This window comes from Callithrix jacchus, chromosome 22 (genome assembly GCF_049354715.1).
Source record: "Callithrix jacchus isolate 240 chromosome 22, calJac240_pri, whole genome shotgun sequence".
Lineage (NCBI taxonomy): Eukaryota > Metazoa > Chordata > Mammalia > Primates > Cebidae > Callithrix > Callithrix jacchus.
In genome coordinates, this window is record NC_133523.1 from 44,753,991 (window position 1) to 44,897,057 (window position 143,067).

Here is a 143,067-nt window from a genome sequence, read left to right on the forward strand (position 1 = left end):
GGGCTGTGGGGATGAGCCCAGCTGACCCTCATGTCTCTACAGGGGCCCTCCCTCAGGATGCAGGATTCCGGCTGGAGGTGCCAGAGTCCGTGAGGGTGCAAGAGGGGCTGTGCGTCTTTGTGCATTGTTCAGTCTCCTACATACAGTATGGCTGGAAAGATTCTACTCCTGCTTATGGGTACTGGTTCCGGGAAGGGGTCAGTGTAGACCAGGACACTCCAGTGGCCACAAACAACTCAACTCAAAAAGTGCAGAAGGAGACCCAGGGCCGATTCCACCTCCTCGGTGATCCCGGGAGGAACAACTGCTCCCTGAGCATCAGAGACGCCAGGAGGAGGGACGATGGTTCATACTTCTTTCGGGTGGAGAGAGGAAGAATAAAATTTAGTTACAAATATTCCCAGCTCTCTGTGCATGTGACAGGTAAGGCATGGGCTCCAGGAGTGGCACAAGGGGAAAGTTAAGGGGGCCACGGGGAAGGGCTCAGATGGGACTTGTATCCTTGAAGGGTGTTGGGAATGAAGCATGTCAGGCTCAGGAGAGGAGCTGGACCACCGCCTGAGCTTCCCACAGGGCCACACCTTGGATATCCCTCCTGAGCCTGCATCCCCACCTCTGTCTTTACCAGCCCTGACCCACAAGCCCGATATCCTCATCCCGGAGTTCCTAAAGTCTGGCCACCCCAGCAACCTGACCTGCTCTGTGCCCTGGGCCTGTGAGCAAGGGACACCCCCCATCTTCTCCTGGATGTCCGCTGCCCCCACCTCCCTGGGCCCCAGGACTCTCCACTCCTCAGTGCTCATGATCACCCCACGGCCCCAGGACCACAGAACCAACCTCACCTGTCAGGTGACGTTCCCTGGAGCTGGTGTGGCCACAGAGAGAATCATCCAGCTCAGTGTCTCTTGTGAGTGCCGGGGCCAGGATGCCTAGGTCCCTGAGGGTGTGGTGGGGAGAGGAGGACCCGGAGATAGGAGGACCAGGACTGGGGCCACTTGGTGGCTGTGTCTTGGAGGCCTCGCTGAGTAGGGGAACTATAAGGACCTAAGCTGTCACTCGACATTTCTGTGGGTTTCTAGAGGAGTGCCTACCTTCATCTCACTCCCACCCCAACTAAATGAGAAATCCTCTCTTGTTGTACTAGATCCTAAAATGAACCCAGCGATTGAAGCCTCCCTAGAAGATGGCACAGGTAGGACAGAGCCCCTACCTGTGGCACTGAAGAGCAGGGCCTTCAGCTCAGGGCAGAGCCAGGCTCTTGCCTCATCCTGACTCACCATGGTAACCAGAGACCCCCTGTTGGCCAACTCAGGGACCACCCCCATCCCCAACTCCCATGGACATCTGAGCACATGTCTGCATAGGCCCACAGATTCCTCCAAACACAGGTCCTGGCCCCACAATAAGGACCAAGTGACATTCATACAGCAGGACCAGCCTTTGAGCCCTTTATCCTCCACCTCCTAAATATTCCTCCAGCCTCAACTTTTAATATTTCCCAGTAGTTTAATGTACTTCTGGACAGGTAATATAATCATATGGGCAAAAATGCTAACTCCATAGCAGAGTATGTCCTCAGAACCAACCAGTGTCCATCCTGGCTGCTCTGAGCCTTGGTGTATTCCCTGGAAGGATCTCAGAGGGCATTTGGTATCAGCAGCACAGACTGTCCTCACTCTCCTCTTGGACTGTGTCGTGTCCATTGAAGAGTTGGATCCTAATTCTGTAAATATCTTCTCGAAATGGAAAATCATGTTTCTACCAACAGAACAGTGGATTGAACAGTCTTCTATCTACTTTACAAGTCTATGTCTATGTCTGTGGGAGCAGTTCTTTAAAGCAAACATCTGGGTCTTATGTTCTTTCTGATTTTGAGAGATATGGGGAAATTGTTTTCAATCAACAGTGGACAAGTTTACATTTCCAACAGCATGGGGTGAAAGTCTTGTCTTTTCTTTCTTTCTTTTCTTTTTTTTTTTTTTTGAGAGTTTCACTCTGTCCCAGGCTGGGGTGCAGTAGCATGGTCTCAGCTCACTGCAACCTCCGCCTCATGGGTTCAAGCAATTCTCATGCCTCAGCCTCCTGAGTAGCTGGTAGACTACAGGTGCCTGCCACCACGCCTGGCTAATTTTTTGCATTTTAGTAGAAATGGGGTTTCACCATGTTGCCCAGGGTTGTCTCCAACTCCAGAGCTCAGGCAATCTGTCTCCCTCAGCCTCCCAAAGTGCTTGGACCACAGACATAAGCCACCATACCCAGCCGAAAGTGTGTTTTCCTCAACCCAATGTGGAATGAAACCTTTTGCTTTTTCCCAGTATTAGATGAAAATTGGGATCTCCATATAATTTTTTTTCATTATGTGAACTTTTAAAATTGAGATAAAATTAAATTGAGATAACATTAAATTTGCCATTTTACTCATTTTAAATTTTATGGTAAACTGGCTTTCAGTCACATATTGTACAACCATAACCATGATCTAATCCAAGAACATTTTCTTTACTTCAAAACTCCACTCCGTCCCCATTAAACAGTCACTTCTCATTATCCCCTCCTCTGGCAAGCACTAATCTGCCTTCTGTCTCTACAGATTTGCCTATATCTGACATTTCATGTAGTGGAATCACACAAAATGCAGCCTCTTGTGTCTGATTTTTTTCACATAATGTAATGCTGTCAAGATTCACCCCTGTGCTATGCATGAGTTCTTCATTCCTTTTGAAATCTAATATCCCATTGTGTGGAGAGACCACGTTGTGCTCATTCACTCCTCAGCTGATGAACATTACAGCTGTTGACACTTTTTGGCGATTACTAATAATACTGCCAGGAACATTAATGTACAACTTTTGGTTGGAACCTATGTTTTCATTTCACTCGAGCATATCCCTGGCAGTGGAATTTTTACGTCATGCTGGAACCCTGTGTTTAGCTTTTTGAGGAAATGCCAGACTCTTATCCAGTGTCAGCACCACTTTACATGGCACCAGCAACATACAGAGTTGCAAATTCTCCATATTCTTTTGAACATTCTCATTTTTCTTTTTAAAAAGAACTATGGCCTTCTAGTGCAGGTAAACTCATTGTGGCTACAATATGCATTAACATACCGGTGAATGGTATCGAACATATTTTCATGGACTAATTGGTATTTGTATCTTTTTTTGGAGAAGTTTCACTCAGCTCTTTGTCTACTTTTTAATAGGTTAATTGGGGTTGTTTGTAATTTGAGTGGTTTGTAAATTACATGCTCTTTTTATATGCTGCATACTACACCCTTATCAGATCCGTGCTTTACAAATGTATTTTCCCACTCTGTGGGTTGTCTATTTACTTTCTCGATAGTGCCATTCAATGCAAAATAGTTTTTAATTTTGATAAAAGTCCAAATTATGTATCATTTCTTCCTCCAATTGTTGGACACTCAGGCACAGCTTAGGGTGAGCCCTGGGCTGATGTGGTACCACATCCAAGGATGCAGGAAGGATCTGGAGAACCAATGTCCAAGTTGTCTTGGGAGAGGAAGGACATGGCTTGTGGTTTAGCAGGTGAATGGGCCTCATCCCCCCTTTTTGCAGGGAAATCAGGAACCATGGCAGAGGTGGTTGTTTTGGCCGTGGGAGTAGTGGCTGTGAAGATCCTGCTTCTCTGCCTCTGCCTCATCATCCTCAGGTAAGCACTGCCTGAAGACCAAGGGCAGACATAGGGAGGGCAGAGGACATGATGCTGAATCTCAGAATCTCAATCTTGGGGCTATGCAGACAGTTTAAGAGGGACTGGGGCCAGGCAGGAGGCTGAATTGATGGTGAGAATTTCAGATAGGCCATTTGTAGTCAGTTAGTATCTTTCCCAACTGTGGGACAAATGCCAGGATGGGGAGCTTCCTCCTGTCATCAAGGAGGTCCAGACCTGCTCTTCTTCCCTCCTGATCCCTCCAGCCTCTTAACAGAGCACAGGAAGGTGAGTTGGCTGCCCTTTGCTCCCCCATGTGGCAACACTGACAGGCCCTTGTCTCTTCACTCAGTGTCAATTTCTACAAGAAGGCAGCGGTGAAGGCAGTAGAGGTCCAGGAGAATGTATACACTGTCATGGGTTAATCTCTCAGGTGAGTGATGTGGACCTCTCACCCTCCAACATCCTGCTGGACACCTCCTCCACAATGGCCTCCAGGATTGTTCTGCTCATGGCCAAAGTTAAACTAACTCTCTTCCTCCTCAAATCCACTTCTCCTGGGATCTTCATCCTGCAGATGACAGAGAGGCCTCATCTCTAAAGTCAGAACCAGGGTATGGGTCTCCACCTTGACCCCCTCCCTTCTCCAGATCCCATAAATCACTAGCTCTTGTCTCCCCTTCTTCTAAGCAGGGCTCATCTTGGTACCCTTTTCTCCATCTTGACCCTGGTCATTCTTGCTGCTCACCTCTTCCCTGGTCACTGAACCCTTTTCACCTCCTGCCTCCATCTCTCCCCAACACAGGCCTCCAGATGTCTCCTCATCCAGTTCATCCACAGTCTGAACAGCCATGTTTCCTCTCCATTGCTGGAGAATGAAGTGAAATGCCTTTCATGATCTGTCCTCTGCTGGACTCTGCTCCTGATCCCCCTTTTTCTTGCATCACCCAAAGTCTCACCACACCCATTAAGCCAAGCCCTCTGTGACTCTGAGACTTTGCATGTACAGTTCCTTCTCCTGAAATGCCCTTCCTCCCCATTCCTGCCAATCCAGGTCTTTATCATCCTTCAGGTTGTCTTAAATGTCACCCAGGTGCGTGTGTATTTTTGTGTAATTCTTGTATTATATCAAGCAGAGATGTGGCATTTATTCATTCATTTGTAGACATATTCAGTAACTATACTTGATATATATAACTACTATGTGCTAGCATTTCTGAAGTGCAAGAAATTCATCAACAGATATAGACTCAAAGGTCTCTGTCATCAAGCTGTCGTTCTGAAGAGCAGAAGGATAAAAATAAAAAGAAGTAAGTAAAACAGTATCTCCATGTTAGATGGAGATATTTGTTTAGATAAAAATAACACAGGGAAAGAAGCACAGAATGTACTGGGAAACAGTTTCTATATCTGACAGTGGAAAGAGGTGATGTTTAGGCAAAGACATGAAGGTGCTTAAGAGGCAGGCTCTGTTTTTGAATAAGAGAAAAGCATTCCAGGAAGAGGATAAGGGGAAGAGCAAGCGCATTGCTCAGAGGTAGCAGCAGGCCTGGATGCTGCAGACACAACCAGGGCCCCGTGTCTGAGAGTAGAGGAAGGCTAAGGAGGGGAACAGCAGGGAGGATGCTGCAGACTGTGTGGAGTGCCGCAGTGCATACAGGAACCTGGAGCCTTTGGAAGAGCAGACACAACTGGACTCTCACTCTGACCTTGACTGCCCAGGTCAGAGCTCCCCCAAGTGGGTCATGGCAGCCACAGGGAGACTGGGAAGGCACTTTTGGGTCCTCCAGGAGGAGGGATGAGGACTGAGCCAGCGAGGCAGGGTGGGCTGTGGACATGTTTTTGGATGTGTGTGTAAGGTCAAGCTAACAGAGATCACAAGCTCACAAGCTAATGATGTGTTCAGTGAGGGGAAGGCAAGACCAAGGATGAGGCCAGAAAGGACTGCAGAAAGAATGGCTTTCTTAGGAAATGATAATTCTGAGAATCCACCTGACATTGCAATGGGAATAGGATGGAGACAGCTGGATGTAAATGTCAGGAGCTCAAGACAGGGGTCCAGGCTGGAGACGTTACAATGCACAGCTGGAGTACAGCCATGACAACAGACAAAGTAAGGAAGGGGCAGTTACGGACAGAGAAGAGGACACACATTGGTCATTAATGACCTTGGCAGCAGTAGGTTTTTGTTTTCTTGTTTACTAACTCTGATCATTTACTTAGATCCTCTTTGATTTTTTAAAACCATATTTTCTGCTTTACTGAAGTGTAATTGATGAATTAAAATTGTATATATTTACAGTGTATGTGATATTTGGTGGCTATTCACCTCTTCCCTTCATTATTATTCTCACTTAATTGACAGACAAACTTGTATGTATTCGTAGTAAACAACATCACATTGTGAAATACTGTATGTATACATGGTAGAAGGCCAAGTCTAGCTAAATAACAGACCCGTTACCTCACACACATGAATAACTGCAAGTTAAACTAACACCCTGTGGTCATCTGAAGATTGCTTTGTATCTGGCAATATTCATTTTCTTTCTATTTGTTTTATTTTTCCTTGTGATAACAACATTTAAAATTTACTCTCTTAGCCATTTTGAAATGTATGACATAGTATGTTTAACTGTAGTCACCATGCTGTACCGGAGATCACCAGAACTTATTTCTCCTGTGTAACTGAAACTTGGTTCTTTCACCAACATGTGGCCATGTCCCTGAACCTGAGATCCTGGCCACCAAGGCTCCACCCTCATTTTATGACTTTGAATTTTTCAGATTCCACATAAAACTGAGATCACGCAGCAGTTGGCTTTTTGTGCCTGGCTTATTTCACATAGCCTAATGTCACCCAGATTCATCCATTCTGCCAGGGGCAGGATTTCTTTCCTTTTAAGGCTGAATAATATTCTACTCTGTGGATACTTACACTGATTCCACATCTTAGCTATTGTGAATAATGATGTAATAAACATGGAAGTGAAGCTATCTCATGGGTTACTGATTTCCCTTCCTTTGGATATATACCAAAAATGGTAGTTCTATCTTTAATTTTTTTGAGGAAACTCCATACTGCTTTTCATAATGGCTGTACTAATTTACATTTTCACCAATAGTGCACAAGGGTCCTCTTCTCCACATCCTCACCAATACTTGTTGCCTTTTGTCTTTTTTATAATATCCATTCAAACAGGAGTGGGATGATGTTGCTTTGCCATTTTTGTAAGCATTTCCCAAATGATTAGTAATGTTGAGCATTTTTTCACATGCCTGTTGGTCATTTGTATATCTTCTTTTGAGAAATGTCTATTCAGTTCCTTAACCCTCTTTTAAAAGGGTCGTTTTCTTGTTACTGAGTTTTTTCAGTTCCTTCTATAGTCTATTTGCTATAGAGGAATACCTGAGGCTGCATAATTTACAGACGAAAAGAGTTTATCTGGTTCACACTTCTGCAAGCTGTATAGTCAGCCTCACACCAGAATCTGCTTTTGGTGAAGGCCTCTGGTTGCTTCCCCTCATGGAGGAAAGTTAAAGAGAGCTGGTGTGTTCAGAGGTCAGTCATGGTGACAGAGAACAAGAGAGAGGTGGGAGGTGCCAGTCTATTTAAACAATCAGCTCTCCAGTGGAAACTACCTGTCCCTATGACCCAATCACCTCCCATTAGACACTTCCTACAATACTGCAGATCAAATTTCAACACGAGATTTTTGAAGGGTCAAATATCCAAACCCATAGCAGATATTAACCTCTTACCTGATGTATGGTTTGCAAACATTTCCCCCCATTCTCTAGGTTGGCTCTTAATTCTGTTGTTTCTTTGCTGTGCAAAAGTGTTTTATTTTGATGTAATCTCATCTGTCTATTTTAGCTTTTGTTGCCTGTGTTTTTGGGGTCATATAAAAAAATGATTACCTTGATCAACATCATGGAACTTTTTCCTGATGTTTTCCTCCAGCAGTTTTATAATTTCAGGTCTTACATTTAAGTCTTGGCTTTGTTTATCGTGTAAGATAACTGAATCAATTTTATTGGAGTGGCGAAAAGGGTCTTAAGATTTAATTGGAGAAAGTTCAGAAAAGAATCAGAGGGAGGGGGAGGGGGAGGTGAGAAGAGTGAGTACAACAGCCCTTTAAGGAGCTGTGATGCAAAGGAGAAGAGAGAAATAGGTCTGGAGAAGGAGGGCTTTTCTCAGTTCGCTGCACTCTTCCATAGGTGCTCGATGAATTCATCCCTGGAGAATAGTCTCCTGTAACCACCATGGAAAATTACCACAAACTTGATGTTTTAAAACAAAATATATTATTCTCTCACAGGGAGGTCAGAAATTTGAAATCAGTAAAGCTGGAGAGAAAACAAGTTGTTGGCTGGACTGCAACACTAGGAGACTCGAGAGAATCCATTCCTTGCTTTTTCCAGATTATTTCAGCTCTTAACATTTCTGGACTTCTGGCAAAGCCACTCCCGCCTCTGCCTCTGTGCTCATATGGCCTTACCCCATTTTGTGTGTATCAACTCTCCCTCTGCTTCTCTCTTGTCAGAACACTTGTGATTAGATTTAGGGTCAGCTGTGTAAGTCTCCACTGGTCAAGATTGTTAACTTAGTCAAATCTAAAAGAGACTTTACTTATATAGTAACATATAGAGGGTTCAAGGAACTAAGACTTAGGTTTCTTGGGGGGGGTCATTTTTCAATTCACTGAACCGAGCTGCCAGGTGACTTTCTGCACCCCTAGAATGCCTCCATCTGCCCTCCAGCCATGTCTTCTCTTTATTGTTATTTTCCCTGTTCTTCCTCATCCTGACACACTAGAGGATCACCTTGTGTAACAAATATTTATGGAAATTGGGGGCTGCTGTACTATAAGAGACATTGTTAGGACAGCCAGAAGATAAGTTACAGACAGGGCGAAAATATCTGAACATAGATACCTAATGAACGACTTGTATCCAGAATATATCAAGGACTCTCAAAATAAAAATACCAGTAAACAACAACCAAAAAAGCCCAGATTTATAAACAAAAAAAAGCAGGCACTCAAGAACAAAAACCAAACACACTACTAAAAATGAACAAAGATCCTTTATCTCATTAAAAATAAAAAGATAAAATTTAAAAAATAAAAAATGAACAAAGGGTGTGAATGACATTTGTACAACAATACAAAAATGGCTGAAAAGCACATAAACAGATGATCAACATCACTAGTTATTAGGGAAATGCAACTCAAAACCACAACACAAAAACGTCAGTGGGGCCAAAGCTGATTATCGGAGATTTAACACCCCACAGGCAATGGATTTATACACATTAGGGAACTTTCCTGCTATATCGACATCTTCTTACACTTTGCAAGCAGAGAGTCCTGAAATCAAATCTGTACTGTTTCATTTGCTAAGTGTATATCATGCAAGCTCCTTAACCTTCCATGTTTCCATTTTGGGCTCCCTAAAATGAGTACAAGACCTCCTATCTCACAGAGATATTGTGAGGGTTAAATAAAGCTACACATGAAAAACACCAATCCTGGTGCATAGTGACAGTTTGGTGCATAATGGTTCCTTCCCCCTTGAACAGAAGATGCTAGTGACATTTGGTCCAGAGTTCTCATGTGGTCTCATCCCTGAAACTCTATCAGCAACATGTCTGTCTCACTCGATGCTCAAAACCCGAGCAGAGATGTCTTCCTGACTTGCCCTCTAACATCATCTCTCTCTGCTCCTGAATCTTTTCTTTCTATCCACCCTGTCTTTTTTAGGTCCTGCTACAGGCAAAGCCAGATATTGCACTTTGGGAATTTTCTAAAACTCAGGGCTGAACATAGTCAAAGTAGTTCCCTAGCTCCTCAACCCACAGAATAATTTGAAGCTTCTCAACATGAAATTCTAAGGAAGAGATTAGCAAACCTCATCTGTAAAAAGCCAAATAGTAAACATGTTCAGCTTTGCAAGCCATAACGTCTCCGCTGCCGCTACACAATCCTGCCATTGTAGCATCAAAGCAGCCACAGTCTGCAAATGAATTGTATGAATGTGTTCCAGCAAAATGATATTTACTAAAACAGGCACCCCGTGGGCTGCAGTGTGCGCCTGGCCTCAACTCTCAGTTCCTCTGAATCTCACCCAGTCTTCTCCACTGGCACATCCTACACTCAAGCCATTCTCTGTGGACCCCATTCTCTGTTTGTGTGCATCCACATCCCTCCTCCACCAAGGACCGTCAGTCACCATGTCATCATCAGGCTAACACCTTCTTAGTTTTCAAAATGAACTCAAAAGTGGATGTCTAGATAAGATGGCAGAGGGAAGCAGAAGCTCCTAACCATGCTCCTAAAAAAACCTAAGTGAAATAATAAAAACCATTTTAAGAAAATCAGCCCCAACTTTACCAGCAGCACCCAAACCATAATAGCATAAGCACATAAGTTCATGATGACCCTTAAATAAACAGATGGAAGATTCTGGTGTTGCTTTAAAAAGGCATTATGCCAAAACCTCACTCCCTTATCCCCCAACGGGACAGTTGAGTCACATGTCTTTCTATGATAATGGCTGGTTGGTGATAGGGATCAATCTGTCCACTGAAACATTAAAACTTAACAGTTAGACTTCCGGTCCAGAGAAGATGACATCGGCCCATTTTGTCCCTGTTCCAACCCTCTAAGCAAAACTCTAAATCCTGGAGATGGTTCAAGAGACACCAGAGGAGACTCTGAAGAGTGATAAGAAGGTGAGCTGCTTTAAGACCCCAGGACTAGAGGAACAACACAGAGGCCAGGTATCTTGCATTTCCCCACACCTGAGGAAGGATACCCAACCCACCATTTCACAGCCCCTGACCCAGTAGCAGAAGGCAGCTAGGTGAGCTCCTTGGGTTCATCCTTTCCTGGGTGGAAGGGGAGTCCCCAACAAACAACATCAGGAGAGGCCCACATCACTGGAAAAGGGGATCAGTGTGAGCCAGAAACAAGTGGCCATGAAGCGCTATCGTTCTCCATCAGGCCTGAGACCCTCCTTTTCTGCCCAGAGATACTGCGACCAGTGGACAGAACTGGAAAAAGAAATCAGTCATACTGTCTAATATTCCTGACTCCCAGTTTGTTCCTTTATCAATTGTAGAGTCTAGTCTCTCACTTTCAGAAGTGTGCATGTGTGTGTGTGTGTGTGAGAGAGAGAGAGAGAGCGAGAGGGGAGAGAGAGAAGGGGGAGAGAGAGAGAGACAGAGAGAGAGAGAGGCTGGTATAAAGCAAGATATATATATATATTTGTTTTTTGAGACAGTTTCGCTCTTGTTACCCAGGCTGGAGTGCAATGGCGTGATCTCAGCTCACTGCAACCTCTGCCTCCTGGGTTCAGGCAATTCTCCTGCCTCAGCCTCCTGAGTAGCTGGGATTACAGGCACGTGCCACCATGCCCAGCTAATTTTTTGCATTTTTAGTAGAGACGGGGTTTCACCATGTTGACCAGGATGGTCTCGATCTCTTGACTTCATGATCCACCTGCCTCGGCCTCCCAAAGTGCTGGGATTACAGGCGTGAGCCACTGTGCCCGGCCAGCAAGATGTTTAAAGAGCAGTACAGAGATCAGTAAACAGAGGGGTTTACCAAGTACACCCTCCTTCCCTGTGGCTCAGCCAGGTGGCACGGACAGACATTGTCTACAGGAAGGACATTGCTTGTGAGTTAACTGGAGCAGTGGGAAAAGGGGCCAGAGAGAAGAGCCCAGCACCATCCAGTCCTGAGTGTCTGCCCCACCCCTGACTCCATTCGTCCCTCTCAAGCAGGCCTGGGCACTTCTCACCCCTCTACCCTCCTTGGCTAGGACTAGGATCCTAGCCTCTAGGTTCAAGACCTTCTGCAGAGTTGGGAAGTATTTCACTTCAAATTGTCACAGTGACAGTTCCCCTGCCTGGGTCTTCCCAGGGGTCAGAGTGTCTCCTAGTGGGTGGAGCATCATCCCTGGGAGCTGTGAGGCAGAATCTTGGTCAGACTCCAGTGCAGAGGTGGCAGGAGTCCAGGGAAGGGTCTGGTGACATCCTAGGTTAATGAAACTGGTCAGAAGTAACGAAGACCCTTCAGGGTGTGCTTTCATCCTCAGATTTGGGCTTCTCACTCCCTATGGGTATTAACTAGGGATTGGTTTAGTTCTGGGAAAAGGATGGGATACATGGGTATCCCCAGTAATTAGAGGGGAACAATAAAGCTGATCTTGGACATCGTTGGTAAGAACGTCTTAATCACTCAAGATTCTTAGGACATTTTGCAGCTATTACAAAACCTTGGGAAACAAAGTTTCCTGGTGATATTATAGCTGTCTTCCCACTAGACCTGAATAACCACAAGGCTGCTACTTCTCTTTCTCCATCTGAGCAGATTTTCACTTTTTCATTCTGTGACAAGATTTTCCTCTTTCTGTGTTTTCTGGCATTTGTGTCTGAAGTCTTCTGTTCTCTCTCTCTGCGTGATCTCAGTCACTCCAAGGCTCTCAGCCCCAATTTCTCCCGACACTTCCTGCAGTTTCTGTCTAGCTCAGGCTGTCCTGATCCAGAGTCATGAAGTGGCAGGAAGCCTGGGCCCTATTGATAGGGCCCGGAGACTTAGAGAGAGGAACTTCATGCCCTTCTAACATTCCCCAATGTGTGCCTCTGTTTGAGGGCTCAGAGGTGCCCACGTGGGGGTCTGGCTTCCTCTTCACCTGTGTCCTTTCCAGGATCTACTACACCAAGTGATCACACCCTCCCCAAAGTAATCCCTTATCTGAGTTCCTCAAATACCACAACAGGACTCACCAGCTGGTCCTCCCGAGAACCAGCCTTTTTTTTTTTTTTTTTTTTTTTTGGAGACAGAGTCTTGCTGTCACCAGGCTGTCATTGCAACCTCTGCCTGCTGGGTTTAAGTGATTCTCCTGCCTCTGCCTCCTGAGTAGCTGGGACTACAGGCATGCACCACCACGCCCAGCTAATTTTTGTATTTTTGGTAGAGATGAGGTTTCACAATGTTGGCCAGGCTGGTCTTGATCTCTTGACCTCATGATCCACCCACCTTGGGCTTCCAAAGTGCTGGGATTACAGGTATGAACCACCGTGTGCGACCCAGAGCCAGCCTTTTGAGGCATCTGACATCACTACCGTTTTTTTTATTGGCAGGGTTGGAGACTGCTAGAGAAGGAAAGTGAGCGAAATTTGAGTTCCTTTCTCCTTCAGGACAGAGGAAGATCCTGGACCTGCGAAGGTCCAGACATGGAGACTCCATGATCATTATCTCCTATACCTCTCTCTCCTAACCCACCTCTGCACATCAGAAAAACTCTTTGCTGATTTGGCCCCGCCATACACAGAAAAACCAAAGAACTTCTGTTTACTCTCATACCTGGTTTCCAAAACTATTCCCTATAGTTGTGAGTAAGCAAAGCAGGAAGAAGGAAGATATAGATATAGATGTATATTTTTTTATAATGCTTTAGTTACCAAAATTAAAGAATTACTTTATGCAAGATTCTGCTACTTGTGTGTTGACCTTTCTGTAGATTTGGTAAGGCTGCCAATCAATACATATTTATCACCTACTGTGTACAAAGCAAGTCCATGGTACTTGTGAGAGTTAAACATCTTTGCCTTCAGGGACTCACTTTCCATAGTGGGACTTCAGTGCACTATGAGGAAACTTACCCTCTCACCTGCTCCCTGCCCACCTCCAATCTATTCTCCACATGGAAGACAGAGTCAATTCTAAAAATCCACTTTTCTTCTCCCTTAAGTGGCTCCCAGTCACCCAAATGGGAACAGCAGAAATCCTTAAGATAAGTCCAAGGTGTTACATGGGCTTTCTTATTTAGCCCAGGTAGGGAACCTGTTTCTACCATCTAGAACAGACCACAAACCAAAACGTTAATGCATGCACAGACACAAACCCAAATTTCTTCATTTATTCTATCAAAGGATAGTTTTCAAAAAAAAGAGGTAAAATCATGACTTTCATACAGATATAAAATTGACACATGTTAAAGATTTTTATTTAACTCATTATTAATGAGGAAACCAGAAAGAGTTCAAGGAAGCACCAATTTATATGAAGTGAAGGAATGTGGAAATAGATTGTGGATGCATATAAATCAACCCAGGTGCCCATCCACGTTATGGCAGGTAATGTGGATAAAGAAAATATGGTATGTAAACATCATGGAATACTATGCAGCCACAGAAAAGAATAAAATCATTTCCCCCAGTGACATAGATGTAGCTAGAGGCCATTATCCTAAGCAAATTAATGCAAATAGAAAACCAAATATTGTATGTTCTCCTTTATAAGTGAGAGCTCAACATTGGGTATACACAGACATAAAGATGGGAAAAATAGACACTGGGGACTCCAAAAGGGGAAAGCAAGTGTTGAAAAAATTCCTGTTGGTTACTATGCTCACTATTTGGGTGACAAGATCAATAGAAGCCCAAACCTCAGTATCCCACGACACACCCTTGTAACAACCCTGCACATGCACCCCCTGAATCTAAAACACAATTTTTAAAAATGCTAGGTTCAGATAACGACAGAAGGGTGTTCTTCAGACATTACAAAATTTTGTATTGGAGACACCAGGAATCTTGTTTTCCTTATTCTAAATTTCCTTACATTTCTTAAAGTAAGTATGAGTATGTAAAGAGCACCTAGTATGTTAGATGCAGAGCTCATGCAAAGAGGAGGGGAAGGGGAGGGCAGGGAGAGGGGGAGATGATTTAGTGAAAAGGTTTTCCTTTGACCCCGCATTTCCTTAGACCCCGGAGCAGAGAGGATGAAGGACATGTCTGAGGCCAAAGAGGCCAGGCGGTGCGTGCGGGCTGCAGCCAGTCAGTGATTGGGTCATGGATGACTGACATACAGACTGGGTCTTCAGGGAACCCAGTGACTCACAGCGTGAACCCGACTAGCTGGTCTAGACAGGAGGTGACTAACGACTGGGCGCCTTACAGGGGACCGAGCTCCTCAGAGGCCGACTGGCGCGAGCTTAGCTAACTGCGGGCCGGGGCAGGCCGTGGGGGCGGTTACCTGATTGTCTGAGGCGATGACCGCTGGCTGCCCTCGGGCTGGGCAGGTGACTGGCGTGGTGGAGGCTGAGGAATGCGCCGCGGTTTCACCTGGTAACTGATCCAAATTGGCCTTGGATCCCTTGCGCTCGTGGGCCTGAGAGTGACCCTGGTGGCCTCACCTGCCTGGGCTGCCCCATGCTCCAAGTATCCGAGGGACGCCCGACTGACAGAGCAGCCCCGCTCTCCTGGAAGCCCACTTTGTGCAGTCCCGATACAGGTCCCTGCAGCCGAGGACTACAGGGATGCCCACAGGCCAGGCACTGCTTGTGAGGCCAGGCATCCTCTGTCAGCGCATGGAGATGGCGGTGTGAGGGCTTCACTGTCGCCCTGGGCCCACCCCACGCGCACCTCGCACGTTCTGAGTCTACCCCACAGCCAATCAGTGGCTGTACAGGCTTCTCTTATAGCCAATCAGCAGCTTCGGGTGCCTGCTCTGCAGCCCATCAGCGAGGCAGATGGAGCTTTCCCCCACGAACACGTGCCCCTGGGAGCCGACACACAGCCGCCAGAGCCAATGAGGAGCAGAAGGTGCAAGTCCCTCCCCCCACGTCAGGCCCAGAGGACTCTTAAGGGCTTGAGCCAATCAGCAGCAGCGGGTGGTGCCAGGGATGCTTGGGCGTCAATTTTCTCCTCCCCGAGGCTTTTGCTCACCAAGCTCATGAAACCACGCTCCTCTCCAGCCCCGAGGACTCCGTTCCTCTTGATGAAATCTACTTTATTTTCTCACACTTTACTCACTGCACACTTTCGAACCACGTCTCGCTGCTCAGTAATATTTTTGTGACAGCACCACTAGGATACAGGCTCACTGCCGTTAGAGTTTTTGCTGTGTTTTTGTTTCTTTTTTTTTTGTTGTTTGTTTTCTCACCCCTGTTTCCCTCACAGCCTTCAGCTGTGCCCTCCTCGTTGCTTTGGGATGAACTTGCCTTTCAGGCAGCCCTGCCCATCTCGCACCTCCCGGCTCACCTGTCCCACCTGTCCGCAGAGCCTCACCCCCTCCGCTGGGCTCACCTCCCCCGCCAGGCTGTGCCTGCCTCTGTCTCCCCTGCCCGGGGTGGGTGCCCCTCCAAGTCCGCCTCGCCCAGCCCAGATCCCCAGGTGGCTCTGCCCCGTAGATGGGAGGCAAGTGTCCAGGGTGCAGGGGCAGTGAAGGCGTGGTCGGCTGAGGGACCTGCCCCGTTCTGGGAAGGGAGTGTGAGTGTGCGGGGGAGGGGACGGCCCTGAAGATGTCAGAGGCGGGGCAGGAGCAGCACAAGAGTCCTCTGTGAGGAACCCTTCCCTTCCTTTTTCTCCTTCCATCCTCTGAGCGGCCCCATGTTACAGACTGGCCCAGACCCCTGTGTGACTCTGCGTCCACCGCCGGCCACACCAGGCTGTGCTCACAGGAACACATGGAATCCTCTCGACCACTCCATGTACTCCCTTGCCAGGGCTGCCTTGAGAAAGGAACACAGACCGAGTGGCTTCAACAACGCATTTGTTCTCCCACCCTTCTGGAGGCTGGAAGTCTGAGACCAAACTGTGGTCAGCGTTGCTTCCTTCTGAGGCCTCTCCGTGTGGTGGCTTGCGGGTGGCACCCTCTCCCTGTGTCCCACGTGCTCTTTCTCCTGAGCATGTCTCTGTCCTAATCACCCCTTCTTTCTTTCTTTATTTTGAGACAGAATCTTGCTTTGTCGCCCAGACTGGAGTGAAGTGGTGAGATCTCAGCTCAATCTAGCCTCCGTTTCCTGGGTTCAAGTGATTCTCCTGTCTCAGCCTCCCAAGTAGGTGGGATAACAGGAGTGCACCACCACGTCTGGCTAATTCTTGTATTTTTAGTAGAGACGGGGTTTCACCATGTTGGCCAGGCTGGTCTTCAACTCCTGACCTCAAGTCATCTGCCCACCTAGGCCTCCCGAAGTGCGGGGATTACAGGCCTGAGCCATCATACTGTACCCCTTATCATCCCTTCTAATAAAGACACAACTCATGTAGAATAACAGCCCACCCTAACAACTTCATTTTAATGTAGTCACCTTTTTATAAGTCCCCATCTCTAAATATGGTCACGTTCTGAGGTGCTAGGGGTTAGGACATCAGCATAGGAATTTGTAGGAGACACAGTTCATCCCTGACACCCACAAGTGTGGACATCCAATAATGCACAGAGCAGGTAAGCCCCTTCCCAAGACAGCACCATAGGTTTTACAGCGCCCAGCTCAAGCCAGCAGCCAACTGGCTACTGAGCCTATGCCCTTGACCTCTCTCTGTGAGGACTCAGATGAGGAACGCCCAGGGCAGTGGGGACCGCCAGGAGCTCCTTACTGAGGGCAGGACTCCGAGTGACCCTTGAGGATGGTTAGGGCTGGACACGCAGATGCTCAGGGCCTGCCCAGGAACACAGAGCATGTTGGCCACACCTGAGTGCAGAGAACATCGCTTCCTCATGCTGAGTTCTCCCTTAGGCTGAGGGGAGGGTGCTGTGATCCCTCCATGGGATAGATGAGGAGACTGAGACTTGGGAGAGGGGCCAGGACCCTCACACTCCAGAGCCGGGGCCTCCCCCAGCATCTTAGGCTCAGCCTTGTTCCCCATGCTGGGCTCCCAGGGCCTGGGCTGTACAGTCACCTCCAGGAATGCTGGGTCAGGGGGCACTAAGTAGGTTAGGAAGGCCTAGGACCACCTGTGGGACCACATGCTCATGGCCCCTCAGAGTCCTGGTCCCCTCCACTCTGCCCCTGTATACCTGAGACCGAACCTTCTAGCTGCACAGGGCCCTTGGTTCCACAAGCCCTGCCTGTGTTTCCAGCACCAGGCCCCTTACTAACAAACAGGAGCTGCGGTGGCTCAGGGCTCCTCTGCCTCATTGTTTATTAGGGAACTTCCCAAGGAAGGAGACAGTCTGTCACACTCTCCCCTTTGTCTCTACACCCCCCCCCCACCGAAAGGAGATGCTCCTGGTGTGGTTGTTGTGCTCATTCATTAAACATCACCTCCCCCACCTCGGGGAACCCCTCCCCATCTCTCATGCCTCTTGGTTCTTCCGCCCGTCCTTCCTGAGTCCCAGCCCTGGCAGGACTAACCCTCCCAGGAACCTAGAAGCTGTAATGGTCAGGCAGTGTCTGCTTCCCTGGGTGTGAACAGTGGTGTGGGAGGGAAAGTCTGTGGGCAGAGAGCATGCAGCAGTGGGTTGGGACCTCCCTGCTGTGTGCAGCCCCCTGAAGACCCCGTCTGGAAAGTAGAATTGGCCACTCCTCAAGAGCCCTGATAGCCCTGGCAGCGTGGGGCAAAGGTCCTCTTTTGTGGTCAGTTATTTTTCTGATCTTACCCCTAGGCTTCCTTTGGTGCCTCCTCTAGGGCCCTGTGACACCAAGGCTCTGTGATTCTCACCCTAAAGAAGCCACACTGCAGCTGCTGCTGCCCCTGCTGTGGGCGGAAGAGTGGGCCTCGGGGAGAGGGGCCGTGGGGCTAGGCTGGGCTGACCCTTGTTTCCCCACAGGGGCCCTGGCTCAGGGTATGAGATTCTGGCTGGAAGTGCCAGAGTCAGTGATGGTACAGGAGGGTCTCTGTGACTGCGCACTGCTCCATATTCCACCCCCATGGGTCCCTGTATGACTCTAGCCCTCTCCATGGCTACTGTCCCAGAAAGGGGATGATTTCCATCAGGATCCTCAAAAGGCCAAAAGCAATCTAGGTGGAAAAGAGCAGGAGGAGACTCAGGGTCGATTCCACCTGCTTTAGACCCCAGGCCAGAAACTGCTTCTGGATGTCAGAGATACATGGAGGGGAGACACAGGTACAGATCTCTTTAGGGAGAAAAAAGGCATCTGATACTCAGGGGTGTTCGAGGATGAGATGGAAACCTGTACATAGAGGGGCAGCTCAGAGCCTTCACCTTATCTACCCTCGGAGCAGTGAAGGCATCTTGTTATAGAAACCTGAATGGATTAAGAGAGCAAGGGAATTGCCAAAAGCACACAGGTGCCCTGTCTTCTGCTCCAATGTCTGACCAGGAATCACAGCCTGGCCTTGTCCATAGGCCATTTATGAAGGAGGACAGAAGGACAAAAAACAAAGGTCTGTCCCTCCTCTGAGTGCCTCCTTCAAGGTGGACCCAGGCTCTCTCCAGGACACCTGACGTCTTGAGTATCTGACTCTCACCTAGGCCCCTGATCTGTGTGGTCAGGCCCCTCCACAGGGCTGCAGACATCTCCAAGTTCAGGGCTCTGCTCTGCATCAGCACCACGGACAGCGCCACCGTCGTTGCCTGGGCAACACCAGGAGCCAAAGCCTGTCCTGGGAAGAGGGAGTGCCCCCTATGGACAGTGCCCTGTCTCCTGCTGGGGTTGGTCACATGCAGAAGTCAGAACTTTGTAGCTGGCTGGCTGATGGTTTCCAGTATAGTGGGAGGGCGATAGGAATGGAAACACAGTACCTGAGAGTCCAGGGATTCCAGAGCTCCAGGGAATTCACATTCCCATGGCTGCCTGAAAATTCCAACCATGTCCACGCTGCCCATTCCTTCCCAAGAATTCACTTCCACCTCCAAAGAGCAAGATCCTCCTTATTCCCAGTCTGCTTCCCACTTCACAGCCACCTACCCTCTGGCATCAGAAACATCAGGTGAATTGTCTGCCTCCCAACCCAATGTTGCTCTCCTCAAAGGCAAGGACTGGTCCTGTCCTGTTCATCCTTTGCTGGATATCTCAAGGTACAGCACAGTGCTCTTGACCTAAATGCAGAATGAATGAACGCATGAATGAAATTTCTTTCCTCATCTCATGTGAGAGACTTGACAGTTCTTCCCTCTCAAATTAACATCAGCTTTCCCTGTCCCAGCCTAGTCTGTCCTGGGCAGACAAAATTGATGAAGCGGCTCCTAATCAGACACTCGGGCAGGAGACAGAGCACCTGTGTGATTTGGGCAATACATTTTCTCTCTCAGCACATTCAGGCTTCTGTGACAAAATACCATAAACTGGCTGACTTATAAGCAACAGAAATTCATGTCTCACAGTGCATAAACTGGGAATTCCAAGATCAAAGTGCCAGGAGATTGGTGCCTGAAGTCCTGCTTTTTCATAGATGATGCCTTCTCACTGTGCTCTCGCATGGTGGAAGGCCACGCAAGCTCCTTGGGGTCTGTTTTACAAGTGCACTAACCCTATTTATGAGAACTCCACCATCTTCGAATACTATCACCTTAGAGGTGAGGATTTAATTGGAAAAGGACACAAATATTTAGATCATGGCACTTGACACTGAACCCTGGTGTCTTCTACAAAATGAAGTGGGGATACATACAGGGGCCTCCCAGGTCTTCTGAGTCATAAGTGGGTTATTAGAACCTGTTTTATGCTTAGATTCTCTGCAACTTTCTCCTTTTTCTACTTTCCATTTTTCTGCTTTTCTTTCTTTTTTTTTTTTTTTTTTTGAGACAGAGTTTCACTCTTGTTGCCCAGGCTGGAGTACAATGGTGCAATCTCGGCTCACTGCAACCTCCGCCTCCTCAGTTTGAGTTATTATCCTGTCTCAGCCTCTCGGGTAGCTGGAATTATCGGCACCCACCACCAAGCCCAGCTAATTTTTGTATTTTTAGGAGAGACGAGGTTTCACCATGTTGGCCAGGATGGTCTTGATCTCTTGACCTCGTGATCCACCTGCCTCGGCCTCTCAAAGTGCTGGGATTACAGGCATGAGCCACCACCCCCAGCCCTTTTTCTGCTTTTCTTTGTAAATTGGGGACCATGGGAAACACATGGGCCATGGCTCAGCCCTGCTGACAAGAGATGTTGCAGCTGCCTCTACTAGGAGAGACTGATTGGGCAAGGACAGGTGGCGCAGGATGGGGCAGTGGCAGCAGATATCAGCTGCAAATACAAGTATTGGAGATAGAGGTGTGAGTCAACTATGCACACCCAAGCCCTGCACCTTCCCTTCTCAATGGTCACAGCTGATCTACTCCAGGTCATGGGCAATTGGGGGGACAACATGGAATGCACAGATGCATGAAATTACGTGGAAGAAAACAGACTGTAATTGTTTATGTACACAACGTCTTCAGAAAAACCTATGCAACACTATAGTATTCAAGGCAGTGCACGCAGATGATAAAACTATGTAGCAAAGCAAGGAGAAAATCAGCATTCACGTGAGACTAGGGACACCTTCAGGAGGGAGTGGGGCACGACTGATAGGAAGGGGGAACACATGGGCAGTCCTGAGGTGCTATTAATGTTCCGTTTCTCTAGGAGTGTTCATATGTGTAAATCACTGAGATGTCCTGTCCTTTTTTTAAGATGTAGTCTCTCTCTGTCACCTAGGCTGGAACGCAGTGGCGCAATCTCGGCTCACTGCAACCTCTGTCTCCCAGGTTCAAGTGATTCTTCTGTCTCAGCCTCCTGAGTAGCTGGGATTACAGATGCCCATCACACCTGGCTAATTTTTGCATTTTTCATAGAGACAGGGTTTCATTATGTTGGCCAGGCTGGTCTCAAACTCCTGACCTCAGGTGATCCACCCATCTCAGCCTCCCAAAGTGCTGGGGTTACAGGTGTGAGCACCGCACCTTGCCTGAGATGTTCTCTTGGGGTCAGTTTTATCTATGTCTTCTGTTTCCCCCAAAAGAAATGTTTCAAGAAAACCGACATGGGTCTAAGGAGGCTCCACCTCCCAGGGTCCCCCACCACTTCCTCCCAGCCCACAGCCACACAGTTAAATATAATCTTCTGTTTCATTCAGGTGTACATTTCTTCTCCAAAATAATCCTGCCCAGCGCTGAGTGTGGACACCCCAGGGCTGGTGTTCTTGCTCCAGGGCTCCTGTTCGCCTGGACCCCTGGGAGTAGAGCCTGCAGAAGCAAAGCCCTGGGGCTAGCAGGCCCCTCCTGCTGTGGAGTCACCAGGGGTAGTGTGGTTGACTGAGATATCAGTCGTGAAGAAACCCATCCTGATGACCAGATAACCATGACGAAGGGAGAAGCGCCTGTCCTTGTCAAACTGACCCCTTCTCTTCTGACTCTCCTCCTTTTCAAGCCTCAACAGTCACAGCCTCAGTTTCCCAGGCCTCCTGTGAGCCATGCTCTGCTCCATGTCTTTGGTATGTATCAACATGAGGAATTCTCACCTCCACAGCCCTGTGTCCCACAGCTGAATCCTCCTGAGTCTGAACACTTAACCTAGGGGAGAGCAACCCCACCCTGTCTGTGCCCCCCACTGAGCTCAGATGTCACCCCTCCAACCCTTTAATAGGAAACATGGCAGTGGGTGGGAGGGAAGAGGGTCAGTCCACCCACTATACCTTGATCTGTACAGACTGAAAGACTCTGGTCTCTTCACTCAGAGTCAGGTCCTGCAGGAAGAAATCAGCAAGGCCAGTAGTGGGCATCAGGGATACAGGCATAAAGGATGCAAACACACTCAGGAATCTCAGTGTCTCCCCTCTGCAGTGACTCCTTGGGGACTGCGTTCAGCTCTGCAATGTTGACCTCGTTGTGCAGAATGGGGGTGCCCACCTTGTGGCTGCTAAGAGAGGGAGGAGAGGCTGCCAGCTCACCCCACCTGCAGCCCTGTCTCTCATGGCCCTGAGTCCCACCTTTGGCAGGTCTGACCTCCACAAAGAGTGACAGCCACAGAGGAGACTCAGGGGACTGGCCAGATGGACCCAGTTTCACCTTGCAGAAAATGTTGCCCAGAAGCAAGGGTGAGGCAGAGACAGCAGGACCAGCCTCGAGGGTCCTGATCGTCCACCTCCTGAACACACCTCTTTCTCTACAGCATCCATAGCCCTGAGGAATGGCTCATCTCTTTCAGTCCTGGAGGGCCAGTCTCTGCACCTGGTCTGTGCTGTTGACAGCAAACCCCCTGCCAGCCTGAGTTGGACCCGGGGAAGCCCGACCCTGAGCCCCTCACAGCCCTTGAACCCTGGGCTGCTGAAGCTGCCTTGAGTGCACGTGAGGGATGAAGGGGAATTCATCTGCTGAGCTCAGAACCCTCGGGGCTCCCAGCACACCTCCCTGGGCCGCTCCCTGCAGAATAAGGACACAGGTGGGTAAGGGAGTAGCTGGAGGAGGACCCACCTGCCTCACGCTGATGTCCACCCACGGCCTCTGAGCTTCAAGGGGAAGCTCAGCTCTGGTCTGTGCTCAGGTGTGAGGCCTGGAACTTCCCTCCGACCCAAGCATCACTGTCCTCTTCCTGCTAGGAAAGGGCTCTGGGGTGGGGAGAAGGCAGAGTGGATCTTGGAGGCGAGGAGCTGGGGCCTGGACAGGTGTGTCTGGGGAGACAAGTGTTTTGCTTTGCAGCACTTAGGCTAGGATGAGACACATGACACTCTTGCCTTGGCAGCAACTGTAAGAACCAAAAATACAACAACTCAGCAAGCAAGAGAAACAATATTGTGACACAATCATCTTTTCGAAAAAGTAAAAAATAATGCAAAATAATTCCACAGTGAACAAAAATAAAAATTTTAAATAAAAAAAAAACTGCACCCAGCACTCTCATGCCCCACTGGCCTCACCAAAGTCTGCAATCCTCTTCCTTCCCATCCTGCTCTTTGTGTCTAGGAAAGCTGGGAGGAGAATCAAAGTCTAGGGCCTTATAGGCAGCAGGAGGTGAAAAGACCCAGCTACTGAAAGTAAATCCCAGAGATAACTCCAATCCATCTGCAGGCACTGTGTGGCCTGTATCAGGAGTGACACTGGGGGCAATTGGGGGAGCTGGAGCCACAGCCCTGGCCTCTCTGTCCTTCTGTGTCATCTTCATCATGTAAGCATCGACCCTGGGGAGGGAGGGAGAGCCCTGGGGGAGGGTGGGCTGGGAATGGAATCCCTAAAGCCAGAGCTGGAGGGACCTGCATGGTCAAGAGCTTAAAGCAAGGGCAAGAAGGAGGTCATGGGTGCACAGTGAAAATTTCACAAGCACCCTTGTTCATGGGGCTCCAAGTCTGTGGCAAACCTCAGGCCCCACCAGCCAGAAGGCTGGAGTCTGTGTTCTCCACATTGGGGTCCCTGGGACTAGTTCACCCCTCTCTCACCTCAGTCACCCCTCCAACCCTTTAATAGGAAACATGGCAGTGGTTGGGAGGGAAGAGGGCCGGTCCACCCACTACCTTGATCTGTACAGACTGAAAGACTCTGGTCTCTTCACTCGGAGTCAGGTCCTGCAGGAAGAAATCAGCAAGGCCAGCAGTGAGCATCAGGGATACAGGCATAAAGGATGCAAATACGGTCAGGGGCTCAGCCTATCAGGTGAGCAATATGGGTGTCTCCACACCCAGCATCCAGCCTAGACACCTCCCACAGGATGGCCCCCAGGATTGCTCAGCTAGTCATGGCCAAAGTTATCTCCTCACCTCCTCCTCCTACCTACAAGCTGACTTCTCCTGCAGAATTCCCCATCTTGCTGACAGCATGGCAGCCCCTCCTCCCTGACCAGGCATGGAGGAGGGTTACCTCCTCTCTGTCCTTCCTGTCTTCCCCTAAAGCTGAAAATTCATCATATCCTGTCGATTTGCCCCACAAAGAACAGCTAGCATCACCTCCGTCCACCCTGACCCTCTCATTGCTGAGGCCTCAGGATCTTTTCCTTGGACCTTGTCATCTCCCTGCCTCTCACCTCCCCCTCCCTCTCTGGAGGGATCATCTGGAAGCCATCACTGCCCAGTTCTTCTGCATTTGCACAGCTGTCCTCCATCCCCATTGTCTAGATCAGAGGCCAGCAAACATTTTCTGAAAGGCCAGTTGGTAAGTATTTTTGGCTTTGTGGACTATGCAGTTGCTGTTCCAGCTACTCAACTCTGCTGCTGTAGAATGAAATCAGCCATAGACCACGTGCTAATAGTGAGTCACACTGTGTTCCAATAAAACTTTATTGATGAAAACAAACAGTGGGCCAGATTCAATCCAAGGGCTCTAGTTTGCTAACCCCTGATAAGCCCAAACTCCTCAGCCTGCTGCCCTGAATGTTCTGGCCTCTTAGGCACCTACCTCTCCAGGAGGGCCAGAGTTATGGGGAAAAGAATGAGGTACTTCCTTTGAATGCAGCGTTTAAGGGGGTGCCAAAAATCTCAATAATTGAGAAAAACAAAGTTTCATGCATTGTTTTTTAAAACATCAAAATTAATTTTAAAAAATGAATGATAAGCCAATATCAACATTTTAAATGACAAGATCAATAAACTGAAGTGAGTTAAGAATTATTTAAGATCATCACTCAGTCGAAATAAACCGTCAAGCAGGGCAGCATTCTCGGTTGAAAATGAGAGAATCAAAGTGGAATTTGAAAATACTGTTTCTGCCTTGCTTCCAGCAGAGCCAGGAAAGCAGATTAGAATAAATTCTGCTTTAGGTATCTGTAAAATCTTTGAACTTAAAATGATGATGTTTTATTATGTACCATTTTCAATTTGTCGGTACTAGTTCCATTAGTTAGTGTTCTGGATAAAACTGACCATTAAACATACATGAAACCATACAAAGAGAGACAGACATTTTTCTTGTGCCTCAGGCTCCAACTGGCTCAGCAAAGCACATTCAAAATCCTGAGTGTATTTAAATTTTTGTTCTCCCTGGAGTTTTTTGACACTAATTTTGATTCTAAAATATTACATGAGGCTGAGCACAGTGGCTCACAACTGTAATCCCAGCACTTTGGGAGGCCGAAGTGGGCAGATCATTTCACTGGAGACCAGCCTGGTCAACATGGCAAAACCCCATCTCTACTAAAAATATGCAATTAGCCTGGTATGGTGCCACATGCCTGTAACCCCAGCTACTCAAGAGACTGAGGCACAAGAATTGCTCGAACCTGGGGAGCTGCAGCAAGCCGAGATGGTGCCACTGCACTCCAGCCTGGATGACAGAGAGAGATTCTATCTCGAAAAAATAAAAATAAAAGGGCTATAGTCTATAACTAGCCATCTGGGCAAGCTTCTACCTCTGGTAAAGTTTGAAAATCAGGTGTTTTGAGGGAGGAGGGGTTGGAGCAGGAGTTTTATGTTGGATGGGTTGGCTAAATACACATATGTAACACACTGATAGGCAGAGTTACAAGTATTTATGAAAGGGAGTTACGAGTATGTGTGATGGATAAATACCTAAGTTATATGCAACTCACGTTTATTTTGGGGGGAGACTTAACATTTAAATGTGTTATTGTTGTTACCAAGCGAGTCACAGAAGCGCCACACTCTGAGTTCAAATTACGAGTCCTTTATTTGCCAGCAACTGAGAGTTGGCTCACGCTTAAAACCTCTCGGCCCTGAAGAAGGGGCTGCATTTCCTTTTATACCTTGCTTAGGATAAGCGAGAGGGAGCCTAGCTGAAGCAGAATTTTACAGAAGCAGAACAAGCAAGTTGGTAGGAGAAGGCCTAAATCAGGAGGCAGGAGATTCCCATAGTTGCTGGTTACTAAGAGTATTTCCATACAATCACCAAGTGGGGTGGCAGGGGGGACTTTCCATACAATCAATTACCAAAAGGGGTATTCACAGTAGCAGGTGTGCTTGCCAAGCAGGATGTGGTTACCAGGGTTATAGGTACTGAGCACAGCGTGACCCAAACCTCAATGGTACAGCATGACTCAGTAATGCACCTGTGGGGGCTGTGGCAGGGACAGAGAAGCTGAGCTGGAGCTTACAGCTAAGATGGAGTCAGGCTAGCACAAGTTAGGTTATCACATTATACTGAAGCCATCTATGTCAAGAGGTGAAGCAGGGACGCAGAGGTATTTAAGTGCGTAGTCTCTGTAAACTGGCAGAATTAGCCTACGGTTGTTTTCTTAGGAGACAGTAAGTGACATAAGTGACATTAGTCTTTTGCTTAGTTAATTAAAGCTGTGGTTATGGCTGTGGAACAGGGAGGTCAGTTAGCATCTGGCAATGGATGAGCAGCAAATTGTTTAATATTGTTTATTTTGAGGCCGGTGTTTGCTGAGCTGATAGAGAAAAAGAAAATCCTTGAGGCTGTCCAAACCGTAATTTTTCAAGTGCTATAATTTTTTAAGTGCCTCTAGCACCCTTTCTGGCTTCTAGAGGTGCCTGCACTCCTTGGCTCAGGTCCCTCCCTCAGTCTGCAAGGCAAGCAGCCTGGCATCTTCCAATCTCTACAGCCTCCTCCATTCACTTGCAAGAACCCCCGTGACTCCATTGGGCACAACCAAATAATCCAGAATAACCTCCCCATTTCAATATCCTTAACCCGATTGCATCTGTAAAGCCGCTTTTGCCATGTAAGGTAACGGATCCATAGGTTTCAGGAGAGTGGGGCATGGACATTTTGGAGGGGTCGTTATTCTCCCCGTGACAGGGATATAATTTCTTTGACTGACTTATCCTACCCACACCACCAAACTGAGAGCTTCCCAAGGGCAGGTGACAAATCCAGATCAAGGCCCTGTAGTTCTCTCTCAGTTGCCCTCTTCCTGTTCATCTTAACATAGTTCCCACACTCCCTCAATTAAAGAGCGAGCTGCAGGAGGACAGGACCCACACCTACCGTGTCCACCACGGCCCATCCAGAACGGGACCTCAGCAGGACTCCGGGATTTGGAGTCAGAAGGAACAGACCGGACTGGGTCCTGCTGTAACAGGGAGTTTGGCTGCTGTGCTTACTGTTTCTACCTGGTTTTTGTTTCGTTTTGTTTTTTGTTTTCTTTTTGACACAGAGTTTCGCTCTGTCACCAGGCTGGAGTGCACTGGTGCGATCTCGGCTCACTACAACCTCCAAATCTCTGGTTGAAGCGATTCTCTTGCTTCGGCCTCCCGAGCAGCTGGGACTGCAGGCACTTCTACCTGTTTTTTAATGTATGCAGTGGAGATAATAATAACACCTTCCTCATGATATTGTTTCGGGAAGTTAATGAGATTAGTAAACACCAAATGAGGTGCTCAGTAAACATTAAACCTTGGAGGAAAGCATGAAAGAGACTTCAGCAAAAGTGCAGGTGCAATGAATGGATGGATCTCCTGCCTCCTTGCCGGACTCTCCCCCACCCCGTCCTGGCCCCACTCCTCTGCTTTGACTCCCTTCTCTCTCTCTCTGTTCAGGGCTCCCTGACTGAAACCTGGATAGATGGCAGCCCCCAAAAGCAGCCTCCCCCAGCCACAGTCACCCCCTCCTCAGGGGAGGAAGAAGAGCTCCACTATGCATCCCTCAGCTTCCACAAGGTCAGACCTCAGAACCTGCAAGGACAGGAGGCCATGGACAGTGAATACTCAGAGATCAAGATCTACAAGTGAGAAACTGCAGAGACTCGGCCCTGGTTGGGGGGTCACGGTCCTTCCAGGCTAAGGATAAGTCAGACGCTGATTCTTATCAAATTAACAGCCTTCTAGAGCCCCATGCTGTGCCGAAGGTCACCAGGGCTCCCTCTTCCTGTTGAACTGAAACTAGGACCGATGTCTCCCCTTTCCCAGGTCACCTTGGCCCATCCCTGCCCCCAGATTCTGCTACCCCCATTCCCCTCCCTAAGTCTCTGAGGTTGACTATCTGAGATTCTACATCTAGGTGAGGCCATGAAACACTGGCCTCTCTGAGCCTGGCTCAGTTCATAACATAACGTCCCCTAGGTTAGTCTGCGTTGTCTCAAATGACAGAATCACGCACTGAATATTTTCAAAGAGCTAAGAAGGATTTTAAATGTTTTCACACAAAAGATGGATATTTGCACAAATGGGTGTGCTAATCATGCTGACTTGATGGCTCCACAGTGCATCCGGGTGTGGAAACCTCACTGAGGCCGTCTCAAGGCTACTCGGCTACTCAGGGCAGGGACGGAATTTAAAGCCCATCCGATTCTGAGGTCTCTTCTCTCATCCAGCACTGAGTTAAGCCACCAGCAGGTGGGCACCTCTTGGCATAAGTTTGCAGGAAACAATATTCCTCAGGGGATTTGTTTTTTCCTGAAGAGGGTGCAGCAGTATCCCAGAGTCTCCTGGAAGTGACAGGTGCATTAAGGGGTGAAGGCCAGGGACCCCTGCTTCAAGCCTTTGTTTTCCAAAAAAATTTTTAATTTTTTTAAATTGTAGGGTTTTTATTTCATTGCTTTTTCTTGAAATTTAAAAATAGCATTAGCTTTTCAGTTGAGGCAAATTTACCTACCACAAAACACGCAGATCTCACATGTGCGGTACCATGAGCTCTGCCAAATGGGTGCCCTGTATCACCAGCTCCCCAAAGATACAGAAATTTTTCATCACTCCAGAAAGATCCTGGTGTCCTTACCAGTCAATCCTCAGCCCTGAGAGCCACCATTTTCTGGTTCCTGTCACCATAAGTTACTTTCCGTGTCCTTGAACTCCAGATCGGCATTGCCCAGTATGCACTCTTGTGTCTTGGTTTTTCACTCAGTGTTGTGTTTTGAGATTGGTCCATATTGTGTGTGTCAGCATCTGTTCCTCTTTACTGCCGAATAGGACGACATTGCATGAGCACATCTCAGTTTGTTTACCCGTTTTTTTCTGTTCATGGATATTTAGTCTGTTTTGGTTTTGGTGGTTATAAATATGGCTGCTGTGAACATATTTGCACAAGACTGTATAGAGGTTTTTTTTTTTGTTTGCTTGGTTTTCGTTTTTGAGCTGGAGTCTCACTCTCTTGCCCAGGCTGAAATGCAGAGTGGTGTGATCTCAGCTCACCACAACCTCTGCCTCCCAGCTCAAGCAATTCTCCTGCCTCTTCTGATATACTTCTTCTTCTTCTTTTTTATTTTAAGGATAGTGGGGAGTTTGTTTAAGTTTCCCTTAGAAATAAGAAGAAAATTTTTTGAAACTATGAATGACATGACTTCAAGTCCTTCATTGGGAAGAATTCAAGTAACAAACGTTTAATAAAAGAAAAGCAGAGGCTAACAACCTGTATACCTCATGTGTATCTGAGAGATAGCCAGGGGAAATCAGCAGATTTCAAAGAGGTGGCTTTGAATTCAGGCTTAAAAGCATCTTCCGGTGGCTCAAGCCTGTAATCCCAGCACTTTGGGAGGCTGAGGCAGGTGGATCATGAGGTCAAGAGATCGAGACCATCCTGGTCAACATTGGTGAAACCCCTTCTCTACTAAAAATACAAAAAAAAAAAAAAAAAAAAAAAAATTAGCTGGGCATGGTGGCACCTGCCTGTAATCCCAGCTACTCAGGAGGCTGAGGCAGGAGAATTGCCTGAACCCAGGAGGCGGAGGTTGTGGTGAGCTGAGATGGCGCCATTGCACTCCAGCCTGGGTAACAAGAGCGAAACTCCGTCTCAAAAACAAACAAACAAAAAAAGCATCTTCTGCGGAAACAAAGAAAAAAGGGTGTGGGCAGGCCAGTTACTGGAAGGTGAGATCGGAAAACACACTGGGAAGAAGGAGCGAGGCTTGTTTTGCAGGTCACGTGGGTGCCTCCTCCCTTGATGTGAGTCTGGTGAGTCGCCTTCTCTTCCTGGTACAGAGGGAGAACTCCTTACCATTGGAGATTCCTTTGTAGATGTGATTTTCCCTTTAAAAAGGGTAACTTCTTCCTTGATTCTCAGAGTGTCTCCTGTGTCTCAAAATAATCTTTATGCCAAAAAGGCACATTTTGGGGTGGTGTATTTTGGTCTCCTACAGCTGTATTTTGGGGTGATGTATTTTTGGTCTCTTACATTCTCATAAGGTTCAAAAGATCTGTTGTAGGTAAAGCACTCAGAACATTAATTAATTAATACTAAACGCTCACTAACAGCGTTCTCCAATTAACTGAAACTATTTCCAGCTATTTGCACAAGTCTCACACGAGGTTTGACTTGATCTTTGGTTTGAAAGGACTGGAAAGTGAAGGGTTATTACTCCCTCTTGTGGCCATACTGTGAATTACAGCCTCTGCAAATCCCCATAGAAGTTGGTCCCGGTAGTGGAGAACATACTAGCTCATTCCCTTCTGTGTTGAGGATCACAGGAGGTTCTCCCTTGGCTTGCTCAGCATTGGATGGGAGGTTGGTAAAAAAAAAAAAAAAAAAAAAAAAAAAAAAAGCATCATCCCACGAACTGCCGCAGAGAAAGAAGAAGGCTTCCCATGGGACTACACTACAGGGAAGTTTTACAACAAAACCTTTCAGCACGTGGGGACAAACGTATTTCCTGCATTCAAATCAAACACACATTCCTCTTCCATCTCCAGAGGAAGATACTGTAACTCTGCCTGGTATCAGGCAGCACGGATGCACACGTGCAGGCTGCTCAGAGCTCCTGCAAAGTGAGAGAAGCAGACACAGGCAGGAGCCTCGGCAGGTGTTGCTGCAGGAAGCGGAAGCATCCCTAAGAAAAAGACGGACAAGCGACGCCCCCTCGGGAGCAGCTCAGCAGTGCGAATTAGAAAGAAGGTAAGGAAATCGCCTCCACCATTTATTATTTTTTTATTTTTGAGACAAAGTCTCACTGTCATCTAGGATGGAGTGCAGTGGAACGATCTCGGCTCACTGCAACCTCCACCTCCCAGGATCAAACGATTCTCCTGCCTCAGCCTCCCGAGTAGCTGGGATTACAGGCACATGCCACCACATCTGACAAATTTTGTACTTTTGGTAGAGATGAGGTTTCATATTGACCAAGCTGGTTTCGAACTCCTGACCTCAGGTGATCTGCCCACCTCGGCCTCCCAAAGTGCTGGAATTACAGGCGTGAGCTATCGTGCCCAGCCTATGTTCCTCTGGCTGGACTGGAGGACAGTAAGGAAACAGTGCAGGGCTGATGCTTTCCAAATACAGTTGGACAGAGTCCCTCGGTCAGCAGTGAGCAGGGGATGCAAGCCCACCTCATATCACGAACCCTAACTGCCATCAATGAACAAAAAGCCATTAATAAAATCCAAATCAGATCTGAGGAAACAAATGTCAACATTAACCAAGTCAATAAACATGTCAGTGTCTCTGGCCAAAGATCACCAGGCACCAGGAGCAGATGTGTAGTTGGGTTATTACTCACTGCAGTGAGGAACCATGAACACCATGACGTGTATCAGTAAGAGGGTATTAGAACTGGCTTATTGTAGGATTTGGGCTTGTGTTAGGTGATTTAGGGAAACTTTTTAAAAAGCAGTGTTTGTTTCTTTGGATGTCAGGAAGTCAGGATAATTCTAACACTGGATCTTAATACATCTAATCAAGAAGGAGAAAAAACTAGACCAAAGCTACCTTAGTCAGTTTGGGCTAGAACAAGAACTATCACAGACTGCACTTTGGGAGGCTGAGGTGGGCAGATCACTTGAGGTCAGGAGTTTGAGACCAGCCTGGCCAACATGGTGAAACCCCGTCTCTACTAAAACTACAAAAAAAAAAAAAAATAGCTGTGGGTGGTGATGGGTGCCTATAATCCCAGCTATTCAGGAGTCTGAGACAGGAGAACTGTTTGAACCTGGGAGGTGGAGGTTGCAGTGAGTTGAGATCATGCCACTGCATTCCCAGCCTGGGCAACAGAGCAAGATTCCATCTCAAAAAAGAAAGAAAGAAAGATCACAGACTAGGTAGCTTAAAAATCAAACATCTATTTCTCATAGTTCTGGAGGTTGGAAGACTAAAATATGAATGTCAATACAATTAGCTTCATAATTTGTTCCCTCCTCCTGGTTCACAGATGACTGCTTTCTCACTATATCCTCACATGGGGGAGAGAGAGCTCTGGTCCCTTCCTCATTCCTATAAGTGCCATAATCCTAGCATGGGTGTTCCACTTCCATGAGCTCACCTAAATACCATTGCCTCTCAAAGGTCTCATCTCCAAATACCATCACATTAAAAATTAGGACATCAGCCCATTGGCCAGGCATGGTGGCTCATGCCTGTAATCCCAGCACTTTGGGAGGCCAAATCAGGCAGATCACAAGGTCAGGAGTTCGAGACAAGCCTGGCCAGCATGGTGAAACCCCGTTTCTATTAAAAATACAAAAAAATTATCCAGGCATGGTGGCACATGCCTGTAGTCCCAGCTACTTGGGAGGCTGAGGCAGAAGAATTGCTTGAATTCAGCAGGTGGAGGTTACAGTGAGCTGAGATCGTAGCACTACACTCCAGCCTGAGTGACAGAGAGAGACTCTGTCTCAAAAAAAAATTAGGACATTAATATATGAATTTTAGGGTGACACCAACATTCCATCTATAGGAAAGGCTATGGTTGTAACTGGTAAATAATCACCAGTCTTTCCTGTTACCCTAGATGGGAGATATTTGTCCATTTTCCAATTCAGACAGTGGTCTTGCTTGTGTCTATTCTGAGACATGATTATGTTGTGCTCTTATTCTTGTCTTGATCCATTATGCTCAAAGAATGTCCTTGTCTGGTGTTGATGTCCTGTGCAGTGATTGACAATAAGAGTTACACAAACAGAGTGAGAGACTTTGCTCAAAAAAAAAAAAAAAAAAAGAAAAGAAAAAAGAAAGTGCACACAGGTATCTTCCTTATATCAGACACCATTTTTTTTCTTCACCTTTGTATGAAAGTCTATTCTGGAGAACGATCCAAGATGGCTGATCACTAACATCTTGGGATTGCAGCTCCCAGTGAAAGCGCAGAGAACGAGAGGACGCCACACTTTCAGACAAATTTTTGTCGCTCACGGACCAGAAGATTCCCAGTGGAGGAGCCCCACGGGTCACCAGCGCGACTCTTGTGGCTGGCGCAGCGGTTTTGCTGGCACCTTGGCGCAGCAGCTCTTGGTGCAGAGTAAACGGGACTGGTTCCCCTTCTGACCAACGTTTGGAGCTCCAGGAAGGCAGAGTCGTCTATTATGGACTCAAGAATGAAGCCAGACTGGAGATTCCCAGGCAGAAAAGCACCATCAGTCTTAACGCCGCTGTTTTGGCCGGCACAGTGGGTTGCTCATATTTCGGCCCTGGGAATTAACAACTTGGACATCCACTCAGAGACCTAATTTGAAAGTTGGTAATTACAAAGACGACAGGTGAATAAATTTACAATGATGGGAAGAAACCAGCGTAAAAAGGCTGAGAATACTCAAAATCAGAATGCCTCTCCCTCTAAAGAGGATCACAGTTCCTCATCAACAAGGGAACAAGGCTTGATGGAGGACAAGTGCATCCCATTAACAGAATCAGGCTTCAGAAGGTGGATAATAAGAAACTTCTGTGAGTTAAAAGAACATGTAGCATAATGTAAAGAAACTAAGAACTTTGAAAAAAGGTTTGACGAAATCCTAATGAGAATAGACAATTTAGAGAGGAATATAAGTGAATTAATGGAACTGAAGAATACAATATGGGAACTCTGAGAAGTATGCACAGGTTTGAACATTCGAATTGATCAAGCAGAAGAAAGGATATCAGAGGTTGAAGACAAACTTAATGAAATAAAACGAGAAGACAATAGAGAAAAAAGGATAAAAAGGAATGAGCAAAATCTCCAAGAAATATGGGACTATGTGAAAAGACCTAATTTATGTTTGATAGGTGTACCTGAATGCGACAGAGAGAATGAATCCAAGCTAGAAAATATTCTTCAGGATATGATTCAGGAAAACTTTCCCAACCTAGCAAAGCAGGACAATAGTCAACCCCAGGTAATACAGACAACACCACAAAGATATTCCTCAAGAAGAGCAACCCCAAGGCACATAATAGTTAGATTCACGAGGGTTGAAATGAAGGAGAAAATACTAAGGGCAGCCAGAGAGAAAGGTCAGGTTACCCACAAAGAGAAGCCTATCAGACTTACAGCAGATCTCCCAGCAGAAACCCTACAAGCCAGAAGAGAGTGGGAGCCAATATTCAACATCCTTAAAGAACAGAACTTTCAGCCCAGAATTTCATATCCAGTCAAACTAAGCTTCACAACTGAAGGAAAAATAAAATCTTTTATGAACAAGCAAGTACTCAGAGATTTTATTACCACCAGGCCTGATTTACAAGAGCTTCTGAAAGAAGCATTAAACGTAGAAAGAAACAACCAGTATTAGCCTTTCTAAAAATATACCAAAAAGTAAAGAGCATCAACATAAAGAAGAATTTACATCAACGAATGGATAAAACAGCCAGTTAACATCAAATGGCAGTAATCCTAAATTTAAATTGACTAAATCCCCCAATCAAAAGATACAGCCAAAACCCAACGTATGCTACATCAAGACCCATTTCACATGCAAGGATACACAGACTCAAAACAAAGGGATGGAGAAAGATTTACCAACCAAATGGAGAGCAAACACAAATAAATAAATAAAAAGCAGGAGTTGCAATTCTCACATCTGATAAAATAGATTTTAAAGCGACAAAGATATAGTGGTAAAGGGATCAATGCAACGATAAGAGCTAACGATCCTAACACCCAGATACATACGACCTATAAAGAGACTTAGACTCAATGAGACAGAAAGTTAATAAGGATATCCAGGACTTGAACTCAGATCCAGAACAAGTAAACTTAATAAAAATTTATAGAGCTCTCCACTTTAAATGTACACTCTTGTCAATACCACATCACACCTACTCATAGGTTTAAATGAAATATTGATCGGCCATTATTAATACCCATTTTTAGAATAAAGCAACATTTCCATTCTCTCTCCCTCTTTTTCTTCCTCTCCTTCGCTCCTTTTTTTTTTTCTTTTCTTCTCTCCAAAAAAAAAGAGTTACACCAAGATCCAGCTGTGAGTGCCAGGCCAGCTGCTGCACATTAAGGGCTGCCCCACTATTTTGTAAAGGAAAACTTTAAAATGTAATTCGGTAAGAAGACATGAGGATGTCTTTTTGCACTTGCCAAATGTTTTCTTCACTAGAAATTAGGTTGACGGGAGGTGGAGGTTGCAGTGAGCTGAGATTGTGCCACTGCACTCCAACCTGGGCAACAGAGTGAGACTCCATCTCAAAAAAAAAAAAAAGAAGAAACAAATTAGGGTGAATCCAAGTTTCTCCTCTAGTGATATTTCAGTCTCCTTCTTGCCCCGCAATGTACTATTCTGACTTGAAGGGGAAAGGATGGAGGCCCAGCTAAGAGCTCCTGCAACATACACGACCCCAACCCAGACAAAGCAAAGACATGTGGCCCTGAAAGCCCTCGGGAGCGCCTTAATTGTTCTTGGTTGGAAGTCATTTGAGAATGACGCTGTAGCGAGGAGGAAGATATGGAAGCATTTTACAGTTTAGGGTGGGTGAGGGAAGTGGGTGGTCATGGTGACTTTGTGCGTAAATATGCTTCTCTGCCGGAAAGTTGGATCTTTCGAAGTGCAGTAAAGAAAGCACAATCATAATTTGTAGGCGCCATGAAAATGAATGCTGTCATTTGGAAGAGCAATATTTGCAAATGTGTCCAGAGCCTGGGATTTGTTCCCCTGAGAGTCTCCCGTCTGCAGGACCATGGACAGCGCAGGCTCCGGGGCCTGGGGCTCCACGATGGCGCCTGCTGGGGAATTGGAGCGCCCTCTGGGGGCGGCGTCCTGAACTACAGGACAGCCCGGGGTGGGAGGAACCCTGAACCAGGTCCTGAGCCTAATGGACCCAAAGACTCTGGTCAGGGAAGGTCCAGATCCCCCTTCTTCCGACAAATCCTCCTCGGCTCCCTCGAGGTCTCAGCTGCAGCCACTACTGGGGTCTCCATCCTCGCCGGGACCCTGGCCCTCGGCCCTCCCTCCTCAGGACACAGTCAAGCTCACACAGTTTTCTAATGGATGTGGTCAGAGAGGGGAAAGGAAAAGAAAGGATGGGGCCAGAATGCTCCCCTGGGCACCTGGAAGGAAGGAGCTGTGTCCAGGGAGGACTACAGAGGGGAGGTTTTCAGGGGAGGTGATAATTCTTAGAATCCCCCTGACATCCGAATGGGAATTGGAGGGAGGCAGCTGGATGCAAATGTCTGAAGCTAAGGAGAGGGGTCCAGGCTGGAGATGTTTCAATGAACAGCTGGAGTAAAGTGATGACCACAGACGAGGAGAGAAAGGGGTGATGACAGACAGAGAAGACACATTTGTCATTGGTGACGTTAACAGCAGCGAGGCTTTGTTTCTTGTTTACAATTAATTTATGTAGATTCCCTTGGAGTTTTTAAAACCATGTTTTGTGCTGTATTGCGGTATAACTGACAGGTAAAAATTGTAATATTTACAGTGTACATGATTTTTGTGAACACTAACCTCTGCACTTTATTATTATTATCATTTACTTGACAGACACTGTGGGTTACCCCCCATATAGGTACGGAGGAAGGAGAAATCTTAAAAACAGATTTCCCAGCCACAGTGGGACAGGAGGTCAGACACGCTTTATTATACCCTACCTTTTGTGGTTTAGACACAACAACATCCAGCATTAATATTAAAATAGAGATCATAAGACTGACAGGACAGACTCTTTGTGGCAAAGAGACACCGAATTACATACAAGACCTAAGGCCATGCCAGGCAAGGTTAAATCATGCACCCTCACACTTAAAGAATGAACTATGTTCTAGCTTCTGCACGGTTTCGCTTTTTCTCTAGCAGCTAGGTAAGCACCGGCCTTGAGAGGGTCACTTGAGATGACCACTTGTATATCTTCTTTCGATAAATATCTGTTTGGGTTCTTACCCCTCTTTTTAATAGAGTTATTTGTGTTCTTGCTATTGAGTTGTTTTTAGTTTCTTTTATGTCTTGGATATTGTCTTAGTCCATCTGTTTTTCTATATTGGAATACCTGAGGCTGCATAATTTATAAAGAAAAGATGTTTATTTGGCTCATGGTTCTACAGGCTGTATGAGAAACATACAGCAGCATCGGCTTCTGGTGAGGGCCTCAGGCTGCTTCCATTCATGCCAGAAGGCGAAGGGGAGCCAGGGTGTGCAAAGATGACATGGCGAGTAAGAGGGAGAGAGAAGGAGACAAGAGGGAGGTGCCAGGCTCTGCTATGCAGCCCTAAAAAAAAGATTCATGTCCTTCGCAGGGACGTGGATGAAGCTGGAAGCCTTCATTCTCAGCAGGCCAAAACAAGAACCGAAAAACCACACACTGCATGTTCTCACTCATAAGTGGAGCTGAACAACGAGAACACATGGGACACAGGGAGGGGAACATCACACACTGGGGCTTGTTGGTGAGCGGGGGCTTGGGGAGGGATAGCATTAGGAGAAATATCTAATGTAGATGATGGGTTGATGGGTGCAGTAAACCACCATGGCATGTGTAAACCTATGTAACAAACCTGCACATTCTGCACATGTACCCCAGAACTTAAACTATTAATAAAAAGAGAAAATAAATGTTTAAAAAACAACCAGCTCTCATAGGAACTAATAGAGCAAGAACTCACTCGTTACCATGAGGATGACATCATGACTCAAACATCCCATTGGACCCCACCTCCACCACTGGGGATAATTTCAACATGAGATACGGAGGGGTCAAATTTCCAAACCCACAGCAGATAATCGCCTCTTATCTGATGTATGGTTTGCAAGCTTTTTAAAAACCAACTTTATAGGTTAGCTATTCACTCTGTTGATTGATTCCTTTGCTATGCAGAAGCTTTTTATTTTGATGCAATCTCATTTGTCTATTTCAGCTTTTATTGCCTGTGCTTTTGGGATCATATCCAAAAAAATAATTTCCCAGGTCATGGTCATGGAGCTTTTCCCTGATGTTTTCCTCTAGAAGTTTTACAGTTTCAGGTCTTGTATTTAAGTCTTTCATCTATTTTGAATTGATTTTCTATATGGTGTGAGATAACTGACAATAGTAGTTTGTTTGTTTTTTTAATTGAGACAGGTGTCACTCTGTCACCCTGGGCTGGAGGTGGTGGCACAATCATGGCTCACTGCAGCCTCAACCCCATGGGCTCAGACGAACCCCCTGCCTCAGCCCGTTGAATAGCTGGGACCAAAGGCATGTGCCACCATGTCTGACTAATTTTGTATTATTATTTGTAGAGATGCAGGTCTCAGTCTCACTATGTTGCTCAGGCTGGTCTTGAACTCCTGGGCTCAAACAGAAGCTGACTCTCCTGCTTCAGCCTCTCAAAGTGCCTGGATTACTGGCATAAGCCACCATGTACGGCTTACAACAGCAGTTTTAATGGAGTGGTAGCAGAGGGTTTGAAGACTTAATTGGAGAAAGTTCAGAAAAACAATCAAAGGAAGGGTGGTGAGAGGAGTGAGTACAAATAGCCCTTTGAGGAGTTTTGCTGCAAAGAGAATCAGAGAAATGGATGTGGAGAAGGAGGGCTTTTGTCAGTTCCTTCTCTGCGATCTCCCAGAGGTGCTCAGTGAATTCACCCTGGTTTTAGTCTCCTATGGCCTCCATGGCGATTTACCACAAACTTGATGTCTTAAAAATGAAGATATTGGCTGGGGGCAGTGGCTCACACCTGTAATACTAGCACTTTGGGAGGCCGAAGCAAGCAGATCACCTAAGGTCAGGAGTTTGAGGCCAGCCTGACCAACATGATAAAACCTCATCTCTACTAAAAATACAAAATTAGTCGGGCACAGTGGTGCGTGCCTGTAATCCCAGCTACTTGGGAGGCTAAGGTGGGAGAATCCCTTCAACCTGGAATGCAGAGTTTGAAGGCTGAGATAGTGCCATTGCACTCCAGCCTAGGCAACAAGAAAAAACTCTATCAAAATAAAATAACAAGATATTGTTTCTCATAGTTCTGGGAGCCAGAATTTGAAATTAGTACGGCTAGGCAGAAACCCTCCAAGATTCAAAAGAATCCATCCCTTATTTCTTCCAGATTATATTGCAGCTGGTATCATTTCTCAGCTTCTGGCTGGACCACTCCTATCTCTGTCTCTGGGATCACGTAGCCTCACACCCTTTTGTGTGTGTCACGTCTCCATCTGCCTCTGTCTTATCGGATGCTTGTGATTAGCTTTGGGAGTCAACTACATAATCCAGGAAGATTGCCACCGGTCAAGACCCTTAAGATAATTAAATCTATAGACACTTTACTCATAAGGTAATATTTATAGGTTCAAGGAACTAATATCTAGATTTCTTGGGGCAGAGGGCATTGTTCAGCTTACTGAGCTGCCCATGTGACCTTCTTCCCCGCTAGGATGCCCCCATCTGACCTCGAGACCTTGACTTTTTATCATCTTTGCTTTGCTCCTCCATATGCTGACACACTAGTGGGTCACCTCCTGTATGATGTATACTCAGGGAAATAAGAACCTGTGGTTCTGTAAATAACAGTAATTAATAATAATAATAATAAATTGTTAAGACAGCCAAACAAAAGTTACAGACTGGGAGAAAATATCTGAAAATAGGATCTGATGAATGACTTCTATCTGTTGTTAGTAGGCCGGTTCAGGTTCTTAACTTTGCTGCACAAAAGAATTTGAGAGTGAGTCCAAAGTAAGAGTAGGCAAAGAAGTTTATTGCAAAGTGAAGGTACACTCTAAGAGGCAGAGCGGGCTGTTCAAAGCTAGAGACATCACCTAATGCCTTAAAATAAATCCCTTTATGGGAGCTGTACGTGCATATTCATAAAGTACCTGTGAGGTCAATTATGCGAAGGCAGACATGTGGTTGGTGCATGCACTCAGCATCTACATGCTCTAACACACATTGCATGCATCGTTATCATATAAAATCTCTACCTCGGAGTGCGTTTCTTTACTATTAAAATGAGGAAAAGGTCACTATAAGCTAAATGTTGAACCCAGCTGCACATGGAGGACGCTGAAGAAGTTCCTAATCCCCTCACCCAAGGCAGGAATTTGTAGCTAATAGCTTCTGGGGCTTTTGGTACTGATTGGCTGGAGACTGGGGAAGCTACATCATGAAGAAGTGGCTTTTGTTCTCATTCCCAGGCCACATTGGGTACAGGAACTTGTAACCATATGGTGGCGGGCCAGTCCTGTAGGATTGCTTATCTTGCAAAAGAGTTAACTGCTGATGCGCAAGAGTGCAAGTGAAAGGCGGCCGCTGTGAAAGGAATATGTCAGTATGGCCTCTGAACCCTACGTTTATCCTGCCTCATATCCAGAATATATCAAGAACTGGATGGTCATGGCGGCTCATGTCTGTAATCCCAGCACTTTGGGAGGCCGAGATGGGTGAATCACTTGAGGTTAGGCGTTTGAGACCAGCCTGGCCAACATGGTGAAACCCCATCTCTACTAAAAATACAAAAATTTAGCCAGGCATTGTAGCACACTCCTGTAATCCCAGCTACTAGGCAGGCTAAGACAGGAGATTTGATTGAACCTGGGAGGTAGAGGCTGCAGTGAGCCAAGATCGTGCCATGGCACTCTGGCCTGGGTGACAGAGTAAGACTTGGCATCAAAAAAAAAAAAAAACTGAGGTGGTCAGATCATGAAGTCAGGAGATCAAGACCATCCCGGCCAAGATGGTGAAACCCCAACTCTACTAAAATACAAAAAAATTAGATGTGGGGGCAAGCACCTGTAGTCTCAGCTACTAGTCTCAGCTACTTGGGAGACTGAGGCAGGGGAACTGCTTGAATCTGGGAGGCGGAGGTTGAAGTGAGCTGAGATTGAGACGTTGCACTCCAGCCTAGTGACAGAGCAAGACTTTGTCTCAAAACAACAACAACAACCAAATAACTATATATATATATATATCAAGAACTCTCAAATCAATAAACAACAACAGCAACAAAAGTCCAGTTTGGGACTTTTTATTTTTATTCATTTATTTTACTTTTTGAGATAGAGTCTCTTACTCTGTCACGCAGGCTGGAGTGCAGTGGTGCGACCTTGGCTCACTGCAACCTCGACATCTGGGCTTAGGTGATTCTCCCACCTCAGCCTCCTGAGTAGCTGGGACCACAGGAGTGGCGATCACACCTGGCTAATTTTTGTATTCTTTGTAAAGACAGCATTTCACCATGTTGCCCAGGCTGGTCTCAAACTCCTGGGTTGAAGTGGTCTGCCCACCTCAGCCTCCCACAGTGCTAGAATTACAGGTGTGAACCACCAGGCCCGAACCCAGTTTCAATTTTTATTAAAAGCAGCTATTCAACAACAAAAACCAAATGACATTATTAAAAATGGATGATGAGTATGAATCACACCAAAAAAATACAAATGGCCAATAAGCACAGAAATAGTCGACAACACTAGTTACGAGGGAAAGCAAATCAAAACCATAATATCAAGACATGTTGTACACTTTTAGTGATACATTTAACAAACAGCAACAACAAAACAACCACGGTTTAAAACAATACCAATCATGACAGTTGTTATTTTAAAACATGGGCAGGCCGGGCGCAGTGGCTCAAGCCTGTAATCCCAGCACTTTGGGAGGCCGAGGCGGGTGGATCACGAGGTCAACAGATCGAGACCATTCTGGTCAACATGGTGAAACCCCGTCTCTACTAAAAATTACAAAAAATTAGCTGGGCACGGTGGCGCGTGCCTGTAATCCCAGCTACTCAGGAGGCTGCGGCAGGAGAATTGCCTGAACCCAGGGGACGGAGGTTGCGGTGAGCCGAGATTGCGCCATTGCACTCCAGCCTGGGTAACAAGAGCAAAACTCCATCTCAAAAAAAAAAAAAAAAATTAGCTGGACATGGTGGCGCGTGCCTGTAATCCCAGCTACTCAGGAGGCTGAGGCAGGAGAATTGCCTGAACCCAGGAGGCAGACGTTGCAGTGAGCCGAGATTGCGCCATTGCACTCCAGCCTGGGTAACAAGAGCGGGGGAAAAAAAGGGCAACGACAAGTGTTGCAAGAATGTGGAGAAATTAGAACTCTTGTGTATTTCTAGTGAGAAAATGAAATAGGAAGCTGCTATAGAAAGCAGAAGGTTCAAAAAGTTTCAATAAAATAAAATAAAAATAGAATGATCACATGACGCGGCAGTTACACTTCTGGGTATACACCCAAAAGGACTGAAAGCAGAAATTTGAGCAGATTTTTATGCAACTATGTTCACAGCAGCATATTCACAACAGCTAAAAGGTAAAAGCAACCCAAGTGCTCAACAGACAAATGGATAAACAAAATGTGTTATATACATAAAGTGGGATATTATTTTGCCTTAAAATAGCAATACTATTTTAAATTAAAATAGCTGACACATTTTGCAACATGGATGAGCCTTAAATATATTACATTAAGCCAGTCACAACAGGACAAACACTCTGTGATTTCATTTATATGAGGTGTGTAGACTAGGCACATTCACAGACACAGAAAGTAGAACCATGCTTACCAGGGGATATGAGTTATCACTTAATTGATATAAGAAGAGAAATTATTAGAACAGAACTGACCCACCAACAACAGCTAGAAGTCATTCATCAGATAGCTATTTTCAAGATGCTGATACAAGGTTTCAGTTTGGGAAGAGGAAGACATTTCAGGAGATTAATGGTTGTGTAAGGCTATTCTTGCATTGCTATAAAGGAATACCTGAGTCTAGATAATTTATAAATAAAAGAGGTTTAATAGGCTCATAGTTCTGCAGGCTGTACAGAAAGCATGGGGCTAGCATCTGCTCGGCTCATGGTAAGGCCTCAGGAAAATTACAATCATGGCAAAAGGTAGAGGAGGAACAAGCGTCTAATGCGTTAAGAGTGGGAGCAAGAGAGAAGTGGGCGGAAGGTGCCACACACTTTCAAACAGCCAGATCTTGTGAGAATTCACTATCTCGAGGATAGCACCAAGCCATGAAGAATCCACCCCAGTGACCCAAACACCTCCCACCAGGCCCTACCTCCAACATAGGGGATTACATTTCAACATGAGATGTGGAGGGCCAAATATCTAAACCATATCCATGGTGGTGATTTACAACAATGTGACTATACTTAATGCCACTTACCTATATGCTGAACTAAGAGGTTCAAATAATAATTTTTTGTTTTGCTGCATATTTTACCATGATTTTTAAAAAGCAATTGAAGATCTGATCAGGCACATCACTAAAACAGAAAAATGAATGGCAAACAAGCCCATGTAAATATGCTCAATATCATTTGACATTAGGTAATTATGGATTAGAACCAGAATTAGGTAGTATTACATGTTTAATAGAATGACCAAAAAAACAAAACAATAGTAAAATTTTTTTTTTTAATTCTGCTAATATCAAGTGCTAACAAGGATGTGAAGTGCCCAGACTCATATCTACTGCTGGTGGGACTACAAAGTGTTATATTCACTTTGGAGAACAATTTGGCAATTTCGTATCAATTTAAACTCACACCATATAACCAAGCACCTGGCTCCTAGGTATGTATCCGACAGAAATAAAACTTATGTCCACATACAGAAACCTGAATGTCAATGTGTTTTTGTTTGTTTGTTTTGAGACGGGGTCTCACTCTGTCACCCAGGTTGGAGTGCAGTGGTGCAATCTCTGCTCACCACAACTTCTACCTCCCAGGTTCAAGCAATCCTCCCACCCCAGCCTCCCGAGTAGCTGGAACCAAAGATGCACGCCACAACATCCAGCTAATTTTTTGTATTTTTGGTAGAGATAGGGTTTTGCCATGTTGCCTAGGCTGATCTCAACCTCCTGAGTGCAAGCTGTCCTTTTGCCTCAGCCTCCCATACCGCTGGGATTACAGGCGTGTGCCACTGCACCCGGCCCATGTCAATATTTATAGCAGATTTATTTCCTGGTCACAAAAACCTGGAAACAATCTGAATCTTCTTTAACTGGTAAATGTCTACTAAGGATCCACCAAAACCTTGGAGTACCAGTCAGCAATTAAAGAGAACAATTATTGATGTATTCGCCCAATCATAGGGCTGAGCCAGAAATGCATTATGCCAAGCAAATGAAACCAGGCTTTAAAAGCAACATTTGGTATGATTCCATGTATATGGCATTCTATAAAAAGGCATATCAATATGGATGAAGAAGAGATCAATGTCCTTTTAGGAGTTAAGGGTGAAGAGAGGGTTGACTACAGCAGCAGAGTGAACCGCAGGAGGAAGTATTATAGGTAATGACAATCTGCTGAGTCTTGATAGTTTGGCTACATATCTATCTACATCAATCGGCCACATAGAATTGTACGTGATAAAGACTGAATCCAACTGTATCCAAATTTAAATAAAATTAAAAATTGGGCTGGGTGTGGTGGCTCGCGCTTGTAATCCCAGCACTTTGGGAGGCCAAGGTAGGCAGATCACAAGGTCAGGAGTTGGAGACCAGCATGACCAACATGGTGAAACCCTGTCTCTACTAAAAATACAAAAATTAGCTGGGCGTGGTGGCATGCGCCTGTAATACCAGCTACACAGGAGGCAGAGGTTGCAGTGAGCCAAGACCATGCCACTGCACTACAGCAAGAAAGCAAGACTCTGTCTCAAAATAATAATAATAATAATAAAATTAATGGAAAAACATGAGATACTATTAAATTCTTACTAGAAGTATCAAAATATAAAGAGTGAAAATACCAAGGATTTATAAGGGTATGGAACTACTGGTATTCTGGCACATGACTGGAAAAAGTAATAAAAGTCAAATTATTTTTGGACAAATTTGGCAATTTCTACCAAAATTAAACCCACAAGCAGGGTTTGGTCTTATCATTCCTCTTCTTATGTATACTCATGAGGATAAAAATATGTCTATAAAAAGACGTGAGTATCATTAGTAAAAAAAATGGGGAAGTCTCAAATGTCTATCAGTAGGTGAATATATATAAGACTATAGTATATCCATATAATGGGATGCTATTTAGCAATATCACACTGTGAACTATAGGTACATACAACTTAGCTCAGTTTCAAAAAATATGCTGAGTTTCAGCAATACAGACACAGATGAGTACATTCCTTCCTAGGAAATTTTGAAATAGGCAAAAGTGACACACCATGAGAGAGAGCATATTGGTGGTTGCCTGGCACAAGAGGTGGGAATGATGAACTACAGAGTTAGGTAAAGCCCTTGGTGTAGTAGAAATGTTGTGTATATTATTGTGGCAGTCACAATAGGGCTGTATACACTTGTCAAAACTCACGGAAACAAACACTTCAAGCAGGTGCACATTATTTCAAGTAAATTATACCTAGTTCATTATAGTTCATTAGTAAATTATACCTAGTTCATTAGTAAATTATACCTTGTTCATTAAACAAACACAATAAGACTCACAGTCACATGCATCCCTCTAGTTCATGAACATGGTATAATTTTTTACTGTTAAAAGTAAATATACTGGATATTCTATTATATGCATATAGTATATTTTAAAATAATATACAGCAAGATATTATTTATTGGGGACTCAATTCCTTATATATAAAAAGAGGATGAAAATAGCTCTCTATGGTAGGTAGGATGAATGAACATTTTTCTAGATACTATTGTATATAGAGATTTTATCTGTATATGGTTGCAAATACTGTTACGTCTTAGGCATTGAGGATCTGCCAGATGCATACCACACAGAGTAAAATGAAAAACCATATAAGCTGAAGCTAAATTTTAATTTTGTCTGTATACTCCACTGATGTTGTCTGGAAATATTATCTCTTTGAGCCACATTTAACTATGAGAAGCATATTTTTACATGAAAGCTAATCTCTATGGTGAGCCCCATAAAAAAAATTGCTGCTGTCCCCACTGCAGGGAATGGCACACTGATGGGAAATAAATTTTTTCTGCACTTGTTCATAGAACATTTTGTTTTACATGAAAGTACTGCCTATTTTTTATTTTGGAGATGTCACTGAAACATTGCAAATCAGTGTCCTAACTGCCAGGCAAAGAAAATCAATAGTCATATTTCCTTAAAATACCTAATATGCTATCATGACATATGACAGTCACCAGCATCCACAGTTGTAAAGCCAGACAGGATTTGTGTGTGGTGAATGGGAGGCTATGGATGGGGAGTATCTCAAGGGTGGGGACCAGGTGAGCAGCATCTCTTCTTGCCTCCAGCTCCATTGACACATAGACGCTTCGTATAGCTTTGGTGAATAAATGAATGTATGAATGGATGGCTGCCACCTTACTGCACCTAGGACCCTTCTTCATTTCTTCTGCCCCAGACACTTAAACGAACCCTACAGAAACCTATATCCTGCAGGACAGACTACCTTACAGGTCAAAAAGAGGCTGAGATTTGGGCCAGGCCAGGAGTGACCAGCTCCCTCATGTAAACAATTGTGCACAGAAAAGCACCCCAGAGTGGAAGGACTTTAGATATGGGTGTCCCATGTCTCAGATGACACCAGAGGTATAGGTCCAGGCTCTGGTGCTCCTGGGAGGCAAGACTCAGGTTCTGCTTCATTTCCTCCCCGCTCTGGGCAGGTCTCTGGCATCTCTGGCCCATGAGGGATCTGTCCAATCTGTGTGGAGGAAATGAGCTCTGAGCAAGTGTGGATCTGAGGTTCCTCTTCTGTGCAGGGTTGAGGTCTCCTGCTCCTCCCCAGCTTCCCTTTCAGTCCTGCAGCTCTCCCCCTCCACTTCCTTCCTCTTCTCTGCTACACAGGGAGCCCAGGAGATCTCTACCTCAAAGATGTCACTGCTGCTGCTGCTGCCCCTGCTGTGGGCAGGTGAGTGGCTGCAGGGAGAGGGGTTGTGGGGCTGGGCCAAGCTGATCCTCATTTCCCCACAGGGGCCCTGGCTAAGGATTCAGGATTCTGGCTGAAAGTGCAAGATTCAGTGACAGTGCAGGAGGGTTTGTGCGTCCTCGTGCCCTGCACTTTCTCCCTCCCACCCCACTACCTCAGGAATAACCCAGTTCATGGTTACTGGTTCCGGAAAGGAGCCACTGTATCCCTGGACTCTCCAGTGGCCACAAACAACCCAGATCGAGAAGTACAGGAGGAGACCCAGGGCCGATTCCGCCTTCTCGGGGATCCCAGGAAGAACAACTGCTCCCTACGCATTGTAGATGCCAGGAGGAGGGACAATGGTTCATACTTCTTTCGGATAGAGATGGGAAGTACCAAATACAGTTACACATCCACCCAGCTCTCTGTGCATATGACAGGTGAGGCACGGGCTCCAGAAGCAGCCACAAGGGGAGTTGAAGGGTACTGCAGGGCAGGGCTGGGATGGAACCCTGGTACTGGGAGGGGTTTAGGAGTAAAGCCTGTCATGCTTACAGGGGGAACTTGACCAGAGCTTGATCTTCTCTCAGGGCCTCACCTGGACCCTCCCTCCTGATCGTGCATCCCCTGCTTTCTCCTCACCAGTCTTGGCCCACAGGCCCAATATCCTCATCCCTGGAGCCCTAGACCCTGGCCACTCCAAAAACCTAAACTGCTCTGTGCCCTGGGCCTGTGAACAGGGAACACCCCTCATCTTCTCCTGGATGTCAGCTGCCTCCACCTCCCTGGACCTCAGGACCCTCCACTCCTCAGTGCTCATGATTACCGCACGGCCCCAAGACCACAGCACTAACCTCACCTGTCAGGTGATGTTTCCCTGAGCTAGTTTGACCAGAGAGAGAACCAACCAGCTCAGTGTCTCCTGTGAATGCTGGGCCAGGATGCCCAGGTCCCTGAGGGTGTGGTGGGGGGAGGACCAGGACTGGGGCCACTTGGTGGCTTTGTCCTGGAGGCCTGGCTGAGCAGATGACCTAGAAGGGTACAAGTGCTGTCTCTACATATCTGTGGTTTCTGGAAGGAATGCCGCCCTTGTTTCACCCCAACCCCAACTAAATGGGAAATCCTCTCTTGCTGTCCTAGATCCTCCAGGGAACTCAAAGATCAGTGTCTCCCCAGGAGAAGGCACATGTAGGATGGAAACTCCCTCCTTGGGAGGAGGAAACCTTCAGATCAGGGCAGGGCTGGGCCTCTCCTCATCCAGAACTCACCTCATCCTGTTGATCTGACACCCTTTTGTGGGTGAACCAAGGCCCCCTTCCCATCCTCAGCCCCCATGGCCACCTAAGCATCTGTCCCCATTGCCCCTGTACTCCCCTCAGACTCCACACACACACCCAATCCCATAACAAGGGCAGGGTGACATTCACACAGACCCAGCCTTTCAGGTTCCCTACATTCATCACCTGAACATGCCTCCTGACTCCTCTATTTCCCCCTATAGCTCTGACCGAAGTGCTTCTGGACAGGTGATACAGTCTCGGGGCAAAACTTAAAATGGACAGCAGTCTGTCTTCAGATGCCCATCCTCTGCCCCAGAATTGACCAGTGTCCATCCTGGCTGCTCTGAACTTTGGTGTGTTCACCTGAAGGATCTCAGAGGTCATTTGGCATCAATAGCATAGGTTGCTCTTATCCTCCTGTAGGACTTTGAGGTATTCTATTGCATGAATAGAAATTCTGTATAAATCTTCTGCTAATGGAAAAGTGTGGCATAGATTTTATTCTACCAACAGACACACTGCAACGAATAATCCTGTATCTGCTTCAGCAAGTGTATGCCTATGTCTGTGGGATCTGTTCCTAAATGCAAAATAGCTGAGTCAAATGTTCTCTTTAATCTTGTGAAATATGGCAAAATTTTTCTCATTCAAGAGGGAGCAAGCTGACATTCCCAAAAGCAAGGCATGAAAGTGTGCATTTTCATCAACCCAGTGTGGAAGGAAACCATGTGATTTTTGCCAATATCAGGTGAAAACTGTTGTGTCCATATAGTTTGTATTTAGATAAAAATTCACATAACATTAAATTCACCATTTTAGTGATTTTAAATTGTATAATAAAGTGGTGTTTAGAAGGCTCACAATGTTCTTCAACCATCCCACTATCTAATTTCAGAACATTTTAATCACTCAAAAGACACCTTGTAACTTTTGGAGGTAATACCAGAATATTGTCCACAGTGTCAGCACCACTTTATGTCATACTGCCAATGTGCCTGGGTTGTAATTTCTCCATTTTCTTTCTTTCTCTTTCTTCCTTCCCTTATCTTCCTTTCCTTTCCCTTCCCTTCCCTCCTTCCTTCTTTTTTCTTTTCTTTTAGATCAGAGTCCTTTTCTGTCATCCAGGCTGGAGCACAGTGGCATGATCTCGGTCCACTGCAACCTCCACCTCCCAGGTACAAGCAATTCCTGTGCCTCAACCTCATGAGTAGCTGGGATTACAGGCACCCACCACCATGCCCGGCTAATTTTTTTTTTTTTTTTTTTTAGTAGAGTAAGGGATTCGCCATGTTGGCCAGGCTGGTCTTGAACTCCTGACCTCAAGTAATCAGCCCATCTTGGTCTCCCAAAGTGCTGAGATTGCAGGCATGAGCCACCAGGACTGGCCTCATTTTTCTTTCTTGTTTTCATTTATTTGAGACAGGGTCTCACGCTGTCACACAGGCTGGAGTGCAGTGGCGCAATCTCAGCTCACTGCAACCTCCACCTCCCGGGTTCAAGCAACTCTCCTTCCTCAGCCTCCTGAGTAGCTGGGATTACAGGCACACACCACCACACCTGGCTAATTTTTGTATTTTTAGTGGAGACGGGGTTTCACCATGTTGTCCAGGCTGGTCTCAAACTCATGACCTCAGGCGATCCACCTGCCTTGGCCTCCCAAAGTGCTGAGGTTACAGCATGAGCCACCGTACCTGGCCTCATTTTTCTTTTTTAAAAGAAGTATAGCCTAATAGTGAGTGTAAGATACCTCATTGTGGATTTAATATGCACTAACATAATGACGAATCTGTTGAGCATATTTTCATGGACTTATTGATTACATCTTTTTGGTAAAAGTTTTATTCAAGTCTTTGGACATTTTCTCATGGGTAATTTGGGTTGTTTGTAATTTGAGCTGTAAATACTCTTTATATATGTTGGATACTAGACCCTTACCAAATCCATGATTTGCTAATATATGCTCCCATTTTGTGTTATCATTTCACTTTTCTGATAGTGTCAATCACTAAACCGAGTTTTAAATTTTGATAAAGTTCAACTTATATAACATTTCTCTATCCAACCACTGGACAGTCAGGGCATGGTTTATAGTAAGCCCTGGGCTCATGTGATCTCACATCCAGTGACACAGGAAGGGTCTGGAGAACCTTCCTCTCTTATGTTCAGTAAGAGAGGAAGGATATGGATTGTGGTTTGTCAGGTGAATCAACCTCATCTCACTTTTTTGTAGGGAAATCAGGGCCTGTGACAAAGGTGGTTCTGGTGGCAATCAGGGAGGCAGCTGTGAAGATCCTGCTTCTCTGTCTCTGTCCCACCTTCCTCAGGTGAGCACTGCCCCAGAGGAAGTGTGTGGAGGGCAGGAGACATGATGCTGAATCTCAGAATCTCAATCATGGAGGTACTCAAACACCTTAAGAGGACCTGGAGCCAGGCAAGGAGCTCAACTGGTGGTGAGAATCCCACATGGTTTATTCATAGTCAGGCCTGTGTCTATCCCAACTGGTAAATATACTGAACACCTACAATGTGCCAGTATTGTTGTAGGTGCCAGGGGATCAGCAGCAGACATAGCCTCAGAAATCTCAGTATTAAGAAGATATTCTGGAGACAAGATGGACACCTTCCATGTGAATTTTAGGATTTTTTTCTAATTATGTGAAAAATGACATTGGTATTTTGATAGGGATTACATTGAATCTGTAGATTGGTTTGGGCAGTATGGTCGTTTTAATGGTATTTATTATTCCAATCCATGAGCATGGGATGATCCATTTTTCCATTCATCTGTGTCATCTACAACTTCTTTCATCAGTATTTTGTGCTTTGCCTTGTACTGATCTTTCACCTTCTTGGTTAAATAAACTCCTAGGTATTTTTTTCTGTTGCAATTGAAAACGGGATTGATTTCTTGATTTTTATTCTGTTAGATTACTGTTGGTGTATAGAAGTGCTACTCATTTTTATACATTGATTTTGTATCCTGAAATTTTACTGAATTTATTTATTAAATCTAGGAGTCTTTTGAAAGAGTCCTTAGGGTTTTCTAAATTTAAGATCATATTGTCAGCAAACAGATATAATTTGACTTCCTCTTTTCCAATGTGGATGCCTTTTGTTTCTTTCTCTTGCCTAATTAATTGCTCTAGCTAGGGCTTTCAATATTAGGTTGAATAGCAGTGATGAGAGTGATCATCCATCCTTGTCTTATTCCAGTTCTTAGGGGAATGCTTTCAGATTTTCCCCATTCAGTATGATGTTGCCTGTGGGTTTGTCATAGACGGCTCTTATTATTTTGAGATACATTTCTTCAATGCCTAGTTTGTTGAGGATTTTTATCATGAAAAGATGTTGGATTTTATCAAAAGTGTTTTCTTTGTCTAGTGAAATGATTATATGGTTTTTGCTTATAATTATCTCAATGTGATGAATCACATTTATTGATTTGCATGTGTGGAGCCCTCCTTGTTTCCCTGGAATAAAACCCACTTGATCATGATGAATTATCTTTTTGATGTGCTGTTGAATTTGGCTTGCTAGTATTTTGTTAAGGATTTTTGCATCTATGTTCATCAGGATACTGGACTGTATTTTTCTTTTTTCATTGTGTACTTGCCAGGTTTTGATACCAGGGTGATAATGGTTTCATAGAATGGGTCAGGGAGGATCCTCTTCTCCTGAATATTTTGGAAGAGTTATTCTTTGTACATTTGGTAGAATTTAACTGTGAAACTAACTGGTCCTGGACTTTTATTTGTTGAGAGATTTTTTTTAATTGTTGATTCAATCTCACTACTTGTCACTGGTTTGTTCAGCATTTCTATTTCTTCCTGATTCAATCTTGGGAGAATCTTATGGTTCTAAGAATTTATGCATTTCCTCAAGGAAACATTTTCTCGATGTTTTGAAACAAAAGATATTATTCTCTCACAGTTCTGGAGGCTAGCAATTTGAAATTAGTAAGGCTGGACAAAAATGAAGGTGTTGGTTGGACTACAACACTCCAGAGACATGAGAGGATTCATCCCTTGCTAATTCCAGATTATTGCGGTGGTGTCATTCCTTGACTTTTGGCCAGACCACTCCTATTTCTGTCTCTGGGCCACATGGCCTTAACTTCTGTATGTATCACTTCTCTCTCTGCTTTTCTCTTATCAGGACTCTTGTGATTAGATTTAGGGGTCAACTGCATAATCCAGGATTTCCACTGGTCAAGATCATTAATTTAATTAAATGTGTAAGAACATCTATAAGGTAACAATACAGGTTCAAGAAACTAAGACTCGGGTTTCTTTGGGGGTCATTATTCAGAGTACTGAGCTGCCATGTGACCTTCTGCCCCCATAGGAGACTGCCATCTGCCCTCCAGACCTTGCCTTCTCTTTATATTATTTTCTCTGTTCTTCCCGGTCCTGACACACTAGTGGGCCAACTCATGTAAAATGTATTTATGGGAATTTTGGCCTACTTATCAATTGTCTTATCAATGTAAAAGATGTTGATAAGACAGCCAAAAGATAAGTTACAGACTAGGTGATAACACCTGAATATAGGTATCTGAGGAAAGACTTGTATCCAGGATATATCAAGGACTCTCAAAAAATAATAATAATAAGTAAACCACAACAAAAAAGGCCCAATTTTATGTAAAACAAAAAGCCACTCAACAACGACAAAAAATAAACACACTTAAACATGGATGAAGGGTATGAATCACACTTCTCAAAAAAATACAGTACTCAAGACCCTCAGCAGAAGCAAATGCCAGCACCACATTTCTTGTACAGCCTGCAGAACCAAAAGCCAAAATATATCTGTTTTCTTTATAAATTACTCAGTCTCAGGTATTCCTCTATAGTAACCCAAGAATGGACTAATACAATGTTTTACCACAATTTTTTTTAAAAGGGAGACAAACCACCTCACCAGAAAAGAAAAACAGATGGCAAACAGGCTCATGAAAACACACTAAAGATCATTTGTCCTTAGGTAATTATGATTCAAAGAATAAGCATGCTTAGGAAGCATTACATACCTAAGAACATAACTAAAAGCAAAACAAAAATAGAAAGAAATTTTTAAATATTCAGATACTATCAAATGCTATCAAGGGTGTAAAACAATTAGAATTCACACCTAACTCCTTGTGGTAATACAAAACGGTGCATCAACTGTGGAGAACAATTTGACAATTTCTTACAAATTTAAACCTAACACTTACCATAGGACCAGGCACCCAACTCCTAGATATTTACCCAAGAGCAATAAAACTTGCAGTCATACACAGAAACCTGCATGTGAGTATTTATAACAACATTATTTCATAGTCACCAAAACCCAAAAACAATGTGAATGCTCCTTAAATGGTAAATGTATACAAAATGGGGGTCCAAGAAACAGTGAGTTATGAATCAACAATGAAAGGGAACAAAGTGTATGTTCATATACTCAATCACATGAATGAACCTCAGAGGCATTGCACCAAGTGAATGAAGCCAGACTTTGGAGGCAACACTGCGTATGATTCCATTTATATGACATTCTGTGAAAAGGCAATACAGTAGGGATGGAGAATATATCAACATTTTTTTCAGGGGCTAAGTGGGAGGGAGGGTTAACGACCAAGAGACAGGAGGAGGGAACGTTTGGGTAATGACACTCTTCAGTGTCTTCACAGTAGTGCTGGGTATATAATTATATACATCTGTCAAACCATATAAAATCGTGTATGATAAAGAGTGAATTCAACTGTATCTAACCTTAATATAAATTTAAAACACAAGATGCCACTACACATTCTCAAAAAATTGTTCAAATATAAAGCAGGACAATACCATACATTGACAAGGGTGTGGAGCTACTGGAATTCTGGCACATGGCTAGGAGGAGTGGTAAAAGTCAAAACCATTTTGGACAACAGTTGGCAATTCTTACTAAGGTTAAACTTATAAATATTAATTAGCCTAACAATTTATCTTCCTGTGTATACCAATTTGTATAAAACCATGTATGTAAAGACTTGTACCTGAATACCTATAGAGAGAAAACTGGAAAATCCTTGTCTATCACTAGGTGAGAAATAAAACATTATAGTATACACATAAATGGAATACTACTTAGCAATATCACATTGTGACATACAGATACGAACAACAACCTGGTTCAGTTTCAAAAAATACTATGCTGGGTGAAAGGATATAGAAACAAATTAGTGCATCCTAGGAAATTTTCAAATAGACTAACTCACAGTGAAAGAGGACATATCAATGGTTGTCCAGCATAGGAAGGGAAGAAAACCCTTGGCATGCTAGAAATGTCTATCTGCAGTGTGGTGAGTATGTGCATTTCAAGTAAGTGTGCTTTATTTCATGTTCACACCTAATTAAGTTCATTAAAGAAACACAGTAAGGCTCACATATTCACATTTAATCTCTGGTCCATGAACGTAGTATGACTTACTTTATTGTTAAAACTAAATGTGGCTGGGCACAGTGCCTCACACCTGTAGTCAAAGCACTTTGGAGGCTGAGGTGGGAGGACTGCTTGAACTCAGGAGTTCAAGACCAGCCTGGGGGAACATAGCAAGACCCCATCTCTCCTAAAAATAAAAACAAAAAATTACTGCAGTCTGGTAGTATGTGCCTGTGGTCCCAGCTACTAGGGAGGATGAGGTGGGAAAATCACTTGAGTCTGGAAGGTCAAGGCTGCAGTGAGCTGTGATCATACCAGTGCACCCCGGCCTGGGCAACAGAGCAAGACCCTGTCTTCAAAAAAAAAAAAGCACTAAATGTACTGAATTTTCCATTATATGCCACATGCTAAATATCTAAATAACTTACAACAGATATTATTTACTAGAGACTCAGTTATATATCAAATTTATATCTGATATTTATATCTGATATATCAGATATTGTTTACTGGAGAAATTTATGTCAGATATTATTTAATGGAGACTCAATTTGTTATATACCAAATGATGAAGCAGGATGAATGAAGAGTTATCTAGACACTATTGTGTGCAGATATTTGACAAATGTATGATGACAAGTACTAATACTTGAGTACCAGGCATCAAGGGTTTGTTGGATGCATACTACACAGTGATATGGACAAGCATGTGGCTGGACCTAAAGTTTAATTTTCTCTGTACATTCCACTCATGTTGTCTGGAAATATTATGTCTTTGGGCCATATTTAACTGTGAAAAGCAGATTTTTACATGAAGGAAAATGTTAATCCATATCATGAGCCTCCAAAAAAAAAATTGCTTCTGCCCACACTGCACCAAATGGCAGCAAATGGAAAAGAAGTTTCTTCTGCACTGGTTCATAGAACATGTGTTCTCCCTTTTGTTTTATAGGAAGATGCCCATGATTATTATTTTGTAGATGTCATTGACACTGTGCAAATCAGCATACTAGCTGCCAGGGGAAAATTCCAGAGTCATATTTTTTTAAATTCACAATATGTTACACATGGCAAATTCCCCTTTTCACAGCTGTAAAGCCAGACAGTATGTGTGTGTGGTGAGGACAGGAGGCTATGAATAGGGAGCATTTCAAGGGCTGCCTTGAAATCAGGTCAGTGGTATCTCTTCTCAAGCCTCACTTATACACAAAGGTTCACTGTAAGAATTAAATAAAGGGGGGAAGAAACATGAAAGGTGGCTCACCAGTCAAGACAGGTTTTCAAGAAAACAAACTTGAGAGGAGCTTCTGGCCGAGTTAGGTCAGAGGCACACTCTCTTACAGACTAAGAGTTTTTAAGGATTTAGGGTGGGAGAGTTTGTCAGAGGTTTGGACTGCTTCTGTATCTCTTTGTTGTGCTTATCTAGGAAGGAGAGTTGCGTGTCTTCCCATACATCTTTCTGGAGCTACAGGCCTACACCCCGAGCTTCCCTATCTTAGTGCACCTGAAGGGAAAGGAATGTGCTTATTAAGGCCCACCGTTTTACTAGAGCCCATTGTATGAGGGTTAAGTTTGGCAGTTACCCAAGAGACTTTCCCCCCAGCTCTCTCTGTGCCCTAGCTGTCTTACCCGTGTTTTACTGTCTGCTCTTTCTGGCTGCTTGTAGTTAGAAGAGAAGTGATTTCCTTGAAATGCATTAGGCTAGAAAGGGAGCTGGAACTTAAAGTGGTGGTGTTTGTCCAAGATGATGGTGCTTCTGATCTGTCACTCACTATATCTTTAGCGAATGAATAAATAAATAAATGGCTGCCTCACTATATCTTTAGCGAATGAATAAATAAATAAATGGCTGCCACCTTCAGTTTACCTAGGACTCTTCTTCATTGCCTGCCCCAGACACTCCCATGGACCCTATAGAATCCTACATCCTGCTGGACCGATCACCTCATGGATCTAGGTGAGGCTGTGACTTAAGCCAGACTGCAGTGACCAGCCCTGGTGTAAACAGTTGTGCACAGAGAAGCACCTCAGAGTGGAAGGACTTCAGACATGGGCATCCCATGCCTCAGATGTCACCAGAGGTACTGGTCTAGGCTCTGGTGCTCCTAGGAGGCAAGAACCAGATTCTGCTCCATTTCCTCTCCTCTCTGGGTGGGTCTCTGGCATCTGTGGCCCATGAGTGATCTGTCCAATCTGTGTGGAGGAAATGAGCTCTGAGTACGTGTGGGTCTGAGTTTCCTCTTCTGTGCAGGGTTGAGGTTTCCTGCTCCTCCCCAGCTTCCCATTTGGCCCTGCAGCCCTTCCTCTTCCTCTTCTCTTCTCACACAGGGAGCCCAGGAAGCCTCCACCTCAGAGATGCCATCGCTGCTGCTGCTGCCCCTGCTGTGGGCAGGTGAGTGGCTGCGGGGAGAGGGGTTGTGGGGCTGGGCCAAGCTGATCCTCATTTCCCCACAGGGGCCCTGGCTAAGGATTCAGGATTCTGGCTGAAAGTGCAAGATTCAGTGACAGTGCAGGAGGGTTTGTGCGTCCTCGTGCCCTGCACTTTCTCCCTCCCACCCCACTACCTCAGGAATAACCCAGTTCATGGTTACTGGTTCCGGAAAGGAGCCACTGTATCCCTGGACTCTCCAGTGGCCACAAACAACCCAGATCGAGAAGTACAGGAGGAGACCCAGGGCCGATTCCGCCTTCTCGGGGATCCCAGGAAGAACAACTGCTCCCTACGCATTGTAGATGCCAGGAGGAGGGACAATGGTTCATACTTCTTTCGGATAGAGATGGGAAGTACCAAATACAGTTACACATCCACCCAGCTCTCTGTGCATATGACAGGTGAGGCACGGGCTCCAGAAGCAGCCACAAGGGGAGTTGAAGGGTACTGCAGGGCAGGGCTGGGATGGAACCCTGGTACTGGGAGGGGTTTAGGAATAAAGCCTGTCATGCTTACAGGGGGAACCTGACCAGAGCTTGATCTTCTCTCAGGGCCTCACCTGGACCCTCCCTCCTGATCGTGCATCCCCTGCTTTCTCCTCACCAGACTTGGCCCACAGACCCAATATCCTCATCCCTGGAGCTCTAGACCCTGGCCACTCCAAAAACCTGACTTGCTCTGTGCCCTGGGCCTGTGACCAGGGAACACCCCCCATCTTCTCCTGGATGTCAGCTGCCCCCACCTCCCTGGGCCCCAGGACTACCCACTCCTCGGTGCTCATCATCACCCCACGGCCCCAGGACCATGGCACCAACCTCATTTGTCAGGTGAAGTTCCCTGGAGCTGCTGTGACCACAGAGAGAACCATCCAGTTGAATGTCACCTGTAAGTGCTGGGCCGGGATGCTGGAGTCTCTGAGGGTGCAGGGGAGACAGGATGGGCTGGGGCTGGGGACATTTAGTGTCCTGGAAGCCTGGCCAAGTTTGGGAGCTAGAAGGATATAAGCCCTGTCCCTTCTGCATTTCTGTGGCTTCTGGCAGGAGTAAGGGGATATGTCTACCCTTATTTCATCCCCTACCCCCAAATAAAGGAAATCCTCTCTTCCTCTCCTAGATGCTCCACAGAACCCAACCACTGGTATCTTTCTAGGAGATGGCCGGGGTAAGAAGGAGCCTCCCTGCCCGGGGCTGTTACTGGCATTGAGTGTGTATCAGGTTTGGTCAGATCAGACTTTCTGAGTCAAATGTTCAGAGGCAAGGCCTGTAGTTAGACACAGGTAGACATCAGGCACCTTGGATAAGGATATTTGGAAATGACTAGCAACTTCCTTCTTCCCCATCCAAATAATGCTCTTTATCTCCCTCCTGTCACTGAATGTCTTGGGGTATTTTACTTTATTTTCAGTTGATATATATAATAATAGTACATATTTATGGATTGCATAATGATGTTTCAATACTAATAACGTATAGTAACCAGATCAGGGTAATGGCATATCCCTCATCTTGAACATTTATCATTTCATTATATTGGAAACATTCAATTTCCTCTTTCTAGCTATTTGAAACTATGTATTATTGTTAACCATAGTCATCCTGCAGTGGTATAGAACACCAGAACTTATTCTTCCTTTCCAGGTGTAATTTTGTATCCTTTAACAAATCTCTTTCCCTATCATTGTTCCCCTAACCTTCCCAGTCATTATTCTCTGTTCTACTTTTTACTCCTATGAAATCAACTTCTTTCGATTCTGCTTATGAGTGAGAACTTGTAGTATTTCACTTTCTGTTCCTGGCTTATTCCATTTAACAAAATGTCCTCTAGCTCAAACCAAGTTATAGTGAATAACAAGATTTCTTTATTTTTTAGGGTGGAATGATAATCCACTATGTATATGCCACATTTTCTTTATTCATTCATCTGTTGTTGGACACCTAGGTTGATTTCATATCTTCCTATTGTGGCTAGTGCTGCGATAAACATGGAGGTACAGACATTTCTTCAATATACTGATTTCCTTTTCTTTGTATAAATGCCCAGTAGTAGAATTGCTGGATCATATGGTAGCTCCATTTGTAGTTTTTTGAGAAACTTACATACTCTTCACCATATTGGTTATATTAGTTTACATTCAGGCCAAAAAGTATATAAGAGTTCCCACTTCTCTACATCCTCAACAGCATTTGTTAATTTTCATCTTTTTATCACAGTCCTCCCAACTGGGGTGATGTTACCTCATTGTGGTTTTTATTTGCATTTCCCTGTTGATTGGTGATGTTAAGAATTGTTTATATATTTGTTAGCCATCTGTATATCATCTCTTCAGGAATGTCTCAGATAATTTACCCAGTTTTTAATCAGATTGGGGTTTTCTGAGCCATCAAGATGTATGTGTTCCTCATATATTCTGGATATGAATCACCGGTCAGATGAACAGCTGGCAAATAGTTTCTCCTATTCTGTAGGTGCCTTTTCACTCTGTTGATTGTTTCCTTTATTGCATACAAGCTTTTTGGCTTGATATCATCTCGTTTATTTACTTTTGCTTTTGTTACTTGTGCTATTGAGGTCTTATTCATAAAATATTTTTCCACACCAATGTCCTAAAGCATTTCCTCTATGTTTTCTTCTAGTACTTTTATATTTTTGTGTCTTATATTCAGGTCTTTGATCCATTTTGAATTGATTTTTGTACAGGATGAGAGGTGTGAGTCTAGTGGCATTATTCTGCATATGGCACCAGTTTTCCCAGCATCATTTATTGAAGAGACTGCTCTTTCCTCAATGAGTGTTCTTCATGCCTTCATCAAAATTCAGTTTGCTGTAGATAGTGGGTTAATTTCCGTCTTCTCTATTCTGTATCATTGGTCTATGTATCTGCTTTTTGCCAATATCATGCTGTTTGGATTACTGCAGCTTTGTAGTATACTTTGAAATCTGGTAGTGTGATGCCTCCAGCTTTGTTCTTTTTGCTTATGATTGCTTTGACTATTCAGGCTATTTTTGGTTCCATGTGAATTTTAAGATTTTTTTTTCTAATTCTGTGAAGAATGACATTGGTATTTTGATAGAGCCTGGTTTGAATCTGTAGGTTTATTTAGGTAGTATAGTCATTTTAGCAATATTACTTCATCTGATCCACGAGTATGGAATGTCTTTCCAGTTGTTTGTATCTTCTTCAATTTATTTCCTCAGTGTTTTGTAGTTTTTCTTGCTGAGGTCGGTCACCTCCTTGGTTAAATTTATTCCTAGGTGTACTTCATTCTATTATACCTATGGTAAATGTGATTGCCTTTTTTATTTATTTTCAGCTAGTTCATTGTCTGTGTGTAGAAATGGAACTGATATTTGTGCAGTGATTTTGTATCCTGCAAATTTACGACATTCATTTGTCAGTTCTAGGAGGTTTTATTTGCTAGAGTCTTTAGGGTTTTTTGGTAGTTTGTTTGTTTTGCTTTGTTTTTCTAAGAGATGGAATTTTATCATGTTGGCCAGACTGGTCTTGAACTCCTGGCCTCAAGCCATCTACCCACCTTGGCCTCCCAAAGTTCTGGGATTACAGGCATGAGCCACTGCACCTGGCCAAGTCTTTAGGTTTTTGCACGTCATTTGCAGAGACAATTTAACTTCCTCCTTTCCAATTTGGATGGTTTTTATTCTTTTCTCTTGTCTAATTGCTGTGGTAGGACTTTCAGTACTATGTAGAATAAGAGTCATAAAAGTGGACATCCAGTTCCTAGAGGAAAAGCTTTCAGCTTTTCTGTATTCAGTGTGATGTTAGCCACGGGTTTGTCATATATGGCCTTTTTTCTGTTGAGGTACTTTCCTTCTGTACCTAATTTATTGAGAGTTTCTATCATGAAGCAATATTGAATTATATCACATGCTTTTTTTCTGCAACTATTTAGGTGATCATATGGTTTATGTCCTTCATTCCGTTGACATAATGTATCACATTTATTGATTTGCATCTGTTGAATCATTCTTGCCTTTTGGGATTAATCCCACTTTATCATGCTGTATTATCATTTTGATGTATTGTTGGATTCCATTTGCTAGTATTTTGTTAAATATTTCTGCATCTATGTTCATCAGGATATTGGCCTGTAGTTTTCTTTTTTTATTGTCTCCTTTCTGGTTTTGGTGTCATTTGAGAAGAGTTGGTATTTTTTTTTTTCTTTAAAGGTTCAGTAAAGTTCAGCACTGAAACCATCTAGCCCTGCAATTTTCTTTGTTGGGGGAACTTTTATTATTCACTCAATCTCATTACTTGTGATTTGTCTGGTGAGGTTTTCTATTTCTTCTTGTTTCAATCTTGGTAGATTATATGTGTTCAGAAACTTACCATTTCTTCTAGACTTTCAAATTTATTGGCATAGTGTTCACAGTAGTGTCTAATGATCTTGTGTATTTCTGTGCTAACCATTGTGACATCTTCTTTTTCACTTGTGATTTTATTCATTTATGTCTTCTGTCTCTTTCTTAGCTAATGATTATCAATTTTATTTATTTTTTCAAAAAGCCAACTTTTTATTTCACTAGTGTATTATTTTTGACTGCTAAGTTTTTTTTCTTTCAGTACTTTGGGTATATTATCCCATTCTCTCCTGGCCTATAATGTTACTGCTGAGAAACTCACTGTTAGTCTAATAAGAATAACCCCATATGTGACTAGACACTTTCACCTTGCTGTTTTTACAATTCTTTACTTGACTTTTGACAATTTGGCATAATGAGCATGGAGAGGACTTGTTTGGGTTGAATATTTTGAGGGTACTTTGAGCTTCCTGGACCCCAATGTCCTTCTAGTTCCCAAGGCTTGGGAAGTCTTCACCTGTTCTTTGACGTAGAATATGTTTTCTACACTTTTTCATTCTCTTCTCCATCTGGAAATCCCATAATGTGAATACTTGCTGGATTGTGTCCCATGAATCCTATAGGGTTTCTTCATTCTATTTTATTCTCTTGTTTTTACCTGCCTGTGTTATTTCAGAAGATCTCTCAAATTCAGAAATTATTTTTTCTGCTTGGCCTAGTCTGTTGGTGAAACTCTCGATTGCGGTTTTTTATTTCATTTATTGAGTTCTAAGCTGAGGATTTCTGCTTGGATATGATACCTGTCTTTCTGTTAAATTTCTCTTTCAAGTCATGAATTAAAACAATGGGGCACAGGTGTCCCACTACTTGGCTGACCTGGGGCACGTCTGCTGGAGGTGCCAACATGGCTGTTTTGCAGGGCCAGGATGAAGTTGAATGACTTCTTGGCTGGCCTAGGTGTGTTTTTGCTAGGAGCAGCACTCAGAGCTTCATCTAGGGTTTGGGATATGGGTGTACGACTGCTCAGCTGGCCTAGAAGGTGTACCAGCCGGTGGTAGACCATGGGGCTGTTTCTCGGGACTAGAAGGCAAGCACATAGCTGCTCAATCTGCCTGGGGTTATGTCTACAGGGCTGGCCCACATGGCTGTTTCTCGGGCCCTAATTGTGGGAGAGTGGCCTTTGGGCAGGCCAGAGGCATGTTTCTCAGGGTCTGTGTGTGGGCACATAACCTCTCCCCTAGCCCGGGGATGTATCAGCTCTTTGTTAGCTCAGGGGCCTCTCCCATTCAGGGGAGTGTGCACAGTAGCTTGGCCAACTCAATTATGTATTCACCTTGAGTGGGACTATACGACTATTCCTCCAGCTGGAATTACAGGTAGCAGGGGTTGGTTTCCCTGCTGATCAGGACCAGAGTCACAGCCAGTCCTGGGCTCAGGCTCCATGCAGATCTAATTGTGGTATTCAGCCACCAGTGCAGGTTTAGGGGAATGAAGATGTAGTTACAATGATGAAGAGGTGCATGGCCACTGGCCCCCAGAGGAGGTATACTCCAGAGATGGCTGTGGTCTCAAGGTGGTGCTATGTTGTAGCAGCTTGCCCACAGGGGTCGGTTATGGAGTTGGGAGTGCACACCATGTGCTCCTAATCCAGAACCATGCAGCTGCATGAATTCCTGGCAGCTCTTCCAACTGTGCTCAGAGCTTGTGAGGACTGTAGGATTCACCTGTAGTAAGGAATGTAGGGATCCACAGTGGCAGTGGGGATTGGTTGGATTCTTCTGTTTATTATTTCCCTATAAGGGGAAATCCTTCTTGTCTCTGGGACAGACCAATCTGGGCTGGGGAGATGGAGCTGCAAAGGCTGGGTGCCTCCATGCTGCCCTCTTGGACTTCCAGTTACCACAGGTAATTCTCCATTGCCCTGCTATACTACAGCACTCTCCTTTTGACATGCCACTCAAATCTTTGCTGTTTATTCATTGCCTTGGTCCTTTCCTGTCCGGGGGCCACAGGGGAGGATGAGCTCCAGGTACCTCTGGTCAGCCATTTTGCTTCAATGGGGGCATTTTTAATAGGTTTTATTTTTTAGAGTAGTGTTAATTTCAGAGCAAAATTGAGTGGACTCTTCTAGTCACTGGACATCTTGGGAGCATTTTTAAATGAACTTTATTTTTCACGTGTAAAGTTCACAGAAGAAATTGAGCAGAAGGTACAAAGACTTCCCATATACCCTCTACCCCCACACATAGTCTCCCCCACTGTCAGCACCCCTCATTATAGTGATACATTTGTTACAATCAATAAACCTACACTGACATAGCATTGTCAACCGAAGCCCATAGTTTGCATTAGGGTTCACTCCTGGTGTTGTACATTTTACAGGCTTTTAAAAAATGTATAATGACATGAATCTATCATAAAAGTATCATGTAGAATAATCACACTTCCCTAAAAACCTCTTTAGGGTACTTTTTTTCTACTGTCCATAACTCAACCCTTAGCCATGACCTTTGTCCAAAGACCAATGCTCTCTCCACTGCCGTATTCCAATTAATAATGGCATCTGGTCCCTCACTGGACAGTAAGCTCAGTGAAGGCAGGAATAGTTCCCTCAATAGTGGTCACCAAACTGTTGACAGATGATGCTCAGAGACATGCCTCTGACTCTGAGTGCTGGGATCTAGGAGGTACAGACAGGCAGGTCCAGAAGAACTGCCTGGGTCTGACCTGAGAATCACCTCCCTAACCCACCCTGCTTCCAGGCTCTTCTGAAGGCCAAAAGGACCAAATTTGACCCTGAGTGATGGGGTCAGTGGGAAGAAATAAGAGACAAGGCCTATCAGCATTCCAGTGCTTGTGCTCTCAATCTCTCTCTTTCTCCTTCTCTTTCTCTTTCTCTTTCTCTTCTCTTCTCTTCTCTTCTCTTCTCTTCTCTTCTCTTCTCTTCTCTTCTCTTCTCTTCTCTTCTCTTCTCTTCTCTTCTCTTCTCTTCTCTTCTCTTCTCTTCTCTTCTCTCTCTCTCTCTCTCTCTCTCTCTCTCTCTCTCTCTCTCTCTCTCTCTCTCTCTCTCCCTCTCCCTCTCCCTCTCCCTCTCCCTCTCTCTCTCTCTCTCTCTCTCTCTCTCTCTCTCTCTCTCTCTCTCCACGCCACCCCAAAGAGGCTCAGAGCTTCACAGTACTTCAGTGGCTATTTCTGAGGTCCATTTCAGAGAAATCTAGGATGGAGAGGAATCTGGGTGCTGGAAGAGATGGTGTTTTGTGCACCAGAGAGAGAGGGCTGAACAAGAGGTGTTAGGTGCACTGTGTGCTTCATCTCACGGTCATAGTCAATATTGATGTCCCATGATAAGTGGGAAGATCTAGGAGCTGAATCCCATTTTGGAGATGAAGGCACCCTCTCTACATGCTAGAGAGCATGGGAGGAGACACATACCTATTTAGCAAGATTAGAGTTCACCCTAAGTCTTTTTTGTCTGCAGGGGAACAAGAGACCAGAGCAGGAGTGGTTCAGGGGGCCATCGGGGGAGCTGGTGTCACAGCCCTGCTCATTCTTTGTCTCTGCCTCATCTTCTTCATGTGAGCATTTTCTCTGGGTCAGGTGTGGGCCAGAGGTGAAGAGGATGGACCTGGTGTAGAAGGGTCCTGGAGGGGCTGTGAGGGCTGGAGAAAGGGCAGGGAGTGTGGTGGTGTACAGAATCCAACCTGTAGCCACTGGGCTAGGCATGGGTCTATTCTAGGCCCCTGGTCTCAGATGTCTAAGAAGTGGGAGGTAGAAGGAGACCTTGTTACTAAGTCTTTTTGAAGGCTCATGGATTAATCCCACCCCTTACCTGCCAAAGTCCCTCATTCTAGACTCAAAACAATGCCCTTACAGCCTGAGAAAACCAGGCTCAAAAACCCTGGTGTCTCCCATCAGAGTGAAGATCCACAGGAGGAAAGCAGCCAGGACAGCATTGGGCAAAAATGACACCTACCCTGCCAGAGGGCCAGCCTCCCTGGTGAGTGATGGGGTATCCTGACATCCAGTCTGCCCTGAAGACACCTCCTCCCAAGATGGCCCACAGACATACCACATTCAGCATTTCCAGAACTGAGCTCATCGTCTTTCCTCCTGTTTAACATTGTAGGTTTTAATTTTATTCAGGTATGTTGAGGCCAACAGATCAGGAGACAATGGCCACTGGAAAGGTAGTTTCTTATTCACCATTCCCAAGAGGAGAGGGCACACACCATGCAAAGCCATGTAGAGAAGTACCAGGATCAGTCAGGAAGCAGAGGGGGCAAAGGGAAAATGGGACAAGAGCTTTTATTGTGGCTTTCATGGAAAAGAATGGGCAAGACAGGATAAGCATGCTAGCCAGGTTTACAATTGGCTACTTTGAACAATTTCAGCAGACTCTGGAGTATAGTGTTTGTCTCTAGTTGTTTCATATGTGGCCCTGGGTTAATTAGGGCTGGAGGATTGTGGCCTAGAGTGTAAGACTCAATAAAAGATCCAGTCGGTAGTGTGGGCTTTAGATTGATTGGTTTACACATGAAAGGTACACTCGTAGGCAAGTCCTTCATCATCTCTAGAAATCTATCCCTGGGCGAGGCAGCCTCTTGAGGGTCAGCAATGACCCAGATGTCAAAACATCAGAAACACTTGGTTGACACAACCCTAAACATATTTCTCTTAATGGGTTCTCCATCTCACTGATGGCACTCTTGTTCCCATTAACCAACCACAGACCTGGACCCCTCCTGCCCCAGTTCTCCATCTCTTCTTCCTGTGCCAGTATGCTACGATGCATGTCTGAGCTTCCTCTGAACACGGCTTAACACAACCACTCCTTCTGAGCCAAGATACCCTCCCACTCCTTATTCTGCTACAGCCTTATCTCCCATTTCTCCTCTCCAGAACACTAGCATTAGCTCCCTAAAAGGTCATTGTCTCATCATTCCCAAGTTTGAAATGCTCTGCTTCTCCACACTGCTGAAAGACCGGCATTCCAACAACTTGGTCTGGTATTTGGGGCAGGAAAACCAGAATCACCATCAGGACTCCCCCAACATTAGCCACTCAATCACCTCAAGCAGAGCAAGGTTTTTCATCTCAGAATCATTGCTGAGCTGTCGTCCCCTCCTCCTCATATTCCTAATAGCTACCTGCCCAACTCCAGTGCATCCTTCAAGCTCTGATTTTTTTTAAATTTATTTAACTCTGACTAAAGTGAACACCACAGTAAAGTTTTTGAACACAGGGTCAATAAGCACCCATTCATTCTGCAAATATCTATATAATCCCATTTGCCAATTGTTCTAGGTCCTTGTGCCAGTTTTATAAACACATATTTTACAAATATAAAATATTCCTCCTATCAGGGGTTTACATCAATTGGTGAAAGGTATGAAAATAATGAACAAATAAGTAGTGCAAATATACATGAAATAGGCATGAAGTAAGTGCTATGGAAAGAAATGAAATAGGAGAATGGATTGGACAGTCCTAAAGGCCAAAGCATAGCCTTTGAGCAAACACCTCCAGGAAGAAAAGGAGTACAGTGTGAGCACTAGAGAATCATTGAGGGAGCAGCAAGGCTCTGAGGCTGGAGCACAGCTGAATGTTTTAGAGAAACAACAGTTAAGACAGTGTGGATAAGTCAGAGTTACATGTCGGGTGTGGGCTGTGGACTGAGCAACTGCAGGTAGGAAATGAAGTTAAAGAGACAGAGAAGCTGCAAATATTGCAGGGTCCTAAGTTCATCATAGTTATTTATGCATTTAGAGCAGAAGAGTGACATGAACAGACACTCATTTTAGTGGGAGTCACTCTGGCTGCTCCATGACAAATTCTAGTACACAGAACAGAAAAGAAGACACCAGAATAGAGGATTACACAGAAAATCAAACCAAGAGATGACTGACTTGGATTTAGTTCCAAGTAAGAATGATGAATCTGATGTAGAGAAATTGGGTTCCAGATATACCTTGAAGGTGGAGTCAACAATATTTGTAAATGGAGTGATAGAGTGCATGCAAGGCTGAGCAAAGATAGCTCACGACCTCTGCTTGATAGCTGTCTCAGATGTCACAGGAGGGTCCACAGATGTCATGAATGCCTAAGAAGACTCCATAGATTTCATAGATGTCTACAGATGCCAAATAATGATGTTCATGTGATTTACTCAGAATTCAAACTTAAAAAATAAAATTGCCAATGATTAAAATTGCCAACGCTGAAGGAGAAGTGTATTTTCAAGTGTACAGCAAACATCATTTTGGTTACTGTAAGTTTCAGGTGCCTCTGAGACATCCAAGTGGAAATGACAAGTAGCAGGCAAGTGTCTGGAGCTCAGAAGAGGGGTCCCTATGGGAGAAACAGAGGTTGGGGGCTTCCATAGCAACGTCCAATAGTGGATGAATCCACAAAGAGAAGGGGACCACACCCCTGGAACCCCCCAGCATTTAATGTTAGGGAGATGAGGTGTAAATGGTGAGAAAGCTGAGAATGAGTGGCAACTGGGTAGGAGCCAATGACCAAGAAAGTGCAGGCTCTAGTGTTGGTGGCCAGGGGGAGATGGAGCTTCATGGAGGAGAGATTGGTCATTTGTTTCAAGTGCTGGTAAGTCTGGTAAGACAGAGTCTGAGAAATGACTATTTGCATGTAGCTAAGTAGTACGACAGCAAAGCAGATCTGATTTTCTGCTGGAGGAAGATCTCTTGACTAGAGAGAGTTCAAGAGAGAACGGGAGGAAAGGAAGCAGAAACTGTGAGTTGAAGGACTCTTGAAAAACACTGCACCATATCTAGAACCAAGAAATGGGCCTGCAGAAGAAAATGCCATTTCTCCAGCATCTGCTCTTGTGTCTCCAATGATATATGTCCCCTGTTTGTGTAGGACTTTGCACCCCTTGAGCTAACTGCATTCCCATGGCTTCCCCTACCGCCCTGTGAACTCCACAGGACTAGGCTGGGTTTTATTAGTCCTCCATCATTCTACTTTCTCCCGTTCAGCTACACACTGTCACAGTTTGCAAATACCAGTCTGTTTCTGTCTTCCTCCCTTGCAGTAGTAGAAATCACAGGGCCCCTGCTCTGCTTTCTTCCCTTCTGAGGATCCAGTGCCCAGCACATTGGAGGTCCCAAAGATCTGGGACTGAGTTTAGGGTCAAGAGATGTGTGACCTTGGGAATTACCTAAGCTCTCTGAGACCTAGTTTCCTGGTCTGTGAAATGGATAAAATCATAGATGCTAAAGATGATGTCAGTGTAGCTGCCCAGAATTTGTCCACATTGGTCTGTGTGTGTATTCAAGAGAACAGGGAATCAACACATGCTATGAGTGTTAAATAATGAATAAGTGGGGCCTTAATAAACATTTGGGGAAAGAATGAAACGGTGAATAAATGTTCTGTCAGAGTCAAATTTACTTCACTGACCCTCTCTACCTTCTCCCGGTCCCCCTCTTCACTGCCCTGCTCTAACCCCCTTCTTTTCTCTCCATAAGGAACACCAGAGGAAATCCGAGTTACATGGCCCCACTGAAACCTCAAGCTGTTCAGGGGCCGCCCCTACTGTGGGGATGGACGAGGAGCTGCATTATGCTTCCTTCAGCTTTCATGGGACGAATCCTTCCAAGGACACTTCCACTGAATACTCAGAGGTCAGGACCCATTGAGGAACACACAAGAGCACTGGGCTCAGCTAGAAGATCCACATCCTCTACGGGTTGGGGACCAAAGGCTAATTCTTGGAGATTTAACACCCTACAGGCAATGGGTTTATAGACATTATGTGAGTTTCCTGCTACAGTGTCATCATCTTAGACTTTGTCATTAGAGAGTGCTGGAATCAAATCTGTGCTCCTTTATTTCCTAAGTGTATGATATCACACAAGCTCCTTAACCTTCCATGTCTCCATTTCCTTCTCTGTGAAATAGGTGCAAGAAGTCCTATCTCACAGGGATCCTGGGAGCATTAGATAAAAGTACGCATGAAAAATGCCAGTCCTGGTGCAGTGAGAGTTTGGCACATACTGGTTCCTTCCCCCTTGAATGGAAGGCATTAGTGACCTTTGATCCCTAAAATTATATCAGCAACATGTCCATTGTACTTGCTGGTCAAAACACCACCATACATGTCTTCCCTGACTTGCCCTCCAACATCATCTCTCTCCACTCCTGAATCTTCCCTTTCTATCCCACCTGTCTCCTACTCGGATTTCCGCTTTCTTTATGTTCTGCTACAAGGAAAATCACATATTAGCATTTGGGGAATTTTCTAAAACTCAGAGCTGACCATAGTCAAAATACTTCCCTAGATCCCCAGCCCACAAGAACGATATCCTAATGTGACATTCTAAGTCAGAAATGGTCAACCAGTATTAGCAAAGGGCCAGATAGTAAACATGTTCAGTTTTGCAAGCAAAATCGTCTCTGTTGCAACTATTAAACTCTGCCATTGTAGCACCAAAGCAGCCACGGACAATCTGCAAATGAACTATATGGCTGTGTTACAACAAAATGCTATTTATAAAAACAGGCAGCCCACATGCTATAGTATGCTGACCTCTATTCTACGTTGCTCTGAATCTCACCCAGTCTACTCTTCCATTGCCACATCCTACACTCTTTGGACCCCATTCTGATGTATTCCTCCCTATCTGTTTGCATCCATATCCCTCCTCCAGGAAAGGCTGTCACCATGTCATTATTGGTCTAACATCTTATCCTTCCAAGTGACCTCGAAGGTAGATGTACAAATTGAGATGGCAGAAAGCAGCTCACAATCATCCTCCTAAAAAGTCTAATTTAAAAGATAAAAATCAGTTTAAGAAAACCAGCCCCAAATTCATCAGCAGCACCCAAACCATGAGAGGGGTGAAAGCATTATGCCATAAGCTCATAATGACCCTTAGATAAACAAATGGAAGATTCTGGTGTTGCTTAAAACAATGTGTGGGCCTGGTACAGTGGCTCATACCTGTAATGCCAACACTTTGGGAGACTTAGGCAGGCGGATCACTTGAGGCCAGGAGTTTGAGACCAGCCTGGCCAACATAGTGAAACTTCGTCTCTACTAACAATACAAAATGTAGCTGGGCGTGGTGGTACATGCCTGTAATCCCAGCTGCTCAGGAGGCTGAGGCGTGAGAATCACTTGAACCTGGGAGGCAAGGTTGCAGTGAGCCAAGATCTCGCCACTACACTCCAGCCTGGGGGACAGAGCATCTGTATCAAAAAAAAAAAAAAAAGGAAAAAAAAAAGTTTGATACCTAAACCCCGCTCCCTTATCCCAGAAGTGACTCCCTTATCCCTGAGTCACATATCTTTCTATGGTCATAACAGACTGGTGATACCAATCAACCTATTACACCATGAAAAGTTGACAGACTTCTGGACCAGACAAGATAATGTCGACTCATTTTGTTCCTGTTCCTCCCCTCTAAGCGCAGCTATAAATCCTGCAAATGGTCCAAGAGACACCAAAAGAGAACTCTGATTAGGGGTAAGAAGAAGGTGACTACTTTCGGACCCCAGGACTGGAGGAACAACACAGAGGCCAGGTGTCTTGCATCTCCCCTCATCTGAGAAAGGATACCCTGACCCACCATTTCCCAGCCCCTAATCCAGCAGCAGAAGGCAGGTAGGTGAGCTCCTTAGGTTCACCCTCTTCTGGGTGAAAGGGGAGTCCCTCAACATCAGGCGAGTCCCACATCACCAGAAAAGGGGATCAGTTTGAGCCAAAAATAAGTGGCCATGAAGTGCTATCCTTCCCCATTAGGCCTAAGACTCTCCTCTTCTACTCAGTGACACTGGGACTGGTGGGCAGAACTGGAGAAAATGATCGAATCAGAAAGTCTAATTTTCTCCTTTATCAAATGTGAAGTCTACCCCTTCACCTCCAGAGCTGTGTGTGTGTGTGTGTGTGTGTGTGTGCACATGCGTGTCTGGTATGAAGCAAGATATTTAAAGAAACAGTGAAGAGATCAGTAGACAAAGGGGTTTAGCAAGCACATCCTCCTTCCCTGTGGCTAAGCCAGGAGAGGCAGATAGACAGACATTGTTCTTAGGAGGGACATTGTCAGGAAATAGGAGTAGGAAAAGGAGCCAGAGAGGTGAGCCCAGCACCATCCACTCCTGATTGTCTGCCCCACCCCAGACCCCATCCATCCCACTAAAGCAGGTCTGGATGCTTCCCACCCCTTTGCCTTCCTGGGCTAGGACTAAGACCCCAACCTCTGGGGTCAAGCCCTTCTGCAGAGTTGGGAAGTATCTGAGTTCAAATTGTCACAGACAGTGACAGCTCCCCTGCCTGGGTCTTCTCAGAGGCCAGAGTGTCTTCTGGTGGGTAGAGGTATGGGGCAGAACCTTGATCAGACTCCAGTGCAGAGGTAGCAGGAGCCCAGGGAAGGGTCTGGTGACATCCTAGGTTGATGCAGCTGGTGAGGGGTGTTTGAGACCCTCTAGGGTGTGCTTTCATCCTCAGACTTGGGCTTCTCACTCCATATGGGCATTAACTAGAGATTGGTACAACTCTGGGACTAGGATGGGATACATGGGTATTCCCAGTACTTAAATGGGAATAACAAAGCTGGTTTCTGGGAATCTTTGGTGAGAAAGTATTAATCATTCACAGAAAATCCTCTCGGCATTTTACAGCTATTACAAGACCTTGAGAGAAATAAGATTCCTTTTTAATATTGTAGATGTCCTCTCACTCGGCCTCAGTAACTTCCTGGATGCTATTTTTCTTTATCCAACTGGGTTGATTGTCACTTTTTCAATCTGGGACAGTATTTTCCTTTTCCTACAGTTTCTTTCTTGCCCAGGCTACACTGAGCCCCAGAGTCATGAAGAGGCAGGAAGCTTGGGCTCTGCTGGTAGAGCTCTGAGACCTATAAACAGGAACTTCATGCCCTTCTAACATACCTATGTGCCTTGTTTTCTGGTCCCCACTCTGCTCACGAGTGCCTACACTGGGGCTGGCTCTCTCCTCACCTATGGCCTCTCATGATCTATTGCACCAGTTCATCAGGCCCTTCCCCATAATAACTCCTTATCTGAATCCCCCAAACCCCAGAATGCAGCTCACTAGCTGGTCATCCCCAGAGCCAGCCTTTTCAGGCCTCTGACATCACTACTGGTCTTACTAGCAAGGTTAGAGGCCACTAGAGAACGAGGGATGGGTTCCTTTCTCCCTCAGGACGAAGATGATCGTGGACATCGGAGCCTGAAGGGAAGGGCCAAACATGAGGACACTATGGTCGCTGATTCCCAAACACTCTTCCCTCCTAACTCACAGGAAAGATACATGGACAATATGGGACAATTCTATTCTTCAGTGTGTTGTCTATGAACTTTATCCCTGAGCAAGTTGTATTTGACCATGCACGCATAGACACACACACCATAGGTTGCCCCTAAAGTTACACAGACACACATGCACAATTCAGACATGCACACACAGAGACCACACACAGAGATACACAAATACACACATGCTCAAACGCAGAGACCACAGACACATACACTGACACCTCAGATATGTATGTACACATACACACACCAGATACAGAAACGCATACCTTATACATAAATACAGAGACCACGACCAGACATAAACATACCCAGACACACATACACAACTCAGATATGCACCCAAAGAACACTGACACACATATAAATACACATATATAGATACAGACACATACAAATTCAATTACACACAACTCAGATGTACACACACTTCTAACACACATATAGGCTGCAGGTACACACACACACACACAGACACACATACACCATAGATACCAAGGACACTCATGCATTCACACTACAGACACACAAAATGGGACATCAGCCATCCAGGGTCCTGGAATGGCTCCTCCCATGGGACTTTGCCTTTGGGAAGACTGGAGCTGTGGTTCTCAGGCCAACAACATCCAATGTCCCAGCAAGAGAGAAAGAACAGGAATGCCCATGATGCTTGGCAACCACTTTCTGCCATTTGAGTGGTCTTTTATTTCTCAATACCCAGCTCCCCTGCCCACTGATGTCACAATGCACTTGTCCCTACTGCCCAGGGCCCAGCAGAAGCCCCTGGCCTCATAACCCTGGGTGATGGCCCATGCCTGGAGCAGCAGTTGCATCCACACTCAAACTACTGCAGAATGGACAAAACCGTTGAGCTTTCTCGGGAAGGTGGGAACATCTCTGGGTCTCAGGAAAGACAGACATGAAACCAAATCAGGTGAAAAGGGAAGTGAGCTCACCTGAGAGGATGAGGGGGTAGAAGAGCCGGGGGGAAAGACAAGTAGACTTTGAGGTTACAGGATAGCACAGGAGGCCCACGTGCACCCCTAAGTAGCTTCTGCCCCTAAAGTTCCTTCCCTTGGTCCTGCTCTGAGAATCCCATAGAGATGTGAGTGGACTCACAGGAAATACTGGGAGTCCCTTGGGAGTGTCTGGAAAGTCCTTCCCTGCACCCGTCTCAGCCCCCATGAAACATCGCTTTGCATCTTCCAGCTCCTCCTGCCCAGAATCCGGGCTGCTGGAGGAAGCTCCCAGGGGCGGGGGTAGGGGGTGGGGGGGGGGTCTTCCTGGGGACTTGTATGCTGATGAGGGGACCTGGCGAGAGGGAACAAGAGTCCCTTGCGTGGACATCAGAGAGTTCTGTTGGCTGTAGAGCCATCTGGTGACTCAGACACCACCCCCTTCCCAAAAGGGACGGAGGGAGAGGGGGACGAAGAGAGAGAGGAGCAGGAGACACAGGGAAGAGGTTCAAACCCGGATTTCCTTAGACCCCGCAGCAGAGAGGATGAAGGACATGTCTGAGGCCAAAGAGGCCAAGTCAGTGATTGGGTCATGGATGACTGACATACAGACTGGGTCTTCAGGGAACCCAGTGACTCACAGCGTGAACCCGACTAGCTGGTCTAGACAGGAGGTGACATGTGACTAACGACTGGGTGCCTTACAGGGGACCGAGCTCCTCAGAGGCCGACTGGCGCGAGCTTAGCTAACTGCGGGCCGGGGCAGGCCGTGGGGGCGGTTACCTGATTGTCTGAGGCGATGACCGCTCGGGCTGGGCAGGTGATCGGCGTGGTGGAGGCTTCCGGTGACTCTGAAGTTCCGCGTTCTCGCCTCAGGACTGATCCAGAATTGGCTTTGGACCCCGCAAGGGGCTCGGGGGCCTCGCAGGCCTGAGGGCGGCCCAAGGATCTACTGACTGAGGGATTCTGGACTGACAGGGGAGCTCCGCTTTCCTGGAAGCCGACTTTGCAAAGTCTCAATACGGGTATCGTATGGAGGACTGCCCGGGGAGCCCACAGGCCAGGCACGGCGGGGACGCCAGGCATACTCTGTCACCAGCTGGGAAGGCAGGGTGAAGGCTTCACTGTTGACCTGGGTTCAGCCCACTTGCCTCATGCCTGGCCACCAATCAGTAGTTTGAAACTTTCTCTGCAGCCAATCAGTGAGACAGATAGAGCTTTCCCCTATGGGCACGTTCCTCTGGGAGCTGACGCACAGTCACCAGAGCCAATCAGAAGCTGAAGGTGCAAGTCTCTCCTCCCACTTCCGTTTCCGAGAGCTCTTAAAGGCTTAAGCCAATCAGCAGCCAAGGGCGGTGTCAGGCATGTTTGGGCACCAATTTCTTCTCAGCGAGGCCTTTCCTGAGCAAGTTCATAAAACCAAGCTCCTCATCAGTCCTGAGGACTCTGTTCGTCCTGATGAAATCTGCTTTATTTTCTCACACTTTACCCACTGCACACTTTCAAAACACTTTTTGCTATTCAACAATATTTTTGTGACCGTCACACTAGGATACAGCCTCACTGCAGGCAGAGCTTTGCCTGTTTTTTCTCACCCCTGTTTCCCTCACGGCCTTCAGCTGTGCCCTCCTCGCTGCTTTGGGATGAACTTGCCTTTCAGGCAGCCCTGCCCATCTCTCACTTCCCAGCTCACCTGTCCCACCTGCCCGCAGAGTCTCACCCCCTCTGATGGCTTCCCACAGCCCCGTACTCCCTGCTGGCTCAGCCTGGACCCCGCCAGGCTGTGCCTGCCTCTGTCTCCCCTGCCCATGGTGGTGGGGTGCCCCTCCAGGTCTGCCTCGCCCAGCCCAGACCCCCAGGTGGCTTCGCCCCACAGATGGGAAGCTACTATCCAGGGTGAATGGGGCAGTGAAGGCATGACCGGCTGAGGGACCTGCCCCGTCCTGGGGAGCAAGGGTTAGTGTAGGTGGAGGCGACAGCCCTGCAGATGCCAGAGGTGGCGCAGGAGCAGCACAGGTTTCCTCTGGTTACAAACGACTCCTAGGTGCAAACCTAGCAGAAATGCATACAAATTTTCTTCAAATATACACAAGAATGTTCATAGCAGCCCTAATTGTAATGGCTGAACATAAAACCTACCTAATACCAATCAACAGTAATACAGATAAATTGTGGTGAAAGAAGCAGATAATAACTCCACACAACATATATGAATCCTAGAAATATAATGTTGAGTGAAAGAACCCAGATACAAAAAGTACATGCTATGTGACGTACTTGATATAAGGTTTAGAAACATGCAAAACTAATCTTTGGTGTTCAAAGTCCAGATACTGGTGACCAGTGGGGCAGAGGTGAGGAGTGATGGACAGTAACGATTAGAAGGGGGCATTAGGGAGTTCTGGGAGGTTCTGGTAAGTATCTGTTCTTTGGGGTTTTTTGTTTGTTTGTTTTTGTTTTGTTCTTGAGACAGAATCTCTCTGTCACCCAGGCTGGAATGCAGCGACGCCATCATGACTCACTGCGACCTTGACCTCACTGGTTCAAGCCATCCTTTCATGGCAGCCTGCAGAGTAGCTAGGACTACAGGCATGTACCATCATGCTTGGCTAATTTTTAAATTTTGTGTAGGGACATGGTCTCCCCATGTTGGCCAGGTTGGTTTTGAACTCCTGGGCTCAAGTGATCCTCCTGCCTCAGCCTCCCAAAGTGCTGGAACTACAGGCATGAGCCACTGCTCCTAGCCCAGGAATCTGTTTGTTGATCTGGCTACTAGTTGCTCAGATGTCATCATTCCATGAAAATCCTTTTAGTAAAACACTTGTGACGTGTTCCCTTTTCTATAGGAATGTTACTCTTTAATCAAATTTACATTAATATTTTTATAAGATTATCATTGTTTAATAACTAGTTCTGATCTCCAAGCTTCTCCAGGTCAAGAACCGTACTATGTCCAGTCCCGTATTTTTACAGACCAGCTTTGGACACAGCACATGAAGTGTACTCAGTAAATCTTTGAAATGACCTGAACTCAATCCAGGTGGGAACTACAAGGCTGGACTCTGCTGAGGGCTCACAAGTTACGTTTCCAGCCCAGGCTTCTCTCCTAAGCTCTAATCTCCTATGTTCTCCTGCACATCTCTCCCCGAATGACCCACAGGCTTTTAATGCACCCCAAATTGGACTCATCTTTCCTTAAGCCAGGTTGTCTTCCAGGTTTCCCATCCAGAGGTGTGAGGATTCCCATCTGCAGTCATGGCAGCTGGTACTCAAGGCCTGGGTGTCTTAGTTTGTTTGGGTTGCTATAACCAACTACCATAAACTGGGTGGCTTATAAACAATAGAAATTTATTTCTCACAGTTCTAGAAGCTAGAAAGTCCAAGATCAAAGGACCAGCAGATTCCATGTCTGATGAGGGCTCATTCTCTGATTCATAGACAATGCCTTCTTGCTGTGTCCTCACATGGCTGAAAGGCAGGGAAGGGAGATCACTGTGGTTGCTTCTATAAGGGCACTAATCCCATTCATGAGGGCCCCACCCTCATGACCTAATCACCTCCCAAAGGCCCCACCTTCAAATACCATCACACTGGCAATTAGGCTTCAACATATGAATATGGGGGGTGGGGGGATACAAGTATTCATTCTATCTCATTGAGCAAGGAGAGCATCACATGACTGTGCGTAGTTCTAACCTCCCTCCAAGGCACAATTACTGGCCTACACTCATGGTTTCTTGTGAAACAGTTCTCCTTCCCTTCTCTAATCTCTCAGATCACAATTTAGGCTACTCTCTGCCTGTTCCTCTAAATGGTCACTGTTTGAACTACTTCCTGATTCTGGTGAGTTTACATCTCCTCCTCCTCCCTTCTCCTGGCTTTGTCTCCTCTGGAGGCTGTGAGCTCCACTGGCCAGAGTATGAAATACCTCAAGGACCAAGTACAAGGTCTTCTCCAGCATGAAGCATCCTTCATCTTCGTGCTACCCTGGGATGAATATGGAACTCCTTCCTCTGGGATCCCACAGGTGGGCCAAGAGAATAAGTAGCCTGACCCTTGGTTTGGTCCAGGAACAAGGGTACATTGGGAGGTGTTGAGCGGCAACTCTAGATTGTACACACAAGATGTCAGTAGCTCCCCAGCCCAGTTTTGACAACTAAGAAGGACTCCAGACACTGCCAGATATCTATCAGGGTGCAAAAAAGCACCCAATTGAGAAACAGTGACTTAGAGCCTTCCTACTCTGTGTTCACATAGATACTTGAACAAAATGAACTTTGTCTTGTTCTTCTTTTCAAGGTCAACCACGAAACCACTATATTGCCCAATTTCAAACAATTTAGTGCATTTCAGTGTCTTCTTATCACATTTATGAAGAAGGTCTTGAGGAATCCCTAGGTTCTTTCTAATTTCTTTGTTTTCCAAACTTTTCCTGCATGCCTACTATATGCCACATTGACACAGGGAATTAAGAAGAAATTACTTAGGCCCAGAACAAGGGCATGGGAGTCCTTGGTAAGGCTTTTCTTTCTAATGAAAAGCAGACCCAAATTATTGTCTAACAAAGAGCAGCCTGCAAGCTGGGAGCTTGCATGGGTGAATGCCGCCAGGAACTAAGGACTAGACATTTTAAAGATGGCAGCTCCATCTTCCCTTCTCTGCCAGCCACGTGTGCTGTAAGGAGCAGACAAGACTGCAAAATCACCTGGAAAGCCTATTTGCATAAGAAGATTAGGGTGGGATGACAAGCCTTCCTTGTGCACCATGTAAATGTCACATCTGATCGAGGCCAAGGGCAGTGGCTCCTGCCTGTAATGCCAGCACTTTGGGAGGCCAAGGTAAGAGGATCATTTGAGGCCAGGATTCGAAACCAGCCTGGCCAACATAGTGAAAGCCTGTCTCTACTAAAAACACAAAAATTAGCGGTGGGTAGTGGTAGGCACCTGTATCCCAGCTACTTAGGAGGGTGAGGCAGGTGAATCACTTCAGCTCTGGAGGCTGCGGCTGCGGTAAGCTGAGATCGCACCACTGCACTCCAGTCTGGGAGACAGAGCAAGACTCCATCTCAAAAAAAAAAACAAACAAAAAAACAAAAAAAGTCATACTTGATGGAACCAATCTATGAGCCCTATGTCAATCAGACACCGCCTCCTCAAACCAGACTATAACATTTGCAAATTCACCACCAGGTGGCCTTTTTTTCCATTCCAAGACCCGTTCCTCTATAGAGGAAGCAGTTTCTCTGTCTCTTCTCTTCTTCCTGCTAAACCTCCGTTCCTAAACTCCTCGTGTGTTTCCGTGTCCTAAATTTTCCTAGCATGTGCCAGTGGAACCCCAGGTTTATACCCCAGGCAACCTAGCCTCTTCAACACCCCCAGGAGCATCAAGAGGAAGAAGACACAGTGCCTGGCTCATGTGAAGAGATAAACTCAGGCACATGAAAATTGTAAAGAGTTTATCTGAGCTGACATTCAAGAATCTGAAATCCAGAAGTGCCAGACCATCCAGTGGTCACACAAGGAAAACTTTTATAAGAAAGATGTCCCTGAAATCAAAACAAAGAAAATAATTTGATTTGGTTAAAGGGGAACAGTAGCCTTAAAGTTTTTAATTAGAGGTCAACTGGTGGTTTCTGATTGGTAGTCTCTACTTAGAGGTTTTTCTAAGTAAGTCTCTACTTAGAGTCGGCCGTTTCCGATTGGTTAAAGCCTGAGTTTCATTTTTCTAGGATATGACCATTCACTTTGAGTTGGGTTTCAATTTGCTTACCTGGAAACAAAGGGTCTGGAACCATCTCAGCCTAATGGCTTCTCAATTAGTTATTTTAGCAATTGGGAGAGCTCAAGTTCATGGGGTTAGAGTTTGGGAAAGGGACAGAAATAGGTAACTTACTAAAACACAGTATGATAAGGTTCCTATAAGGATGGCAAACGATATGAATTATGAGGATAATTATAGGGGGACCCAAGAGCAAGAGCTTTCAGGGATGCAAAAGAAGTGAGAAAAGGCTGCTCAGAGGAAACTCCTTTCTAACTGTGCCTTGAAGGAAAAGCCAGAAACAGCCAAGCAGGGAAGAGAGGAAAGCAGTATAAGTACTGGTAATATCAATTACAAAGCAAGGAGGCAGAAGAAGCCCTGGCAGATGTTTGAGTGACAGCAGTCAGTCTGCCACAGCTGGGGTAAAGGGAGCAAAGTCAGGTCTCCTCTTGGGAAGTCTGTCTGGGGCCTGGTCTGCAAGGGCCATGCAGTAAGGCCCCGGAGGGTGAGCATCATCCTTCAATCTGCACTTAAATAAGCAAGATTTTATCCAAAACAATTATTGCAATAAAGGAAGAAGAAACCTTTGCAGTAGTGGAAGGGGAACTATTGCAAGAGGGAGATGAAGACTGCTGTAATAGGGAGTGGAGGCCTTCTATCTGCCATAAGACAAAACAAAAAAAGTGAGCTTCTATTCTAGTGGAACAGTCAAACCATAAACAAAAATATCATTAGCAAATGATGTTTAGCAAAGAGTGTTTTTGTTACAGGAAAGGGGTTCCAATCGGACCCCAAGAGACGGTTCCTGGTTCTCACACAAGAAAGAATTCAGGGCGATTCGGGAGAGTAAAGTGAAAGCAAGTTTATCAAGAAAGTCAAAGGATAAAAGAATCACTGCTCCATAGACAGAGCAGCCCTGAGGGCTGCTGGTTGCCCATTTTTACTGTTATTTCTTGGTAACAAAGAAATGCTAAACAAAGGGTGGATTATTCATGCCTCCCCTTTTTAGACCATATAAGATAACTTTTTGATGTTGCCATGGCATTTGTAAACTGTAATGGTGCTGGTGGGAGTGTAGCAGTTCACTCTCGTCATCATCTTGGTTTTAGTGGGGTTTGGCTGGCTTATTTATTTATTTTTTCTTTTGAGACGGTGTCTTGCTCTGTCACCCAGGCTGGAGTGCAGTGGCTCAATCTCGGCTCACTGCAACCTCCACCTCCTGTGTTCAAGCAATTCCCCTGCCTCAACCTCCCAAGTAGCTGGGATTACAGCCCCCCACCACCATGCCCAGCTAATTTTTGTATTTTTAGTAGAGACGAGGTTTCACCATGTTGGCCAAGCTGGTCTTGAACTCCTGAACTCAGGTGATTCCCCCACCTCGGCCTCCAAAGTGCTGGGATTACACCACACCCAGCCTTGGCTGGCTTCTTTACTGCAACCTGTGTTATCAGCGAGGTCTTTATGACCTATATCTGTGCCCACCGCCTTTCTCATCCTGTAACTTAGAATGCCTTAACCCGCTGGGAATGCAGCCCAGAGGTCTCAGCCTCATTTTACCCAGCTCCTATTCCAGATGGATTTGCTCTGGCTAAAATGCCTCTGACATTTTGAAAATGTAATGAATAAGAAAGTGTGTAATGGATAAAGTGTGAGAAGGAATAAACAGGGTTAAACAAGAGGAACGGAGACCCCAGGGTTGGAGAGGAACATGGTTTCATCAGCATGGGCCAGAGAGGCCTTGCTAAGAAAATTGCCCTCCAAACTGCACTGCAGAGGCATGTGCTTATGGACGCAATGCTCCTTCTACGTTGTTGATTGGCTATAAAATAAGCCCATGCAGTCTCTGATTGGCTGTAAAAATAAGCCCATGCTGTCTCTGATTGGCTGTAAAATAAGCCCATGCTGTCTCTGATTGGCTGTAAAATAAGCCCATGCTGTCTCTGATTGGCTGTAAAATAAGCCCATGCTGTCTCTGATTGGCTGTAAAATAAGCCCATGCAGTCTCTGATTGGCTGTAAAATAAGCCCATGCTGTCTCTGATTGGCTGTAAAATAAGCCCATGCTGTCTCTGATTGGCTGTAAAATAAGCCCATGCTGTCTCTGATTGGCTGTAAAATAAGCCCATGTAGCCACTCATTGGCTGCGGGGTAGACGCACTCACCTGACGATGCGAGCCAGCAGGTGCTGTGGCGGCTGTCACGCCCCTCACGCCCATTTCCCTGTGCAGCCGACTGAGGAGACCCATCCTCGCAAGACCGTGCCTGGGCTGTTGGTGTCCCTGGCAGTTGCTGGGTTCTAGCGGTTGTTGGGTCCCTGGCAGTTGTTGGCGGTTGCTGGGTTCCTTCATTGAAACTGCACTAACTTGGCTTCCGGTTAGAGGCAGTCAGCGGATCCTTGGGCCGTGGGGCAGCCACAGGTCAGTCAGGCCACCAGGGCGGCTCTCGGGTCAGGGAGGCCCCTGCAAGCCCTTTGGTCGGGCAGAGGCCAAATTTGGATCCGTCAGACGGCGAGAGTAAGCATAGTCAGGGAGTTTGCCAGGAGCCGGGGCCGGGTTCCTCGGCCTCCGCCACATCAGTCACCTGGTCAGCCTGAGGGCAACCGGGGCGTCACCTGTCTACCAATAAGGTAAGCAAGTGGCCCGTCGGTTCACGAGCAGGTCGGTGCCCTTATGAGTCGACGGTGAATCCCCTTGGAAACAGTTCATCAGAGAATCCACTCCCTTCGTAGCCCCTGCCCTGTTCATTGGTAAATTAGGCTCCCGCTAAGTCGGTTTCTCGTAAGTTACAACCCCTGCAAAGCACTCAGTCAGTGATCACACAGTTATCCCATGTGTCAATCTGTTTCATTGTTAGTCGTCCTGGCTTTCCCTCGAAAAGCAGTTTTTTTCCTTAGCATAAACAGGTCAGTCATTCCTAAGTCAGCGCTTCCCTTAGAAAGCTCAACATCTTTGCATCCCACATACCCGGCTAAGGAAATACACAGACCGAAGTGTGCTGAGGACAGGGAATATGCTGGAGCCATTTGGAACAAGAGACAGAAGGAAAATTGAGAGACGTGACGGGCAAAGAAAATAGGCCGGGTGCAGTGGCTCCCGTCGGTAATCCCAGCATTTTGGGAGGCCGAAGCAGGGGGATCACTTGAGGTCAGGAGTTTGAGACCAGCCTGGCCAATATGGTGAAACGCCGTTTCTACTAGAAATACAAAAATTAGCCAGGCATGGTGGTAGGTTCCTGTAATCCCAGCTACTTGGGAGGCGGAGGCATGAGAGTCGCTTGAACCTGGGAGATGGAGGTTGCAGTGAGCCGAGATCACGCTACTACACTCCAGCCTGGGCAGCAGAGTGTCTCAAGAAAAAAAAAGACTTAATTATAAGACCTGAGATTGTAAAACTACTAAAAGATAACATGGGGAAACGTCTGTATATTCCGATATAATACACAACAAAAATTATTGGTTTGTGAAATAATTTTTTGGATATGACTTCAAAAACACAGGCAACTAAACTGAAATTGACATATGAGATTACATCAAACTAAAGTTTGTGCGCAGCAAAGGAAACAATCAACAAAGTGAAGCGACAACCTACAGAATGGGAGAAAATATTTGCAAAGCATCCCTCTAATAAGGGGCTCATATCCAAAATATATAAGGTTCTCAATTCAGTAGCAAAAAAAAAAAAAAAAAAAAACGCAAATAACCCAATTAAAAAATGGGCAAGGACCTGAATAGGCATTTCATTAAAGAAGATATACCAAAATGGCCAACAGGTATATGAAAAAATGCCTGACATCACTAATCATCAGAGAAAAGCAAATGAAAACCACAGATGTCACCTTAAACCTGTTAGATGGCTGTTATCAACAAGGCAAAAGATAAGTGTTGGTGAGGATGTGGGGAAAAGTAAGCCTTGTACACTGTTGGTGGAAATGTAAATTGCTATAATCATTATGGAAAATAGTATGGAGTATCCTTAAAAAATTAAAAATAGAACTACCATATGATTCAGCAATCCTACTTCTAGGTATATATCCCACAGAAACGAACTCAGTATTTTGAAGAGATATCTGCACTCCTGTGTCCACTGCAGCATTATTCACAATAGCCAAGATGTGGAATCAACTAAGTGTCCATTAATGGATGAGTAAAGAAAATATTATGTATGTATACACACAAACACACACACCATTCAAATATTGTCATTTTGTTCAAAATTGTCTAATTATAAGAGAAAAAAAGAATTTCCTAGCCAGGACCACTATCCGTGTAGAGTTCACATGTTCTCATATACGGCAAAATTGGTTTCATTATACATCATTTCACTTAAAGTAGCAGTTTCCAAGAACCTAATGATAATGTTAAGTGAGGATTTATTGTACACACACACAGTGGAAGTTATTCATCCTTAAAAAAGGACATCTTGCCATTGGCAACAATGTAAATAAACCTGAAAGACATTATGCTTGCTATGTAAAACAAGTCAGACACAGAAAGACAAATACTACATCATCTCACTTACATGTAGAATCTAAAAGAGTCAAATGTATGAAAGCAAAGTATAGAAGGGTGGTTGCCAGGGCTGAGGGCTAAGGGAAATGAGATATTGGTCAAGGGATACAAAGTTTCAGTTGGGCAGGATGAATAAGTTCCAGAGGCTTAAGGTACACCATGGTAACTATAGCAAATAATAATGGATTATATACTTGACATTTTATGACAATAGATATTAAATGTTCTCACCACAAAAAAAAATGGTAACTGAAGTGATGGTTATGTTAATTCACTGGATTGTGGTAATCACAGTGAGTACATACATCAAAACACCATGTTGTACACCTTAAGTATATACAATTTCTATTTGTCGGTTGTACCTTCAATAAAGCTGGAATTTAAAAAACTGAAAATTCTATTCCTCTCATCTCTACCACTGGTCTAACCATAGGTAAGCACTGGTATCAAGTTATACATCATTCTAGATCTTTTAAATTATATATGAATATGTAGGTATATATTTATATAAAATACATATACATAAAGCTTTTACATAAATGACAAATGATGCAGTTTTCATTTAAATATTGTGAAATATTTCAGACATATAGAAAGGTATAAACATGATATAATGAGCGTATACCCACCACCAGCATAATATTGAAAACACTGGCTGGGCACAGTAGCTCACACCTGTAATCCCAGCATTTTGTAAACCCCAGGTGGCAGGATTGCTCAAGCCTAGGAGTTTGAGACCAGCCTGGGCAACATAGCAAGATCCCATCTCTACATAAATTAAAAAGTTAGGCATGGAGGTGTATGCCTGTAGTCCCAGCTACCTGGGAGGCTGAAGTGGGAAGATTGCTTGAGCCTGGGAGGTCTAGGGTGCAGTGAACTGTGAATGCTCTGTTGCACTCCATCCAGCTTGGGTGACAGAGTAAGACCCTGTCAAAGAAAGACAGACAGACAGACAGAAAGACAAGGAAGGAAGGAGGGAAGGAGGGAAGGAGGGAGGGAGGGAGGGAAGGAGGGAAGGAAGGTGAGAGGGAGGGAGGGAGGGAGGGAAGGAAGGAGGGAAGAAAGGTGAGAGGGAGGGAGGGAAGGAAGGAAAAGAAAGAAGGAGAGAAGGAGAGAGAGAGGAAAGAAAGGAGGGAGGGAGGGAGGGAAGGAAGGAAAAGAAAGAAGGAGAGAAGGAGAGAGAGAGGAAAGAAAGGAGGGAGGGAGGGAGGGAGGGAGGAAGAAAACAAACAAAAAACTAACCACTACCCCTGGTATACTCCCTTTTCTGAACACATCTCCCACTCTCAAACATAGAGATAACTGCTGTTTTGAATTTGACATTTCATTCTATGGAGTAAGGAATTTAACCTTGCCTGAAGAGAGGTCTGGCCTTTGCCCCTGGCTTCTGAACGACACTCTCTAGCTCTTAGAATGTCATACCTGATAGGGATGTCTTTGTTTGCTCAGGGACCTTGCATCACACTGAATATTCTAAAAATGTGATTTAGGGTGACGGCTGGCCACACCAGTTAATGTTAACAATGTGATTTAGAGTGGAAGCAGACCATACCAGATAGTCTAACAACATGATTTGGAATAGGGGCTTTGAATCAGGTGGTATCAGCTCAACTTCAGGAGGGGCTGGATACTAAGATCCGCCTTGAGGGAAGTCAACCATGTTACATGATGGAGGCCCAATAAAAACACTGGACACAAGGGTTGGGTGAGCTTCTGTAGTTGACAGTACTATGCATATTGTCACACATTATTACTAAGAAAATTAAGTTATGCTGTCCATGACTCCATAGGGAGAGGGTAACTGGAAGCTTTGTCTCTGCCCTGTGTGTCTTCCCTTGGCTGATTTTAATTTCTGTCCTTTAGTTGTAGTTAACAGTAATCAAGAGTATAACAGCTTTCAGGGAATTCCGTGAGTACTTCTAGTGAATACCAAGCCTAAGGGTAGTCTTGGGGTTCAAAACCTACAAATGATTTGAGAAATGAGGATAATCAGGGATCCTTGAAATCTTCAGTTGGTGTCAGAAATGAGGGCATCTTCTGGACTATTTCCTAACTTTTCAGTTTTATCAGAAATGGGATTCATTAAAACAACTATGACTCGCTGAAACATATGGTTTGAGAAGAGGAAGGATGTGAAATCAAGATGATGAGCCTTTGATTCCTGGATTGTCCTGAGGTCACCCATGGGTATAGAAATGCAAACAGTTATCAGAGGTAAAAGTTACCATTGTTTTTTCAATAAAATGGATGCAACCCCCAAGGAGTTGACCCACTGGATGCATAAGGAAACAAACTAAATAGACAATCCTTCTGCTATTCTCATCTGTAATCACTAAAATGAAAGTGACTGAGGCAGATCCTGATGCTGGGCCAATCTTGGGCTCTGGCCAGCCTGAGCTACAGCTGCTAGCCTCAGGGCTGCTGCTAAAGGGAAAAGTTAGGCTGAAATGACAGATGGCAAAGAAAATTAGAGTAATTCACCAGAGAGTGAGAAAAGATGAACATTTCCAAGAGGGTGGAAATCTTTAAACAGTTATCAGGAAATGAGATGAGTTAAGCGGACACTGAGGAAGTCAAAACAAAGGTCTCAATGGAGCACTGTTAGAAATTAGGTGGACTAGTGGGAACCCAGACTGGTCCCCCAATGTCGAAGGGCCCCAGTCAAGTCTGCTCTATTTGCCCTAGTTTGGAGGAATTTTAAAAGCCAGAAGGCAAACATGACAATGAGAAATCTGACTTCATATCTCCTGAGTGGACGAACATGTGATCTAATCAAGATAAATGACAAAAGGGCCTGGGTTGCTCGGCCTGGCCTCCAACTGAGGACCCAAAGTCATATGCACATTATTGGCAAAAAAAAGGGGATGGTTAAGAGACATTTTTGGGACTCGTGGGAGCCCTGAACACTGCAATTCCGAAAAGGTTGGTGAAATTCGAATAGTGTCTATAGTTAGATTGTAAAAACATAGGACTGCCAAAGCTGATGAGATTCAGGTGAAACTTCGGATGAAAACTGGACTGTTTGGACAGATGTTGTGTAAATGTATTATGTGAATGTATTTACATAAATGTATTATGAGGAAGGATATTATGTCCAACTAGGGAAGAACTCCTCTATCTACTATTATAAAACAGAAGGCATGTAAATCTTCCCTTCAACCAATATCTGTTGAATATGCTAAATAGGAACCAATAAGATTGCCCAAGCCCACATTAATTGTTAATTTGAAACAGTACAGGATATCTGGTGGACAAAACGTTAGAAACTTAATGTTCGGTTTCTTTAGGCAGACTGGAGCTAAGGCCAGTGAGCACCACCCAGTGGTGAATGCTGGGATTTTTTTGCCAGAGAATTTCCATTTGAGAGGCAACTAGCTGCGTATCGGGCTTTGAGTCGGCCCCGTCATTGAAGGACAGAATAATCCTGACACCTGAAATACTCATGATGTGTTTGTAATGTTGGGAAAACACTGCAGCAACGAAGGCCATGCCCAAAAGAGTCTTGTAATAAAATGGAAATTGTTTTTACAGGAAAATGCTACCAAGGAAATGCAAGGAGGTATTCGTTATAGTTATGAACAGGTAGCCTCTTTTTCCCTACTGAAGAGCTGCGAGATCCTATTACTTGGATGACGATGTCTATTAATAGCTGGATTGACCAACTAAGAGCTGTTTGATTTATGGATGGCAATTCCAAAGTGAATTAACAACATCCTGTTTGGAAGACTGACACTCAGATTGACGAAGGTCGGCTGAATTGCCTCTATGTTTGGGTTTTTACCAATTCATGGGCAGTGGCCAATGGCCTGGCCATATGGGCAGGCAGATGGGCAATGAAAAACTGGACTATTAGAAGGATGCCTATATAGGGTACAGCCTTATGGAATTCACTATAGCCAGTATCTCAAAAGAGTTGTTCATACCCCTATAAATAAGAAGAGAAGCAGACCTCCTTCCTCCCCACGGCAATTTTTATGCTGGAAATTTCTTGGCAACTTTTAAAGGATTTTTACTACTTGTGCATGTATTCATAAACACTTGATTTTGCCCAGTCTTTTTCACATTTTAAATAAATGCAACCATACATTATTACTCATTTGTGTCTGGCTTTGTTCATTCAATCTTTTATTTTTAGTGGTCCATGTTGTTGCATCTAGCATTAGCTCACAGGTTTTGGTTGCTGTGTAGTATCTCATGTTTTAAAATCCTATGTTTACTGGCATTTGGATTGTTTAACTTTGCAACTATTTTAAAATAATATCACTGTAAACATTTTTGCTTTGCTTTCTGTGTACATATGCACAAACATTTCAATAAAGTATGTATCTGGGAGTGGAATTGAGGGTCGTAGAGTAATATGTGTCTTCTACTTTGATAAATAACTTTGCTGCCCTGATTTATATTTCCACCAATAGTGTGTGAAAGTTGAGTACCACATTCTCACCAAGACTTGATATATTGTCAGTCTTTTAAAATATTCAGCTGGATATGTACTGGTATCCCATGGTTTTAACAGGCATTTCCCTGGTTATTAATGATATTTTAAATATTTTCACGGAAATTTTGTTAAGATTTAAATGTCTTATGATCCAGCTATGGCCAATTTCTGTAAATGTTTTCTGTGGCCTTATAAAGAAATTGTATTTTGCAGTTATTGACTGCAGGATTCTCTATAGATTTTTGGTCAAATTTGCTGACCATGTTGTTAAAATCTTTATATATCCCAATAGTTTGTCCTATCAGTTCCTGAGAGAACAGTGATTAAAATGTCAAACTACTATTGTGGATGTCTGTTTCTCTTTTTATTTTTGTTGATTTTTGGTTTATATATTTTTGGACTATGTTAGTAGGCAAACACAAATTTTAAATATATACTTTATTCCTGTTAATGTCATCTTCTCATTAGGAGATATGCCAGGCTACCTTTGGTAGTACCTTTTGCTTGAAGTCTACTTTATGGGATGTTAATGTAGGTATGTCTACTTGTTCTGTGGTTGGTATTTGCTTTGTATATAGTTTTCATTCTTTGGTTTAATTGTCATTTACACTTTTGCTTTGCTTGTGTCTCTTGTAAACAGCATAGTTTGGCTTTGCTTCTTTTTTCCAATATGATGATCTTAGATCCATTACCAGATAATTTAAGCCATTTATATTTAGTGCACTGATGTACAGTTTAAATCTAACATCTAGGTACCTGATTGCTATTTGTCTCAACTGTTCTATATTCCCTTCGGTATCCTTTCTGTTTGTTTTTCTGTCTTTATTTTCAAACAAGCTTTTAAATCAAAGTACAATTTTATACAGAGAAGTATTAATAGAGTTCATAAGTATACAACTCAAATTATCATAAAGGGAGCAAACCAGTGTAACCACCATTGAGGTCAAGAAATAGAACATTAACAACATCCAAACATGCCACTCATGTACTACACCATTCATTATCCTCTTTATCCTTGCTAACAACTACCCTACCCTGATTTCTAACATCATTTATTACTTTTCCTCATCTTGAAGTATAAAGTATTTCCAAATGAAATTATAACATATTATTTTGTGTCTGCCTTCTTTCATTCAATATGGAATTCATTCATGTGGTTGCTATAATTCATTCATTCATTTTGTTTGCTATATAGTTCCATTTATGAATATATGATAATTATTTAACCATTTCACTGCTCATTTTGAGTGTTGAGATGTCTATGAAATAGTGTTAATATGAATAATATTCTTGCACATTTCTTTTAGTACATAGTTCATAAATTTCTGTTGGGCATATACCTGAGAGTAAAATTGCCAGAGCATAGGATTCACATGTTCAAATTAAGTAGAAAATGTCAAACATTTTTAAAAAAAATAATTATACCAACCTTTGTTCCCATTAGTAGCTTGAGTTCCTGTAATTTTATTTCCTCTACACACGTGGCATTAGAAATCTTTCTATCTAGTCTATCTATGTGAGTGTGTAGTGGTATCTCATTATGGTTCTAATTTGCTTCCTCTGATGACTAGTAAGTTTGAGCATCATTCAAATTGTTTCCTGGCCATAATCTTTTGTGATGCCCCTGCTCCAGACTTTTTTATTCAGGTCTACTATTTGTCTGCCTTTTTGTTGACTTGTAAGATCATTTTTTGTTGTTGTTGTTCTGGATGCAAGCATGTTGTATGTGTTGCAAGTATCTTCTCCAGACCTGTAGCTTGCATTTATCCTCTCTTAATGGTATCTTTTGATGCAGAAATTAATTCTAATGAAGTCCATTTATCCATATTTCCTCATAGCTAGTGCTTTTTGGTCCTTTTAAAGAAGTCTTTGCCTACGTAGAACTTACCAGGATAGTCTCCTATGTTGTATTCAAGAATTTCACTCACCAAGCTGGTTGCTACTAACTACACATGGCTATTGAGCCCTTATATTGTGGCTAGTCTGAATTGAAATGTGCTGTAAGTGTAAAATATATATAAGATTTTGAAGACTTTGTAAAGAATGTACAAATCTTACTAATTTTCTGTTGATTGCATGTTGAAATATTGAGTTAGGTTCAGTATAAAAAACCTAGTGAGTAACCTAGGTTTCTTTCACTAGGTTAAATGAAACATCATTAAACTTAATTTTAACCATGTCTTCCTTTTTAAAGTGGCTACTAGAAAATTTAAAATAATACATGTAGTCCAAATTTATAGCTTACATTTCTTAACACAGCACTGTTCTAGAAAAAAGTTTAAAGACTTTCCCATTGTCCCTAGAAGTTATTTTTATGTATGGCATGAGGTAGGGGTCTTCTTTTTTTGCTGTATGGCTAACCAGTTATTCTGACACAATTTATTCAAAAGACAGTCCTTTCACAACTGCTTTTCAGTGCCATATTTATCCTAAATCAAGTGACCATGTCTGTATAGGTATTTTTCTCAACCAGATAGCCTGTCTCATTGATATTTTTATTGATCCCCATGTCAATATCATACTCTTGAATTACTATGTATGTATGTATTTTATTTATTTACTTAAAATTATTTTGTGATAGAGTCTTACTCTGTTGCCCAAGCTACAGTGGAGTGGTGCGATCACGGCTCACTGCAGCCTCAACCTCCCCACCTCAAGTGATCCTCCCACCTTAATCTTTCAAGTAGCTGGGACTAAAGGTGCATACCACCACACCCCAATAGTGTTTGTGTTCATGTTGCCCAGGCTGGAATTACTATGGATTGTTAAGTCACAATATTCAGTAGGAAGTGGAATTGGCCATTTTTTTTGAGACAGGATCTCACACTATCTATTTTTTTAATAGCAGTTTACTGAGAACAAATTTATTAAATAAATATCTGCATGGAATATAAAAGGGAACATTGTGCCATGCTATATAATATTACTTTCAGCATTCATTTCAAATTTATGGCAAAACAATTATACTTTGGGGGGAAGATGTTGTTTTGTACTTCTCACCAAACTAAACATTATCATATTTTTCCTGAGAGGATGTCAACACTTTTCTATCTTAAGTGATCACACCAGTGCACTCCAGACTGGGTGACAGAGAAAGAGAGGGAGAGAGAGAGTGAGAGAGAGATAAAGAGAGAAAGACCCTGTCTCAAAAAACAAAAACAAACTGGGCATGGTGGCTCATGCCTGTAATCTCAGCACTTTAGGAGGCCAAGGTGGGTCAGGTGTTTGAGACCAGCCAGGCCAACATGGTGAAACTCCATCTCTACTAAAAATAGAAAAATTAGTTGGCCATGGTGGTGCATACATGTAATTCCAGCTACTCAGTAGGCCAAGACAGAAGAGTCACTTGAACCTGGGAGATAGAGATTGCAGTGAGCCAAGATCAAGCCATTGCACTCTAGTCTGGGCAACAGCATAAGAACGAAACAAAGACTAGAGGAGACATGACACTAGGGCTTCACAGAAAATCTTAGTTGCCTCCCTGTCCCTCCATGCTCATGAGCATCTCATCCCACATAATTCCTGCTTCTCCAGGTGAACAGGTCTTCACGATGACCAGAGACAGAAGCCCCTGCCTTGGCTAAGAATACTTTCTTCTCTCCCTATCCCCACATCCTCTTTCAGTTACCCATCACCTCGCTCCTTCTGAGCAATACGGTTCTGATGTCAAAGCCAGCACAGTAAAGAGCCTCTACTGTTCCCGAGAACTGCTGCTGCTGCAAATGATGCTTCCACTGCTACGGCTGGGTAAGTAGGAGGCAGCGTTGGAGGTGTGTTCGGGAGCCAAGGCTCCACGGCCTGGGTGTTGATGGGGCAGAGGATGGGCTATGGAGGCATGGAGAAGGAGAACATACAGGCGTAAGTACCAAATAACCAATGTGAATTAGACATCTTCTGCGTGCCAGATCTTGACGGGGCTGGGGTGTCTGAAGCAAATAGCAAATTGGGCAAAGGAGAGAGGGATTGAGAGTGCAGGTGCTATGAAGGCATGAGAGCACTAATAGCTGTTTCAGACATTACTGGAAGCCCTGAAGGTAAGTCTCTCAGCGTTTCCATGGGCACACTTTGCCAGATGGAAAAGATAGGCTCAGAGGACAGCCATAGAAGGGGCTGTGCATCAGGGTTCCCGCACATTCCTCAACAGCACCCCCAAGTGACCTGGGTGAAGAGACCAAGATCAAGAGCTACTGGTTAGTGGAAAATTATCCCTTTCTTCCAGTAACCTCAAACCTCAATGAAAAAGCGCATGTAAAGCTGAAGACGGATTCCTCATTATTGGAAACAGTGATGAATGTCCTTCCTAATCCTTGATGTTCATCAAATGTCCAACATGTCCTATCTCTTCTGTATAGAGCAAGGCTGTTTCCAACATTCTTATGAGAAGACGCCATAGTATTCTTGGCTTCCATTTAATCTTCCATCAAAGGCCACTTGGGACCGGGAAGAAGGAAATTGAGAAAGGTGTTCTGTTTACTGAATGGCCAATACTTCACTAGGCACTGAGCTGGGTGCACTACAAATCTTAGGGCATTCATTCTTATAGCAAAGATAATATGAGAGGTTCAGCAAACATCCTGATTTTCCAGGCTAGGAAACAGCAACGATAAGGGAAGTGACTTGCCCAGCAGCATCCAGACTGTAAGTGATGGATGGAGAAATTGATCACAGAGCCTAAGGGGAAAGTTGGGGGTGGGAAGAAGAGAAGCAGAGTAGGAGCTCTGGCTTGGACATCTAGTCTTGCCGAGTAGGTGAGGGATCACAGACAATGTAGATCCTCAGAAAATTTACTTGCCACCCCTCAAGAAGGTCTAGCGATCAGGTTCAGGCCAAATGAGGAGAGAGGATAGAGGGGAACTTGTCTGTGACGCCTGAATCCTGTGGGCTTCCAGAAAGTCCTTCTGAAGCTCCTTGTAAATAGCAAATAAAGAGAAGGCTGCATCCTGGAGAAACTGGAGGAGGGAAGCCAGGAATCCTTGCTGACTCCTGACTCTTCCTCCCCACTGTATCTACGAGGCTGCTCAACTCCTCTTGCTCCTTGGAGAAGACACTGCAGTGCAGCTGTTCCTTCCATGGGATCCCCACACCCTCTGTGCAGTGGTGGATGGGAGGAGTCCCTGTGGGTGTGGATGGCATAGATGGCAGCCTCCAAGTGACTTCCACCATGCTTGGTCCCTGGGCTAACAGTACCATCAGTCTAACCGAAGAGCCGGAAATCGGCATGAGACTTCTCTGTGAGGGGAAGAACCAAAACGGAACCCACGCTTTGAGCATCCTACTGATGTCAAGTGAGGGTGGAGGGGGCTCGGTGACTGGGTGAGGACAATAAGGGGGATGGGGACAGGCACCGGGGCTAGAGAATGGAGCAGAGTTTTGGTCCAATGCCACACTTCTCACTTGCTCTCTGCTTCCAGGAAAGAGTTCTTTGACTTCCCAGGCCTTCATGAAAGGGCTGATCCAGAGTGCTATCTATGCAGGAATCGTAATTGCGCTGCTCTTCCTCTGCCTCCTCCCTCTCATGTGAGTACTAGGGTTAAAATTCACTTGCGAGCCTACTACCCACAGGCCCTGGCTGCAGCCCTGGCTCAGAGAGAGCAAAGACAGGACCCCTCCCCTCAAGGAGCTTAGAGTCTAAAGAAGGAAAGAGGCACCAAACACAGTCACCACAATCCAGGGCCATCAGGACGATGGCTCTGTATCGACAGAGCCATAAAACTACATCATAAAACAGACACTTCCAGTACATTTTGTAAAGGAGAAAGCCAAGGAGGGGCTTGGCAGCCCTGGAGAAGGCAGCAATAAGTCCCTGGGGTGCTGTCTGTGGTGGGCCTGCAGGGACTAGCTTGCCACTAGCTTGGTGGAAAGTATTAATAGTATAGGTTAATTTCATTACTGGGTATATACCCGAGGGATTATAAATCATTCTATTATAAAGGCACATGCACATGTATGTTTATTGCAGCACTGTTCACAATAGCAAAGACTTGGAACCAACCCAAATGCCCATCAATAGACTGGATAAAGAAAATGTGGCACATATACACCATGGAATACTATACAGCCATAGAAAGGATGCCTTCATGTCCTTTGCAGGGACATTGTTGAAGCTAGAAACCATCATTCTCAGCAAACTAACACAAGAAGAGAAAACCAAACACTGCATGTTCTTATAAGTAGGAGTTGAACAATGAAAATACATGGACACAGGAAGGGGAACATCACATACTGGGGCCTGCTGGGGGGTGGGGATTTAGGGGAGGAATAGCATTAGGAGATATATCTAATGTAGATGATGGGTTGATTGACGCAGCAAACCACCATGGCATGTGTATAACTATGTAACAAACCAGCACATTCTGCACATGTACCCCAGAACTTAAAGTATAGTAAAATTGTGCATATGTGTATATGTATATATGTGTGTGTGTGTGTGTGTGCATGTGTGTATAAAATATAGGTTGAGTATCTCTAATCCAAAAATCAAAAATACTCCAAAATGTGAAAGTTTCTGAGGCACCAACATAATGCCACAGGTAACCTCATGTGATGGTTCAATCTACATATACTTTATTTCATTCATAAAATAATCTTCAATAGTGGATAAAATCACTTTTAGGCCATGTGTAGAAGGTATATATGAAACATAAATGAATTTTGTTTTTGTTTTTGTTTTATTTTATACTTTTGTTATTTACCACTTATGATATACCCAAGATATATCATTATGTATAAACAAATATTCCAAAATTTAAAAAAATAGAAATCTAAAACACTTCTGGTCCTAAGCATTTCAGATAAGGGATACCCACCCTTTGTATGCAGAAGCCCAGGGGCATACTTGAGGCATTTCCAGTGTCTTTGTGTAATGTCAGGTGCACTGAGAGTGTGGGTAATGGCTAAAAATGAGGTAGAAAGACATCCTTGGTGCTGGTTCACAGAGTATTAAAACTTAGCTGCATTTATTAGCTAGAATCCTGGAGTGAGAAGGGCTGAGTTGCAGGAAGTCAGGCCAGAGAGTCGTGCAGGCGTGCCTGTCCAGAAAGCTTGGACTGAATCCCCAGTTGGGAGCCATGAAAGACTGCTAAACTGTGGAGGAAAGCTTGAGCTTGGGGTGGGACACAGATTAGAGAGAGAGCCAGAGGTCAGAGGTCAGGCAGAAAGCTGGTGCAGGGGACTAAGCAGGAAATAGCAGGCCTGATCTGGGGCAAATCATGAGGGGCAGCCAGAGAGGTGGGACTTGGGAATGGCCAGCTATGGGGAGAGAAAGATGAAGAGTGAGGTGGCAGGGCAAACCGAGGAGCTATTTTCAAAGTATAATCAACTGGACTTAAAGACCAGTAATAATCTCTCCACCAGTTGCAAGGCCCTTTCATAGCTGACCTCATCTGAGCCCCACAGCTTAATAAGCAGGGTATCCCCATTATTCAAGGTGTGAAACTAATTCCCAGAGAGGATGTGTCACTTGCCCTGGGTCATACAGCAAGCTGGTACTGTTGTTGAGGCGCTAAACCAGTAGTTCCGGTCAAGATAGAGCCCATTTGGGGATTCAGGGAGATGGAAAGCCAGAACCAATCCAAAGCTTATTTTCTTAGAGTGAAACATATCAGAAAGAAGCAGGTGAAGAAAACTGCAGCAATCAAAGCGAAAAAGAGCTCTAAAGTCAGAGCAAGCCAAGAACTCAAGACGTCTCTGAAGCCTGAGGAACCGGGAAAACCCACAGTCGCCACATTTTCTGAAAGCCGGATATTGGTGAGTATCCACTGTGTCTGGTACCTAGTCTACTGGAATACTGATAAGATCCACAGGGAAAGGAGCAGTGTTTTGAAGGTGTTATCATCCTCAGTCCTGCAGGACACCTAATGCCAGAGTGTGCCTTCAGATCATTTTATAAATAGGAAGCAAAGGCCCAGAGAGGAGTAGAATGAAAGTTAAGAGAAACAATTTAAAGAGCAATTAAAATCAATTTACACACACACACACACACACACACACACACGCGGATACATTGAATCCCCACTGAAAAAGCAGTTGGGGAAAATCCTAATAGCAGTTGTAGCATCGGAGTGGAAACCAAAGGATTTGGTCTCTGAGTGTACGGCCAGCTGCAGTCAGCTTGGTGTAGATGCCACAGGCCCAAGTCAGCCTGAAGTGGTTAGAGATCAGACCAAGCCCAGGTTACGCCTTCGTTCACCCTGTACCCCACATCCTCAGCAGGGCTTGAAAGATACAGTGCCCAAGGTTGCTAGGCCTCACTGTTATTTACCATTTATGATTATCCAGAATCAGAATTGCCCTGCTGCCCTCCTAACACCCTGCATGAACAGTTAATGTCCTTCTGTGGGTAAATCATCTGTTAAATTTCACCAATATTTCCTGCAATATCTCCTAATCTTTGTGCTGGGGTCTCAGAAATGGGTCAAACCTAGGCCTTGTCCTCAGAAAGCAATCAGACTGGTGGAGAAGGCACCTTCACAAGTAGGGAATGCTGAGCCAGGGAGTTTTGGTGGGGCAGGAGAGGGAGGGACCAAACCTGCAGGAGGAAGTCAGGCAGGATTCCCCGAGGAGTGTGAGGAATAGTCAGTGTTATTGGTACTGAGGATGAGCCAAGAAGGACCAGAAGGAGAAGACCAGTTGCAGGCTCCAACCATGGGGTTGCGAAGAAGGCCTAAGCCAGTGCTCACTCCATGTTGCCTTAATTCTGTGCACAAGGGGTGTCTTTTAAAGATTTGGATACCTCATTTCCAGACCCGTTCCCACATTCTTCTTTCTTTGTCCTATTTTGCATCTCGCTTTCAGGAAAAGCAAGATAAACGAGCCAGCTAAGCCTGTGGAATGTGCATCAGACCTGGAGTCACCATTATCCCTGGAGTTACAAAAGCCTGCAAAATGTATAGAGCCCACAGAAACCATGGAGGCTATAATAAACCCGGATCCCCCTGGACTCTCCTCGGCTCACAAAGCCCTCTCGGTTCCCACATATCCCTCACACTCATTCTCCATCGAATAGGGGGTTACTCTTAGACCTAGTCTTAGAACCTCTGAAGGCAAACTTTATAATTTCTTGTTTGGCTAAACCAGAAGAAATCTGCTCCACCCTGGGAAGGTGTCAAAAGAAGGAAAAATACATGTGGCAGTATAAATCAAGTCCATCAGCGAGTTGCTTTTAAGCCCCTCCTGTGTGCCCAGTACCTGAGGTACACCTGCAAAAGCACCAGGCTTTGAATCCATCATATCTGGATAGAATCCCAACTTCAGCACTTGGTGGCTGTATATCTTTGGGCATGATCTTTCGTTCCCCCACCCTTGAACATCACATGACCCATATCTGGATGGAGAGTGGCTGAAAAGCAGTGTTCAGAGATGCAGATGAGAAAAAACATGACAACGGGCCCTGAACGCCAAGATTCATTGGAGCTTTGGAGCTTTATCTCATAGGACCTTATCCTGACTCCCTTAGAATGTAAGTTCTAAGAGAACAGGGATTTTGTCTGCCTTGCTTTCCACTTTTATCAGCAGCGCCTAGAATGATACCTAAAATACAATAAGATCTCAAGAATGTTTGTCAAATGATTTAATTGATTATAAGCTGCTGTAAGGTTTGAAACAATCAAGTGGAGTGACCAGATATATACAGAAACATCATTCTCCTACCCTGACCCCGTATGTGATATATTTAAGAGGGGTAAGGCTGGAGGTAAAGCTGATATGAGGTTATCGCAATATTTCTTGGCCAGATTGAAAGGTGGGCATGCAAGGAATGGAAAAGGGATTCTGGCATTAGAATGGACCACAGCTGTGTTGTTCCTCTCAGAATGGATGACAACCTCCCTTCTAGCCAGATGCTAGTAGTTTTCAGCAGGTGGAAAGAGGGTCCTCTCTCCCCTGGGGCAGTATTTGTGAGTAAATAGCTAGATGGTCATCTTATACTCAGCGTGGACATTTATGTTAGTCCCCACATGCATAAGCACCTCTTTATAGGCAGTTCACATTTCACAGAAATATCAGAGGTGCCAGATGATGAGGGAAAGAAGGAACACACTGGCCCTCCCTCCTTGGAGTCATGATCTACATAGATAGATAATGAAGAAATGCAAATTTACAGTTTAAAATGTTGATAAGTGCTAGAGAAAAGGATAGAACACTGTGAGAAAGTATAGGAGAGGAACCTAGGTTGGATTACAGAGTCAGAGAAGGCCTCTCAGAAAAAGTGACCCTTCCTTGAGACCTACCGGATTTATAGGAGCTGGCTAGACAGAGGGAGCAGCAGATCCATGGCTCTGACACGACAGACGTTTGGTGAGTTCAGGAACCCAGAGCAGGCTGCTGTGACCGGAGCTGACTGAGGCGTGAGCTCCTGAAGGACCAGAACTTGCAGGGCCGCAAGGGCTCTAGTGAGAAGTTTAGGTTTTGTCCTCACTCGTGAAGGGTTATTTCTTTTTATGCCTCAGTGCAGCTGTATGAGAAGCAAACGCCAAACCTGTTATACAGAGGCTTCGACCCTCAACTCAAAACCTCTGTGCGGCAGAGGCAGAAGCCTCTATATAACAGGTCTGGCGTTTGCTTCTACTAAAGATGCATCCTCTATTTGGGAGGGAGAGGCAGACAGGCTGGGGAGAGGGAGAGTGCCAGTGTTAGGAAAAAAAGAATGAAATCTAGAAAAGGAACAGGAGAGAGAACCGGGCTGGGCTGGGGATAGGTCAGAGGCGAGTTTGGGAATGGGAACAGAGAGCCTGGGCTTCATCGCGTGTCTCGTTTTCTTTCTTTCTTTCTTTTTTTTTTTTTTTTTTTGAGACGGAGTTTCGCTCTTGTTACCCAGGCTGGAGTGCAATAGCGCGATCTCGGCTCACCGCAACCTCCGCCTCCTGGGTTCAGGCAATTCTCCTGCCTCAGCCTCCTGAGTAGCTGGGATTACAGGCATGCGCCACCATGCCCAGCTAACTTTTTGTATTTTTTTTTTTTTAGTAGAGAGGGGGTTTAACCATATTGACCAGGATGGTCTCGATCTCTTGACCTCGTGATCCACCCGCCTCCGCCTCCCAAAGTGCTGGGATTACAGGCGTGAGCCACCGCGCCCGGCTGTGTCTCGTTTTGTAAGTGACAGGGGCCTCGGGTGCAGGACAGGAAACAAGGAGCACACAGGGTGCCTTCTTACCACCCCTGGGGGTCCAGCACCGGGCATTTTGTCCATGGCTTGACTTCCCGCACGTACTAGGTTGTGAGAGGAATGTCCCTTAGCAACTCATTGGCCTGGAGTCTAGAGCACCGGTGGGGGTCTGGAACCACATGCCCCCAATGCCTGGGGGACGCGGTAGCGACGGTTGCTCCTGACGAGCTCTGGTTCTCTCCTATGAGGCTGCGCATCTCAGCAGCGCCCGCGGGAAGGGTCAGGCCCTGATTGGCTCTGGACAGACCCGCGTGTGCTCGCGGGGCGGGGCTTCACGGGGTGGGTATCCCCGTGCAAGGAGGTTGGCGAGGCCTCCGGGGGCTCCCAGGTCAGCGAATCGGTTAGCCTTACTCTGCCTCAGTCATTTCCCTGTGTTTGTGTACACTGTCGGGAGCATCTGGAGTCACTGAAGACAGTAATAGGAAGTCAACCAGACTCGCTTGATCAAAAATTCAGGAGGACATTCGGTTTTCAAGGAGACAGTGCCGAGGAAGGATCAGGCTGGAGCTCTTTGGAACCTGAGACTAGGTGGTAAATATGGAAAAAGAAATGATAATTTAGGGGGAGGGAAAAGAGGTCACCTGTGAAGATAACTCATGCACACACCAGGACCTAGAGAAGTAAATGAGACTGGGAAGAGATCAGAATTTTATTTTATTATTTTATTCATCTATTTATTTTGAGACAGTGTCTTCTCTGTCACCCAGGCTGGAGTGCAGTGGCACAGTCTCAGCTCACTGCAGCCTCGACCTCCCAGGCTCAAGAGATCCTCCCAACTCGGCCTCCAGAGTAGCTGTGCCCACCATGCCAGGCTAATTTTTTTAATTGTTTTATAGAGACAGGGTGTCCTTATGTTGCCCAGGCTGGTCCCAAACTTCTGGGCTCAAAACGGTCCTCCCACCTCAGCCTCCCAAAGTGCTGAGATTACATATGTGAGAAATCAGAGTTTTTGAGTCTGAAGGACCCTTACATATTCTACAATAACCCTCCCATTTTGCCGAGGAGGAAAAGGAGGGGGAAGCAGAAAGGGGACAGAACTTGCCCAGAGCTATCCAGCGAGTTACTGGCAAAGCCCCAGCTGGAACCAGCCCAGGGCTCTTTCCAACCTTTGATTTGAGGTTGTAAATTAAAGGAGGAGGAGGGATTTTGACAGTTAAAAAAAAAAAAAAAAAAGCACAAGTGGGTTCTGATGGAGAGGTAGGATTTGTTATCTGGAAGCCTGAGTAGCATCTTGATGTGAGGAGGAGTTTTTTAAGAGGCAGAAATCAGAATGGAAAAGCAGAGGGCTGGTTCTTGAATCAAAACATCACTGAGAAGAGAGATGAGTCAAGAGTATATTGCTTCCTCTAGTCTCTCTGGATGAACCCATTTCCAATCACATTCGGAATCAGTTCCATGCTTTCCCTTGCTAGCTTATCTGCTGGGAAAATGACCCCAGCATTGGGGTCATTGTCAGCTTCTAGGAACTGCCCTCATGGGCTTCCTTCCTTCGTCTTCAAAACAAACAATGGTGAGTCAAATCCTTCTAATGCTTCACATCTCTCTGACCTCTGCTTCTGGCTCATCTGTTCCCTTTCTTTCTCCTGAATCTCTCTGACTTTCCTGCTTTGAAAGATTTAGGTGACTACATTACAGTTACTCAGATAGTCCAGGATGATCTCCTCAATTTAAGATCAGCTGATTAGTCACTTTCACTCTTAACAGCAAAGTCCCTTCACTGAAGCATTTAGATTAATGTTTAATTGAATAACAAGGGCACTGGAATCTTGGAATAGGGGACATCTTTAGAATTGTGCCTACCACACAAGTCAGAGGGAAGACAATTGTAACTCACACTGTGCATAACAGCATGCTTTTCCCACTGTCTCTCTCGAACCCTGTGAGGTGGACAGGACAGGTTGATTTATTCCTATGTTTTATACATGAAGCATAGGACTCAGCGAGGAGAAGAGGCTTGAATCATGATGACACAGCAGTTTTTAAATTTTTTTTGGAGACAGAGTCTTGCTCTGTCACCCAGGCTGGAGTGCAGTGGCATAATCTCGGCTCACTGCAGCCTCTGCCTCCCAGGTTCAAGAAATTCTCCTTCCTCAGACTCCCAAGTAGCTGGGATTACAGGCATTCCCCACCACACACTGAGCTAATTTTTGTATTTTTGGTAGAGACGGGGTTTCACCATGTTGGCCAGGCTGGTCTCGAACTCCTGACCTCAGGTGATGCACCCACCTCGGCCTCCCAAAGTGCTGGGATTACAGGCATGAGCCACCATGCCCGGTCAACACAGCAGTTCTTAAGGTAGCCTGGAATACCGGAAACGATACTAGGTTCGGAATCCAGGGACTTAAGTTATGACTTCAGTATGTCAATTTCTTGGCTCTGTGAACCTGACCAGTTTCTATCCTGTTCTGGGCCTCAGTTTCCTTATCTGTGAAGTGATGCATTGATAACTACATCACAATGTTGTTGTGAGATTTGAGAATGATAAATCTCAAACACAGCACATGGGCCAACATTATTGTTGTGAGATTTGAGAATGATAAATCTCAAACACAGCACATGGGCCAACATTATTGTTCAGTATTTAATTTTTTTTTAAAGATATCGGCAGAGTCACTGCTAGAACCCAAATTTTGTGGTTTTTGTTTGTTTGTTTTTGGAGACAGAGTCTCACTGTCACCCAGGCTGGAGTGCAGTGGCGCGATCTCTGCTTACTACAGCTTCTGCTTCCTGGGTTCAAGTGATTCTCATACCTTAGCCTCCCGAGTAGTTGGAATTATAGGTGCATGCCACCACACCATGCTAGTTTTTGCATTTTAAGTAGAGAAGGGATTTTGCCATGTTGGCTAAGCTGGTCTCAAACTCCTGGCCTCAAGTGATCTGCCCACCTTGACCTCCCAAAGTGCTGGGATTACAGGCACGAGCCACCGCACCTAGCCAAAACCCCAAATTTCTTGGTTCCAAATCTTTTATTTGACAAAGCTTTATCATGCACCAGTTGTGTTCCAGTTTGTGTGCTGGGAGCTAGAGACTCAAAAGTGACTCAGGTTTGACTTTGAAAGGTGACTCCATTATGTCACACAAAGGCCACCCAGGAGTGGTACACAAAGGCGATTCCAACATGACACACAAAAGATATTTGGACGTGACTAAATTTCTTTTTTTTCTTTTTTGAGACGGAGTTTCGCTCTTGTTACCCAGGCTGGAGTGCAATGGCGCGATCTCGGCTCACCGCAACCTCCGCCTCCTGGGTTCAGACAATTCTCCTGCCTCAGCCTCCTGAGTAGCTGGGGTTACAGGCACGCGCCACCATGCCCAGCTAATTTTTTGTATTTTTAGTAGAGACGGGGTTTCACCATGTTGACCAGGATGGTCTCGATCTGTTGACCTTGTGATCCACCCGCCTCGGCCTCCCAAAGTGCTGGGACTACAGGCTTGAGCCACCGTGCCTGGTCGTGACTAAATTTCTCAAGGAACTCACATTCTGGTCAGAATAAGTACAGAGTAACTTTCCTGCATACTGTGAAGCCGCAAAAGCTAACCAGGGAGAGAAAGAGAAACAGAGGTGAAGTAGGCTTAGGTAGTATTTCTAGCAGTCTGCTAATAATTTGTCAAATTTTGGAGTTTATTTTGACAGTAAAGTGAAGCCAACAGACGGTAATGAGCAGGGACTGAGATGACTGATTTATAATGTAAAAGGATGCCGTGTGGATATGGAAACGTGAAGGGCAGTGGTGGAATTATCACTGGAGCAATGGAGTAATGGAAAGTCCACTGTCCTTCCTCAGCTGCAGAGCCCCCTGCATGGTCTCTTTGTCGGCTTCCTCTAAAAGTTTTCTAGGTGTCCCCAAGGAGTCTTCTATGTCTTCACAACGAGGCCCCCTTCATCTGGTGCCTGCAAGCATGGAAACTTCATGCTGTGAGCCTCTGGCCTTTCTATAGGTCAGACTAGCACTCCTATTGTTCTGTGGGTACACCAGGCGCTATTAAAGGGTGTAGCTCTCTTCTCCTGTCCCATTTTAGGTGTATACTAGTCTCTCTTAGACCTCCTGGAGGGCACAGAAGGAACAGCTGGTACCACTTCTGCTTCTTTGCTTTGTAGGATACATCCACCAAGAGTCCTAAAGCTTTGCAGAATTCTTGCCAATTGAGGGTTAAAGGCACCTTTCTCTTTGTATTAAATTCTGTTAGAAGAATCTTATAACAGGCTGGGCACAGTGGCTCATGCCTATAATCCCAGTATTTTGGGAGGCCAAGGCGGGTGGATCATTTGAGGTCAGGAGTTCGAGACCAGCCTGACCAACATTGTGAAAACCTGTCTCTACTAAAAATTTTTAAAAACATAGCTGGGCTTGGTGGCACATGCCTGTAATCTCAGCTATTCGGAGGCTGAGGCAGGAGAATTGGTTGAACCTGGGAGGCAGAGGTTGCAGTGAGCTAAGATCGTGCCACTGCACGCCAGCCTGGGTGACAGAGCAAAACTTTATCTCAAAAGAAAGAAGAATCTCATAACAAAGCTGCTTATGCTTCGTGGCAGAAAGACTAAAATGGCCCCCAATGACTCCTTCTTGATATTCACACACTTATGTAATGCCTTCCTCTTGAATTCAGGCTGGCCCAGTAACTCATTTCTAACAAACAGACTAGGACAAAGATGATGAGATGTTACTTCTGTGATTCGGCTACGTAAGATTGTGATTTCCATTGTGCTAGCTGACTCTGCCTTATTGCCTTCGATGAAGCAAGTTGCCATATTAGGGAAGTTCACATAGCAGGAAACTGAGAGCAGCTTCCACCAATGGCCAGTGAGGAACTCAGTCCAACAGCCCTAAAGGAACAATTATACGAACAACCATGTAAGTGAACTTGGAAGCAGACCCCTACCCAGTTGTGCCTTCAGATGAGACCTTAACTCTGGCTGATACCTTGATTGCAGCCTTGTCAGAGGCCCAGAAACATAACAGTAAGCCATGCCCAGATTCCTGACCCACAGAAACTTCAAGAGAATGAATGCATGTTATTTTAAATCATTAACATTGTGGTATTTGTTATGCAACAATAGAGAACTGATATAGGGCCGGGCATGGTGGCTCATACCTGTAATCCCAGCACTTTGGGAGGCCGAGGAGGATGGATCAGTTGAGGTCAGGAGTTCAAGACCAGCCTGGCAAACATGGTGAAACCCCATCTCTACTAAAAATAGAAAAATTAGCTCGACATGGTGGAGCTATCATGCCTGTAATCCCAGATACTCCGAAGGCTGAGGCAGGAGATCACTTGAACCTGGGAGGCAGAGGTTGCAGTGAGCTCAGATCATGCCACTGCACTCCAGCCTGGGGAACAGAGTGAGACTCTGTCTCAAAAAAAAAAAAAAAGAAAGAAAAGAAAGAGAACTAGTACCTGCCCCAGTGGGTTTCAGCTTTCTGCCTTCTGATATGGACTTAGTCCTGGTGAGGCCAACATAAAAACATACCATTGCTACAGTTAATATAGTTTCTCCCCTGCTAGGACTAAGATCTTCTTAACTGTTTAATTCCTAGTACCAAAATGTATCTCTCAGGATAAATTTTGCCCAGAGGCTATTCTTTCTACATTCAGAAAGACATGGGGCAAATCCATCCCACTAATATGTCAGGCAGATGCAGGAATATATTAATCTCACCTGAAGTGAGGAGGTAATATTTTGCTGTATTAGCCTGTCAGTCTCTTTTCCTAGCACTCTCTGCCACTCCCCAGTCCCTTTCCAGTTCGTTCAGTAGGATGGAAAAGGGAGGGCATTAGAAAAAGGTGTACAAAAACACAGAAAACACAGATACAGCCAAAGCATAGAAGAAAGGACAAAACTTTGAAGTTGCAAATGTAATTTTGAAATTCATGACAAGGATAATGGATTGAAAACAAAGGCTTTTGGATTTCAAAAGTTGAAGCATTTGGAATTTCAAAAGCCCTCACTTAAGTGGAACTCACGGTATAGAGATCAGCTATTTTCCTCATACCCAAGAGTAGAAAATGCTTTTCACAAACCAGGAAAAAACTGTGCTTGTTCATTTTTTTTTTTTTCCAGCAAATATTTGTCAGACCTTTTAAGAAAGCACAGCGGAAGATACAACAGTCTTTTTGATGTAGGACCTCCCCCAAAGAGGTTCAATTCTGTTCGTTTTTTGTTGTTAGTTGAGACAGGGTCTCCCTCTGTGAGCCAGGCTGGAGTACAGTGTCATGGTGTGATCGCAGGTACGGCAACCTGAGCATCCTGGGCTCAGGTGATCCTCCCGCCTCAGCCTCCATAGTATCTGGTACAATAGGCACGCACCACCACGTGAGGCTAATTTTTCCTTTTATTGTGGCGGGGACAGAGTCTTGCTCTGTCACCCAGGCTGGGTGCAACCTCTGCCTCCTGGGTTCAAGCAATTCTCCTACCTTAGCCTCCCAAGTAGCTGGGCTACATGTACCGGCCACCACACCTGGCTAGTTTTTGTATTTTTAGTAGAGATGGGGTTTCTCCATGTTGCCCATGCTGGCCTCAAACTCCTGGGCTCAAGCAATCTGCCTAACTCAGCCTCTCAAAGTGCTGGGATTACAGGCATGAGTCACTGCGCCAGGCCTAGAGGTTCACTTTTGGAGAGAGTCCCTGGTAAGGCATTTCATCAGTTTCCCAACTAGCGCAACAATCAAATGGAGAAGAGGTATGGCAGTGGGCTGTGTGGGGTTGTTGCAGCAGCTCCACAGGGCCGTCAGAAAACTAGGCTCCCCATGTTGTCGTCAGCAACATCCCCAGATCTCTGGCTTTCATCCTCACGGCTGTCTCATAGTTGCCAGGCGGCTACACCATCTCCAGCATCACATTCATGGTCCAGGAAAGAAGAAGAGGAAGGTGAGGAGGAGGAAATGATGGTGCCAGTGTCAGAAAAGCAGAACTCTAGAAACTCTCCAGCAGATAGTCTCTTTAAGTTTGGTATTTTAAGTAGAGAAGTCTCTCAAAATGTGTGCTCAGTAATAAATCCAGCAGAGTTAAAGGTTTTTATTTTATTTATTTATTTATTTTGAGATGGAGTTTCCCTCTTGTTGTTTAGGCTGGAGTGCAAATGGCACAATCTGTAACCTCCGCCTCCAGGGTTCAAGTGATTCTCCTGTCAGCCTCCCAAGTAGCTGGGATTACAGGCATCCACCACCATGCCCAGCCATTTTTTTTTGTTGTTTTTGTTTTTTTTTTTCGTATTTTCAGTAGACTTGGGGTTTCACCATGTTGACCAGGCTGGTCTCAAACTACTGACCTCAGGCAATCCACCCACCTTGGCCTCCCAAAGTGCTGGAATTATAGGCATGAGCCACCGCACCTGGCCAGGTTTTTATTTTTTTGCATTGTTCATGAGGGAGAAGAGTACAGTCCTACAGACTGGTATACAGTTTAGAAAAACAGAGATGTCAATTACCCTGTTATTATTACCAGAGCAGGAAATCACCAAGTAAGACAGCCCGTCAGAATTTCCATTTTGTTTGGGATCATTTCCTAAGACATGGAATCATTTCTGACATCTTTGGAGTCTCATAAGACTATTTCGTTTACATTGTTCTTCGAAGGGCAGATTCATATTAACAAAGACTAGAATGAAGTCAGCAATAGTCATGAATATTCATAGAAACTGTATATTGCAGAGGAAAACATAAATGATATTCTTATAAACAGTCTCAGTCTTGCACAGCATGAAATCAAATTCCTTGAACCATTTTATAACACAGAACAGTATCTTTTGATTTATTGCTGCAGGGGAAGAGAACATGTCCTTCAACTCTCTCTGAGAGTCATGCTTGTACTTTATTATGAAAACTATGTTTTTAAACCAAGCCCTGGAATTTTATTAGCTATAAAATGCAAAAAAAAAAAAAAAGAAAAGAAAAGAAAAGAAAGAAAAAGGCCTTTGGAGCTCAGCTGGGATGGCAAAAAAAAAAAAAAAAAGGAGAAATGCTGAGTAGGCATTTATTCACTGATAATGATTTGGTAACATTTTTCTTCTCCTTGGCTCACTGGCCAGAACTCTGCCGTATGGCCACCCCAGATGAAAAGGAGGCAGGAAAATAGAGATACTATTTTTCAAATTGGTGAATTGATCACCTGAACAAATTTGAAATAATGAGGAGGAAACAGAGGTTGGATATCAGGTAGGCAACTCTCGGGGTCTGCCTGAGACGTTGCCCCAGAGGAGATGGATAGCTAGGGCTGCTGAAGAGAGTCTCAGAGAAGAGGTTTCTTTCTGGTTATGAAATCCAGGAGAGAACTTCCAGGAGGAGGTTACGTTTGACCTTGACTTGGAGAGAGAGGGAGGGTTTGAATGTGGGCAGAGGACAGAGTTCCAGAAGGATGCTGCGACAAGGGGAGTGGCCTGAGCAAACAGGCAGAGGAAGGATGTGCGGAGCCTCTGTAGAAAGTATACCCATTTCTGCAGGGCGGCATGGTGGCTCCCGCCTGTAATCCCAAAACTTAAGGAGGCAAAGGTGGGCAGATCACCTGAGGTCAGGAGTTTGAGACCAGCCTGGCCACCATGGTGAAACCTCATCTCTACTAAAAGTCCCAGCTACTTGAGAGGCTCAGGTGGGAGAACCAGGAGGCGGAGGTTGCAATGAGCCGAGATCGTGCCTGGGCAACAGAGCAAGACTCCATCTCAAAAGAAAGAAAAAGATACCTGTTTTTTGTAGGTTTGTTTGTTTTTGGTATGTAAAGACTGACAGGGTGCAGGGATGGGGGTTATAGAGGGAAGGGAAATATGGGGCAAAATCAGGGAGAACTCGAATGCAAGGCAAGGGATTTTGGAGTCTATCCTGTCAGCCACTGAAATTTGTTTATTTCTCAAATATCTCTCTTAAATATCTCACCATCTCTTTGTCCTCCATAGATACTGCTCCAGCTCAGACTTCATCATCTTTCTCCTGTTGCTTCCTCCTCAGTGCAGACCCAAAGTGACCCTTAGAACACCCAAGCCCATTCTCCCATGGTTCACAACTGTTTCATAATTTCCATGACTTCCCCCATTGATGTGGGAGGGAGTCCAAGCTCCTCAGCCTGGCATTTGAGGCTCCTTGAAGAGGAAATGGAGCGGGAATGGAGACTACAGAGAGGAAGGCAGACATGGTGTTGAGGCTTCACAAAGAGTGTGGGAACAATCCCTGTTTTTTTGTTTTTGAGGCAAGGTCTCACTCTTTGCCCAGGCTGGAGTACAGTGGTGTGACCACAGCTCACTACAGCCTCTACCTTTCAGGCACAAGAGATCCTCCCACCTCAGCTTCCTGAGTAGTTTGAACTACAGGCATGTACCATTACACCCAGCTAATTTTTTTTGAGATGGAGTTTTGCTGTTGTTACTCAGACTGGAGTGCAGTGGCGAGATCTTGGCTCACCGCAACCTCTGCCTTCCGGGTTCAAGCAATTCTCCTGCCTCAGCCTCCCGAGTAGCTGGGACTACAGGCACACACCAGCATGCCCAGCTAATTTTTGTATTTTTAGTAGAGACGGGGTTTCACCATGTTGACCAGGATGGTCTCGATCTCTTGACCTCATGATCCACCCGCCTCAGCCTCCCAAAGTGCTGGGATTATAGGCGTGAGCCACTGCGCCCGGCCCACTAATTTTTTTTTAATTTTTATTTTTTTGTAGGGAGAGTGTCTCCCTACATTGCCCAGGCTGGTCTCAAACTCCTGGGCTCAAGCAGTCCTCCCACCTCAGCCTCTCAAAGTGCTGGGATTACAGGCATGAGCAACTATGCCCAGCCCAACCTCTATTCTTGAAGCTTCTCAGCATCTGGTCCCATCAGGCCCCTAATTCACAAAATTAACAGACCTTAAGTGTGGATTGAAGAGATAAGAGCCCGTAGCAAGCAGTGGACTTCTTTCCAGCCTCACCCCGTGCCTCTTACTGCTGTCCCTCTCCTCATCCATTCCAAATCCTGCCCTCCAGGAAAGACCGATATGAGGTCAGAGTTAGCAGCAGGATACATCCTGGTCCTCTCTTGCCCCTGAGATCTCGTTGGGGCTGATGGCATTGCCACTGCTATGGTTGGGTAAGTGGAAGGAGAGGCAGCGTGGGGGTGTCTGGGGGAGGTAAGGGTGGGTGGGGGTGGAAGGAGGACAGGGCTGAGGTAAGATGAAGAGGTGAAGACATTAAAAAGTTAGGTACTTGGCTGAGCACAGTGGCTCACACCTGTAATCCCAGCACTTTGGGAGGCCAAGATGGGCAGATCACCTGAGATCAGGAGTTGGAGACCAGCCTGGCCAACATGGTGATACCCTGTCTCTACTAAAAATAGAAAAATTAGCCAGCTGTGGTGGTGGGCACCTGTAATCCCAGCTACTGGGGAGGCTGAATTGGAAGAATCACTTGAACCTGGGAGGAGATATTGCAGTGAGCTGAGATCGTGCCACTGCACTCCAGCCTGGGTGACAGCAAGACTCTGAGAAGAAAGAAAGAAAGAAAGGAAAGAAAGAAAGAAAGAAAGAAAGAAAGAAAGAAAGAAAGAAAGAAAGAAAGAAAGAAAGAAAGAAAGAAAGAGGGAGGGAGGGAGGGAGGGAAGGAAGGAAGGAAGGAAGGAAGGAAGGAAGGAAGGAGAAAGAAAGATAGAAAGAAAGAAAGAAAGGAAGGAAGGAAGGAAGGAGAAAGAAAGAAAGAAAGGAAGGAAAGAAAAGAAAGAAAGAGAGAGAGAGGAAAGGAAGGGAGGGGAGGGGAGGGGAGGGAGAGGAGAGGAAGGAAAGGAAAGGAAAGAAAGGAAAGGAAAGGAAAGGAAAGGAAAGGAAAGGAAAGGAAAGGAAAGGAAAGGAAAGGAAAGAAAGGAAAAAGGAAAGGAAAGGAAAGAAAGGAAGAATCCTCATTCTACAATGTAGATCCTCAAAAAACTCACCTTCAGTCTTTGAAGACCAGAGTTCAGGTTCAAGCTCTATCACCTTGAGTAATTCTCTTCAGTTTGTGCACCCGGACAATGGGGTATTCCCCTTCTACACAGCAAAAGGAAATTTATTTGTGGAAACCATTCAACCATAACAATCCCAGGTTTCACAAGGCCACTGGGGAGGGGAGAGGGTTGCAAATGAGCTAATGGGTAGGGAGCACAATTATTCACTAACTGTTCACTATTACAGGGTCCCCTGTCATGTAATGTGACTTAAGTGACAACCTGCAGTTATCATTAGAGTGCCATGTGTGTCTGTAGTTACCGTCCTTAATTCTCACAATACTGTAGCATTGGTATTATTGTACCCATTTTTCTGATTGAGAAACAGATTCAGAAATGATGCAATGTGGCCAGAACCACAAGATGCAATTAATACCAACAAGAAGAGCAATAAAAATCCAGGCCGGGCACGGTGATCCCAACGTGTGGGATGTATCCTGCTGCTAACTCTGACCTAAACCAGGATGTATCCTGCTGCTAATTCTGACCTCATATCACGCCTGTAATCCCAACACGTTGGGAGACTGAGGTGGGCAGATCACAAGATCAGCAGATCAAGACATCCTGGCTAATATGGTGAAACACCGTCTCTACTAAAAATACACACACACAAAAAAAATTAGCCAAGTGTGGTGGCCCGTAACTGTAGTCACAGCTACTCGGGAAGCTGAGGCAGGAGAACTGCTTGAACCTTGGAGGCAGAGGTTGCAGTGAGCCAAGTTTGCACCACTGCATTCCAGCCTGGGTGACAGAGTGATACTCTGTCCCCCCCAAAAGAGATCCAACAGACTAGATTGGGGTGGTGCATTTTAGGGGTCCCAAGTTTGCACCACTGCATTCCAGCCTGGGTGACAGAGTGATACTCTGTCCCCCCCAAAAGAGATCCAACAGACTAGATTGGGGTGGTACATTTTAGGGGTCCCAAGTTTGCACCACTGCATTCCAGCCTGGGTGACAGAGTGATACTCTGTCCCCCCCAAAAGAGATCCAACAGACTAGATTGGGGTGGTGCATTTTAGGGGTCCCCAAGACTCCTCTGGTTCCGTGATCCACAAGAGGGGCTCAGAACTCAGCAGCAGTTTTACTCATGATGGCAGCTGATCACAGCCCAAGAATACAGATGGAAATCAGTAGAGGGAAGAGGTGCACAGGGCAGAGTTCGGGAGAGAGCAGGCACGAGCTTTCAGCCGACCTCTCCCAGTGGCATTGCACCAACAGGGCTTGCTTCTTTCTGCAACGACGTGTGGTGATATTCACAGACACGCCAAGAAGGGAAGTGCACCCAAGCCTTGGTGTCCAACATAAGTTTTTATTGTGGGTCTGGTCACTGACTTATCTTAGACTTCAGCCCCTCCAGAGGTCAAGCTGATGCCCCAGGACCCAGGGCCCCCACCATAAATCACAGTGTTAGCATTGACTGATATGGTCCAAGGCCCCAGGTAAACAAAGACACTCTTATCAGGCAGGATATTCCAAGGGTTAGAGGTCACCTCATAAGAGCTGGACAAGTGTCAAGCCTTTCTGACTCCTTTTGTGTGTGTGTGTGTGTGTGTGAGACTGAGGTCTTGCTCTGTTGCCAGGCTGTAGTGCAATGGTGCGATCTCGGCTCACTGCAAACTCCACCTCCCGGGTTCAGGTGATTCTCCTGCCTCAGCCTCCCAAGTAGCTGAGACTACAGGCCTGTGCCACCACGGCCAGCTAATTTTTGTATTTTTAGTCAAGACTGGGTTTTAGCACGTTGGCCAGGATGGTCTTGATCTCTTGACCTCGTGATCTGCCCACCTCAGCCTCCCCAAGTGTTGGGATGACAGGTGTGAGCCACCATGCCCAGCCAGGTGACTCTTGTAATGCACAGATGTAATACAGGAAAATGCTAGGTAGGTTTGTTTTTCAACTTGGATCTCTTCTTACAGGGTTACTTTCTCATGTTTTGATGGAAGTCAAGAAGATACCGGTAGAAGAGGGGCTGTGTTGTGCATTTCAGTTTCCCAAAGAACTCCCAAGCACTTCCATGCTCATGGGTTACAGGCTCAACAAAAATATCAGCTCCCTTGCTACAAGTGAACCCAATGCTACCATTGGTGATAACACCAAGGACAGATTTACATGACTGGGAATCTTGATGAACAGGACGGTACCCTACTCATCCACAATATACTCAAAGGGAACAGCATGACATACTTATCCCATGCAGCTCTAGGAGAACAAAAAAGTGCTTTCCTGGGGGAGAACACCAAACTCTTTGTGTCAGGTGAAGTTCAATCTCAGGCAATAAATGGTTTGGAAAGAGGGAAATCCAAAAGCGGTTCTGGCAAATCCGTGGTTTTTACTTGATGGGCACTGGGCTTTACCAAAACCTTAGCTATTTGATTTCTACAATAATGCAGTGAGATCAATATAACAGGTAACTTTACTTTTCCAAATAGAAATGGCAAAGAGAGAAGCAACTGGCCCTGTGTCATTCAACCAATACAAAATAGAAAGGAAATGATCACAGATTGGGCTGGGAAGGGGCAGAGTCTAGGAGGAGAATTGGGCTGAAGGAAGGGAGACAGAGTAGGACCTACCACTAGCACATCTAGTCTGCGACTCAGGTAAGGGGTCAGAATGTAGAATCCTCATTCTACAATGTAGATCCTCAGAAAACTACTCACCCCCAGTCTTTGAAGGCCAGAGTTCAGGTTCAAGCTCTACCACCTTGAGTAATTCTCTTCTGTTTGATCACCTGGACACTGGGGTGTTCACTTCCACACAGAGAAAGGAAATCTATTTGTGAACAAACCATTCAGTCACAATTCTAGGTTTCACTAGGCTGTTGGAGAGGTGAGGGGGTGGCAGATGAGCTCACGGGTGGGGAGCACTCTGTAACCTGGAAACACTGCATCAGTCAAGTGTCCATGAGGATCCCTTTTCCCCAAGGTTTGGGTCTACTTCTCTTTTCTCCAGACCTAACTCAAAAGCCAGAGCTCCGCATCCCAGAGATTCTTCTGGCTGGGAAGCCTGTGACCTTGAACTGTACCCTCAAAGGTACCTGCAAAGAAACCAAAGCCCTCTACCACTCCTGGAAGAACTCAGCCACCACCAGCAACTCCTCCTCAGTGCTGCACTTTACCCTGAAGCCTGAGGACCATGGCACCACCCTTGGATGTCACTTGAACTTCTCCCTAGCCAACATGACCAGAAGTAGCTTGGTCAAGCTCCACATGATCTGTGAGTGCTGGTGGGCGCAGGCAGATCCTGAGAATTAGTGGGCTTAAGAAAGACCTGAGCTCCAGAGGGAAAGAAGTCTTGGGAGCTGTCACATCTTCCCCCTGACCTTTGGAAGGCCAGAGGGAGGAGCTGAGCCTGAATCTGAGGCAGATGTGGAGAGAGGATGAGAGGGAACTGTTCTGAGTCCCAGCCCCACTCTGGGTTGCCAGAAAGTCTTTCTGAAGCTCCCTGTGAATAGCAAGTAAATAGAAGACTGGGTCTTAGAGGAAGTAGAGAAGCAAAGTCAGGACATCTTGATGATTCCTGATTCTTTCTCCACACAGCACCTGCCAGGCTGTTCAATTCCTCTTGTTCCTTGGAGAAGACAGTTCAGTGCAGCTGTTCCTCCCGCGGGATCCCCACACCCTCAGTGCAGTGGTGGGTGGGAGGTGTTCCTGTGTATGTCAACAGCATGGATATCATCCTCCAGGTGACTTCTTCCACACATGCCCCTGGGCCAACAGCACCATCCACCTCATCGGGGAGCCAGAAATAGTCATGAGACTTCGCTGTGAGGGGAAGAACCAATAGAAAATTCACACTTCCAGCATCTTCCTGATACCAGGTGAGTATCCAGGAGCCTAGTGACTGAGCTGCAAAGAACACTAAGGACCAGATGCGGATGGGCATGGGGCCAGAGGAAGGGGTAGAGAGTTTTAGCCCAGACTTTAAGGCCTTTGGAGAAAAGTCAATCTCACTTTCCTCCGATTCCAGATAAGAAATCAGTTTCCAGTGTGTTCATGAAAGGATTCATCCAGGGTATTGTGTATGGAGTCATTGCATTTGCACTGCTCTTCTTCTGCCTTGTCCTCGTGGTGAGTGAGTATCAAAGTTGAAATTCATCAGCAGCCTTTCCCAAAGCCTACTACCTTTATTTATGTTCTCCATTTCCTTCCTCATACTTCCTTCCAGTTAATTTTGCTTTGCAGTTTTTATTTTATTTTTTTATTTTTGAGACAGGGTCTCAGTCTCTCACAGTTCAGTGCAGCCTCAACCTCCCTGGGCTCACATGATCCTCCCACCTCAACCACTTCAGTAGCTGGGACTACAGGTGTGTGCCACCACACCTGGTTAATTTTTGTATTTTTTGTAGAAATGGGATTTCACCATGTTGCCCAGGCAGGTCTCAAACTCCTAAGCTCACGTAGTTGACCCACCTCAGCCTCCCAAAGTGCTGCTGGGATTACAGGCATGGCCCACTGCCACCGGCCTTGTCTACCTTGTAAAAATGGATTCTTACATCGTTAACTTTCAGCTATTCTTCTTTTTCAGTATTTGTATTTAGGGCTATAAGTTTCCCTGTAAGCATGACTTTAGCTGCATCTCACAAATTTTAATATAAGTATTTCATTATTATTTAGTTAAAATATTTCTTTTTTTTTTTTTTTGAGACAGAGTTTCACTCTTGTTACCCAGGCTGGAGTGCAATGGCGCGATCTCGGCTCACCGCAACCTCCGCCTTCTGGGTTCAAGCAATTCTCCTGCCTCACCCTCCCGAGTAGCTGGGACTACAGGCGTGCACCACCATGCCCAGCTAAGTTTTTGTATGTTTAGTAGAGATGGGGTTTCACCATGTTGACCAGGATGGTCTCGATCTCTTGACCTCGTGATCCACCCGCCTCGGCCTCCCAAAGTGCTGGGATTACAGGCGTGAGCCACCGCTCCCAGCCGGTTAAAATATTTCTAATTTCCATTATGATTTCCTGACCCATGAGTTTCTTAGGCATATTACTCTCTTTTTAAATTTCTAGCTTAAATCCAATAAGGTCAGAAATACGTTATGCATCATTTCAATTCTTTTCTTTGTGACACATTTTTTGATTAATTTTTATAAATATTCCATGTGAACTTGAAAAGAATGTATATTCTATGCCTGTTGAATGCAGTATATATGTCTGTGTGTGTCTCTGTGTGTGTACACAAACACATACATATACATATATACCCTTTAAATCAAATTCATTAATCGTGCTGTTTAAATCTTCTTTATTTGTACTGACTTCATTGCCTGCCTGTTCTAATGATAAGAGATATGTATTTTTAAGTCTCCCATAATAATTGTGGATTTGTTTGTTTCTTCTTAAAACTCTGCCAGTTTTTGCTTTATAAATCTTGAGGTCAAGTCATTAGCTTCAAGTCTATTTTTAAATGTGCATACAAGGCCAGGCATGGCGACTCACACCTGTAATAATAGCACTTTGGGAGGCCATGGCAGGTGGATCACTTGAGATCAGGAGTTTGAGACCAGCCTGGCCAACATGGTAAAGCCCCATCTATACTAAAAATAAAAAATTATCCAAGCATGGTGGCGCATGCCTGTAATGCCAGCTACTCCGGAGACTGAGGCAGGAGAATAGCTTGAATCCAGGAAGTGGAGGCTGCAGTGAGCCAAGATCATGCTGCTTCAGTCCAGCCTGGGTAACAGAGTGAGAGACTTTGCTCAAAAAAAAAAAGAAAAGAAAAAAGAAAGTGCACCCAAGTATCTTCCTTATATCAGACACCATTTTTTCTTCGCCTTTGTATTAAAGTCTATTCTGTCAGATATTATGGTGCTCCACCAGCTCTTGGTTTTTACATCTACTCTCAATCTGTGATCTTAAGGTTTATTTACGGGTTTCATAATCAGCATATAATTTTGACTTTTTTTAGTCTTGTAATTTTTAAATTGGATTTAAATTCATCTGCTTGATGTAACTACTGGTGCACTTCAATGTGCCACCCTCGCTTGTTTCTCATGTTCCTCTCCTCCCTTTACTTGTCTTCTTTTGGACTCGCTGGGCATTTTTACCAATCCGTTATTTTCTTTCTACTAGTTGAAAAGTATGCAATTATATGTTTTTCAAATACTCTTTTACTGGTTACCCAAAAATCACAACATCTATACTTCAGTTATCAAAATATATATTTGATCATTTCAAAGTATAAAACCTTTACCCTCCTCCAGATAATGTAAAGACCTTAGAACAGTGTAACTGTATTTTTTCTCCTCACAACTTAAACATGCTATTTTTATAACATGCTTTGTGGCATTTTATCAGTTCCAGTATACATGTTATTTCACATTCGAACATCTCTGAAGTAGAGCTATGTCTTACGATGGATGGTGACTTACAGTTGCCGCCGGTCCCGGGTGGATAAAGCTGTCACTGCCTGCAGGCGCGTGAACTCCGTCACTGCTGTTCATGTTATCACTTCAATTGAATTATTTGGTCATCAATACATGTTTAATTTACTGCCTTTTCAAACATTTGCAAAAGTATTACATTATTAGCTGATACTGAAACAAAGTTGTTGTGTATCCAGAAGGACACAGAAGTAAAAGAGTAAGCGTACCTTTCGTTTTTGTGACACCTGTAACATTTGTTTGAGGAAGGACCAGAATTCCATATTTGTTTGTAAAGCAACAATCTGGCGCTTTATAGAACCTAGAAAAGAGAGACAGCCACATGTGGATAAAGCCATGTTACTTTTCCTTATAAGCTAAAAAGCAAAAGGGTAATTTATCTCATAAACTGCCAGTGCAAATGAAATCAGAAGAAATTGCTTAGTCCTTTAGAAGAGATTTTTAAAAGTTAAATTAACATGACGGGATGATTCATGCGCTGTTCAGGACTATATTAGTTCTTAATAGTTTAATCAGCAAAATTTTTTTCCCTCAGTGATACATAAATTATGCATCTTACTATTAGTGGCATTTTATTTTCAATGAAATACCAATTCTATATTGGTGTATCCAAGCAAATCCAGTACAAGCATGGGAGCGGGTTGTGAATGGGGAAGAAAACCTACCGTGAAACAAAATGGGGTTGGGTGCATTGACTCATACTTGTATTCCTAGCACTTTGAGGGGCCAAGGCAGGAGAATCACTTGAGCGTAGGAGTTTGAGAACAGCCTGGGCAATATAGTGAGACCCCATCTCTATGAAAAATACAAAAATTAGCTGAGCGTGGTGGCACATGCATATAGTCCCAGCTGTTCAGGAGGCTGAGGTGGGAGGATAGCTTGAGCCCAGGAGGTGGAGGCTGCAGTGACTTGTGATCACGCTACTGCACTTCAGCCTGGACGACAGAGTGAGACCCTGTCTCTCTAAAAAAGAAAAGACGGTGGCTCACACCTGTAATCCCAGCACTTTGGGAGGCCGAGGCGGGTGGATCACGAGGTGATGAGGTCGACATGGTGAAACCCCGTCTCTACTAAAAATACAAACAATTAGCTGGGCGTGGTGGCGCGTGCCTGTAATCCCAGCTACTCAGGAGGCTGAGGCAGGAGAATTGCTTGAACCCAGGAGGCGGAGGTTGCGGTGAGCCGAGATCGCGCCATTGCACTCCAGCCTGGGTAACAAGAGAGAAACTCCGTCTCAAAAAAAAAAAAAATACAAAATTAGCCAGGCATGGTAGTATATGCCTGCAATTCCAGCTACTCGGGAGGCTGAGGCAGGAGAATTGCTTGAACCCGGGAGGCGGGGGTTGCGGGGAGCCGAGATCGCGCCATTGCAACAATTTGCCAATATTTTGCCATTTTCCTGCATGTCTGGATTTGTGCGCTTTGACCTCATTCATAATTTTTTTTAGAGTGTGCAAAACATGCAAATGCCCTTTAAAACAGTGCACGGGCTGCACACTGACTCGACAAAGATGTGTGATGCGAAGCCTTTCTCCGGAAGTTAATTCACAGAAATATATCGAGCAAATTCTACATGCCAGGTCATACTGTTACAGGAAAGGGGTCCAGATCCAGACCCCAAGAGAGGGTCCTTAGATCTCACACAAGAAGGAATTCAGGGTGAGTCCGTAAAGTGAAAGTAAGTTTATTGAGCAAGTCAAGGATTAAAGCAGGGCTACTCCATAGACAGAGCAGCCCCGAGGGCTGCGGGTTGCCCATTTTTATGGATATTTCTTGATAACATGCTAAACAAGGGGTGGATTATTTCCGCCTCCCTTTTTAGACCACATAGGGTAACTCCCTGATGTGGCCATGGCAGCTGTAACCCAGCATGGTGCTGGTGGGCGTGTAGCAGTGAGGATGACTGGTGGTCACTCTCGTGACCCTTTTGGTTTTCGTGGAGTTTGGCCGGCTTCTTCACTGCCACCTGTTTTATCAGCAAGGTCTTTATGACGTGTATTTTTTGCTGACCTCCTGTCTTATCCTGTGACTTAGAATGCCTTAACCCTCTGGGAGTGCCGCCCAGTAGGTCTCAGCCTCATTTTACCCAGCTCCTATTCCAGATGGAGTTGCTCTGGTTCAAATACCTCTGACATTATCGTAGAGCAAAGCAGGCTCAGGGACACGGACCCTGAAGGAAGACATATGCAGATATGTAGGGATAAATGTTGGGAAGTGCCTGGAGGAAAACAGGGAGCTGGGAGAGAGTGTAGCAAGGGGAGGGGGTGGGGAGAAGCCTTTAGGTACTTGGTCTGAGACCTAAAGGAATAGGGGGAGCTGCCTAGACTGAGCGAGCCGCAGTTCCAGGCTCTGAGATTGCAGAGGTTTATCAAGTCCAAGAGCCCAGCACGGCCTGATGAGCAGAGCTTAGGGAGAGCTCGGGAGAGGCCAACCTGCAGGCAGAGCCTCAAGGGCTCTGGTGAGAAGTTTGGGTTTCACCTTCCCTGTGGAGGGCTATTTTCTCCCATGCTTGGTCATCCTGGAAGGTGAGCTGCTCTTCAATGGGGACTTTATCTGTGAGAATCGTATGTGGACAATGTGGTGGGTGACTTTCTCCAAAACAAGTTTTGTGTGAATTGCCCCACGGCATAACAAACCGGGGACTATTTGTGTTCACTGCTCACCTTGCCGCTCTCTGATGCAAATCTCTGCAAATGGAGGCGTCAGTTTCTAAGAGAAAAAAATATTTTTTTTTTTTGCAACCGAAAGCCCAGTCTGAAATAGACATGCTTCCTTGTCATTCCCTTGCCCAATTACTAGATTCTTTTTCTAGCACCCCCTTGATGTGGGGGTGTCAGACCCAGGTCCCTACATAGTGTAGACCCAAGGCCCTGTTGTCTGCTGTCACTGGACCATTTAAATCAAGTCCCTGGGTTATTATCACAACAGACCCTTCCTGCCCTGCAGCCCAGCCATGTGCAGCCAGCCCTCGATTGATGCGTGGCCTCTGATCTTCAGTCCCGTTCGTCCTTACGACCTCAGCCCCATCAGTATTTTCAGATGTTTTTGTAGAGCGAGGGTTTTCAGACAGGAAATGGATGTCTGAATCTTATTGTCTGAATGTGGAAAGAAACAACGGAAGGATCTCCATCTGGGGAGGAACAGGTCAGGTCTTTAAAGCTCACTCAGGCTGCTCTGCAGGGGACGCGGAGCAGAAGGATAGAGCCGCCAGCCGGGGACCAGCTGGTGGCCCCTGCAGCTGCTAGAGCAAGAAAGGAAGGGGACCGGTTATATAATCCATGGAATGTCCACACCACAGAACAACACAGCTGTCAGAAAGACCGAGGCAGTGTGCCGGACTCGGACATGCAGGCATGAGCCAGAAATATGAGGAGGAGGAAGAAAGGTGCAAAAAAAAAAAAAAAAAACTGTCCAAAACTAAAAAGTATATATTGAGACGTCACAGGGCAGCAAGAGAAGCAGAGGAATGGACTAGACGTGAAGGGCCTCCATGCTGAAGGGCTGGGCTGTGTCCTGGGTGAACTGGGGAGCCACGGAGGGGCTGTGAGCAGGAGAGGAGCTGGGCAGCTCTGGGGTCCAGGAGGCCCAGAAAGAAGCTTGGGAGAGGGTCCATGCCAAGAGAATAGAGGCTCTTATCCCCATGTGATGGGGTGGGGTGGGGCTGTGCTGGTCATAGAACCAGCAAGCGGAAGAAGCTGGCGATCTGGTCACAGCCCAGGGTTCCTTCTGGGAACTGGACGGGGCAGGGACTGAGCACAGCATTCACGGGGCTTCCTGCCTTAGAATGAAGATGCTTACCTGGTGGGAGGAGCATCGGATGCCCAAGACCAAAGAAGGCCTGACCCTTAAGAAGCCAGAGCGCGGGCCGGGCACGGTGGCTCACGCCTGTAATCCCAGCACTTTGGGAGGCTGAGGTAGGTGGATCACGAGGTCAACAGATCGAGACCATCCTGGTCAACATGGTGAAACCCCGTCTCTACTAAAAATACAAAAAATTAGCTGGGCACGGTGGCGCGTGCCTGTAATCCCAGCTACTCAGGAGGCTGAGGCAGGAGAATTGCCTGAACCCAGGAGGCGGAGGTTGCGGTGAGCCGAGATCGTGCCATTGCACTCCAGCCTGGGCAACAAGAGCGAAACTCCGTCTCAAAAAAAAAAAAAAAAAAAAGAAGAAGCCAGAGCTGCTGGGGAACCAGAAGTACCCAAAATGTGTGAAGCTAACACCCCACCAGACCAGGCTGGAGGTAAGTCCCTGGGCCAGTCACAGGCAGGCCGTCAAGCAACAGGGCCGCAGGCCAGGGCCCCCACTCCATCACCTGGCAGAACCCTCAGGAGGCACTCCTTCAGGATAGAGTCCCTGGCCCCCTCGCCCCCACACACCAGATGTTATGTTTGCCAAAACCAAGTGCCACAGACTGGGTGGCTTGAACAGTGATACTGATCTCACCCTCTAGAGGCTGGAAGTTGCAGGTCAAGGTGTGGGTAGTGGGGCTTCCTTCCGAGGCCTCACTCCTTGGCCCATAGATGCCATCTTCTCCCTGTGTCTTCACACGGTTGTCCCGCTGCATGAACCTGGGTCCTAATGTCCTTTCCTTGTAAGAACACCAAGGCGGGTATGGTGGCTCATGCCTGGGATAATCACAGAATTTTGGGAAGCCAAGGTGGGCGGATCACGAGGTCAAGAGATCAAGACCATCCTGGCTGACATGGTGAAACCCCATCTCTACTAAAATTAAAAAAAAAAAAGATAACCAGTCGTTGAATTCAGGCCCACCGAGGGACATCATTTAACCTTAATTACCTATGTAAAGGGCCTGGCTCCAAATACAGTCACATTCTGAGTCACCAGGAGTTAACATGTTAACATGTCAGTGGGGGGTGGGGAGGATTCACACTTCCACCCATAACAGAGGCTTAAAGAGGCTGCTTTAAGGATCCCTCTGTGTTGGGTACTTAGAGGGGCAGGGGCTCACCCAAGACAGCAGAGCAAGAGTCTGGTTCTCCCACAGTCTAGGGCTCTGGAGAGAAAGAAGAGCATAAACTCCGAGACAGATCATGGCACACGACCCAGGACGTGGAAACCTGGCCCAGGCAGAGCTGTGCAGACCTGCAGACACCAGCGGCAACTCCATCTCAGACTCCAGACCCAGAGGCCCTGGCCCAGCTCTCACCCATTTCCTCAGGGAACATCCCCAGAGGCCTCCCCTGCACCAGCCCTCATGTTACCCAATGTAGGGAACTTGCCTCACACCTGACACCTGCCTGAGGGACATGCCACCCCAGCAGGCGGGCTGCCAGGAGCAGAAACAAAACACACAAGGACACACCAGGCAGGCAGCACCAGGAAACAGGCTGCCACTGTCACAGGGGCCTCTGTAAGCCCAGCGTGGATCCAACCCAGCCTTGGCCTGCTTCAGAGAGAGAAACTGAAAGATGCTCAGCATGACGGGAAGAGGCAGAAACACTGAAGAACCCCAAGAGCACATCCACAGGGACATTGGGCAACATGAGGCCCAGCCTCGGCACCTCTGCATTGCAAACAGGGAAACTGAGGCTCACTGTGCCTCCGGCCATACTGCAAGGCTGTGGGTTGCTCAGGACTCCTGAATCCCAGTCCCTTGTCCCCTACAGCAGCTAACCCTGTCCCTGGACATTTTCCCCTGACTTTATGAGACTCTAGTGCAGAGGCTGCAAACTCAAATGCTCACAGCCTCCTGGCAGGGAACAAGATGGGCACAGCTGGCCTAATGGGGGCTTCGTCCATCTTGAGAGCAGCTGCCCCTCTCCTGAAGGCAGCGGTTCAGTGTCGGAACTCGCTCTACCTCCTCCCCACCCCCTCCCCACACAGGTCAGGAACGCGGCTGACTACTGCTAGCTCTTCACTTTTTTTTTTTTTAGGAGAATCCAGAGATCTCGATTTCAGTGTGAAATGTCTTGACTCCAGCACAGTAATTGAGAACATGTTTTTTAAAAGCCGCACCGTGTGGGTCAAAGAAAATCCCCCCAAAGGGGCCTCTCATTTGCAAACTCCAATCAGTGGCATAGATGTGGAGGGGACTCCCACTGTCTGAAGAGCCCAAAGCAGGTGGGGTTTTTCAGAACACAGACACTTTGTCAAGGGCAGCCAGAATCCCCAGGTTCTGGGAGGAGGCTTGGGTCTGGAAGTGTAAGGAGGGGTTTCTAAGCAGAGAAAAACATTCTAGGTGTTCACTCATGTGGCCACAAATCCCAGAGGCCTCCCATGTGCCAGGCCCTGGGCTGGAGACCAGGAGAAGTCAGACCTAGGTTCTGCCCATACGGACCTCCAGGGTGTTACAGTCCTGTGAGCATAGTCAGGGCTGTGACCCAAGAAGCATGGGGAGAGGGGAGGGGAGGAGGAGCTGGCATTGAGGGAGGGAGGGCTTGACCCCACGTGGGAGCTGAGTGTTGCTACCTAAGCCCAGCAGAGGTGATGGCACTGCCAGGCACAGGAAGCTGCAAGATTGAAGGCAGGAGGCTTGGGGCTAGGAGGGGGATGGGGGGAGCAGAGCACTCCAGCTAGGGCCGAGCAAGCAGCATTTCTAGGGCAGGAGGCAGACAACAGTGAGAACCGAGCCAGGCAAGGGTCCACAGGCTGGACCTGGGTAAAGCTCCTCTGTCAACAGACCTCAACTGTCACCCAGCTGTCACTCAGGAGAAGCGAGGGCGAGCAGATACCTGGTGGTGGTTAGCTTCCGCTCCTCTCTGCAGGACATGCACAATGGTGACAGTGTCCCTGAGTTTGACTTGAGTCCTGATGCCCCACCAGCTGGGGACTAGGAGGCTGACATCAGGAAAAATGTGGCATCCCTATGGGTGGGCTGAGGGGTAAGCGTAGCCAGGAATCAGCAGCAGCTCCAAAAATAAAGATGAGATCGGAAAGTGGAATCATCTCCCAGGAAGTGGATATTGGGCTGAACTCTTTCCCCAGAGTCGGGAAAATAGAAGAGGGCACTCCAGGTCAGACAGACAGATGGGCCCTAATACCAGGTCGTGTGTCACTAATACTACAGCCTAATCATACTAGGCTGAGGTCACTGCTGGCCCCTCGAGATTCCCCGTGGGTTCCAGAGCGGGCTAAGTACGTGGAGCAAAGTGCTCCTCAGTCAGTGGTCGGTTGTGTGCACTTGCACGTCTACAAGGAGAGGTTCCAAGGAGAGCACGGCAGGTGGCTCTGTATAAACCTCTATTCCCTCAGGAGATGATGGAAGCAACCGTGATGATGGTCCTGGCCAGGACTGAGGGTGTTCCAAGCCCTCACAGGCCTTCATTCACTTAAGCCAGAGACCTTGTGGAATCAGTCCCATTACCATGCCCATTTTATAGAGGAGGAAACTGAGGCCTAGAGAAGCTGAGAAGCCTCCCTTGGGTTACATTCCTACTTTCTGAGACAGATGCTATCCCCCTGCCCTTACCCACAAGGAAGCTGAGGTTCAGAAAGGGGAGGGCCCTTCCAGAATCTCACAGCCTGGGGACAAAGCCAGATCGGAGGTGCCCCTGCCCGCTCTTGCCTGCTCCTAGGAGCAAGGATTGCATCATCAGGATCACTTCTCCCCATTCTAGAGTGCAGACTGTCGGGCCATGCAGCCACTCAGGCTTTGCTGGCTCAAGGAGCAGGTCTAGACTCTCCCTTCCATTCACCTCAAAGTCTAGTCTCTCCATCTCTGTTTCTCTCTCTCCCTACCTCTCAGTTCCAAACACAGATGGTTAACCCTCTGTGTGCCCTGTAGCCTGCTGTGTTTGGCAAATGGCCGTGGATAGGGCTGCCGCTATCCCTTTCTCTCCCAGATGGCGAGGGACATTGCAGAGGGTGGGGGCCATGGGATCATGAACGCCTGCGCTGACCACTTGGGCAATGGAGCTGAGCCACTGTGTTTAGATCCCAGCTCTGGCCCTGAGTGCAGACCACTCCCATGTTCCCTAACCCCAGCTTTCATCAGCAAAATGGGGGCATAACAGACTGCGTCACTGTGAGGTGCAGATGAGTTAATGTTTATTCAGTAACCAGCTCAGGATCAAGGGCACAGTGATGGCAGCCTGAGTCTGTTGCACACTGTGTCCATGCCAGGCCATGTTCTAAGCACGTTACATGGGTCCTCTTGTTTGTATCTGTCAGGGTTCCACCAGGGAAACAGAATGAGTATATGAAGGCTTATTGCAAGGAAGTGGCTTATGTGATTCTAAGAGCCGGCTAGGCAGGTGCTACGGACTGAATGTCTGTGTCTTGCCAAAATTTTTATGTTGAAACTTAGCCCCAACTACGATGGGATCTGGAGGTGGGGCTTTTGGGATATGTGGGTGGAACCTTCATAAATGGGATTAATGCCTTTATAAGAGGCCTGAGATGGCTGGGCATGGTGGCTCACGCCTGTAATCTCAGCACTTTGGGAGGCTGAGGTGGGTGGATCATGAGGTCAGGGGTTTGAGACCAGCCTGGCCAACATGATGAAACACCGTTTCTACTAAAAATATGAAAATTAGCCAAGTGTGGTGGCATGCGCCATGAGCCCAGCTACTCAGGAGGCTGAGGCAGGAGAATCACTTGAACCTTACACTCCAGCCTGGGTGACAGAGTGAGACTCTGGCCAGGGGCAGTGGCTCACACCTATAATCCTAGCACTTTGGGAGGCTGAGGCAGGAGGATCACTTAAGCTCAGGAGTTTGAGACCAATGTGGGCAACGTGGTGAAACCCCGTCACTACTAAAAATACAAAAATTAGCCAGACATGCTGGCGCACACCTATAGTCCCAGCTACTCAGAGGCTGAAGCGGGAAGATCACTTGAGCCTAGAAGGTGGAGATTGTGCCACTGCACTCCAGTCTGGGAGAAAGAGCCAAACCCTGCCTCAAAAGGAAAAGATGTTTCCTCTTCTGCCGTGTGAGGACATAGCATAAGACACTGTCTTTGAACCAGGATGCCGGCCCTCACCAGACACGGAGTCTGCTGGTGCCTTGATCTTGGACTTCCCAGCTCCCCCGACTGTGAGAAATGAATTTCTTGTGTTTATAAGCCACCCGGTCTATGGCATTTTGTTGTAGCAGTACACATCGAGTAAGACAGGAGGTCTGAAGTCTGTAGGGCAGGCAGGCAGGAGGGGCAGGCTGGAAACTCTAGCAGCAGCTGAAGCGGAATTATTTCTTCTCCTGGGAAACCTCCATTCTCCCTTTCAACTGATTGAATCAGACCCACCTACATTATTGAGGATAATCTCCTTCACTTAGAGTCAACTGATTAGAACAACAACAACAACGACGACCACGTAACTGTGAGATGTGTCAGATATGTTAATTTGCCTGACAGTAGTAATCATCTCGCTCTGAATATATGTATCAAAACATCACGTTGCGTACCTTAAATATATACAGCAAAGTCGACTGATTAGAGACATCAGTAACAGCTACAAAATCCTTCCACGGCGACATGTCTCGGTGTCTGGCTGAGCAGCTGGGGGCTGTGGCTCAGCCAGGTTGGCACATAAACAAATCATCACACCACTGGGTCCCCACCACGGCTCTGTGAGGTGGGTTTTGAGATTAACCCCAGCCTATAGAAAAGATGAGGAGACTCGTAGAGGGTAAGCAGCCTGCCTGACTGAAGAAATGGCGGAGACACCTGAGCCCGGGCTCAGACCGCCCCTTCCTCACCCCCCCGCCCCCCCCCACCACGTGCCCTCCAACCTTGCTCAGGGAGCGTCTTCAGCTGCTATTATTAGCCCCTAGCAGGGCTCCAGGGACATGGCACAAAAAAGGAAAGTACATCTCAAAGTGGGTAACCATACCTGACCTTGATCCTAGGAAACAGAGAGTCGGGAGGGAAGTCTTTGAAGATGAGGAGAGTTCAGTCAGTGAAAAGGATAGGAACTAATTTATTCTTTCAAAAATACACTGAGGGCTGGGTGCGGTGGCTCATGCCTCTAATCCCAGCACTTTGGGAGGCTGAGGTGGGCGGATCACTCGAGGTCAACATGGTGAAACCCTGTCTCTACTAAAAATACAAAAAGTTAGCTGGGTGTGGAGGCATGCACCTGTAATCCTGGCTACCCTAGAGACTGAGGCAGGAGAATTGCTTGAACTTGGGAGGTGGAGGTTGCAGCTGAGCCGAGATCACGCCGCTGCACTCCAGCCTGGGCAAGAGGGCGAGACTTCATCTAAATATATACTGAGGCTGGGCGTGATGGTATGTGCCTGTAGCCCCAGCTACTCAGGAGGCCAAGGTGGGAGGATCATATGAGGACAGGAATTTGAGACCAACCTGGACAACATAGCAAGATCCCATCTCTACAAAAAATAAAAATAATAGCTGGGTATGGTGGTGTACACCTATTGTCTCAGCTACTTTGGAGGCTGAAACAAGGTGATAGCTTGAGGCCAAGCACCGTGATGCACACCTGTAATCCCAGCACTTTGGGAAGCTGAGGCAGGAGGATCACTTGAGCCCAGGAGTTTGAAACCAGCCTGGGCAACATAGTGAGACCCCCCACCTCTATAAAAGTTTTTAAAATTAGTATGTAGCCAGGTGCAATGGCTCATGCCTGTAATCCCAGCAGCATTTTGGGAGTCCGAGGCAGGTGGATCACCTGAGGTCATAAGTTCGAGACCAGCCTGGCCAATACGGCAAAACCCCACCTCTACTAAAAATACAAAAATTAGCCCTGCCTGGTGGTGGGTGCCTGTAAGCCCCAGCTACTCAGGAAGCTGAGGCAGGAGAATTGTTTGAACCTGGGAGGCAGAGGTTACAGTGAGCCAAATTGCGCCATTGCACTCCAGCCTGGGTAACAAGAGTGAAACTCTGTCTCAGAAAAAAAAAGTTTTAAAAATTTAAAAAGAATGCATTATTCTGAGGAGGCTTTGCATGAATGAGGTATGAATCTTTGTACACCCCTGAGCTTTCTAAGCACTGTGTTCAGTGGGTTTCAGGCCTTGACTCATGCCCTGCAAAGCCCCCTAGCAGAATGGAAGTCTCACAATGAATAAAGATAAAAGCCAATGATGGTGCTAGTTCGGCGCGGTCCTGGCCTGAAAGAGACAGCCCCCTCCAGTGGGATTTCTTAAACAGACTCTCTAATAAAGGTACCATTTGCAGAGGTGTGAGCAGGGTTAGGGATGTGGGGATGGTAAGGATCTCAGGTGCCAGCAACAGGAGGAAAGGTTCATGCCAGATTCTGCTGAGTCCTGGAGGAACCAGGGGAGGAATGGTGTGACTCAGGCCTTAGGGAGAACTGGGATCATGGAGGAGCGGCTGCTCATGGCATTGAGGCTCCCAAGGTGGGCAGCAGGCAGGGAGGAGAGGATCCTCCAGCCCCCTCTAGTGTTCTGCCTGTGCCTCCCTTTGGCCAAAACCACCTCGAAGTTGAAGGGCAAGGGAGCTTGCTGATGGAGTCAGTAGAGGTCAGCCTCATAGGCACAGGGGATGGAGGAGGGATGGTGTGGTGGATGGACTGAGTAATGGCCCTCAGAGATGTCAGTCTTAGTGCCTGGAACCTGTGCGTGTTACCTGATAAGGAAAACATGGCAGATGTGAGGAAGTTAAGGCTCTTGAGATGAGATTACTCTGGTTTATCCAGCTGGTCCTTAAATGCAATCACAAGCGCTCCTCCCTCCCTTCCTCCCTTCCTTCCTTTTTTGAGATGGAGTTTTGCTCTTGTTGCCCAGGCTGCAGTGCAATGGCACATTCTTGGCTCACTGCAACCTCTGCCTCCCAGGTTCAAGTGATTCTCCTGCCTCAGCCTCATGAGTAGCTGGGATTACAGGCATGAGCCACCTTGCCCAGCTAATTTTTTATTTTTAGTAGAAATGGGGTTTCTCCGTGTTGGTCAGACTGGTCTCAAACTCCCAACCTCAGGTGATCCACCTGCCTTGGCCTCCCAAAGTGCTGGGATTACAGGCATGAGCCACTGTGCCCAGCCCTTTTTTTTTTTCTTTGAAACAGGGTTTCACTCTGTCACCCAGGCTGGAGTGCAGTGCCAGGATCTCAGCTCACTGCACTGCAACCTCTGTCTCCTGGGGTTCAAGTGATTCTCCAGCCTCAGCCTCCTGTGTAGCTGGGACTACAGGCCTAAGCCACCAACGCCCAGCTAATATTTGTATTTTTTGTAGAGATGGGGTTTCACCATGTTGGCCAGGCTGATCTCGAACTCCTGAGCTCAAGCTATCCTCCCACTTTGGCCTCCCAAAGTGTTGAGTTTACAGGTGTGAGCCACATAGCCGGGCACACAGGTATCCTTGTAAGAGGGAGTCAGGCCGGGTGTGGTGGCTCATGCCTGTAATCCCAGCACTTTGGGTGGCAGAGGCAGGAGGATTGTGTGAGCCTGAAAGGTTAAGGCGGCAGTGAGCTATGATCATGCCACTGCACTCCAGCCTGGGTGACAAAGTGAGACCTTGTTTAAACATTTTTTTAAAAGGCCAGGGTGGGGGTTGGTGGGAGTCAGAAAGAGATCTGACCACAGACATAAGAGGGAAAGGCCACGTGAAGACAAAGGCAGAGAATGGAGTGATCTGGCCACCGTCAGACTGTAAAGGGCAAACCAGAGGGCGTGGAGCCATGCAGCCTGGGCTTGGAGGATCAGATCAGCTGCTGCTTGGCTTGTGACTGTGGCCATTCTGTGCCTGTCTCCGAACCTGGAGAGTGACGAGAATAATGTTTCTCATTTTAGAGCTCAGGATCCAGGCCACCAGCCTCCTCCCATCCCAGGGCTCAGGATTCTTGGTGTGGGTTATATGAGAATTCGGTAAGTTATTAATACAGGTAAATGGCTTAGAACATAGTTTACGTTCAACAAAGGACAGCAGCCAATACTGAAAGGTAGCAGCACAGGACTCAAGAAGGGAAGGGTCCTTTAAATGGGAGGTGGCCAGCTCCGACAACTTACCTATTTCCTTTGTACTGGGGTTTAAAATACACATGGTGGCTGGGCGCAGTGGCTCACACCTGTCATCCCAGCACTTTAAGAGGCCAAGGTGGAAAGATCGCTTGAGCCCAGGAGTTCAAGACCAGTCTGGGCAACATAACAAGAATCAATTTTTTAAATAAATAAAGACAAATTTAAAATATATTTGGTAATGGTCACATAGGCAAAGTGGTATAGCTTGAAGGATATATATATATATATACATATATAAGTTCAAACAAAAACATATACATTATATACAGCATTTATACAAGTATCTATAGACAATGCATATAGAACATATATGTGTGTAAATATGTGTGGAACATATACTCAGACTACAGCTCCTACAAATAGTGGATATCTGTTCTGTAGCATTGCACAAACACTGAATTAGTAAAATCTAAACCATTGTTCTGAGAGGCAATACGTACACATAGATAAATATCTCATATAGATTATAATCTTTTTTTCTTTTGAGATGGAATTTCACTCTCATTGCCCAGGCTGGAGTGCAATGGCATGACGTTGGCTTGCTGCAACCTCCACCTCCCAGATTCAGGTGATTCTCCTGCCTCAGCCTCCCGAGTAGCTGGGATTACAGGCGTGCACCACCACGCCCAGCTAATTTTGTATTTTTAGTAGATATGGGGTTTTTCCATGGTCAAGCTGGTCTCGAAATCCCAACCTCATGTGATCTGCCCGCCTCAGCCTCCCAAAGTGAGTTCATTACAGGCATGAACCACTGCACCCAGCCAATTATAATCTTAAATCCTAAAAGTGACCCTTCCTGGTAGATTATATTTTATTTTATTTTTATTTTTTTGAGATGGGGTTCTTGTTCCATAGCCCATACTGGAGTGCAGTGGCATGATGATGGTTGACTGCTGCCACAACCTTCCAGGCTCCAGGGTAGTAGGGATTACAAGTGCACATCACCATGCCTGGCTAATTTTTGTATTTTTTGTAGAGACAGAGTTTTGCCACGATAATTAAAAAAAATTTTTTTTTTACACATGGGGTGTCACTATGTTGGCTAGGCTGGTGACTACCTCCTGGGCTCAAAGCACCCTTCCACCTTGGCCTCCCAAATTGCTGAGATTACAGGCACGAGCCCCTGCATCCAGCCTGCCATGTTAATTCTGTTTTTTAAGACAGGATCTCACTCCATCACTTAGGCTAGAGTGCCATGGTGCAATCTTGGCTCACTGCAGCCTTCGCCTCCTGGGTTCAAGTGATTGTTATGCCTCAGCCTCCTGAGTAAGTGGAACTACAGACACGTGCCACCGCCACCCCTCCCCTGGCTAATTTTTGTATTTTTAGTAGAGATGGGCTTGTGCCATGTTGGCCAGGCTGGTCTCAAACTCCTTATCTCAAGTGATCTGCCCTGCCTTGGCCTCTCAAAGTGCTGGGATTATAGATGTGAGCCACTGCGCCCAGCCACTATTTTTTTTTTAATTATTATTTGTAGAGACAGTGTCTTGCTATGTTGCCCAGGCTGATCTCAAACTCCTGGCCTCTAGTGATCCTCCTGCCTTGGTCTCCCAAATCGTTGGGATTACAGGTGCGAGCCACTTTGGGCAGCCCTATTTTCTTTATTTTACAAACAAGGTCCCCAGAAGTGTTAATTCAGTAGCTTGTCTGAATCTACCCCCCAAACAGTTGCCAGGGTTGGGAGTCAAACCTCTCCAACTGGCCCCAGAGCTAGAGCTTCTTACACTGAACCACCCCCTGCAATCCCCATCCATTCCACATATCTGTGGAGAGCTGAGACAAGAAGCAGAGCGTTGCCTGTCTGTACTTCTGCTAGGAACCTGTGTGCAGCAACTTGAAATTTTAGCCCCTCTGTGCATGACGGTGAATAGTCCTGAAAGCCCTGAGAGTATTGATTTTAGGCTTAGAAATAAATGTTAGGGAATAAGCGAATTTGTAAACACAGAATCTGGGAATAATGCAGATAGACTACATCTCTGTCCGTTCGACTACCATCCAGACCAAGAAGTCAAATGTGCCCCCTGCAGAAGGCTCCCTTCCACACATTTCCTGCTGCATGGCCACTACATGTTTCCTCCTGGACTCTCCCCTGCCAGAATAATCACAATTCTCACATCTATTGCCAAGGATCGTTTTTTGCCGGGTATTAGACTTCATATAAATTGAACCATACAGTATTGTTAGATATACGTAAGTACATTCCATGTCCTTGGACTTAAGATATTTGTGCTGGACATGCTCACAGGCATGTCCCAGCTCACAGCCTATGTCCCAGCTCACAGCCTATGCCCCTTCCTTATTTAGAAATGTGATTACCTTTCTAAGTCCTTTTGCAAACAACTTCCTCTTTTCCTTTGTTCTCCATTGCCTTTACCTATTTAGAAAAGTTTTAAGTTGTTAGCCAATCAGGTTTAGTTTAGATTGCAAGGTCCAGCTCCAACCAACAGAGATCAGACACAGCAGTAAAAACCCAATGCTTAAGGAATAAGTATGCCTGCCTTTCCTTTGTTCAGGGCGCTTTCACGGCAAGATTGCTGATGAACAGCACCCTTTCTGCAGAAAGGAAAATTGCCTTGCTAAGAGATCCTTTGTCTAGCATCTGTTTCCAGCAAGTATGTACTCTCTTGTATCTGGCATTTTTCACTCCATATTATGCCTGTGAGTTTCCACCATGTTTTAGCACATACAATGAATTCATTCCATTTTATTGATGAATTGTATTCCATGGTATGAATATATATTAATTTACTCATTCACTTATTGCTGGATATTTAGTAATCTTCAGTTTGAGACTTTCGTAAATGAAGCTGCAGTGAACATTCATTTGCCAGTCTTTGAGGACATGTAGTTTTCATTCCTCATGGATAAATAGCTGAGGTGAAATTTCTGGGTCATAAAAATCCTCAGCTTTTGTAGACACTGACAAAACATTTCCCAAAACAATTATACCCATTTACATTCCCACCAAGGGTACAAGAGAGTTCCAGGTGCTCCACATTCTCGCTAACACTTGCTATTGTCAACCCTTTTCATTTTAGTCATTCTGGCAGCAGAGTAAGAGTATCTCCTTATAGTTTTGATTTGATTTCCCTGATAACTGATGCTGAGTTCTTTTTCATGCAATTATTATTACTATCAATTTTTGAGCCAGAATCTTTAGGCTGTAATGCAATGGCGTGATCTCAGCTCCCTGCAGGCTCTGCCTCCTGGGTTCAAGTGATTCTCCTGCCTCAGCCTCCTGAGTTGCTGGGACTACAGGCACATGCTACCACACCTGTCTAATTTTTGTATTTTTGTAGGGACAGAGTTTCACCACGTTGGCCAGGCTGGTCTCAAACTCCTGACCTCAGGTGATCCGTCCCCTCAGCCTCCCAAAGTGCTGGGATAACAGGTGTGAGCCACTGTGCCTGCCCTGAATATCCTTTTTTTGTTAAGTGCTTGTCCATGTCTTTTGCCCTTTTTAAAAATTGAAATGTCTCCTTTTTGTTGATTTGTCAGAATTCTTTATATATTCTGGATACAAATTTGTCATCAGGTACACAAATGATAAATATCTTCTGCCATATTCTGAGGATACAGGAAGAAAACCAAAGTGTGTGTTTGTTTTTTTTTTTTTTTTTTTTTGATGCTCTTACTCCACAATCAATAGTGAAGACTTCTGTGACCTCTTGTCACCAAGAAGTCTGTGGGGATTTATCTCCATCAGCAGCCAGTCAATCAGTTTTGCAGCCAACGCCAGTTATATGTCCTCTAATTCAATCGAATTATGACACTATCAACCTGGAGATAGTATCAGATCCCACAGACCGAGGCCTCAGTGCCACAAGGCTGCCCCCACTTGTCATGCCAATTGCAGGCCCTGGTTTGTTTTACCTAGGATTGTTTCTGACCCACTGGCTATAAATTAGGACTTCCATGACCCTCTCTTTGGGTTCATTTAAATTTGCTAGAGCAGCTTACAGAATTCAGGGAAACACATACTTATGATAACTGGGTTTTGATTGTTTGGTTTGGTTTTAAGACAGGGTTTCCCTCTGTCATCCAGGCTAGAGCAGAGTGGTGCAACCTCTGGTCACTGCAACCTCCGCCTCCCAGGTTCAAACAATTCTCCCACCTCAGCCTCCCGAGTGGCTGGGATTACAGACATGTACCACCACACCTGGCTCATTTTTGTATCTTTAATAGAGATGAATTTCATCATGTTAACCAGACTTGTCTCGGACTCCTGGCCTCAAGTGATCCGCCCACCTTGGCCTCCCAAACAGCTGGGTAGAGCTGCCATGCCCTCAGCAGGTGCACACCCTCTAGGAGCCTCCATGTGTTCAGCTCTCCAGACGCTCTCTGAACCCAGTCCTTTTGGGTTCTTAAGGAGACTTCATTACAGAGGCATGCCTAATCAAACCACTGGCCACTGGTGATGAACTAAACCTTCAGCCCCTCCCTCCTTCCAAGAAATTGGGAGATAGGCTGAAAATCCCTACCCTATAATCCTTCCTTGATCTTTCTCATGACCAGACCCCTATCCTGAAGCGACGACCCATTAGTCAACTCATTAGCCTACAAAATACATCACCTTGGAGGTTCCAAGCATTTAGGAGTTGTATGCCAGGAAAGGGACTGGAGGAATGAAGACCAAATATATATTTCACACTATCACACCATTCACCCGTGGTCTTTGAACATGGTTCCCTTACAGCGAAAGGATATACAACTCAAAAGATACTGCCATATTGCTAGAATCCCATTCAATCATTACTAATTAGTTCAGTCCATCATATTATATGAGTGTCTCCCAGGGTGAGGCCACTCAGGTTTGCAGGCTCCCATTGTATCTTGTCAGGTTCTAAAAGCAGGAGTGGTCTCTGCAAGCATATAGTTTCACCCTCTCAGGCATCTCGTATAATTGAGCTAAGAGACAATGTCATCCCACGTTCTGAGCATCTTTCAAGGTGTTAATGCAATATTAGACTTCCTTCATTACATAACCCATTTATTCATTCCTTTACCTTCAGCTACCATTCTTCCTTCTCATTTATATCCAAACTTTTCCACCTTTGCAAGGAACACTGTGCTTGTCCAGACTGCAGGCAGCAATACTAGTCTAGCAAGTACCTGCCCACTCCCAATCCACTCCCATTCAGACAAGGTAGGGTTACAAAGGCGCAGAACTAGTGGGCTACTTTTACTACCAGACAATATAGCTGCATCCACTATTAGCCCAGTTTTGCCAGATAGGATGGAGGTACAGTCTGTCTCTACCAGGCCTTTAGGGAATTCTGACAAAGAAGGGATATGGAGAGATTTGTTAAAGAATCCACAATTACAGCTAGATAGGAGGAATGAGTTCTAGTGTTCTATAGCACTGTAGGATGACTCCAGTTAACAATAATATATAGCTTCAAATTGCTGGAAGGGGGATAGAGAATGCTCCCAACACAAAGAAATGAAACATTTTTGAGATGATGGATATGCGAATTACCCTGATTTGATCACTATATATTGTGTGTATCGAAACATCACCACGTATCCTGTAAATATATACAATATTATACATCAAGTAAAACAGATAATAAGCAAAAGAGCATAGCTGCAGTTTTTGGCTAAGGAATCATCCCTGCTTCCAGCACTTGGAGTTGCAAGACCTGGTTCTTATCCTAGTGTTACCAAGAGGCCAGGGCTTCATTCTAGGTCCCATTCCTAGACGCACAGAAAACCAACCACTAAGACAACAAGGGTTGCTGGGGAAGAAGATGTTAATCAGGTGCTGAAGCCAAAGAGAATGGGAAATCAGTCTCAAATCCACCACTGATTGACTAAAAGTAGGGGGTTTAAATAGTGGGGAGGGAAAGTAAAACAGGAATTAGGGAGGAGTATGGAAGCAATCAGAAGAAATGAGGGATTTGACCTCTCATTGTCTGGGTGGCACAATCTGGTGAGTTTCATTCAGTCCCTTGTCTGAAGGTCAGTTTCCTAAGGAAAGAACTCAAGTGAGACAAATGTGAATTTCAAGTTTTAAAGCCAAAAGGGTCAATTTCTAGGTTTATTCAAAACTCGCCGGGTGAGGTGGCTCACTCACACCTGTAACCCCAGCACTTCAGGAAGCTGAGACAGGAGGATTGCCTGAGGCCAGGAGTTTGAGATCAGCCTGGCTGACATGGCGAGACCCTGTCTCTACAAAAAAAGTTTAAAACTTGCCAGGCACGGTGGCACACACCTGTAGGATACTTGGGAAGCTAAAGTAGGAGGATCACTTGAGCCCAGGAGATGGAGGCTGAAATGAGCCAGGTTGTATCACTGCACTCCAGCCTGTGTGACAGAGCCAGACCCTGTCTCAAAAAAACAAAACGGTAAATACCACTTCTTTTTTTTTTTTTTTTTTTTTTTTTTTGAGATGGAGTCTAGCTGTGTTGCCAGGCTGAAGTGCAGTGGCACAATCTCAGCTCACTGCAACCTCCACCTCACAGGTTCAAGCGATTCTCCTGCCTCAGCCTCCCGAGGCAGGAGATGGCACCTGCCTGAAGGTGCCATCACACCCAGCTAATTTTTGTATTTTTAGTAGAGACAGGGTTTCACTATGTTAGCCAGGATGGTCTTGATTTCCTGACCTCATGATCCGCCCACCTCGGCCTCCCAAAGTGCTGGGATTACAGGCGTGAGCCACAATGGCTGGCCAGTTACTACTACTTCTGTGGGACAATCGGGTTGGTTTCACTCGGACCACTGCATCAGGTAGGAAAAAAAAAAAAGAAGTTACATGGGGAAGAAAGAAAAAAAAGTTGTAGTCATTATAGCAACATTGGCAAGTATTGCATAGCCACACCAGCATCTCCCCTACCCCACTTTCCCAGGTCAACCAGAAAACAGGAAAGTCTAGTGGTGGCCCTCCTTCAGTCTCATCAGGTTAAGTGTGAGCACACGCTCAAGAAGGCATGTAAGCCAGATCTTCCTGCCTTTTTTAATTTTTAATTTTTATGGGTACATTTAAAAAAATTTATAAGTACATCCTTCATGCTTTTATCTCCCCTGTTTTAGACAACCAATGTTTTAATGGCTCATTCCACCTCTCTATCCAACTATTACTCAAAGGAGGACATCTCTCTGCCCATTGCTGGACATTATGGGCCATACAGTGTGTTCCTTGGTCGGAAGACATGATGGCAGCCTGTACAAATCTGTGTAATATATTCTGTTCTGATTCTTTTACAGCACTCTGAGCATTTAAATCCTCTGCCGGGTAAGCAAAGGCCAGTCCAGAGTTAGCGTCTATTCCTGTCAAGACTCATTTGTAGCCCCCCCAAGGGCTACCAGCATCAGCCTCATTTGCCAGCTGTGCTGGGGACCTTCCACCAGGGAATCTGCCCCTTAGCCATCTGCAGTTTCTGTCTCTCTTGCTGGCGGACAGAACAGTTCTTATTGGCATTATGTGCCTGAGAGGGTGCAATAGGAACATGTTTGGTTTCAGCCCATCTCTTCACTGCTGCAGTGCCCTCATGGACCCAGGTAGCCACCTTACGTATCCCTGAGCATACAGGGATATCTGCTTGACAATTTTAACCACCTTCCAAACCTGGAAGGGAGTTCTTACGTATCCCTGAGCATACAGGATATCTGCTTGTCGATTTCAATCACCTTACATATCCCTGAGCATACAGAGATATCTGCTTGTCGATTTCAATTTCAATCGATTTCAATCACCTTCCAAACCTGGAAGGGAGTTCTTCTGATGGGCATTGACACGCCCTACTTTAGGGACCCCTCAGATTTCCAAAGGGCTGTGTGTGTCCCATATAGGCAATCCTTTAATAGGCTAAGTTTCCATTACCCACATGCTTGACTATATGGCCAAGCCATTGGCCACTGCCTGTGACCAGTAAAAACCCAAAGAGAGGGGCATTTACCAGTGTTCAGTTCTTCAGCATGCAATTCAGCTCGCCAAATGGATTTGTTTTTATCTTCTTTGATCAGAATGGCATTCTTCTAAATAGGACATGGTCTTTTCATCTTGGAACTGTCGTCTGCATACCAAGCAGTTCTTTGTTAGTCGAGAGCTGTTTATAGGGCACTGTCCAAGTGGCAATAGAATCCAGCTGCTCCCATACGGTTCCAAAGTCAGTCCAAGGGAGGAAGAGGCTCCCTTCTCATTCATATCTTTTTGCATTCCCCAGGTGGCAGAACCCTGTATAAATCATTTTAAGAGATGGGGTTTCACCATGTTGACCAGGATGGTCTCAATCTCCTGACCTTGTGATCCACCCACCTCGGAAAGTGCTGGGATTACAGGCGTGAGCCACCATGCTCAGCCTCATTGCTAATCTACTGGGGGACTCTTCTGGGCATCTTCATCTCCATTAGAGTGTTTTTTAATGTAATTCAAGATATTATTGGTATTTCAGGTTTCAAGATCATTTCATGTCCTCAATCATAGGGGTAGCTTGAATTAATATCCCATAGAAAGTAGTATTATGGGCCAGGTACAGTGGCTCGTGCCTGTAATCCTAACACTTTGGGAGTCTGAGGCAGGTGGATCACGAAGTCAGAAGATTGAGACTATCCTGGCTAACACGGTGAAAACCCATCTCTACTAAAAATACAAAAAATTAGTCAGGTGTGGTGGCAACCACCTATTCCAGAGGCTGAGACAGGAGAATCACTTAAACCAGGAAGCAGAGGTTGCAGCAGAGGTTTGCCACTGTACTCTAGCCTGGGTGACAAGAGCAACACTACACCTCAAAAAAGAAAGAAACAAACAAAGTAGTATTATGCTCTTCAAATTGAAATTCTCTAGTCCAGAATCCCAGTAGTTGTCATCGGAAGGTGCTTATAAGCTTTTCATAGGCCCCAGTCTAGGTTCCATACAGGGCTCTGTCCCAGAGAAGTTGTCCATAGCATCACTCCATCTTCTGTTCTACACTGTGTGGGCTCCAGAGATCTGACTGGTTCCTATTTAGCATGTCCAGTTAGTATTGTTTAAAGACAGATTTACATGGCTTTTGTTTTATAATGCTAGGTATGGGAAACATTTCCAGTCAGATACAATGTCCAACCCGCTAATACAATCAGGTAAAATCACTTCAGAGAAAGTGTGTTCAAATATACCAACTCTCCTATCAAGGTTTATCTTAATTCCACCAACTCTCACTTTCCTAACTGTAGCCTCTGTTAGAACTTTATTAGTGGGTTTTAGTTTTACAAGACTAGGTAGCAGAAATGTTCCCCAGTCAGATATGCTATCCACTCTCATTAAACATTTAGGTAAAGGAGATACAACTTCTTTACATGAATCTTGCTCAAGCATTCCAACTTTCGTTAAGTTAAAACATAAACCCTTAAATGTTTACGTTTTCTCAATCTAATCATACCCCAAGTCAGAACTTCACCAGTGGATGTTGGTACCATCATCAGTGGACCTCCCATATCAAGGAGTCCCAGGAATTTCTCTTCACCATCCCTGATTATTTTATCCACTTGTGTGTATAAAGCTTTCTTTATGCTCCCATCAGGGGATTGAGCAAAGGAACCCTTGTTTGTTGGTTAATCTTTATCTTGATTAAACTGCCAGACTATTGTCCCAGGAAATTTTAGGTCAGATTTCTTATCATAATCTTTGCTTTCTGACTTTTAAAATTTATCCAAACTAGGGTAAATACAGCAAACTTTTTTGGAACCCTTTAATGTTAGGGAACCAGCAAGGACTCCCTTTGGCTCACCCAACTGTCAGTAGTATTATATTAAGACTTTTGTTCTAACTCCATCAATTTCTATTTTACTCATCCCACTTCTGACACCAAATCTGAGGCTATAGGGAAAACAACCAAAGTGTTTTTTTCTGTTATTTCACTCAACAATCAACACTTCTGTGTTGACTGGTGTCACCAAGAATTGTGTAGGGATTTCTCCCCACCAGCGACCAAAATTATTCAGTTCTGCAGTGGACACCAATTGGTTGTACTCCAATTCAGTCCTCATACTATCTACCTGGACCTCACAGAAAATCCCACAAGTTTAGGGCTTGGTCCCACAAGTCTGTCCCCCACTTCCAATGCCACATGTAGGCCTCAGGTTCTTTACCTGTGCTTCTCACTGACCAGCTACAAACTGGGGTTCTCAAAACCCCCTTCTCTTTAGTTAATTTTTGTTGTTGTTTTTTTGTGTGTTTTGGGGGGTTTTGGGTGTTTGTTTGTTTGAGACAGAGTCTTGCTCTGTCACCAGGCTGGAGTGCAGTGGCACAATCTCGGCTCACCGCAACCTCTGCCTCCTAGGTTCAAGTGATTCTCCTGCCCCAGCCTCCTGAGTAGCTGGGACTACAGGCATGTGCCACCACACCCAGCTAATTTTTGTATTTTTAGTAGAGATGGGGTTTTACCATGTTGGCCAGGATGGTCTGGATCTCTTGACCTCATGAACCATCCATCTCAGCCTCTGAAAGTACCAGAATTCAGACATAAGCCACCACGCCTGGCCCAATTAATTTTTTAGAGCAGCTCAAAGAACTTAGGAAACACTTACTTATGTTTACCAGTTTATTATAAAGGAGATTACGAAGGATACAGATGAGGAGATGCACAGAGTGAGGTGTAGGGGAAAGAGAATGGACTTGCCCTCTCCAGGCGTGCCACCTTCCAGGAACCTCCATGTGTTCAACTATACAGAAGCTCCCTAAACTCAGTCTTTGGGGTTTTTAAATGGAACATTCATTACATGGGCATGATTGATTAAATCACTGGCCATTGGTGATCCACTTAACTTTCAGCTCCTATACCGGAGAGACCTGGGGCCTGCCAGTGGAGGTGAAGGGTGTTATGAAGACCAAATATATCCTTCACAACATCACACATTTATAGCTCTTGGCATTTAAAAAATTCTCCATGTCTCTTTTTCCTAACCTGTGAAATAGGGATATAGATAAATTCTGCTTCAGAAGGATGTCATAATGCTTCAAGGAGATAATATGTACAAAGTGCTTAGAAAGATGCCTACACAAGTGGACACTCATATGTTACCAGGCATGGGATGGGCCATTTCAGGAAGAGGGAGCTCCTGTTCTCTTCCTCAGTCTAAATGGCCCAGAATTCAAAGAGGATCCATAAATGTACTTTCACCAGGATCACAGTGGATTTTGTGGAGTGGTGGGCTGGTGAGCTGCTTCTCCAAAAAGCAGAAAGTCCTGATTTGTCGTGTTCACCATTGCTATGGTGCAAATCCTCCCAGAATGGCCAATTTCAAGCTAACAATGGTTTAACATCTGGCTTGCACAATTTCTGAAAATTTAATAATCTGCCCTTTCGAACCAGTGCAAGCCACCTCCAGAACACCATCAGCTTTCGCATCATGCAGTTTTGTGAACACGGACGGGTCTCTTCTTCCCTCGGTATTTTACTTCCCTCCATCTCTCCAAATGGAGCTAAGCCATCCAACTCATTCACGCAGTACATATTTATTTGAGTACCTACTACACGTCAGTCACTAGGTTGAGTTGGGCTCTGGAAATGCAAGCTTGAACAAAAGCAGACCAAAACCAAACCAAAATCCCCCATGAAACTCACGTTCTGGAAGTGGGAGTAGGGGGAGAACAACTACAAATAGCAGTGAAAGAAGAAAATCATTAATGTCACGAAGAGGTGTGACACAGAGTTATTGTGTTGGGAGTAGGAGCTACTTTGGATAATATGATCAGCAAAGCCTTCAGGTTTTTGTTTGTTTGTTTGTTTTGTGTTTTTTGATACAGTGTCTCCCTCTGTCACCCAGGCTGCAGTGCAATGGCACGATCTTGGCTCATTGTAACCTCTACCTCCTAGGTTCAAGCAATTCTCCTGCCTCAGCCCCGCAAGTAGCTTGGGATTACAGGTGCCTGCCACCATGCCTGGCTAGTTTTTCGTATTTTTAGTAGATACAGGGTTTCACCATGTTGGCCAGGCTAGTCTTGAACTCCTGACCTCAAGCGACCCGCCCGCCTCAGCCTCCCAACATGCTGGGATTACAGGCATGAGCCACTGTGCCCAGCCCAGTGAAGGCTTCTTAAATGGGAGAAGGTGAGACTTAAGAAACAGCCATGTGCCAGTGTGGTGGGAAGAGCATTCCAGCATAAAGAGCAAGTGTAAAGAACCCTGGGGCTGGAATTGTTTGGTTTGAGTAAGGGAAGGAAAGAAGGCCACAATGGGCTGAGTGATTGAGGCAGGGAGTGGCCCAGCTGGTCCAGGTGTTTAGCGGTTATTCTGAAGGTGGAGGCAAAGATAGAGGCCAGGAGAGCAGAGCAAAGGCTGCTACAGCCAGAGCCCTACAGGGAGAGATGGGGAAAGCTCAGACCAGGATGGGAGAATAAGACAAGGACAAAGCAGCCGGGCACAGTGGCTCACGCCTGTAATCCCAGCACTTTGAGAGGCTGAGGTGGGTGGATCACCTGAGGTCCAGAGTTCAAGACCAGCCTGACCAACATGGAGAAACCCCATCTCTACTAAAAATACAAAATTAGCCGGGCATGGTGGCTCACGCCTGTAATCCCAGCACTTTGAGAGGCTGAGGTGGGTGGATCACCTGAGGTCCAGCGTTCAAGACCAGCCTGACCAACATGGAGAAACCCCATCTCTACTAAAAATACAAAATTAGCCGGGCATGATGGCTCACGCCTGTAATCCCAGCACTTTGAGAGGCTGAGGTGGGTGGATCACCTGAGGTCCAGAGTTCAAGACCAGCCTGACCAACATGGAGAAACCCCATCTCTACTAAAAATACAAAATTAGCCGGGCATGGTGGCTCACGCCTGTAATCCCAGCTACTCGGGAGGCTGAGGCAGGAGAATCACTTGAACCCGAGAGGCGGAGATTGCGGTGAGCCAAGACCGTGCCATTGCACTCCAACCTGGGGAACAAGAGCAAAAGTCTGTCAAAGAAAAGAAAAGGACAAAGCAGAGATTTGTTTTGGAGGCAGAGCCAGAGGGTCTTGCAGACAGATTGGATGTGAGGGGAAGGGGAAGGAACTGAGGATGGATGTTTTTGAGGCGGAACAGCCCCTACTGGGTAACTTCAACAGCTCCTGCTTTGAACTGCTACAGAGATAACACAGGCTCAGAGATAATTTTGCTCCTGCCTATGCCAAGGGGACAGGAACAGAAGGGTGGAATACAGCTAATAAAGAGGTGCGAAGTGGAAAGGGGAGGAGG

At 45.5% G+C, this 143,067-nt stretch overlaps 4 protein-coding genes and 1 long non-coding RNA gene across 10 annotated transcripts in view; 4 read left to right on the forward strand and 1 right to left on the reverse strand.

Moving 5' to 3' along the window:
* LOC100411874 (myeloid cell surface antigen CD33-like) overlaps positions 1-4,357 on the forward strand; it is a 4,375-nt gene extending 18 nt beyond the window's left edge. The window contains exons 1-5 of the mRNA XM_035286749.3: positions 1-423; positions 629-907; positions 1,145-1,192; positions 3,579-3,672; positions 4,025-4,357. The exon at positions 1-423 is cut by the window's left edge and continues 18 nt beyond it. Coding sequence (XP_035142640.3) covers positions 12-423; positions 629-907; positions 1,145-1,192; positions 3,579-3,672; positions 4,025-4,097 — 906 coding nt within the window. The 5' untranslated portion in view covers positions 1-11 and the 3' untranslated portion in view covers positions 4,098-4,357. The remainder of the gene's footprint in view (positions 424-628; positions 908-1,144; positions 1,193-3,578; positions 3,673-4,024) is intronic.
* A 13,335-nt stretch (positions 4,358-17,692) lies between these two features.
* LOC144580749 (uncharacterized) lies at positions 17,693-81,903 on the reverse strand. Its single transcript, XR_013530873.1, has 4 exons — positions 81,768-81,903; positions 74,633-77,317; positions 23,852-23,902; positions 17,693-23,088 (listed from the first exon to the last, which is right to left on the reverse strand). It is a non-coding gene; the product is annotated as an uncharacterized LOC144580749 (long non-coding RNA).
* On the forward strand, positions 57,157-71,784 carry LOC100406082 (myeloid cell surface antigen CD33). The gene is made up of 7 exons (XM_035286743.3): positions 57,157-57,239; positions 57,302-57,679; positions 57,885-58,163; positions 65,074-65,170; positions 65,511-65,592; positions 69,083-69,238; positions 71,025-71,784. The coding sequence occupies exons 1-7, from the start codon at positions 57,203-57,205 to the stop codon at positions 71,163-71,165; spliced, it is 1,170 nt and encodes a 389-aa protein (XP_035142634.3). The 5' UTR covers positions 57,157-57,202; the 3' UTR covers positions 71,166-71,784.
* Positions 81,904-81,981: 78 nt separating the features above from the next.
* LOC100410078 (SIGLEC family-like protein 1) lies at positions 81,982-98,103 on the forward strand. 3 transcript variants are annotated; one of them, XM_017968214.5, is made up of 5 exons: positions 81,982-82,231; positions 92,175-92,297; positions 93,962-94,067; positions 96,140-96,296; positions 97,344-98,103. In XM_017968214.5, the coding sequence occupies exons 2-5, from the start codon at positions 92,273-92,275 to the stop codon at positions 97,368-97,370; spliced, it is 315 nt and encodes a 104-aa protein (XP_017823703.1). In that variant the 5' UTR covers positions 81,982-82,231; positions 92,175-92,272; the 3' UTR covers positions 97,371-98,103. The 3 variants fall into 3 exon arrangements, with proteins under 3 accessions (XP_017823703.1, XP_035142639.1, XP_054106187.1); XM_035286748.3 differs by having other exon boundaries at positions 81,982-82,022; XM_054250212.2 differs by lacking the exon at positions 81,982-82,231 and adding an exon at positions 85,626-85,817.
* Positions 98,104-99,977: 1,874 nt separating this feature from the next.
* LOC100406452 (sialic acid-binding Ig-like lectin 16) lies at positions 99,978-115,388 on the forward strand. Of its 4 annotated transcripts, none has more exons than XM_078359550.1 (6): positions 99,978-101,221; positions 109,655-109,757; positions 112,556-112,893; positions 113,589-113,852; positions 114,322-114,456; positions 114,606-115,388. In XM_078359550.1, the coding sequence occupies exons 3-5, from the start codon at positions 112,749-112,751 to the stop codon at positions 114,420-114,422; spliced, it is 510 nt and encodes a 169-aa protein (XP_078215676.1). In that variant the 5' UTR covers positions 99,978-101,221; positions 109,655-109,757; positions 112,556-112,748; the 3' UTR covers positions 114,423-114,456; positions 114,606-115,388. The 4 variants fall into 4 exon arrangements, with proteins under 4 accessions (XP_078215676.1, XP_078215678.1, XP_078215677.1 ...); XM_078359552.1 differs by having other exon boundaries at positions 99,978-100,242; XM_078359551.1 differs by having other exon boundaries at positions 99,978-100,239.
* The last annotated feature ends 27,679 nt before the right edge of the window (positions 115,389-143,067 follow it).

Excerpts from the sequence above, each read along its gene's own strand:
- LOC100406082 (XM_035286743.3), top strand. The coding sequence starts at position 57,203 with ATGCCATCGCTGCTGCTGCTGCCCCTGCTGTGGGCAG. Across the intron at positions 58,164-65,073 it reads CATCCAGTTGAATGTCACCT|GGGAACAAGAGACCAGAGCA; the intron begins GTAAGTGCTGGG and ends TTTTGTCTGCAG. Across the intron at positions 65,593-69,082 it reads CCAGAGGGCCAGCCTCCCTG|GAACACCAGAGGAAATCCGA; the intron begins GTGAGTGATGGG and ends TCTCTCCATAAG.
- LOC100410078 (XM_017968214.5), top strand. The coding sequence starts at position 92,273 with ATGATGCTTCCACTGCTACGGCTGG. Across the intron at positions 92,298-93,961 it reads GCTTCCACTGCTACGGCTGG|GAAAGAGTTCTTTGACTTCC; the intron begins GTAAGTAGGAGG and ends CTCTGCTTCCAG. Across the intron at positions 94,068-96,139 it reads CTCTGCCTCCTCCCTCTCAT|AGTGAAACATATCAGAAAGA; the intron begins GTGAGTACTAGG and ends TTATTTTCTTAG.
- LOC100406452 (XM_078359550.1), top strand. The coding sequence starts at position 112,749 with ATGACTGGGAATCTTGATGAACAGGACGGTACCCTACTCATCCACAAT. Across the intron at positions 112,894-113,588 it reads CACCAAACTCTTTGTGTCAG|ACCTAACTCAAAAGCCAGAG; the intron begins GTGAAGTTCAAT and ends TCTTTTCTCCAG. Across the intron at positions 113,853-114,321 it reads GGTCAAGCTCCACATGATCT|GTGACTTCTTCCACACATGC; the intron begins GTGAGTGCTGGT and ends ATCATCCTCCAG.